Source organism: Trematomus bernacchii, unplaced genomic scaffold, assembly GCF_902827165.1.
Source record: "Trematomus bernacchii unplaced genomic scaffold, fTreBer1.1, whole genome shotgun sequence".
Taxonomy (NCBI): Eukaryota; Metazoa; Chordata; class Actinopteri; order Perciformes; family Nototheniidae; genus Trematomus; species Trematomus bernacchii.
Genome location: NW_022987641.1, coordinates 8,373,189 through 8,515,708, shown reverse-complemented (window position 1 = coordinate 8,515,708; position 142,520 = coordinate 8,373,189). Strand labels below are relative to the sequence as shown.

General features: G+C 41.6%; 9 protein-coding genes across 19 annotated transcripts in view; 4 read left to right on the top strand and 5 right to left on the bottom strand.

Annotated features, from left to right (window-relative positions):
• Positions 1 to 1,804, bottom strand: part of LOC117485085 (aryl hydrocarbon receptor nuclear translocator-like protein 1) — an 8,885-nt gene extending 7,081 nt beyond the window's left edge. For 5 of the 7 annotated variants that reach the window (XM_034133694.1, XM_034133695.1, XM_034133696.1 and 2 more), the window contains exon 1: positions 1,343 to 1,804. In XM_034133694.1, coding sequence (XP_033989585.1) covers positions 1,343 to 1,439 — 97 coding nt within the window. In that variant the 5' untranslated portion in view covers positions 1,440 to 1,804. The remainder of the gene's footprint in view (positions 1 to 1,342) is intronic. The other 2 variants (XM_034133690.1, XM_034133691.1) reach the window with 1 other exon arrangement.
• A 3,389-nt stretch (positions 1,805 to 5,193) lies between these two features.
• On the bottom strand, positions 5,194 to 17,018 carry LOC117484972 (serine/threonine-protein kinase 38-like). Its single transcript, XM_034133504.1, has 14 exons — positions 16,700 to 17,018; positions 13,080 to 13,219; positions 12,194 to 12,245; positions 11,974 to 12,096; positions 11,700 to 11,783; positions 11,475 to 11,598; positions 10,812 to 10,966; positions 10,397 to 10,499; positions 10,194 to 10,255; positions 9,026 to 9,143; positions 8,630 to 8,753; positions 8,418 to 8,513; positions 7,640 to 7,731; positions 5,194 to 7,393 (listed from the first exon to the last, which is right to left on the bottom strand). Exons 2-14 carry the CDS (start codon positions 13,205 to 13,207, stop codon positions 7,269 to 7,271), a joined length of 1,386 nt encoding a protein of 461 aa, XP_033989395.1. The 5' UTR covers positions 13,208 to 13,219; positions 16,700 to 17,018; the 3' UTR covers positions 5,194 to 7,268.
• A 1,269-nt stretch (positions 17,019 to 18,287) lies between these two features.
• Positions 18,288 to 21,387, bottom strand: med21 (mediator complex subunit 21). The gene is made up of 4 exons (XM_034133503.1): positions 21,247 to 21,387; positions 20,729 to 20,843; positions 20,171 to 20,271; positions 18,288 to 18,918 (listed from the first exon to the last, which is right to left on the bottom strand). The coding sequence occupies exons 1-4, from the start codon at positions 21,286 to 21,288 to the stop codon at positions 18,739 to 18,741; spliced, it is 438 nt and encodes a 145-aa protein (XP_033989394.1). The 5' UTR covers positions 21,289 to 21,387; the 3' UTR covers positions 18,288 to 18,738.
• fgfr1op2 (FGFR1 oncogene partner 2) lies at positions 21,347 to 24,820 on the top strand. 2 transcript variants are annotated; one of them, XM_034133502.1, is made up of 6 exons: positions 21,347 to 21,434; positions 22,417 to 22,553; positions 22,770 to 22,887; positions 22,991 to 23,133; positions 23,478 to 23,591; positions 24,369 to 24,820. In XM_034133502.1, exons 2-6 carry the CDS (start codon positions 22,419 to 22,421, stop codon positions 24,504 to 24,506), a joined length of 648 nt encoding a protein of 215 aa, XP_033989393.1. In that variant the 5' UTR covers positions 21,347 to 21,434; positions 22,417 to 22,418; the 3' UTR covers positions 24,507 to 24,820. The 2 variants fall into 2 exon arrangements, with proteins under 2 accessions (XP_033989393.1, XP_033989392.1); XM_034133501.1 differs by having other exon boundaries at positions 21,353 to 21,622.
• A 636-nt stretch (positions 24,821 to 25,456) lies between these two features.
• Positions 25,457 to 36,975, top strand: tm7sf3 (transmembrane 7 superfamily member 3). The gene is made up of 12 exons (XM_034133570.1): positions 25,457 to 25,703; positions 27,312 to 27,466; positions 30,733 to 30,883; positions 31,624 to 31,744; positions 32,863 to 33,034; positions 33,126 to 33,303; positions 33,745 to 33,831; positions 34,473 to 34,553; positions 34,636 to 34,788; positions 35,073 to 35,173; positions 35,540 to 35,702; positions 35,789 to 36,975. The coding sequence occupies exons 1-12, from the start codon at positions 25,640 to 25,642 to the stop codon at positions 36,040 to 36,042; spliced, it is 1,680 nt and encodes a 559-aa protein (XP_033989461.1). The 5' UTR covers positions 25,457 to 25,639; the 3' UTR covers positions 36,043 to 36,975.
• A 1,452-nt stretch (positions 36,976 to 38,427) lies between these two features.
• gas2l3 (growth arrest-specific 2 like 3) lies at positions 38,428 to 62,214 on the bottom strand. 3 transcript variants are annotated; one of them, XM_034133710.1, is made up of 9 exons: positions 62,111 to 62,214; positions 50,512 to 50,555; positions 44,866 to 45,052; positions 43,511 to 43,629; positions 43,219 to 43,360; positions 42,242 to 42,305; positions 42,023 to 42,164; positions 40,950 to 41,054; positions 38,428 to 40,853 (listed from the first exon to the last, which is right to left on the bottom strand). In XM_034133710.1, exons 2-9 carry the CDS (start codon positions 50,521 to 50,523, stop codon positions 39,378 to 39,380), a joined length of 2,247 nt encoding a protein of 748 aa, XP_033989601.1. In that variant the 5' UTR covers positions 50,524 to 50,555; positions 62,111 to 62,214; the 3' UTR covers positions 38,428 to 39,377. The 3 variants fall into 3 exon arrangements, with proteins under 3 accessions (XP_033989601.1, XP_033989603.1, XP_033989602.1); XM_034133712.1 differs by lacking the exon at positions 62,111 to 62,214 and adding an exon at positions 61,966 to 62,017; XM_034133711.1 differs by lacking the exon at positions 62,111 to 62,214 and adding an exon at positions 52,473 to 52,636.
• Positions 62,215 to 69,611: 7,397 nt separating this feature from the next.
• arid2 (AT rich interactive domain 2 (ARID, RFX-like)) lies at positions 69,612 to 97,508 on the top strand. 2 transcript variants are annotated; one of them, XM_034133396.1, is made up of 21 exons: positions 69,612 to 70,124; positions 70,248 to 70,341; positions 71,236 to 71,333; positions 81,810 to 81,943; positions 85,302 to 85,520; positions 85,744 to 85,811; positions 86,070 to 86,139; positions 86,282 to 86,529; positions 87,043 to 87,139; positions 87,240 to 87,449; positions 87,817 to 87,981; positions 89,479 to 89,557; positions 89,674 to 89,808; positions 90,034 to 90,251; positions 91,190 to 93,288; positions 94,288 to 94,418; positions 94,499 to 94,637; positions 94,778 to 94,863; positions 95,041 to 95,164; positions 95,296 to 95,387; positions 95,903 to 97,508. In XM_034133396.1, exons 1-21 carry the CDS (start codon positions 70,033 to 70,035, stop codon positions 96,012 to 96,014), a joined length of 4,710 nt encoding a protein of 1,569 aa, XP_033989287.1. In that variant the 5' UTR covers positions 69,612 to 70,032; the 3' UTR covers positions 96,015 to 97,508. The 2 variants fall into 2 exon arrangements, with proteins under 2 accessions (XP_033989287.1, XP_033989286.1); XM_034133395.1 differs by having other exon boundaries at positions 69,614 to 70,124; positions 86,279 to 86,529.
• A 1,110-nt stretch (positions 97,509 to 98,618) lies between these two features.
• On the top strand, positions 98,619 to 112,195 carry scaf11 (SR-related CTD-associated factor 11). The gene is made up of 14 exons (XM_034133473.1): positions 98,619 to 98,782; positions 102,433 to 102,475; positions 102,659 to 102,804; positions 102,943 to 103,026; positions 103,570 to 103,649; positions 103,842 to 103,959; positions 104,046 to 104,119; positions 104,256 to 104,375; positions 107,650 to 107,735; positions 107,912 to 110,275; positions 110,731 to 111,038; positions 111,128 to 111,298; positions 111,387 to 111,497; positions 111,804 to 112,195. Exons 2-14 carry the CDS (start codon positions 102,457 to 102,459, stop codon positions 111,897 to 111,899), a joined length of 3,777 nt encoding a protein of 1,258 aa, XP_033989364.1. The 5' UTR covers positions 98,619 to 98,782; positions 102,433 to 102,456; the 3' UTR covers positions 111,900 to 112,195.
• A 4,092-nt stretch (positions 112,196 to 116,287) lies between these two features.
• slc38a2 (solute carrier family 38 member 2) lies at positions 116,288 to 125,869 on the bottom strand. The gene is made up of 16 exons (XM_034133685.1): positions 125,536 to 125,869; positions 124,258 to 124,387; positions 124,084 to 124,165; positions 123,877 to 123,992; positions 122,402 to 122,475; positions 122,221 to 122,313; positions 121,944 to 122,016; positions 120,605 to 120,687; positions 120,361 to 120,419; positions 120,057 to 120,224; positions 119,866 to 119,945; positions 119,644 to 119,744; positions 118,674 to 118,798; positions 118,434 to 118,578; positions 118,239 to 118,336; positions 116,288 to 118,021 (listed from the first exon to the last, which is right to left on the bottom strand). The coding sequence occupies exons 2-16, from the start codon at positions 124,380 to 124,382 to the stop codon at positions 117,905 to 117,907; spliced, it is 1,539 nt and encodes a 512-aa protein (XP_033989576.1). The 5' UTR covers positions 124,383 to 124,387; positions 125,536 to 125,869; the 3' UTR covers positions 116,288 to 117,904.
• Positions 125,870 to 142,520: the final 16,651 nt, after the last annotated feature.

The following is a 142,520-nucleotide window of genomic DNA, read 5'->3' as shown; positions in this document are numbered from 1 at the left end:
TCTCGATATTAATGTTTGTCATATTTTGCAACTGAAGATATTGTAGCACTTTTTTACAACCTGAAAAGATCCATCAATATTTGAGACCTTTTTAGTCCTCAAATCCAAACTTTTTTGTGAGCTAACATTAGGATGACTCATCAAAGTGTTTGCAGTGGTTCGTGGTAATTATTTTTAAAAGGCTGATATCATACTCAGGAATGATTGTCTGACTGTGGGAGATCTTTAAAGCCTGCTCCCTCACACACACACAAAAACACTCACACGCAGCTATGCTCGAGTTTAAAGTTTAACAGGCACTTGAGCTGAATGGGATCTGGGCTCTAGTCTTACCTAACGTTTATATAATGCTGTAACACTGGCCTTCTTCCCTCTCCGGACAAGTTTACTTTACAATGTGACATTTGTCTCGGAAAAGAGACGAATGGGGGGCGAGATTTTCAGAAACAACATTTGTTTGCACATTTTTCAATTCTTACATTTACATATAGCATGTGTATTTTTTAAATGATAATATAAAAAAATATGTTTTTACATAATTGTGAAATACACTTTGATTATAGTATTGACAAGGATACCAAAGAAAATCAAAGTGATGTGTAACACTTGAAGTTAACATACAAGTATCCTATCTTACAAGTATCCTATCCTAATAAATGTTCTGTGTAATAACATTTCATTCAGATAATATTGCAAGACAGACAACTTTTTGTTTAGCTAGTTTATATTTGTTTTCTCTTATTGATGCAGATCATGATGCAGTCTAGTGATCTACTGACCCACTTTGGGCAGCAGCTGAGAGGAGCCTCGTGAAACCACGTGACATGCTAAGCTCCTATAAAAACAGTGGCAGGTTTAGGGACAAATGGCAGTAGTATAATGAGTTTTGACTTTATTAAAGAAATGGGTAAAAGTTAGCTTTGACATGATTACACACTGAGCCCTCACGAATCGACACAAAACACGGCCCTTCACTGGGGGCGAGTCGGTGTTTTGGCCACAGCCAGGCTGAGGCTACTCAACCATAATAACGTCAGGTCCACTAATGTCAACATAAGTTATCAACACATTGCATTCATACTCTTAACAACCGGCTTTCTGTCAGCCATTAAACTAACTTTACAGCCGAGCAGTCGCATGAACTGGAGTTCAGAAGACTCTGGAAGTAGTAGTAGTAGTAGTAGTAGCCTAGTAGCCTAGTTAGTAGTAGTAGTAGTTAGTAGTCGTAGTCTGTTTTGGTTTATTCTTCTAGCCAAAGAGCTACAAAAAGCCTCCCTCAGTCACAGTTAAGAAGCAGACTCCCTTAACGCAGCAGTAGTCGGTTCTGTCCCGGGGCTCCTACCTGCTCGCCGGTCCGCCGCCCCGTCGCAGCCGCCGGCCGACATGCCGCAGACTGAAGCCGGTGTGCCCAGTGCGCCCGGTGGAGGCTGCGGCCGCATGCAGAGTCACCGGCTGTAGTAGTTACAGTGGAGAGGTGGAAGTCGTTTTTATAATTCACTTCATTTTTCTCCTCCCCTCGCCTGTAAGGGAGGTGGGGGCAGAAACGTGAGCGATACTGGTCTTCACGGAAACACGGAACAGCCCTCACTTGTCCACCTGGGTTCACTGCATAGGGGAGCCTCCATATTAATTTCACCGTGAAGCAGCAACTTGGACCTGAATATGATGGTATGGAGTTGGGTGAGATGGAATATTGTGTGCCACATAAGAAAATGTTCTGCTACTAAATTGTCTTCGCATACTTTTTAACGAGTTTTTTTATTTGACTTAAAGGTAGGTAGGTAAGAATGGAGAAACCAGCTCGAGTGTGCTAGAATTTGAAAGTACGCAGCCGAAAAAAATCTGCACCTTCCTTCAGACTTCCTCCAAGCCCCACCTCCAACACACACGAACGCGTACATGACAGTTTGTGCACAGATGGAAGGCTGACAGGCAGGTAGGCCATCCAGTTATTTTAGCCGGGCCGGTGAAAATAATTGGTCTAGCTTTTTACAGCGCCATGGCTTCCACAGATGACATTTTCGTATGTATTTATTGTCAAAGCATTTGATATATTCATTGCTATCGGGATGTTAAGAGCATTCCATGGAATATAACAATAAGTGTTTCTGAAGTGAATTACCTACCCCACTTATGCATACTAACAAACAGGTGAATATGTACGTTTTTTGCATTTTGGCTACAGGGAACACTTTGTTCTACCAGTTTGTATCACATATGATAATTGTCAGTGGATGGGCAAACAGCAGTGCAGTGACGACGATGGTTAAATCGCATTTATCCATCGGGCAGTTTGATGTCCAGACAAATTGCAAAGACCCCCTAAAACAGCAGTGACAGGTAGGAGGTCTCACTCTGCCCTCATTTCAGGTAGACACAATTTAAAAAAAAAAGAAGAAGAAGTGCAGGATCATATTTTGGGAAGTCTGTAACAATATATGTGAAAAGGGAATAAAAGAAAGAAGTACACAGTGCAGTTTATATTTATTAATGGTGTCCTCCTTTCCCTGAAAAAAAACACTCAGTGACGCATCACTTGAAGTTGACGATCTTTGGCCCTCACCTACATAAATGTAATTCAAGGCATTTGCACGAGACTTTACATAAGACAGAAGGCTACGTGCCATCTAGAAACGTGTTGACCTATATATTATATAATGCGATGGACACGTGCCCACGGTTCGCTCTTTGACCCGTTTTTAAAGACCCGTATGATGTTTATTATACATCCATGGTCCCCGGTCACCGTGCACATTACCGAGCCGGAAACACCGCGAACCCCCTCCAAGATTGAAATAAATGTCGGTTAATTTAATGTCATTTTTTACAAATAAATCTTGGAGAGCTGTGAGTCCTGATCTGCAGGAGAGCTCCCTCTAGTGTTCTCAGTGCTAACCCCATTTATCTCTTACTCATCTATTCCAATTATTCTTTCCATATTTGCCTTTTTATTTAATCAACAGTGCAGAGATATAGAGAAAACAAAGATGAAAGACCTGCTCCCCTTCCCCCCAAAAACTAAGAAACCAAGACGACTGAAATATTTAATATATTAATGAACATTTCCTTAATTCCACAGATAGTTTCCTTCAAGTGTCTACAACAGTATGCACACAGCATTACACAAAATACCTCTCACAACATGGTCCTGGCCTAAGGAGGGGTTAGACTGGCAGGGGATATATTATTATAATATTTAATTGCTTAACGTGTGATAAAAGTGAAATGTTCTTGTACTCAATTCATTATAATTTAGCTCCCATTGAAGAAAAATGACACAATGGATTTCAAGTCATTTTGAACGTTTATAGAATTGCATGAATGCCAAATGCAGTATTCTTTTTATCTACTTTTGAAAAAAAAAAGTAATAATTTCTCTATTGCAACACAGGACATGAGTTTGACATTGAACTAAGTTACACATCACCTCACAACAAATAGCACGACTTTATGTCATTCATGAAAATGTCCCAAACAGTCACAGTTTCTCATGTAACTGTTTGGTTTTCAATACAGCATTTTGTATCAGTGCTTTACAGTGATACAAGTTAACCATAGACTGTATATAGAGTGGCGAAGTCCCTCCCCTTCCGGTGGACCTCCATGGGACCTTATTTCGGAAAAATTATGTATTGAAGTCAATGGAGAGAGAAAGATTATCTTTCGATCCCGTTTGAATTGTGCCACGAATTACACATATGATGTTTGTCAATTTAAAAGATAATTTTGCAAGTAAAAAAAAAAAAATGTGTCATAAAACTGTGAAGTAACACATTTGTTTGTGTGAAACGCTCAATGAACTACATCTCTGGTCAACAACACACGTCACCAAGATGGCCGTCACTACTGTCTTGTCAACAAAACGATTGACTATCCTCACTATCACCACAATGAAACACGTCCTGAAGAATGTCATGCAAAGCTGCCTGCCTGCCTGCCTTCCTTTGATTCTCTCTGAACTGCCTGGTCGTTTTAATGTTTAATGTCAACCATTTGTGCAGATAGCATGAAGTAGAGAAGATCGCTAGCGTTAGCGTTAGCATTTCTCCCCCGGGCTTAAATTGTGTATTATAGAATAATCACACCGGTGACAGTACTCTTCAAAGGGTTCACGAAATATGACTACTACTCTTACTGTTTAACATTTTGGGTTACTTCATGTTACTTCATGTTAAGGCTAATAAAAATGACAAGGCTGTAATGCTAACTAACGTGCTAGCTACTAGCTAGCATGATCCAGAGTACTCCTGGTCCTTTCATCAGACGGGAAGCGAAAGAACGAGCAAGACCCATTGCTGGTATAATAACAACCTGGTACTAAGCACACAGGCATCTTGTTAAAGTTATCTTATCTTAGCCAGCGCCATATAGATAGATTATATCTATATGGCGCTGATCTTAGATCTTAGTGGAGGAAAACAATTGTGACATCACTTACGCGACTCTGGGATTTGTAGTCTTTCTAGTTACGTATTTTTCATAGTCTTATATTTCAACAGTTTTACGACAAACTGTGACTTTTTTGACATGGAAATTATTTTTTAAGATTGACAAACATCATATGTGTAATTCGTGGCACAATTCAAACGCGATCGAAAGATACGTTTTCTCTCTCCATTGACTTCAATACATTATTTTTCCGAAATAAGGTCCCATGGGGCGGAAGTAGATGGGCGTGACTTTGCCACTCTATATAAAGGATACAACCAATAGACATACCCGCCAATCAGCAGCAGCCATCAACAAAATCCCCCATCATGCATCTGTCCTAGTCTTAGCATTGATTTGAATAGATGCTGCAGAATCGAGTCCTGAAACCCAGAATTTATTAAACTTCACTTTCTTAACACAAACTTAAGAGACTAACCTTTCTAACCTCAACATAAATACATAACGACACCCCCCACTGTTGAATTTGTAAGCTTCCAAGTGTCCTAATAAGACTACTAAACATCATCACGCTGAACATTAGCCACCTTTAGCTTAGGTGGTGACATAGTCAAGTGACAATGCTGTAGTTCCTTCATAGCCTAATGTTAGCTTATTACTCCAAAAAGGTAGTGTTTATGTAAAGATTATGTGTAAGTATCATACACTTTAGAGATTATTTTATGTAATGGTACAGAATCTAATGGAAATAACCCATTAGCTTTTGTCACGGGAATCAGGGCGATGCTAACTTTAGGGTAACTGTGGGTTGGACTACAGAATGACATCATCACTGCAGCATGGTATTTGGGTTACAATGATACTTTTGGATTTGTATTATGGCAGATTGTTTAAGTTTGTGTTTCTTGACATTTTCTGTTTGTAATTAAAGGGGCACTCGACGGATTTTCCATCAAAACAGTTCAATTAATTCTTCTGTATAATAAAAGCTGCTATCAAGTTGCATTATGGGAAGTGTAGGAACTTTTTTTGAAACGTCTCCACGCTGCAACAATTGTATACCATTTTTACAATTGTAAAGTTCCCCCATTTTAGGGTGATATAGAAATCATCCAATTTAAATACACTGAATATTAACACATCTCATTTTAAACAAACATAAAACATTATAAATAATTAAGATTTAACACATTGGCCATTCCTAATTTGCACACTGCTTATGTTGTTTCTACTAGCGACAATGCAGCTCTAAATCTTTATTATGGGTTATTGGCTATTTGTAACCGGACTACCTGGATAAATGAGTTAAACATAACAAATAATATCAACAGACGGTGTTATCACACACTCCTCTAATCTATCAGACTGAAAAACCACTTACTTTCTCTATCAATTCCTCAGAAATAGCACCACGATCGGTTCAGTACGGGAGCCCTGTGGTGTCTACAGTCTATATTTCCTGTCCCTGTATGTACATTAATAGCTATTGACACTCTGCTCACTCATCTTTCTACAGTGTAGAAATAGTAATGGCAATTTATTCCATCCCCAAGTGTAGCACTCTTGGAAAGGTGTTCTCGTTTTAAAAGGTAGTGTAAGTTAAGTGCAATAAGCCACAGCTACATGTGAATAGTTATTTGGTAACTATTTTTAGCGCTGTGAGTAAGACATGCCTGACATTAAGCTTTTAGGGCGCGGGGGAAAAGGTAACATTAAATACAGTAATTGGATACTTTATTCAAAATTAACAAAGTATACTTGTCTAAGATACCCACCAATATTCTAATTTAGTTTCTCAGAGGTGCACTGTTTTTATGAGCCCCTTGTTTACTCATATAACCAATACAAGTCTTTCTATACAGGCCCTTTTTCAAATGTTCCTCCCCTTTTAATAGCTTCATTAGTTTATAATACTAGTTCATACCTTCTGATTCATCTATGATAACATTGCAAGACATCTGGTTAAATATTTATCAGCTTTTTAAAAAGGCACTTTGCACGTTTTGCCATCTGAGAGGTAAGTTATTAGAATTAAATCTGGGGAAGTAATCATTAGCGTTAGACCTGATCTGAAAAACAACACAGCTGACACACTCTGCACTTAGATTGGCATGTATATGATTCAATCAGCATGACGGATCCAGCAGGGTTTTAACTTTAATTGAACTCCCTCATTCGTTTATATTTTCTATCCCTTCAATTTGGGATAGTATTTTGCTAAGTAGCACTACCAGGATCAGCAGAAGTTGTCTCACATGATGCTGCGGTTTCCGAAGCTTTTCTCCCAAAACATGATGCTTCCGACAGTCAGTAAATCTTTTTTTTACACTTTTTAAAAATAGATGATATCTGTTTTAGTTTGAGTAACTCTGAAATATGAAGCAGAGTGAGCCAAATATCTAGAAATCGTCCTACAACTTTCGTTTAAAATCCACAGACAGGAAGTGAAGGGGGCCTGTTTTAGTAGAGTCTTCAGTATGATACATTACGTTTGCATCAGAGCTAATTTAGACACCAGTGTAGAAACTGTGCAAATGATTTGTACTCAATCCTCATTCCCAATATTCCCTTTTGGCAGTAAGTCGCCTCTCCAGAAGCAATATGCTGCAGGTACATGCAGGGACGCTGATTTTAAAGTCCTAGTTATGGAGCTGGCCTGAGAGCTATGGCTAAAGACGGCACGTGTATACGATATATAAACAACCGAGGTAATGCGGTAACGCTCCTTCGTTTCCGAGCTCTTGTCGTTCTTGAAGCAGACCTAAATAAGTTGTGATAAGGGTTAAATGTATTCTGAGAGGCCAAGAGCCTTCAGCAGCAGCGGGGCTCCGGGGCCCGACCCTGTGTCCGTAAACGTCTGTTCCTGCTCCACAGCTCTGTCAGGCCTTCCCTGCCTTCATGTATGTGGGGATGGTGCCTCGCTGAGTCAGACCCTCGAAGCGCTTGTATGTGTAGTTCAGGAACACCCAATCCTTCGACTTAAAGTCCGGCTCCGTTGCATTAGCTGTCAATCAACACATGACAAAAGCAGGCGTTATTATGGCGTCAAAATGAAGGTATCATGGCCAACACAGATTATATAATGTAAATGAAAAGGCATGTTAAAGCTATTACAATAATAATAAGAAAAATCATTGTTTCAATCATCTGGCATTACTCATCTATGGCCTTCCTCTGTCTGAATGTGACTCTAGGCTTATGTTCCGCAATAATATATCTCAATGCAAGCAGAATATTTTATAAGACTAACCCGGCTGAAGGATGTCCGATTCAGGGAAGTCGTCAAAGTTCGAAGTGTCGTCGATGCTCTTGATTTCAATGGAGATGGCTGCTGGCCGCTCCCTGAGGAGGCAACAGGAAGAGGAAGAACACATACAGTTTTAAATCATACACATTCGAACACTCTGAATTTTCCTGAAACTGCTTTGTGCATTAGCAGTATTATCTATCATGCAAGAAGAGTCTTTTTCCAGACTATATAATATTGCTGGTTTCATCTGTGTTATGCACGGTATTCTCTGCTGACTTCATGGCTCTTAACTGGCCAAAAGGGGCCACAAGTGATCAACAACCGCTTCAGTCTGTGCGTGAGACGTTTGAGCGTTGAAGCTCTTGTAACTGCTTGTGTTTTTGAAACAGCTGGTAAGCTTTTCTTAAAATGCAGTTTTTCCCTGGGTTATTTCATATTTGTTCTACTTCCTTTGTCCTCTGGAGTTCTGGGAAATGTTCCAGCATGTTCCTGTATCCCTGTTGATTGTCTGAGTCTGTATTGTCTAACTCTTATCCTAATGTGTAAAGCTTTTCGAAAAGTGGTATAGCCTACAAATAAAGTTGTATTTATAGTTTTAGTTTTTGCCCCCAGAATCAGTGTACATTTATGAATGTGTCAACCATATGCATCAGGTTTGGTGGGAAAATCCATGAGGAAAGACTACAGAAATCAAAGGAAAACTGCACAGAAAGTTTTGCTATACTTCTCATCTGTTCAACGTGTGTAGGATGTTTTTTTTGTGAAAGTGTTTATGTACCTGATGTGCTCCCAGTCCACCGACTCAAAGAACTGATGACTTTTGATCTCCTCCACACTCACAGCTCCAACCCTGTTTTCAGGATCAGTGCAATACCTGTAACACACAAGGAGCACACTGATGATGTCACAGCATCTGGGTCATTTTGCTCTGTCCAGACTGCTGTCTGATGTGGCCTTCATGTGAGTGAATACAAATATATCTTTACTTACTTTAATATCAAGTCTTTGGCCCTCTCGGAGATGGGGACTTCAGGCGGGAAGACGAGCGTTTCCTTCCAGTTCATCACCTTCCTGTACGTCTCCTGCGGCGTCTCAGAGCAGAAGGGGGGGTAACCTGAACACAACAATTAGAACAATTTAAATATAAAATGCTGCTGATAGAGCAATACCAGCTGCAGAAGACACCTAATAACAGCACGTTTATCCATGTGTCAATCTACAGAGCAACTGGTAAAATATTTGTAAAAATACTTTGCAAATGTGTGCAAGTGTGGCCTGTACAGTGTGCTAAATATCTGTAAACTCATCTACACAATTGTGCAAAACATCTGTGATTTTCTTTTCCAAATGAATTTTATTTCACCACACAGGAAAAAGCATGCTTACCGATGAGCATTTCGTACATGATGACCCCCAGAGACCACCAGTCACACAGCTTGTTGTATCCCGTCTGCAGGAATACCTCCGGGGCAATGTAGTCTGGTGTTCCCACGGTAGAATAAGCCTGAAAGTCACACAGAAACAAAGAAGGGTTGGCATTTGTTTTAAAAATGATCAAAAACAAGATGGTAATACTGGACAGTCAAAGATGTTCCATACAGCCAAGGCAAGCTAGATTTAAAACTGGTTTAACTCATAATTTTTAAATATATTTGACCAATTATTTTCAAATGCAAGGTCAGATCATCAACTCCTTCTCATTGCTTAAAGGTCCCATGTCATGCTTTTCCGGTTATTACCCGTCCCCTTGTGTGTTATGAAGGTTTTTATGTATGTAAAAGGTCTGCAAAGTCACAAACCCTCAAAGTACACCCTGTAGCGAGTAAAACTCTAACACAGAAAATACCTGTCCCAGAACACCTCGTTGGAGATTTTCCTTTTCAATTTTTTTCTTCCTGGAACTAAGTGACGTAACGACGACCCCTCCGTGGATTGGTCAAAATGGACCAATCCGTGGAGCCATTACGTTACGTCCGCGGAGCCGTTACGTTAAGTCCGCGGATTGGTCCAAATTGACCAATCCGCGGACTTCCTCACACACACTCAATCTCAAACTCCCAGCCAGGCTGCGGGTGTGTGTGTGTGTTCGGGCTGGGTTTCGCTGTGTCTCGCAGACGGCCACTGGGCTCATAGAGAGGGGGGGCAGGAGCTCCAACAAGCCGTTTAGGACAGAGAGTGAATACACATACTATACAGAGATGCTGTATGAGAAACCAATGAGATTTTGGAACATTGCACAGTATAAATCTATTTGAGTATACCTCAACAATGGAATTATGATCAGTAGAAATGGCCATGACATGGGACCTTTAACATTTCTAAGACTTTTAAAGATTCTTAGCCATAATTTTGAGGCTACTGTGCACATTTCTGCAGAAACCATGAAGCAACATCTGTGATTTTTTTTTCTCTTTCTGCATGTTGCATCAGGTAAGTGCACAATTCCTTCTTCCTTATGCTGTGTCTCAATTCAAACACTTCTGTATTTACGAAGAAAGGTAAAATAGGCTATGAGCACGTGCTTGTTTCATTCAGTAAAATGCCAAAGTCTTACCAGCTGCCTCCGGTTCTTCTTCCAGGTTTCTGCTTTCCTCTTGGAGTTCATATTTTGAAAGGCTGCAAAAAGGTGAAGAGATGAAAAGTGATTATGTATTCAGTTACATGTTGTGGACTAAAGCAGTCTCTTTCTTGGGTCCACTTTTGATCTGGTTTCTATATTGTTTGGCTTTTATTGTGAAAATCAAATTTGTGACTCACAGAAATCGCTGGGCGGGTTGTGCGTCAGGTTCCTGTAGAATTCAGTGCGATGAGCCTTCTTCAGTCCCGTACACAGGCCAAAATCTGACAGCTTCACGTGTCCCTGTGAGAAAATACACCTTTGAGAAGTGTGTGTGTGTGTGTGTGTGTGTGTGTGTGTGTGTGTGTGTGTGTGTGTGTGTGTGTGTGTGTGTGTGTGTGTGTGTGTGTGTGTGTGTGTGTGTGTGTGTGTGTGTGTGTGTGTGTGTGTGTGTGTGTGTGTGTGTGTGTGTGTGTGTGTGTGTGTGTGTGTGTGTGTGTGTGTGTGTGTGTGTGTGTGTGTGTGTGTGTGTGTGTGTGTGTGTGTGTGTGTGTGTGTGTGTGTGTGTGTGTGTGTGTGTGTGTGTGTGTGTGTGTGTGTGTGTGCCTGCCTCACCCTGGAGTCCAGCAGCAGGTTGTCTGGTTTGATGTCTCTGTGGATGAAGCCCAGCTGGTGGATGGAGTCGATGGCCAGAACCGTCTCTGCGATGTAGAACTGTGTGGCCTCTTCAGACAGAGTGTCCTTCTTCATCAGCAGGGTCATCATGTCGCCTGGCAGCAAGGTCAGAGGTCACAACTACATTATAATACACAACATGTCTGTCTGGCTCATGTCTAACACAGAGTTATGTCACAGAGTAGCTGTATACTGTAATGTATCCAGTTTAATAAATGTCATAAACCCATCTACCCGTTTTCCAGTCTGCCCCTACAATTTAACTGTCAAATAAAGTTGAAAAAAATAAGAAATAAATACGAGAAAACACAACATAGAAGAGTGAACGTGCTAAGAAGAACATAATAGCGAGGGAAAAACAAACCAATCTTTTATTTACGATGAGGAACTTTCATTTGTTGATTTTTTTTTAAAGCAGTACCGTCTCAGTCCCTTTGGTCTCACTGTTCTTGTGATCCTGGAAGATTTTATTTTATCAGACCAAATGGCAACTAGCATAACTAAAAATAAATTAATGTTCATGCTGGAGGTCTCTTTTGATATGTAGGTCATAAGAGGCATTATATATAATATAAGTTCCCTGTAGTAACTCTGAGTGCAAACCTCCAGGAAGGAACTCCATGATGAGGTAGAGGTTCCTCTTGTCCTGGAAGCTGTAGAACATCTTTACCACCCAGGCTCCGTCAGCCTCCACCAGAATATCCCGCTCTGCCCGGATATGAGCGACCTGCAGAGAGACAGCAACGTAACACACCGAAAACAAAATATAAAGACATATAAAGTATGTTTAAGGATTATCAAGAACTGCGGTGCTGACAAACACTTCACCTGTTCTTTTTCCAGCATGTCTGCTTTTCTCAAAATCTTCATGGCGTAAATGTGCCCCGTGTCTTTTTTCTGCACCAAACGGACCTGAAGGAGATGGCAGTAAATTCATCAGAAATGTGAATAAAAATTGGATTATTTTCAAGGTAAATAATAAGGAGGAAAGTTCAAATAGAAAATGTATAAAGTTGTGATAAAAAAAACACAGACGATTGTGCCAAAGTGGACACATACACAATTAAAACTCACAAGGACCTAGGCTTTTTTTTGTATGTACCTCTCCAAAAGCTCCCCGCCCGATAACTTTGAGAGACTCAAAGTCATCCAAGCCGAGTCTCGTCCTCTTCAGTCGCAAGAACTCAGTCTCCTTACGGGCGTGCTGTGAGCGCCGCATTACTTTCTGCACGAAAAAGACACAAAGATTGTGAGAGAATACATTTTAAAAGAATTCTGTGACATGTTGAGGTCTGTAGGCGAGAAAACAAATCGTACTGTACCTCCTCATCTGGCAAACCCTCATCGTCCATGGCCTTCTCCAGCTTCTTCTGCCTATAAAAGGAAAACATGTTTTACAAACAGGGCTGCAAACAGGATCTTGTACATACAGTATTTGTCTTCAGTGATTGTATTAGTATGGTAAATGTATGATTTCCTTGGATCGTTTAATGTCTAAATAGATGCCCTTGTTGATGTTGCAAATGGAGCTACTGTTCTACAACATGTCAGACTTATATAAAGTATAAACTAAAAAAAGTAAGTGTTATTCTATCGTATTGAATTGTACCCATTGTCTTTATAGGTCCTTTTATGCTTTTGGGGGGTGTTCCCTTTCCTGTAGTGTGTTATATAGGATTTTGTGCATGTAAATGGTCTGCAAAGGCTAAAATCCCAAAGTTGTGATTCACCGGATGAATATATTATTATTTGTATTCATTTTTTCTTCTTCTTTGAGCGATTTGGTTTTTAAAAGCCCTAATGCCATAAATATATATTGAAGCAAAGATATTTGGTAAGACAAAAACATATTGTGAGAGACAAGGAGGGATAAGATGGTCAGATGTTCAAAAAAATACTCCTGTGTCAATCACATATTATGCAGAGGTTTAAACGGAAAGTTGCTAAGAACCAAAGCATGTCACCTGGTCTACAGATCAGCTCTCAGGTAATACGAGTTGTGCTCACACCTGAGATGAAGCGCCCTGCATTGTTTCCTTTTCAGCAGATGGAGTGACATTCAATGCTTCAAACAACAGCTACATTTACACGCAGAGAGGAACTGAGGTGAGGGGCTCAGGAAGTATGGTAAAGGTCATACAAGGCAGGTTAGAGCTAACAATTAACGCCAAGAGGAAAAGTGAGTGAGGAAATCTGCAGCAGCTTCACCTCATCTCCCGCTCCTCGTGCTGGGAGAGCAGGGTGCTGTAGAAGTTCTCCAGGGTCAGCTTGGCCACAGTCACCCTCTCCCGGGTGTGGTTGCTCATGGGAAGGGTAGCTGCAGTCTCTCCTGTCATGGCCACACCCTCCTGTGAAACATTAGAAGGAAACAACATCAGTCCAGTGTCTGTTAGTTTCTGGGGTTCATTGTACCATCAATTCAGTCTTTGACAAAATATATTTAACCTACGAGAGAGACAATTAGCCCTGGAGGACTTTAAGCATGTGTCCTATCATTACGGTCAGAGTAGTCCAGAACGGACAACCATCAAAACTAAAAACAATGGTGAAATCAAAGTGGAAATTGTGACTTTTATTATCTATTATGCTCCAAAATGCTGACTACTTCTCTTACTTTATTGCATTTAAAAAGTATCTTTCACTAGACCCGTCTACAACCAGTTATTTTAGGTTTTGAAAAGTGTTAAAACAGATGTTCCATGTATGACAAATTGATTGAGTGCCTTTTTTGAAATATAATGTTAATGAAGTCTCCAAGACTCATGAAAAATTATCTAGTGCTTTACTTTTCCCTTCAGTGTACAAGACAAACAAGTGTGCTCCATGTTTGCATTTCAAAGAGTGCAGCTATGGTCCCTGGTACTGAAATAATATTCTGACCCCAGATCAGAACATGTGCTCGATGCCTCGTGGTCTGCAGGCTTTCATTCCAGGAACTAATCAGTGACATCTCCACAGATCTTTACAAACCAAAGTCACCTGAGGAGGCCCACCAATCATTTGCGTCACAGCAGAACAGCACTTATCAATGCTTGACTTTGTGAATGTATTGGAAATGACTTAAAAACACACACATAGCAGTGAGGTGGAGGACTGCAACAAAAGGGAAAAGAGTTTTGGGACAGGAAGAGGGGGTATGTGTCACCAATACGCCATCAGTCAGTATGAATGGGCCGGATTAGCTCTCACAGAGATTAAACAGCCCAGCAGCTCAGAGATAGGAGCCATGTTTCTTCTAGTCACAGGCCCAACAACCCTGCAACAACAAGACACTTCCGGAATTCTGAGAAAAATCTATGAATCACTCACTGCTGCGAATTGGAAGGTTTAAGTAAAAAAAACAGGACACGAGAAAAAAGGGATCTGAGATACAAAGACCTGTACAGATTTACCTGAGTGCAACACCAGGAAACTCAGTGTAAATGGGGACCCCAGTTAGGACCAACCAAAAAAAGAGAATGTTTAAGTAGTATTAATTCAGTTTTTGTGGTCTCAGATAGACCATGTAAGCCCCATGTGATGTAACTTTTCTGAGAAGATGCACATCAATTATGTAGCTTTACATATTGTGCCGCAACTACAATTCATTGATTTATGTGCTGATTATTTGTATGTCTATAAATGCCAATGTCCATCCTTTGTCTTTAAAAGGAAAGCAGCTAATCTCAATATTGGAGAGGCTGAAAACAGCAGTTTCTGACATGTATGGTTGTTCAAACCCTATATCACTTCCTCTAATATTACACCACGCCACAACTTTACACAGCCCACATCTATACGTCTCAAAGGATTCACCAGATAGGTAACCTCTCTCCATTCATGGAGTTGACATGGTACTTCACATTCAGTCACTTAGTACGCACATTAACTTGTTAAGTGTTTGTACATGTGTTGATTTCTTTTTTTTCAATTGTTTAGAGCTTTTAAATAGTTTGTACTTGGTCTGTAGAGATCGAATGACGGTTAAAGGCTATTAAATCGGAATAACCACTTGTATTGGATAAAACATCTTGTATTTCATCAATGCATTCAATTTAAGTATTATAAAATCCCTCATTCTAATGTCTATCAATTTGCTTCAGGGATATTGAACAATTGAAATCAATTGTGTACATATGAGGTCATGGATGCCTTTTGCTTGTTTCCCCGTCTAAGTGGAAAATGCCTTAAGACTGAGGAATTCAGTTTGGCTCGAGGTGAAACAGATCCTTCCCCTAGCTAAACAAACAACACTACACCATACATGGAAAATAAGCATGCAGCCTAATGAGTGGACAACCTGCCAAAACTGTGATCTACCAATAGAGTTTACAACAAGCTTATAGTGTACATAGTGTTTCTTCATCTAACTGAATATGTGTAAAATGGTGTGTGTATGGAAACACACTCCACCCTTAAAGTACTGTAAGTGGGTGGACAGGAAACCTATCCCACTCTGAATGAAAGGGCTCAGTCATGATGCCAGGGAGAGGAATGGGGCTCACACACACAAAAATAAATTCATTATGCAGAGTCATCTTATATGTCGTATATTTATCCAGTACTTGGCTGATATATACACTTCAGGATATGCTGCAAATTTGGAAATAAATGTCCAAAAGAACAGTATTATCATCATTAAGGCAGCCATAAACAAGCTACACATGCAGTAGGGTCTTCTTGTTAGGACGATTATTGAAATATTGAAATAATAATAATAAAGCTACCAATGACTTTACACTGGAGGAAGTCAAACTACAGCTAAGCTACCAAAGAGACAGATCTAGTTTGTTTAACTAAAGCTACTTCAAACTCTTTTGTAAAAAAAAAAAAAAAGATGAATTGTTAATGTACCTGTGATGGTAAATTATAACAAAGTATAATTGATACAAATGACATACCAGCTAAAAATGTGATTGTTTAAAAAAGTGGCCACAACTCACAGGTTATACATAAACTAAACAAATACCCTACTAAAAAATAATTTAACTTATATTCAGAGAGAATTTGGTGTTTAAAGAGGTTCAATTACAGAAAAAAGCAATAGTAAACAACATGTATTGTAGTTTCAGTAGTCATTAACTACATAAAAAATGCAAAGGGATATTGAACTAACATTTCTTGAGGGACTATGCGAATATGTATTATGCACTATATTAGGCTATGAAACATATTATGTGCTATTACATTTTGTAGTAATTTTAACCAGAGATGGAACAAGTACAAATTATTTGCTTAAGTAAAAGTAGGAATACTACAATAGAAGAAGTACTCAGTTACAAGTAAAAGTCCGTTCTAAATTGTAGTTCAGTAAAAGTAAAAAAGTATTAGCATTAAAAAACTACCAAAAGTAAAAGTACTAGTTGTGAAAAAAAGCCATTTCAAGCACCAGATATGTTTAAATTATTTGTATAAGACTTATTGTTGCATTTATGTCTTCATCACTTCAATGCTGCACTTGGTAAAAGTGGGGTTTATTTGAATGACTTTATACACTATTGTTTAGCTTAACCTATAATAGTATAATATAATGTGTTAAGTAAAGTATAAAGTAGCATAATTTGAAGATACTCAAGTAAAGTACAAGTACCTATAGGTTTTACTTAGGTACAGTACTTGAGTAAATGTAGACTTAGTTACATTACACCACTGATTTTAACTAGGGCTTTTACTACATGTAACGTTGGTTAACTGCTCGCAACACACTCGACATACTACTAGATACTATTCATGTTATATACAGAAATACGACATTTTGTTGCTGTGTTGTGTTAGCTAGCTATTTGTCCGCTATATTATATACAGCATACATATATAGGGAGCATTCTGCGGTAAATGTGTTGACTTACCTCCGTTTCCGGCTCCAGAGTTAACTATCGGCTGGCCGCCACCCCTCGATATAAGAGAAATATAATGTGTATTTTCTGCCTAATATTAGGCTCCAGTTATCCCTCCAGAGGAACTCTCAGCACAGTAAACAACACCGAAATCAACGCCAAATCATAACAGAAATCCTGACGTTGACGGCAAGCTAACCTGACATAATTCTTTACTTTATTTTACTCCATTATTTGTTCCCGCTGACCTCAAAATGCCGTATATTCCCTGTCTTTATCGCTATAAAATAAGGAATAAGCAAAGCTGCTTCCTGGGACCGTTGGTCTCATCCATCAGACGTTCTAGGCACGCAACGGCATACGCAGGCATTTGATTGACGTTGGAAAGAACCTATCACGAATGAGGAAAGAGAAACGTGGTTAACAGTGGCCAATCATTGTGCAATATACTTGAAAGTGACATGTGCTTCAGCCAATGAGAAGATTTAAACCGCCCCTGCAAGGGATGCGTTCATTTGGCTAGCAAACATTTGCATGCAGCTATGAAAGACTGGACTGTAGCCTCAGTAGTTAATTTTATTCATTATGCTTAGCGCAAACCTATAATAAAACATGATATTAAAAGATAATACTGTGTTAGTATCATATTACACAAACATTACTGTCAAATACTAATCAGTTCTTTCACACAAAAATAGGAACTACATGAGGGCAACTAAGGTCAATAAAAGGTCACATTGTGATCAAACCTACAATTTGCAGTTTTTTGATAAAAATAGATATAAGAAGAATCAATAAATCACTAATACAAACATGAAAAGTTATAATCTAAACCACATATTTTATAATATAACTATATGTGCCTTCTGACAATACAGGAGAAGATGAGAGGATAACTTAAAACATAATCGTGTGCCACTGATAAACACACCACAGCTATATTCTGTGAATATTCTAAGAGGAAAAACAAAACTTAAAATATGTTCACTGTTTAAACTCGACACTGCAGATTTAGTCTTCATTCTGTGCAATCTAGAAATTCCACAGGAAACTGACTTGTTTCCTCCAATCAACCAGCAAGGATGCTTAGAAATGCCTTCAATTCGCCAAACGAAATACTAAATAGAACTGAAAACAGAAGATAACACCACCAACAAACTAGTGTTGACCAAAAGATACCTTGGGCTGTTTTCTGTGCCATAAATCTCATTTTTTGGATGGGTTGAGTGCTTTTACTATGAGCCACGATGACATCATGCACAGAGGTGCAGGGTGCACCCTGTTAACACGTCATGATGTGGTGTCCAGCAGACAAGGCCGTTTTGTTTTTTTCTCGCATCAATGGAGCCCACTGAGCTGCTAAACAGCAACTATATTTAGATTTGGGTTATAGACTTTCTGGCCTGCAGCCCAAGCTTTATAAAGTTCAGTCTGAAATAAATCAAGGGAATAAATGTTCTCACTTCTCATACTGAATCTTGAATTGTTTTCAGCAGCCCTATTCCCCATTAAAGCCCTCAGCAGCTCATTTTTCCCCCCATGCTATTTTTTACCAACTTATGACATACTGAAATGTCATGAAATAGACTAAAAACAGACGTTAGTTCCTCAAAAATGTTTTTCCAAGCTTTATTAAAAAAAACAACACTTCAGATTTACAATGAGCTGAGAGGGTTTGTTAGTTGCAAAGTGTCCAGGTTTTTCAATACAGATAAGAATATAATTTCATTCATAAATATACAAAACAGACTTAACCAATGTACAACATAAAAAACATGACAGGGTGGCCATTTGGACCATACACAAGTATCTTGGCACCAGCAGTAAGGTCCATATATGAAACAGTGAGTATGTGAAGACCTTTTTCAGCGTGTGTTTGCCTTGAGACTGGGGGCTGCTGTGGGACAATACCATCTCAATAAGCAACTCAATTATCTTACATTTCAAATGACCTTTACAGGCATTTTCAGCATATTTTGGAGTTTTTTAAGGTTTGAAAAAGGGTAAAAATAAAGTTTTAAAATTAAGGAAAAGACAGATTATTGTCCGGGTCAGGATTCGGCCGGGGTGGGCTGGGGGGGTGCTCCGTTGCGGGTGCGGAGCTGAGACTGGGCGATGTCAGCCAGGGCACTCTGGATCTTCTCCAGAAGCATGTCCCCGCGGTACACCACCTCCTCCAGACGGGCGGCTGCATCGTGGTTCTCTTCCTCCAGCTGCCGCAGACTGGCCGCCTGATGGAGGGCACATTCAGCACAACTTTATTATACAAATATAGTTGTGGCGCAAACAATCATTTGTTTTAAAGCCTCATAATTTAGAGTTGTAGTGATAATATCTCTGAGACACCAGATTATGTCACACGTCACAACTGTGATACGTCTGTTCTAGGTGTGGCAATACAAGAAAATATGCAGCACCGACACAACTTTGCCATATTTTGCCAAATATTACCAGGCAATACCTTTGTATATATGAAGAGTTTCAGTTTTTTGTTTAGTTCCTACTGCATCATTTAGTAATTTATGTTCTTATTACCTTCTATTTTGAGTTTCCGTATGTTGTTATTTTTTTTTTTATTCATACGTGAATTCCCCTCTGTGGGATTAATAAAGGTATTCTGATTCAGATTTTTAAATACCTACATTTATATACAGCCTGAAAAACACATCAAAAAAATCAAGGAGATCCTTTAAAAAAAAAAAAAAGATAATTATAACCAAGGTCCTGACTTTGTATTGTTGTAGGAGATTGTGTTGGAAAATGTAGCATTCAGCTAAAAAGTAAAACCATTATTATCTTTTTTTAGTGATCTTCAGAATCAGAATACCTTTATTAGTCCCACAGAGGGAAAATTAACTTAAACAAAAAACATATCTCAACTGATTTGGATTTCAGTTGTTGAACTCTCCTACTGGTGTTACTTTGGATGTAGTGTAAAAGATCAGTGCTTAAAAATATTGGAACTCATCATCAGCGGAATACTATTTATAACAGTCACTACATAATATACCGTTCTATTTTCAGGAAGCAGAACAACACAGAAATAGAGGCAACATTTCTTCTCTATTTCCATTGAGAATACAATTCTAAAAAATAAATCACTGACCCTGAAAAACATGTAAAATATTCTTCTGATAAGTTGTTGCATCTGATTTTTAGAGGTATTCAGATTCATCACAAGGGCAAAACAGTTTTTTAAGAGTTCTTAAAATGTCTTTAAACAAGCAAACCTTAATCTATAGTTCATATATTTATTTTTGAAAGTTTTGCAATATGATTTAGAACAAAAATATATATATAGTCCATGACTATAATAATTTGTTTTAAGAGCAGACAGACACGTAGCTGTACAAGCATTCAGCTGGCTCCCTCTGCTGACAGGAAGCATGAAATACTAACTTGGTTTTTCTATGTTTTTACCAGGGAATGTGTAAGTGAAATGCAGGAGATGTGTGTGTGACAGATGTTAGTGAATGTACAGACCTGCAGAGCTGCAGTGGACTCCTCACTGGGCAGAGAGTCGATGAGTACATCCACATCTTTGGCTGTTCTGGCGATCAGGGCTGCAAATAGCTGGGCATATTCTGGATGAGGATTAAAAACATTTAAAAGGTCATCCTAATGTTGAATAAATGACGTTTCTATCTACTTTAAGCAGAGTCTGTAGAAATACGGAACATTTCCCTGACTAGTTGTAATTAAGGAATTGCTCATTAAAAATAAATATGTCTTATTAATAGGAAAAACTATATGTAATGGTGGCACGTTTTACCTGCCACAGCTAACCTGTATTAGGCAGGGGGGAGATGCTAATTCAATTCCATGCCTGTAAATCTTCAGCAAAAGATAAGACTGAAAATAACATGTGGCTGTAGTATATTATGCATTAGTCACATCTCACAATACCCCATGTCTTTTTAATAGGATTATTCGTTTGGTGCATCAATGATGTAGTCCTGAAAGTGTTGAGAAGGTAGATAGAATGAGAAAAGACAGAGACAGAAAAGTAACTAACAAAGATAAGTGACTTAAATAATGGACCTTCGGTTGGGTTTGCTGGCTGGTCTTTGTTGATAGCCGTCTGGATGTTATTGAAGGAGGCAGGAGGAGCACACTGCTGCAGGACGCCGATGGCATTGCAAAACTGATCTGCAAGCTGCACACACAAAAACATCAGGATTCAAAATCAGAATCCCTTTATTCGTCCTACAGAGGGGACATTTACATTTACATTGCACATTCATTCAAGCAGGGAGCTATATACATACATGATGAATTATAGGAAGTATTCAGCACCCTGTTAGCTAGTAAGAATGGTGGCTCCAATGCTTTTACACTAACTTATGCTGTGTGCAATGTGCATTAACCTGAAGTTGAACCAGTTGTTGGTTAACGTTACAGGCCCTGGTCATCAGCTCACATTAATGTAGCGATGTTAAGCGGTTACTCAAAACAATGGGGCTACTAGACTGACCAGTTACTTTCTTGAGATAATATTAGCAGTCAACATAAAGTTAGTATGTGTAAATTGTAGTTTAAAACACGCAAATGTGTCTTACCGAATTGACAGCGTCTTGTAGTTGTGTTAGCCTGTCCGCCATGTTTTCTGTATTTTGGCAAAACTATCGCGAGAATGCCCGTGAAATAAAAACAAACATCGCGGGATTTGGACGTTACTTCGGAAGCTTTATCATTCGGATAGCTGTAACCACCTAAACTATCTCAAGACGGAATTTACAGCACACAAGTAAAGTGTTTGAACACGTGGATGTCTGCTGTCAAATCCATGTGTTAACGCTGCATCAGAACCACTAACGTTACATGTAGTTCCTTGATGGGAACTCATGTTAGCCTGTAGCTAGTATTAGCTACTAAACATCAACAGGAAGTAACGGACTAGCTAAACTACAATGTCTTGCACTTTGAGTTCTGCAGGTACGAGAGGGTCTTCTTTTACTAATATTCTAACTTTTAAAAGAACTGTCAGAAATGTCAGTCGAGCAGAGTCTACCAGTAAGAGCAACATGTTTGTCATTGCATTATAAGTGTGGTTAGTAAGTCACCTAATAAGTTAGCTGCTGGTAATATTATGTTACACCTAGCTAGTATACTCAACCATACTGTTTACTACAGCAAAGATACGCATTCCGTACTACCACTCAATAAATATAACCCCTTAAAACATGTCAGCTTAAGCTAATTAGCTGACAGCAGCTGTCATTCAAGATGTTACGAGGAAGAGGGTAGGCTTAGCAACGAGCTAAATGCTACATGAACAATATGAATGGTGTTTTTGGTTAGTTCTCTGAATTCATGTGTTTGTACTTTATTCTGGACATTGTCCTATGCAATTAATGTTACTTGTATTAACTTTAGTGACTCCTAAATGGAAATAATCTCATAATCTAAAGGTGTACACATAGGGAGCTTACGTTTCTGTTGGTAGGAATCTAACCTTGAGATCAGTAAGTGATGAACGATAGCTTGATGAGTCCTTCATTGCTTTATCTGGCTCAATTTAAAAGATTAAAAGATAAGATACAGTCCACGGCACAAGGTATATTTACATGCAAGAACTTTGAGCCAACTCAGTAAAGTCATTAAATGAGACTGGAGAACATTAGCCTGGCTTTTACAACACAATTTAAAATGTCATTGATAGCTTACATGCAGTGTTGGCAAGGTTCATATTGAATCCTTCATATTAATAATGACTTGTTTTTCCTTAGGCATGAACTGTACCATAGAGAAGGTCCTGTCAGACGCCAAATCCTTAGTGGAGAGGCTTCGTAACCACGACAATGCTGCAGAGATGTTAATTGAACAGACAACATCGCTCAACAAGCGAGTGGAGGCCATGCAACAGGTATGGTGTCGCGTTGAATGTAAATGTTTTTATAGATGCTTCAACACAAAACTACTGAAACAAACTACAAAACATTGACATACTGGTGTATAAAAAATTGGCAAATCACTTTAAAGAGAGTTTTTAAAGTTTAATTTCAAAGCCTGACCATTTTTGGGATTTTCTTTTAGGCTAAAATCATCCAGTTGTTTAATCTGAGTTGTTTCTTGTTGTTAGTACCAGGAGGAGATCGACTCATTGAACCAGGTGGCCCGACATCGTCCTCGTTCTAGTCTGGTCCTAGGAATCCAACAGGAAAACCGCCAGATCAGAGACCTCCAGCAGGAAAACAAAGGTACGCAGTTAATTTGTGATACTAACTTAGCTTTGGGATCTGTTTTAATGAACACAAAATAAATGTAGTACGCAAAACAACCCCAAGTTCCCTATTTCTGCAGAGCTACGGTCGTCGTTAGAGGAACACCAGTCTGCCTTAGAGCTCATCATGACCAAATACAGGGAGCAGGTGTTCAGGCTGCTCATGGCCAGCAAGAGGGACGACCCGACCATCGTGACCCAGCTGAAGGAGCAGCACACCACGGTCAGGGAGGCCCACTTGTTCTTTTAAGTGCCCTCTCATTTGGGGAATATTAGATAATACATGTGACACTTGTAACTTGTCAGCATCAAGCAACTAAAGACTAACTTTAGCATAAACACAAAAAAGGATATATACACTTTCCCTACTAACACTGTCTCTGATATTAAGAATGTTGTTTATCATTCAGGCCTATTGAAATTGCATTTGCGTCAGCCTCAGAAAGTGTATTGCATTTATCAAATTAACAGCAGCAGCAAATGTTTAAAAAGGGTCCATGTAGAAAATATTGAACATATTCCAGTGATAAAAGGAGTGTTTCTAAAAAAGAAATGTCATCTTTGTAGGAAATGCAGGCACACATAGACAAGATCAATGAGATGGCCTCTGTGATGAGGAAGGCGATAGAGGTGGACGAGGGGGGAATATGTGAAGACGAGGAGAGGATTAAACAGCTCGAGGTAAGAAAACATGTCCCCCCATACTTCTACATGCACTTCCAACAGTTGTCCACAAACACTTGCTGGTGGGTTCTTTTACACAAAACACAAAATCCTAAGCACTTGATAAACACATGTTTGTTCTCGCTAACTAACACAGCGCATGAAATTCCAGAAAAATCTATTCTAGTGAGAGTAACATTGTTAAATAGGTAGTAGTGAAAGAACTATGACCAAAACAATCAACAGACAGCACTGGTTAAAATGACAGAAGCCCCCTCATTCTGGATATACATAAAACCCAGTTAAATCCCTTCACATTTTAAGTACCCAGTCTATAATGTTATGTTGTGAATTTGAAAGCAACAGAAACAGCGACTGTAGAGACAACAAATTCCTGCATCTCCATCTGTACCTAAATGTTCCATTCAGTTTAATAAGCCAGTTGTGGACCCAGACTGTGACCAAGATGATTATGTAAATGCACAAAATGGCAATAGCCGCGACCATGTTTATATATTCATCCATGCGTTAATGCATTTACACACACAACCCCTCAAATACTTGTCCAGCTTCCTAAGGGCAACACTGGCAGGGAAAGCTGCAGAGAAGTCACTGAGATAATGAATTTAAGTAAGACTGATGGTATATGTGGTGATATGATTGATTCGAAATCACTAATGTAAATTCAGACCCTGTTCCTTAAATGAAAAGCAAGCTACACATCAGTATTTATAGATAGTAGTAGTGTTGATAGTATCCCATCTGAATGTATGGCTATATGTTTGTGTTTGTTAGCTGGAGAACAGTGGACTGCGAGAGCTGCTGGGAATCAGTCGAGAGGCGTTCCTGGTTCTGAAGAGAGAAGAAACATCAGAGAGCACGTCACTGTCGCCGCTGCTGAGCAGCGCTGACGTCAGCCTGAGAAAGAGTTAGAGAGCCCTCGGTGACTACACCCCCCCCCCCCCCTTGCTGCTGCCACATACAAACACATACCACTTAATCTTTCCCCCTACAGATAGTCAGAAGATCTTATCCCTTCTCCTGGAGCCTTCACAGGGAGATGCTGCATCCTCGTCTGGGGACTCAGACACATGTAGTGTGAACACACATCTTCCTCTTTTTTTGTTGGTACTTTTGTTTTGTTTGCTAATTTAGCCAGCATGCATGAGTCTGTAGTGTCTGAGATGTTTTAATGCGTGAATGGGTAAAAGAAGGGCTTGAGTTCAAATAAATCCGTCAACATGAAATGGTCTCTGCTTGGTTGATATTGATTTCATTTTACTTTCAAATGACAAACCCCATGTTTTTGGTACTGTTTTTTACACTCTTCTCACTTTCCACCTTCTCGTTGTAACATCATTTCATCAGCAGCTTAAAAGCAGAAATAGAAACATTTTCCAACACACAGGATCTGCTGAAACATCCACCTTCTATTTCTGCTGCAGAACTACAACATGCCAGGAGAGTTTAATTCAGTGGTTAAAGAACATTTCTGTAACCGGAACTATTTTTATTCTAAAACTTTTCTGACTAAATACTCAAAAATTATAACCAGTTACAGTTATATCTCATATATCAATGTGAAATTGCCGTTGTGCCGAATTAATACTCTTACTTTTATAACTGTAAGTACATTCTGATGCGAATACATCTGCAGGCCTATAGCCCAATATCACAAGCAGTTTACAGTTTATACAGAATATTTTAAGTAAAACATCTGAGTACTTTGTCCACCAATGCAATTTTTATAAATGAAATCACATTTATCCTTGTGTCACCGATCTCGCTTTAATCTGTGTGGAGCAAATAGGGTGTGGAGAGGGAGGGGAGCTCTCGCGGGACCGAGAGCGAGATTCTCGTACAGCTGTCGGACTCGGAGCGGCAGAGCGAGCGGCAGAGGGAGAAGACAGACAGTTGTTGGTGAACCTCTGTACTGTCTCCGTGTCTCTCTCTGGGAAGCATGTCGCCTCTGCAGGGACTTCTTCTACCCAAACACAGGAAACTGCGATGTAACCCATGGTTTTACTAAGCTGCAGATAAAAAAGCTTTGTTTGAAGCAGAGGAAAATGTCTCTTTGGATTTGGTGCCCGCTGCTGCTGCTGGTCTGCGAAGTTCAAGCTCAGATGGAGAGTGAGTTACAGTCATTTGCACTGCTTTCGTTTTTATCTTTCCCATTCTCTACAACCGACTAGTATTTGGTTATTCACATGAACCTGGTACTTCTGTGATTCATATCTGTTTGTATGTAAATCACTGAAGTGTCACTCTGCTCAACTTGTTATTGTTGTGTAGCTTAAGCTAGCATTATCTAGCAGCTAAATCCCATATTAACTCACAAACAGGCTCTGTGTCAAATGATTTTTAAGTCCAGTATATATATCTCAAACCTCATATAGTCAGTTTCTTTCAGTTTTTTGAGTAAACAAGTTTATTTATCAGGACATGTATTACCCTGAGCTGCCCTGAGTTTATCTTTTCAAACACAAATACTTTTAGTTATTCTTACTATAAATGTTAATATTCCTCTAATTCTCAACATAATATCATTGTTTTTCATTCATATTTACTCAATGACCTACTGTTTTACAGAATAACAACAGTAAATTCAGATCTGTTAAAAGTTCAATAGAAAAATCAAAGTCCAGCTAACACTGTTCAATCTTTTAGACCTTTGAATCCAAACACATGGTGTGTTGTAGAATGAAGTATTAAAACCAAGTATATTTACTGTATTTACTCTGAGTTAAATAATCCCTTTGATCGATGACAGAAATATGTCAGCAGCATCAAGTTGAGATGAAGTAACAAACACAATTTATTCTGAAAGACTTTACAGATCACAGATTTAAGCGTCAAGTAATCACTGATTTAGGCCAGTATTAAAATATTAGGAATGTATAATTATTCAGAGTTCTACGCCTAATTTTAATGTTTCAGTGTTTGTTCTTGTAGTCTACATCAAAAAGTAACTGATAGTGGTGTATAATCTAATATGTTTTACTTTTATTTACAGTACAATATTGTTTTTACCATTAAATATCCTCTTATGGTTTCTGACGAATTCAAGACTTCACATTTTTCCTCTTGCTCACATGGTAGAAAGATCCGGAGCGTGCCCTGTAAATGCTCAGAGACGATAAGGCTGCAGCACGTGTAACCTGCAGCTAATCTGCACAGCTTGGAGTTCCATAGCTGACATTCCTGCTCTCCGTATGACACATGAAATAACACCAGACAAAGGATTGCACTTATTACAGAGTTATAATATGCAGCTTTGTAGAAGTTCAATGGAAAAAGTTGGTTGTACACTTTCTCTCACTTTGATGAGAGAGATATGTGAAGGAGATAAAAACTGTGGAAAGTTCACTATGACAGACAGTGACAAGTTGAGCGTACAGATAGGACCAAATGATTGCTGTGGTAAAATATCTTTAAGACTTTTGATAAGATGCTTTAGTGAACTGTAATGTTTTCTAGTGATCGATCTTTTAGTATTTATTGTAAATCTCCTTCCCATAGATTTGTTTTTAATGTGTTCTCTGATCTCATTGGTAGATTGTTGCTGTTGTGATCATTAAAAAAGATCATGTTGTTACAGCGAATAGATTTATCGTTCATTATTTATTGCTGTTTTATTTTATTGGGGGACACAGCAGCTGAGTGCTTTACAGGCAGCACACAGCAGTCATCAGATGAAATCACATCATGTGACTGACCGGTCCTTCTTCTCTGCTGCAGACCGTGTGATCTTCCTGCCGGGAACCTTTCAGAACGTGAGCTTCTCTCAGAACGAGACGGTGCAGGCCGTGGTGTCCAGGATCCCCCCCGAGGTGGCCTTCATCACTCTGCAGTTCCACACGCAGCACCGCAACGCCACGCTCTCCTACACCAGGGTGAGGAAGTGCTCACAGACATTTCTCCACTAGTGTCTGCTCAGGAGAGAATGGCTGAGAAAAAGCTGAATATAGTCAACAGAGAACCTGGTCTTTTAACTGTTGCTTGCTAAAGTGCACCAGTCTGTACGTGGTCCATTTGGGGACTTGAACCGGCGACTCTCAGGTTTCCAAGCAAAGTCTTTTACATGCTGCAGCCCAAATTCCTTGAGTCTTGAGTCCACAAGCCAGACATATTCAATTTAATTGAATATAAAACTGAGAAAAGCAGGACATCTTCATATTTAAGAGCCTGAAAACAGCATTTTCTTGCATTTTGGCCAATAAATCACTTCAACGATTAACAAAATAGTTGGCGATTGTCTTTTCTGTCCTTAAACTTAAGGATTAGTCCACTCAAATCATGTTCATATATTTAAAACACGTGAAACACTGCTACAGAAGAATGCAAAGTAAAGCCTGTAAGCAGATTTTCTTAACTTTGGACAAAAGCTGTAAGAAGTCTCCAATCTCTTCTCACATCTACTTCTTTCCTTGTGAATATATGTTATTAGTAGTATCAAAATTAATGTTTAGGCTTGTTTCTTTATTTATTAGGCCACTTAATAACATTTTACTTTACTACCGGACACATACACTTATTTTAAGCTTTTTAAAACTGAAATTGATGGATAAAGTCTTGTTGAAATATGAGGTGGTTCATGTGTTATTATTAGCTTAGCATTTATCACAGCTGTTACTTCTGGGAGCTCTGATGGATTACTACATGTTCTTCATGGTACAGAGAGTGTACCGAGAAAGACCCCGATCAAATCCCATTTTCTTGAGTTATTCTTGAAGCGAGTGACTGTATAAAAAGCAGCAGTAAAAGCTCATCTAAACTGTGAAATTAAAAGTATACTCACTCTTACTGTATGAGCAGGGAGTGAGTTCTAGCCCTGATTAATGAATGAGGCTTTGTGAGCGAGGTGGTCTGGCCCAGTGGGAGAGGGGCAGTCAGCTGACGTACAGTCCACCGGTCATGAGTGGCAGACAGGGCGGCCTGAGAGAAAAAGCTCCTGGCGTCCCAGAAGTCTCAGGGGACAGCAAGCTTTAGATCCACACTGCAGAAGAAAACAAATCTCAGTGGAAAAAAGGAGACGACCACTAGCTACAAAACAAACAAATCTGCAACATACAGAGTAAAAGAGGAAGAGTACGGCAGCGATTAATGATACTCTGTTATCAATCCATCATTTCCTGTTCCCCTTTGTTGCTATGACTGTTACTCTCTGCAAGTGGTAAACCACAATATCCTATTTTAGGTTTGTTGTTATTCTTTTATTAGCAACTATGGTTATTGCTGGCCCTGTCCATTTCTCTTTCTACACGGATGCACTCTGTCAGTAGTGTAAAGTAAAGTAAAGTAGATTTACTCAAGTCACTGTACTTAAGAACGATTTTTGAGGTACTTGTACTCTACATACTTCTTTTACTATCTGTATTATTATGTTGCATTGTTGGAGAAGCCTGTGACATAAGATTTTCAACGACATAATTACTCTGTAGCTATGTTAGTTTGACAATAAAGAACCTTGAACCTTGAACCTTAAGTATTTCTATTTTATGCTACTTTATACTTCTACGCCACTACATTTCAGAAGCCTTTCATTTTTATTCCACTACATTTATTTAACAAAATGAGTTACTAGTTACTCTAAATATTAGGATTAGTAGCTGTTACAAAATATTAAAAAACTAAAGCATAAACTATAATATATAACTATAGGTTCAGAAATGTAGCAGTGGTATATAAAGTAATTAAATTAGCTCCACATTTACTAGCACTGATGATAAGTTAATGCATGAATGATAATAATCCAGTAAATTAATATGATTGGGAAAGGGGACATAGTACTTTTCCTTCGGGTGCTTTTAAGAAAAATGTGATGCCAATACTTTTTGAATACTTCACTGTCACAACTAAAATGAAATTACATTAAAAACTGCAAAGAAAGCTTTATCTCTTCTTACTCCAGCTCTGACTGTCAACAACGTCAAGACATGTGTCATACAATGGAGTTATTGTCTGTGGGCAATGGGCACACACAGCCTTCAGTGTCACACAGTAAATCAGCTTATGCTCACAGAAAAATATGTCGGGAGATATATTGTTGCCCTCTGCCATCACCATTTTCTGCTTAATGAGTTATTTCCAAGACATTTCTGGTAAGCTATATATTATAAGTGGAGCTTTTGTGAAAAATGGCAGTGTTAGTCGTCTAAGATCACAACAGGCTTTCATAAGTTAGACAAGTTGCTCACGTTAGTTACACAATCCCATTTAAAACGTGTTGATACCTTGAGAGGTTACTACTGTAAGCAATACACTACATTAATCACGTACATCATCATAACAAATAATGATAAAACATCCGAGTTATGAAGCACTTTACAGAGTTTTCAAAACACTTCACATAATGTAAAAAACAAGCAAAAAAAAGCAAAAAAGATGGTCCCTGCTCAGTGGCTCAGTGATCAGATGTGTTGAACAACTATGGAGCTCTGAGGCCATAAGGAAGTGGGACATGCTAGGATAATCACATATTTCTTATTGTTATTGAACGTGACATCACTTGTTGTTGAACCTACGGACTTATCTGAACTTCCTCTGTGCTCCGCATGTGAAAACAATGACTCACTTTCATTGCATTAGTTCATCCGCATACTTTTTAGATTTCCACAGTCACAAGAACTTAGTTGACTTTTTGTTTACCACTGTCTCAAAGGATTTATCATAAAATCAGTCCTTTACAATGTTAGCTGAGTGGAAATGAGTGTAGAAAACTGCCTGGTTGGACTTTGTCGAGGAGATAGAGGAGGGATAGACATTTGTGGTTTGAGTAAATGTCATGGGAATAATAAGATGGAGTGTTTTAGTGTTTAGTGTTACTAAATCCCACTCAGGATGGATTATAAAATGTATTTAGCAATCTGTGGAAAAGATTATCGGGTACAATAATTAGGTCAGAATTCGGTCGGTTTCTGACAAAATATCTGATATGATAGAATATGACATTCCCATCAACATCAACCTCAGCTGTGCTTTATTATAAGGGCTGAAGCTAAGATGGTAAACATTTTAGTTAGCGTTGTCACTGTGACAATGTTGCCAACACATGCTAGTGTTAGCATTTAGCGAGCCTCACTGAACTGCTAGCATGGCCGTTTGTCTTGTTTTCTTCGTGTTTATTTTGACCACACTGTTAATTTGACATGTTCCTCAGATCCTGGACCAGGGTCCCTCTCTGACAGCAGTGGACTCGGGGCTCCTGACGGTTCTCCTGCCAGAACAAGTGTCCCTCTCCTTGTTCCTGTCTTCTCCTGACGGAGAAACGGTGGCGGGCACCGGGGTCATCCTGCCCTACTCCAGCTCTGGTACTTTTTTCTATTTTCTAAATTATTTTTATTCAATTCTATTTCTAGGATTACCATATTCAATGTAAATACTGCAATTTTTAACTATATTTTGTAATATTTTGTTAATATAGTTTTCTTCAAATAGTTTTCTATCTTTGTTTTATTTTATGTATGCACCACAACACACACACATTCCTCGTATGTGTCAACCTACCTGGTAATAAATCTGTTTCTGATTCTGATATGAGATAAATAGGACTTAAAAATAAATGTGCGCTTCTCTTCTGATTAAAATGTGTAAAAATGAGCAAATCTAAAAATACAGCAAAAGTAATAAAAAAAGTCAAGAACGTGAATAAATAATAGAAAATTACAATAACAAATAAACCAATTTTTGATTGGGATGTGCGTTGTTGATACAAGGCAATGCGTACAAGGCAAGGTGTGTATAATGCAAATCGTTTTTGGGCTCTTTTGATACATGTGGTGTGGCATTAAAAACATTGTTAGAAATACCTAAATCTTGCCCTAAACTACAGGAACCCTGATCTGATACGATCATAAGAATATGCAGACAGGCTAAACTCTGTGTTGTCTGGGAACAACATCGATTGTGCCTGGTTGCTCATGTGCCTTCTCGTGTTGATTCACCCTGAATGCTCCCGACCTGGCAGAGTGCCACTAGAGGAAGTGTTTTTGTCTTCTGTTGACCTGACATGCCCGATACAGCCTTTAATACTGAATCTGTTCTCTTTCAGATCCTGTACCTGGAGCCTGTAACACAGAGTTCAACCTGGACATCGACCCAAACGTCTACATCCACTACAACCTCTACGAGACCGAGATACGCTTCGCACCAGCCAACTTAGGAAACGAGAGGTAACACACTTGTTTCTCAACTTCCTGTTCAGCCTGCAGCAACATCTGCAAGACCTATCCACTGTTTATCTACTGAAGATCTTGTGATGTGTCTCTGTCACACACACACACACACAGCCTCCCCTCCTCCGCTTTAGCTAACAGTACCAGCGTTTTTTCTAAAGAATGTCTGCCTGTTTTTCGTACCAACAACGTTAAGCAGCAGATAAACAGAGGAATTGTTATCTTGTTGCATAATTTCCTGTTGTGTCAGTACCTTACAGTCTGAAGCAGCTCTTCTTTTGGAACTCCACATTTAGTTTAGAATGGTTTGGTTTGGTTAAACTTGTTTGACGTGTCTGACTGGTGTCATGTGTTATTATATCAGGTGAGGTGTCCACATGATCAACATCACAACCATATGTTATATCACAACACCCCAGCTGTGTTACATTTTTTTTAACAGTTATTTAACCAGGAATAAATGACTAATTGAGATGAAGGTTTCTGTATGAAGCAGGCGCACAAACACCTCTTCTGTCACATGTGTGGTTCACACAGTGGGACCACAGACCTTTTAGAAAGCAAGATGTTGCATAAGAACAACATGAAGTGAAGTTTCAGTTTTAGTGTGCTCCCACTTGTTTCTCACACTCCCTCTTCAACGTGCTAGTTAAACAACATTTTAACATAAATATCATTGACTTTATTTATAAGAGACATTTTTTATTATATCTCAGGATATTGTGAGTTTTAAGAAATACTTTCTACTCACAGAGTTAAGAGTCTTTCTCCTTTTATCATATTTAAAGGGGCCCTATATTACTCTTTGGGGTTCTCCCTTTCCTGTAGTGTGTTATATCGTTTTTTGTGCATGTAAATGGTTTGCAAAGGCTAGTTCCCTCCATCCCACACACTCCCCCCCCCGGCCTGAAACGCCTCCATTGGACTCCTTTGTTTACTTTCATAACATAATGGCATCACTATGTAACAATCCCGTTTTTATTGGCTATCGCTTTAACACATTGGCTATGGGGCGATACATCTCACAATGGTTGACCAATCACAACAGAGCCTTGAAAAAAAAACGTTAGCAGACAGAAATCAGATTAGTCCTGACGGTGCTTTTTCTCCATCAGGGGGGAAACTCCTTCCCCCTGTGACATCTCTACAGAAGCCACCACGCACTGGCGGTTGCAGTATGACATCTACCAGTACTTCCTGCCTGAGAACGACCTATCAGAGCGCAGCCTGTTCACCGGCATCCAGGCCGTGGCTGACATCCAGGGCATGATGGAGAATGGCAGACTGGTAAGACACCAAAAGCACCATAAGTGGTTCTATTCAGTATTTACCTGCTAAATATTAATAATAATAAGGAACACCCCTCGTCTTTCTGCAGGTCATGACTTTGTTATCATCAGATATGAGCATGGCGGTGTTCACCTCCATCCCTGGTCAGGGTGTGGTCTACTCCGTGGTGGTCAGAGACCCTCTGCTGAACACCTCCACCTCCTACGTCCCCTCACACACCTACGCCTGCAGCTTTGTTTCCACCTTGGACGGATGTCAGACACTCGGTGAGCTGACACACTGAAAATGTCCTCTACCATTGCTCTATAATTCCATTGCATCAACAAAATATATCGTGAAAATCTTCAAATCAGGTCGATTTATTCCTAATTATTTTGACAAGGGAACAATCTTGTGATCCATCAATTTTATTTTCCGTATTTTTTAATCATGGGATCCGTCAGTTTAAATAACACTATGCATGAAACATTGGAAATTAGTTTTCAGCCTGTCTCTTGATATTAGGAAAATCTTAAAATCAGGTCAATCGATTCATAAAACAACTTTTAAAAGGAAATAATCTTGTGATACACGAACTGCATACGTTTATTTTCTGTAATTTTTAGTCATGGGATCCTTAGTCTGAATAACATTTTGCTTAACTAATCAGAAAGAATGCTGTTATTGACAAATGAAAATGTAACATTGAACATTTAATACATTTTTAGGGAAGATTTCCACAAAGATGTTCTTCACTATTGCTGGTATGGCCGGCCTGTTCGTCTGCTTCTTTGGGCATCGGTTCTTCAAATGTGGTGAGTAGTTTGACATCCCTTAATGCGATTAGTTTCTGTGTAATCCCAATATACATATTATATTTTAAAGTACAGCATTAATATTCCAGGAGACAACAATTTCCCCTCTTACTAACGCAAAGTGAATATATACTTTGTTTGTGTAGTATCTTTGTCATCTAACAAAACATGGAGGAATGTGTAAATGAAGGTTTCCACCTCATTTATCACGTCATTATTAAGCCTGGAAAAACGCTTTCTCTAAAGTAAAATATTTATTTCCCTCCTATTTCCGTCTTTTTCAGTCCACTTTAGGGTCAACAGAATAGATTAGCGGGGTCAGAGGTCATGTTTGCAAACTTCCTCGTAGGGACGTAAAAACGACTGGTAGTGCTGACACTAATGAAGGTGTTTCCTCTGGTCTCCTGTCATGGCGTTGTATTAGAATAAAAAAGCGAATCTGGACTGGCCGGCCTCTCATGTGATACAGAAACGTATTTGTTCCAAACTGAACCGTGACCTGGCTCTGCTGCCGGCTGTAGAACTGGAGGAGACAGAGTGATGGGATATGACCCAGCAGCACCTTGTGAATAAACATCATGTCTGTACTGCTTCTTCAGTCTGTATTTAATCACTCTCCTTTTTTGCTTCCTGTCATGCAGAGTTGTTTTGCATGGGATTCAGCTTTGCGACATTCTTCTTCTTTGTGCTGGTCACGAGGACGACAGGACTGGAGTACGACAGTGAGTTTCTTTCTCCACTTCGATCAATTCCAATCTCTTCCTGCGATGAAATGTGAAAAATGTGAACGTCCTCTGTGCGCAGTGTGTCTCGCCGTGTCAGCGGTGATCGGCGTGGTGGGGGGGGTCATGCTGGTGATGAGCTGGTGGCGTTTCGGTTCAGTCATGGCCTGCATCGTGGTGGTGGGACTGATGCTCGGCTTCCTCATCGCCTCCACCGTCCTCTTCACTCCCCTCGGTGGGTCAGATGCTCCCGAAACATGACAAGCAACTTTTGTTATAGTTTCAGTGACTCTAATGCACATACACCCCCACACACAATATCCAAATATATGTAACTCTTATTTAATAAGACAGCATTTAAAAAAAAAAAGACTAAATGTAATCCTTTAATCCATATTTGTTGGTGTTTGTCTTTTAAAATGATGCCTTTCACATCCTTAAAGTACCTTAAAGTTCCTAATCACTGACATAAAGTTTAAATATAAAATATATTTAGTGTATTTGTGTGTTTTTTCTCAGGTGACCTGGATGTGTTCAGGCGCTCGGACGCAGTTTTCTGGGTGACGTTCTGCTGCATCATGCTCATCGTCCCGCTCTTTTTCGTGCGTTGGCCCAGAGAGGTGACACAGCACTACAGTCACTACAGCATGTCTTTACTCCGGCATCTACTAGTGGTAGTTCTAAGAATTACTTGGTGTTGGGTAAAGTAAGAAAATATAATAATCGTATAATGATACTCAAACTTTAGTGGGAATAAAAAAGACAATTATATTGAAATTAGATAGAATTTAAAAACAAAGAAATACCAGGAAACAGATTTATTATTCATGTCATTAGTTCTATGTTTTGTGTTTCAATTCACTGTGAAAAATAAAAATGACAGACATGAACAGAGAGCTATAAAAAAAAGTTTAAGATGTTGACATTTCAGATTTTTGTTGTGTTGTATCAAATAACTCAATACCTCCTTCTCTTTCTGTTGCTAGGGTAACATCATCACGTGTGGTGTGGTCGGGGCGTACGCTGTAGTTCTGGCCGTCAACGCCTACATCTACACCAGCCTGTCCTACATCAGCCTGAACATCCTCAAACGTTTCCTCAACCACAACTTCAGCGCCGTCTTCACCGACGTACCCTTCCAAGCCATCGGCGAGTTCTCAGTAAAAGTGTCAGTCACGTATTTAGACTCAACTGTGTTCTGTCTTTAAAACCGTCTGTTCTTTTCCTTCCCTCAGACTACATCATGATCACGGTGTGGGTGGTGCTGGGCGTCTCGGGCATGGTCCTGCAGCTGTACCGAGAGCGCTCCCGCCCCTTCTTCCCCCCCAGCCCGTACCTCATGTGGCTGCAGGAACGCGAGCGCCGCAAGACCAACGTCCTGGACCCGAGCCACCACTGCCCCCCCCTGCCCAACCGCCTCCTGGCCCGGGTGCGGCAGCTCACCAAGAGGATGGAGTCGGCGGGAGAACACACACCTCTGCTCCTGTGATCCCCCAAACACACACATTTCCTGGGATGCATTTTTTACATCCTGGTTAATCTGGAGGAGTATTGTCCCAGATCAGAAAGAAGACTGACACCAAGAGGGATTCTACCACTGACACTCTTCAGGTTTCATTTTTAAAATCTAGAGACTGTGACCATTTTTATTTAACACTTAAATGACATTTTAACAATCACTGAAACTGTTAAAGAAGAACTAAAGAATTCTAGCTGATTGTCTGTAGCTGTCCATGCTCCATGGTGTCTGCTGCTTCTTGCACTAAAGTCACAAACTACTAACAAAGCGAGGCATTTTATCTCAAGACAGTTTTCTGCTCAATTTTGCATTTGTATATTTTGTCGCATTTAAAAGAACTTCATGTTGTTGTCGTTTGGATTTTAAAATACACTCTCAGGCCTTTAATTAAGAATACTGTGGTTGATTTAAAAAGAAAAGTATTATATTTATTGATGGGGTCATACAGAAGCAACAAGAAAAAAAGCTGACAAACGTTTTTTCCCATGCTGAATGTTGTAGCCTTTTTCTCATGTGTGTTTAAACGGTTTAAACGGGCAGATTTTGCAGGCCTGCCAGTCTTTTTTTGGAATTTGTACACTGTATTTTACTGTTTTTCTTTTTGTTCAACCTGTAACAGTAGGCTACTGGCTGGATATCTGTTTGTCTGTGAATGCTTTTAAATCACCAGCTTTCAGACCTGAATGCACTGAAGAGAAGTGAAACCTTCCACTTGGTCTTTAAGCCTTAGATTAAGATTGTATTTGGTTTCGTGACTATTTTTAAACAAAATCCAAAGCAATAAGCACACATGTTTACGAAAAAAGCTCAATAGGAATTTGTAATTTAACATGTTTTGATATTTAATAAATGCCTCCCGGTCAAATGAATTTGATCTTGGTGCTGCTATAATGTGAATAGCAAGAAAACGTTGTTGACTTTGTGTAGCAGGAAAAAAAAAGCACAGCTCCTGAAGCAAATTAGCTAAATAGATTTTAGCCATAATTAATTTAATTATTTACACCTGTGTTTGTCCTCCTGTGTCACTTCAGTGAAAGTCTTTCTCGAATGTTCAACAGTCACAGCTGATAGCATGTAAGCTAATCAGCTCTTTTGTGGCGCTAACATGAGTGCCCTAGGCTAGTGTAGACACTCCTCCACTGCTCTATCCATGTTCGACTTTTAAGAAACACTGGGTGTTTCTCAATCGCGAGTACGCGCACATGTCTGCCGAGCATCTTGCTTCAGAAGCGAGTCAAGAATACTTCCTGGCAATCGGAAAACGAAGTGTGGAACACGCTAGCAAGTGTGCAGGTGTGCGTCATATGAGAGGCCCCGCCTTACATCTTCCGCCACAGATTTGGGGAAATTGGTCCGTGCGCAAAGCATTGTGGGGATTTTAAGACCGCGAAGTCTACTCATGTGCACACTCGATATTTCTCCAAACGGAGTACGCCGGGCTCGGTAGATTTCCAAGTATACTGGAGATTGGAACAGAACAGTACTTCGGCGGCACTCGATGACGTAGTATGCTTGAAATAGTGGCTCTGAAGCAGCTTTACTCGCGATTGAGAAACACCCACTGTCATTTAAATGTATCATTATGTTTAAAAACTGAATTGGACTCACTCGTGTGTTTACACTTTAAGAGTAATTCCCCCCTTCATGTCTTTTTAATCCAACGCAGCCCTGTGTAGTGCTAGTGGCAGTGCTTCTTCAGCACCAGCAGGGGGCAGCAGATTACTTCCCCTCATTGAAGGACCTGCAGACGTGATGCTCATTCTGTCAGATACTTACAATGATTTAGCTCAGAATAACTCATTAAAACAGCTTTTCAAGTCGTTTTTCTCTAACATATTCAGCATCTAAAATGCAGGATAAACATTTTATTTAATTCAGATAGCTTCCAATATGTTTTGAAAAAATGTCCCAGATAGATTTGCTTTTAGAATTGAAGCCATCTCTAAAAGTGTAATGTTATTTAGGAGAGCACAAGGATACTTCTGCTTACGATTACACATATAATACATTATTGAGGGATGTTTGTGTCCAAAATACGTTGATATGTCTTCAAGATACATTTACTTATCAAAATAAGTTGGGTTTGGTAACTAATTATCACATTACCAACCTTAAAGGCTATCAATTCTTATTAAGCGTTTTATACAGTCATTTGTATTTCACCTCAAATCCTCCGCATGTTACTAAGCACCTGTTCTTTTGTGGTTTTTCCACACAGTCTGAATACCTGCAGGACTTAGTTTGGTATTCAGGCTAAGTACATTTTACGGCTTTAGAGTGGAAACAAATCCTGAAAAAATGACTGAAGCAACAACCTGTTACAGCCTAACAGGTTGAATAACAGAGTAAGCCAAGTTAATCTTTAAAACATTTGTCCATTTATTGTTCAAAATGACAAAAAGGTAGCTGGGACAAGAGACACAATCAAAGACTCAACATTCAAACTGACAAACACGGCGGTTTCTGTAAAGTGCCAAACTGATAATATATATACACACACACACACACACACATACACCACATAGAAAACTAGATTTGTAATACACACAAACATTAGAAACCATATAAAAACGTAGGTTTAGCTCTAAGAGTTTTAGAGCATTTTTCTGTTAAAAAGAAAAGGAGGCATTTGATCAGTAGTTCACTCTGGGAAACCAAAGTCATGAGTGCTCGTACACTGTGCAATTTTTATCAGTAAAAACCATTAAACCCCCCCCGATCATCTAATACATTCTAATGCCGCTCAGAAACTAGAGATTTCTGTTGAAGGCACACAACAGGAAGATATCATTATTCAAACATACCAAACTTCACTGTCTGACTATCCGCCAGTGGAAAGGTTGTTCTCACTGGGGAGGGAAGCTCATCACACACATGATTTGTGTTCCAGTTGTGTCGCTGAACTCCAGGAAGTACACAACTTTGGTAAAAGCAGGATTCTTTGCCATCCTGCAAAAGTTCATAAAAGTGCCTTTTCCGTAACCATGGCTGTATCCTGGGCTGGTGCGTTGGGATGATAAAGCTTTGAGGTTAGTGTTGATTATGCGTTTCCTACCCTTTGTTCTGTTAAAAGTCAGAAAACACAAATCATTTGTAACGAAAGTGAAAATGTAAACGTTGTGCAAGTTTTCATGTTAAGCAGGTTAGCTGACCTTTTAAAAAAAAAAAAAGACCATTAAAATCACCACAAAGACGTAGAGAGCACGACACCTTTTGGATTAAAACATACAAAATAAAACGCTATTAAATAACAAACAAAAATAAATCTGAAGACATAAAATTAATTGCTTATTGTCTCTCAGTCCTCACGTCCTCGGCCTCCTCCTGCTGATCATCTCAAAGTACGGCTCCTCCCCCTTCCCCTTGTGTGGGGGGGCCTTCCTGCAGACACCTGGCTCGGCCCTCACAGCTTTTATGTTGGCGCTGCTTTTCTGGGGGGCAGTAGCGTCAGGTTTTACTGCTGACTTCCCGCTGGGTGGGGCCGCTTGCTTGCGTCCCACCCTCGGTGCTGTGGCTGCTGCTTTCTGATTGGCTTTACCTGCCGTAGGAGGAGGAGGGACCCGCCCGGGGACAGCAGCAGTGCTGCGTGGGGGGGCAGCAGCCACCTTTGTGGGGGCCGGCCCCTTGGCTTTGGCTGTGACGTCTTTGCTCTGCAGCAGGGAGGGGGTGGGCTTCGGCAGCACTGGAGATGCTGTCAGTGAGCAGAGGTTGGGTGCGCGGGAGCCGGGGGCCTTTGAGCTGAGGATGGGGGTCCGGGAACCAGTATTGGGAGTCTGTGAGCTCAGGGTGGAGGTCTGGGACCCATGATTGGGGGTCCGGGAGCCAGTATTGCTGGTCTGTGAGCTCAGGGTAGGGGTCTGGGAGCCATGATTGGGGGTCCGGGAGCCAGTATTGGTGGTCTGTGAGCTGAGTGGGGGGGTCCGGGATTGGGGAGATGCTGTCGTTTCATTTCTTGCGGCGATCCGCACCCTCCTGGCGGCCTCTAGTCGGAGGCGCGAGGCGGGGGATCCGGGACGCCGCTGAGCAAGGCGAGAGCGCTGGCTGGAGCCCGATGGGGGCCGGGCATCTTTTGGGGTGGGGGCCCGCACTGGTGCCGTGACGGAGCCAGGAGCACATGCAGCGATGGGGCTGGAGGGTTTGGGACATTTGGAAGACGGCTCGGGGCAGACGGGGCTTCTGGGCTGGGAGGGGGTGCTCCGTGGTGAAGGTCTGATCTTCAGCTTGGGGGCGGGCCGTGGCTCTGCAGGGGCCGTGGATGGAGTCAGGGGTCTGCGATGGAACAGGGCCCCCTGACTGCCCGGGCCGAGGGACGGCGTGGAGGGCAGAGAGGAGGAAGCTTTGGGGGGGCCGCTCAGTGCTAACTGGGTGGGCTTCCTGGGGAAGGAAGAGGCCACCTGCAGGGTCTTCTTGGGCGCTGCGGCGGCACCTCTCCTGGGCAGAGTGGGGGTGCAGGCGGGGGAGGGGGTGTAGGAGCGACACGACGGAGTCGCAGCGGGGCCCGGCTTACAGGCTGAGGAGGAGGAAGAGGAGGAGGAAGAAGAGGAGGAGGACGAGGAGATGAGGTTGTTGACAGCGGCGAGGGGGTCCATGTCAGGAGGGGGGGGTGGAGCTGCGTGGCTGTGGTGTCCTCCCAGGCCGGGGGGGCCTTTCTGATAGGCCAGGATCTTCTGCTCCAGGGTGGTGAACTGCAGCGTGCGCAGGGGGTCGTACTTCATTAGGAAGCCCCGCAGCGTGTCCCAGCCCCCCCCCACACGCACCATCACATGTTTCCCATGAAGCATCTGTGGAAGGAAATCGAGTAAGATACATGTGGTTTGATGAACCAGACATAACGTGTGTGTGGTGTGTGTGTCTGTGTGTGTGAGCATAACACTGACCCGTATGAAGAGGGTTTTGTCTCCCAGCCTGTAGCGGCCCTCGGACAGATACTCGATGGACACTCTGTTGGAACAGTTGCAGGAAGGCTCGTCCATGCCGTGCTCCTAAAAGAGGGTCATAAAACGGTAATATTAGAATAAATATTTAATCCAACAGTTACAGCTGAAGAAAAGCCTTTCATATAAGGAGTAGCTGTGAGGTCATGAGGTACAGGCGAGGTGAAGCAGACACACCGGAGTTAAGGATATAATTAAATAAATAACAGCACATGCTTCCATCTTACAAATCGGTAATTTGATGTGTAAAGGAAACAAGCGTTTGGAAGCAAATTTACTTTGATCTAAACTACCTTGCGCTTCAGTGACTGTGGTTATTTTTAGCCCAGCTGTCCTCAGGGAATAAAACTCGGATAATGTTGACCTTGTTTACCCAACTGGACGGGAATAAACCAGCCGAACACAGGGTCCAAATAAATATTTTGAAATGTAACTTGCCTACATTATATCTGTATCATGTAGAATTATAAGTGGCTTCCTGGGAGAACTTTACATTTTTGGGTGACAACACCAGAAGAGATCATGAAGAAATATTCGTACTTCTTCCTAGTAATTATCGTCGCAATATTTTAATTACAAGGAATGGGTTTAAGATGATCCGACCTCAAAAACTGCAAATGGAAATATAAAAAAAATCTGAATCTGAAGTCAAGTTCAAATCTTTCGGAAAAACGGGTGAGGTTTACAACACCAAACATTACTAATGATCCTTCTGTTAGTCGTTGACAATTAATGTGCATATGAGAACTAAATATGTATCTGTTAACCATCTACCATTATATAATAAACACATCATTGTATCCCTTTTCCCCCCCTCTTCGCAGCCTCTGCACAGTGGTAGAGACGGAGTGTGTGAGTCACAGCGTCACGTGCTCCGTTGCGATGCGTCATACCCCGCGGGGCGCTCCAACTGGGTCGCACATGGACCACCTGATATGATGCTAATGCAATCAGCTACACAGATTTATCGTTTGAGCACGTTTTCTGTTTTGGATCAGCTGTCGGTCGGGACTCACCCCCGGTTGGTAGAGACCACCATGCTGGCAGCAGACGCTGAAGGTCTTGACGGCCGGAGGCGGCTCCTCAGTCATCAGCAGAGTCTCCTCCAGCTCGATCTCCTTCTCCAGCTTCACCAGCACAGGAGGCTCCACGCCGTACCTGAGAAACACGGCACAGTTTAGGATCCCAAGTGATCGCCAATCTTTGACGGTTTGACGCTTTCTCCTCCTACTCACTTGGAGACGATGCGTCCGATCTGCAGCAGACAGAGACACACCTGCCGGGGCTCCTTGTGAAGCACTGAGGCAGAAAACACAATGAACAGTTAGATAAGGTGAAAAACGAAACTCAATTCACGTGTTACATCGGGAAACGTGACACCATAAAATAAAGATATTCCCAGAGGGGCTGCAGCGGTGATTCGTGCGGAAGAGAACAGAACTTTAAAGTCACACGAGGACATTCATTAAACATATATACACGGAAGAGTAAGGGAATCACAGCAGACGTATTCTTTCTTAATCGCATCAAGACAGTTTTTGGAAGAGCCACTACTAATGAAGTGATCCTCAGGACGGAGTACTCAGGGCGATTGCTCTGCACAACAGATCCTATTAAATCATTAAGAAGTACGGCTTAAACAACAGGGGTATTATCAGGAGCTTACAACCAGTCTAATCTGTTTTACTATGTTAACTATGAGAGGTCCACATTCGCTTTGTGGAGTTTGATTATTATTTTCATGACAGTCGGTGGTTTTATTATCTCAATCTCGGTCGATATTTGAAATTCTTAACGTAATACACTCAAGAGGAAATAATCTTAGCATCGTGCACTGGTCAATTCTGAGTGGTTGCTTCAATTGGATGTATTATTTCAGACTCTTGAGAAAAAAAATGTTTATAACTATTATAACTTTGTCTTTTTGTGTCTGCAGATTTCACTTAATTTTACCAAAGAATTAGCATTATGTAAAGCCATCGTTTGCTTAGTGAAGTCCGTACATTCGAAAAAGTAGTAACTGTGGGTTCTTGCACCACGCAACATTGATATGTACATAAGCAGGAAAGAAAACAACAATGTTAAGTGATCACAGCAAAGGTCATATTTACTCACAGGTTCACGTTTTCGGTGGCTGATGTTAGACTGAACTTAACATTTGGCCATGGTTTTTATAGGACTAGTGTTATGCCAGTTCTTGGTGGTTTCTTACCGAGGCCTTCGGACTCAAACAGGTATGTCTCCTCCACGCCGGCTTGGCGACACCACGCCAGGAAGTTAGCGGTGTTGTCGCGAGCGAAGAAGGAACCTGGAGAGGCGTCCCTCTTACATGCTATCTTCCTCTTAGGGAACACCTGTCAGGAGAAATAAACAAAGGAAAATATTGACGAGTTGGCATGACGATCACCCTGAGGAACATTTATTTGCAACAGCAGGAAGTTCAAGCGTGCTAACTGGACTTCAGATGTCCCCCCCCCCCCCTCCATGGATGCTGGCTGACTCACCGTGCCGAGCGCCGAGGGGCAGCTCACCGCCATCTTGGCCTGCAGCGCGCCGATCAGCTGGCAGAGCTTCACGCCGTTATCCAGCTCCTCCATGAAGAACTCTGCTCTCACCTCCTCGCCTGCACACCCAAGACAAAATAGAAGAATTACATTATTATTACGATTCATCAGATTTGTCTCGTTTTGTGGATCTAAACCACACTTTTAGTCCAAACTTATCACAGCCTAGAGTTAATACTTCCTTTCTCTATTAGCAGTTTCCAAAATTCAGATTTACAAAAAGGCCGCACATTGTGTGATGGTATTTCATATTTAAATAGTTTTTTCTTATCAGCTGCTTTTTATTTTAACTATCCAGAATATTTTATATTGTTTTGTTTATATTTGATATAATATTTTTCATTTTCTTTTTAATTGTTCATTTTCTTTTCCACTTTTTAAAGTATTTTAAGTGTTGTATTTTAATGTCTGAACACACTTCTGCTTCTGTGATGAAAGAATTTCCCAAATTGGGATCAATAAAGTATGTGTCTATCTATCTATCTATCTATCTATCTATCTATCTAAGGCTCTAATGACAGAGGGGGTTCTGAAAAGCCCCCTGAAAAGATATAAACTGTGGTTACATATATAAATACACATTTAAAGAAAAGAAAGAAATAAGATTTCTTCAAAAAGGGAATAGTACCAACAAATATTTTCACTCTAAAACTCACAAAAAGCTTAGTGACTCCCCTACTGACTCTCCCACGACCCCTTATTGTAAATCACCGCCCCAATAAAATCCACAAAAGGCCCTGTGAGCTGAACTCACATTGGGAACCAAATCCAGAATAGCCAGAGAACTAAGTGACAATAGATCGCCTGACAAAAGTGTATTTCCCCGCTAGAAGAGCCGCGCCTCGGGGCCCGAAACTTTATCCGCTGCACGCCACCTGTTCCTGCAGCATCCGGGCCCTCAAGCATCAGGACTCATCCGAGCAAACGGTCAAAAACTCAAAAATGTGGGATTCAGGTCAACGCGGTCACGGTACGATAACTCATGTTTAGTGTTTAGCCCCTAGAAACATTCCTCACAAGAAAAACGGTCAACTTCTAAAAAGCAGTTTCACCAGCAGTCAACAATAGAGTTAGTTTCAGTTTCCTCTCTGCTCCATTGTATCGTAAGGGACAAAAGGTGCCTGAATAACAGTGGAAACCGGATTTGGTTCCACTCTGTGCAGCGTCCAAATCCAATTACATGGTGAGCCGTGTCGATTCTGCTTCAGAGTTTTCCACGCCTCGGGAGGTTTGGACACATGTAACTACACTACAGTCAAATATAAACATCAGAATCTGTTCGAGGCAGATCTTACCCAGCATGCCGCTGAGCCAGATGGCCAGATCCTCCTGCATGGGCACCAGGGTGGCCTCGTGCCGCACCGCCAGCCACTGGTCGTACTGGAAGACGTCGGTGAGGCCGGGGCCATGTCGATGGGCCAACGGGCTGCGAGGGCACCTGGGGTTCAGCAACGGGGCATCGAACTTCTCTCCGAACCATACCTGCAGACAAGAGGAGGGACGATTAGTGACAAAATCATTGGTTAAACGCTTATGTGTTCAAAGAATATGATGCATTTCTCCCAACAATAACAAGTTGTTTTAGCTGACTTGCTAGCTGCTTTATGGTCTAATTCCCTTGCCTTTTCGACAGAAACGTGCTATTTTTATCCTATGATACTCCTAAAGCATGTGTTTTGATGTGGGGGGGGGGGGGTAATCTGTTGTTCATCTGTTTTCTTTCTTGCAAATATGAAACATGGTAGATATTTGTCACTTTCACAGACTGCACTTACACCGAAATATCCACTAATAGAGATACTTTGCAGATTAGTAACCGCTTATATACGCAATGTAAATCCAGCAACATGATGGGGGAAGATGATTAAATAAATACATTCTACATCATCTGTTGAACTCAAAGAATTACAAACACAGTGTTCTGATCTGAGGGCTACTCACGGTTAGTTTTAAGACATTAAACTTTGAAATAAATGCTTACAGTTTTGTTTACACTGCAAAACATGGTTCAACTCATCTTGAATATGTCTAAAACTGCTTACTATGGGTGGCTTTTAACCCTGAATATATAAACTATCATGCTCTAGTTAGCATTTAGCCTATCTGTGATATTATCAGAAAAGTTTAGTGTCCAGGTTGTGCTGTCACTTGTTGTGAAATGGGCTCTTAGTTATATTCCAAGTAGAACAAAGCTTCTTTTCCTCAAAAACAACTTGCAACACCCATTTAAAAGTATGTTGTTTGTTTTTAACTTTAATTGTTTGCAGGCAGAAGGCAGGGACGATCTTAAACCAGCAACAGATGTTTGTGCCCTTTGATTCACGACTCGTCCAGACATTACATAACTCTCTTTTCCCCACGTCCACTTTGACATCTGTTTGAGATACAGCCTTTAATCTTCGTTTCCATCACATGTCATGGAGCAATAATGAGAAATTGCGTCCCCTGCTGTGAATGGGTTATTGTGCTTTAGACAAGGAACAGTCTTGTGGGGGCCTTGAACTCATGGTGTTGGTGGGCCTACAAACAGGAAACCTTGTGGCCATTGGAACAGAGAGCCAGTCATAGTAATGTACTGCTGAGGCTCAGAGGCTACTGTGTGTGGGTGTGTTCGTGTGTATTTGTGTATAGCAGCTTTAATGAACCAGACACTGGATGTTTGTTGGATAATGTCAAACATCTCTTTACTTGCTGGGACTATGTAAAGATAACTGGGTATAAAGCTGTGAGAGTGAGGGGCCCTAATATACTTTTTGGGGGTTTCCCTTTCCTGTAGTGTGTTATATACAGGGGTGCACATAACTTTCTCAGTGAGGTACTCAGATGAGTTTGGTACTCCAACTTCTGTCTCCACTCAAAGTTTTTTGATGAAGCCCTCTGTATCGCGAACGTCAACAGGGGGGGGGGGGGGGGGGGTGGGGGGGGTGCTAGTGGAGTACTTCAGGAAAGTCGACGGGGGGGGGGGATATTGGTGCTAGTGGAGTACTTCAGGAAAGTCGACAGGGGGGGCTAGTTGAGTACTTCGTGACCACAGAGTGTGAACGTTGTGATCAGCTGTTTTAGCGCAGTTCTCCAGTGAAGGGGGGGAGTCTCCCTCCGCAGCCAGTTGGCGTAGTTTTGGCACAATTCCGTTGTACAGACCGACGTTAACAGCAGCCCTGTCTGTGCACACGGAGACCGACTCTGTCGTCCGGTGATCTAACCGCCTTCTGGAAAAGCTTCACAAGTACGTCGGTACGCAAATGCGCTTTGTGACACAAGTGGCGGTACGCATTTCAGATTGTTGCCGCGCATGTGTACCTGCGTACCAGTTATGTGCACCCCTGGTTATATAGGTTTTTGTGCATGTGAATGGTCTGCAAAGGCTAAAATCCCAAAGTTCCCTCCAGAGGGAGTTTCTCTCTCACACCCCCCTGCCTGAAACGCCTCCATAGAACTTCTTTGTTTACTTCCGTAGCATAGTGACATGATATCACTACCTAACACCTGCGCTACTATTGGCTAACGCTACAACACATTGTACGTGATAGACTAAGGGGCGGCACATTACTAAGTGGTTGTCCAATCACAACAGGGGCAGTCAGCGAACCAATCAGAGCAGACTGGACTCTGGTTTCAGACAGAGGGTGAAAAGAGGTGCTGCAGTACAGGCAGCATGAGAAACATTTGTTTTGTTCTTGTTTTGTTCGCTCCTCATTGTCTGTTTTGTTTTGTCTGTCCACCATGTACAGCGACCTTGGGTCCCGTGAAAGGCGCTTTATAAATTCCATTTATTATTATTATTATTATTATTATTATTATAAAGAGCTTTTTGAACATTAAAGCATGGAGACATGTTAGAGTAGTGGCACTAAATAGAAATATGAACCTGAAAAGGAGCATCATATGTCCTCTTGAATTCATTTGACTGTTTAAAATGTGGCCAATACACTTAAAATGTGCTTAATGAGGGGATTTCTATTAATAAATATTTAAAAGAATTGAGCCTTTCATATTAATGAAATGCAAACGGTGAAAACAAAGGACGACTGCAGTCATTTAGTAACACAGTTAGCATCGCCCTCGTTACCCCCACAATAGCCATTGGGATTTGTATTATTGCAGAAAAACACATTTCTCAAGACACGGAAAGCTTCAAAATAAAGCTGTGGGGTATTTACTGACGTAATTTATGTTGCAGAACAAAAAGATCTCTTGTGCTGCATTTACCCGAAACCTTATTTCAGCCATCTTACTGACAACAGACAGAGCAGCTCTTTAATGCAGGCTCAGAAAATGTGGGAATTCTCAACGAGAAAACTAAAAGATCTAAGTCAAGGCAACAGAGATCAAGACTGTAGGTCCCTATTAGTATGTGGATCAAGCTCTTAAACACTGGATCCTATCATTCCCATAATGCAACAAAAAAAAACACGTTTATCAAATCTGACCAAACCTTAGTTAATAACGCATGTCTTCCCATTAAAAAATGTGAATATAATCGGACGACGTCATCAGGTTTATTCTATTAAACTTTGTAAAAAATACATTATATAACTGTTTTCAAAGGTTGCTCCTTTAACATTGACTTCAGGCAACTCTGATTCAGTTAGCTAATTTAATAAATTAATGTGTAATCTGATTGTTTGCTGAAATGTTATCTCAATGCAAACAAATGCTTCAATGCTCTGGGAAAGGTTAAATTCCTCCACACTCGTCCCCATCAGAGAGACATTTTAACCCAGAGGTGGGAGCAAAGATGTGAGGGGGGGAATATATGCACATAATATACATAAAGCTAAAACACCTGATGTTGGAAAGTGAAAAGGTTACCTCACTTAAAAAAGAGATGAGCCAACACACACACACACATACACACACACACGTTACATAACCTGGTTCAGAAGGGCAACAACCCCCTGCAGGTTTGCAACAACATATGTGCCTTTCTCCTCATCGAGCTAATTAGAAAATAAGGCAGGGTAGTGTTTAAGTTTTAAATGAGATAATCCAGCCTCTCTCTGCCAGCTGAGTGCATATACACGCTCACCGAGAGCATTTGGACAATTAAACTAAAATCACACGTCTGTCCTCATTAAGCGCTGGAATGTGTGTTGTAATCCTGGCCTGTATGTTACTATTTGCGCTTTAAGAGTTTATCTGATGCTCTTAACCTGAGCCACTTATACTAAGGACCACTAAAACTCCCCGAAACAATAAAGTGGAAGAAAGGTAAAAAAGAAAACGGGATGTAGCAACTTTAAAAAAAACATGTCAAACCTGTGCTAGAATCACTAGCCTCATCATGTAAACTCTGTTGACCTTTGTGAAGCCATCAGTATAGACTTGTGATGTTAGTAAAACATTCAAGCCTACCAGACAATATATTTTAAAATGTGTTTTACTGTTGCATTAATAGTTGTGCACAAATGCTACTTATAGTTCCACGAGTGCGTAGATGTTCAGCATGGGTGAGCAGCGCAGTGAGTGTGAGCAGTTATTCAATGTGACTGTGCTCTACATGAGCAGTGAAGCTCCGAGAGACACTGCAGCATCACCAGCGCCTCATACAGTAGGATCAATACTCACAGGGAGATATATCATACACGCTGTACCAATATCAGACACGTTGTATCAATATCATACACGCTATACCAATATCATTCAAGCTGTACCAATAGACACAATGTACCAATATCAGACACGTTGTACCAATATCATTCAAATTGTACCAATATCATATACTTTTTACCGTTTTCTTTTATACAAACACACCATGCCAATTACAAAATGTACTACTGTTGCTTTAATTAACCAGGACGTGTCTTTAAAGGGTCATCATGTTTGCACTACGGCTGCATTTTCCATTAAATTCTCAATTATTGATTTAGTCTTTAAAATATCAGTAATTGTAAGAAATGTCGATAAGTGCCTAAGATGGCGTATTCAAATCTCAAGGATATTTATTTTACTGTCATAAATGAACAAAACTATTATATTTCTTTTGTATTATTATTCTCAAACCCAATTATTTGATTAGCAAAGTAGTTGGTGATTAATTTAATAGCTAGCAGCTAAGCAGTTAATATTTGCAGCTCTAAACTACTCTTCTCTGCGTTTTACACAAAATAAATGATATTTGAATAATATAATAGGCAGACAGGAGAATGGACCACATTATAAACTAATGTCGATGTCTTGTGGGACAGACAAACATCGTGTCTCGCCACATGTTCTATGCACAGCACAGGGATACATATTTCACATATCCACAGTCCAAGACGGGTGGGGAGGGCAAGGACTTTCCTAACCAGATGAGAGAAAACAGCCCTTCATTGCCATGGGACAATCTGTAACACGATACGTTTGTTGTTCTGGGTTTTGGGACGGATGACATCTCGTTGCTGGGAGGGAAAGGGGAAAAAGTGGTTCATTCCACCCATTCCCCTTAAAAGCTGTTCGGAGAAACTCCTCTGGGTCGAGTTCCAGTGGAACGTCAGACATGCACAACAACAAGAAGACGGCATGCCGAAACACAGGCGGGCTCACCACAGCTGCTGAGTGGGAGACAGATGTCTGCACTTTTTTTTATCCGAATACCTCCAGTCTGAGGGCTTGTTACACTACATGGCCCACAGCAGGGGCGGACTGGGACTAAAAATCAGCCCGGGCATCTCGACCGGCCCACTTCTGTACCACTAGTAAATTGTCAACGGGGGGGTGGGGGGGGTGCTAGTGACTTATCCGACCGGCCCACACCGTCGGTCCGGCCCACTTCGGTACCGGCCCATCAGGATTCGTCCCGAACGTCCCGATGGCCAGTCCGCCACTGGCCCACAGATTGGTGAGCCATGGGACTGTTCCAAACTGTAACACTACCTATGATAGCTTGAAGGACTACTCTCTGCTCTGGCCATTAAATCAAAGTACACCTGGTCCAATGTAGATGCTGATGAGCTTACCTGAACAGCCATGACTGCGATCCCAGAGGATTCACTTCTTCATTCTGTGAAGAGAGAAGACAAAGAGAAAGAAATGAAATCCAGATGTTCCTCGTCACATTACAGTTCAGAGCGTGAATAAGGAAAGTCAGGTGATCGAGCTGGTACACATATTTTGAGACGGTAAACAACATTTAAAGGTCACCTATTATGCAAAATCCACTTTTTCATGTCTTTTATACATAAACATGTGTCCCCTCTGTGTAAATAGATTCTGAAAGTTTCAGGAAAAAGATTCTCTCACTTTTTGTCCTGATCCAGATCCATTTCTATAAAAACCTGTCTGAAAATGAGCTGATCAGATTTTGGCCACTTTATGATGTCATAACGATTTTTTGGCTTGTGTAACCATTAGCCAATAACCATCCAAGGTAACCCTTGTCACCTGAATCTCCTCCTAGAGCACCATTGTGTTTATTTTAACCAAATATCTCTCAGAGGGGCGTGGGGAGTGGCTCCTTATTTTCATCTAAAGTAAAAGACACAGAATCAGCACTTTTGAAACAGGGCTGAAACAGAGGGGATTATGGGATGCTGCAATGATCTGTTTGGTATTTCGAGCCAAACACTTCAGAGACATGTTTTGTAAATATCTGAGACCTATCATTTATTGATGAAAAACAGTATAATAGGGGACCTTTAAGCTAAACTAAGCTAAGCATCCCAAGTTCTATAACCATACTTCATGTCTAAGTAAGGACAACCAATTAGCACATTTCTTAAAATGTCAAACTAGAAAAGAAAACCACATCATCAATTCATGGAGTGCAGTAAAGAACATTGTCCTAATCCATAATAATATAAATGTTATTTATTTCCCATGTTGGTTCACTACCATACTATTTGTATCGACTCATACAACATGTTCAGTTAACATTTTTGATTAGTTATCATTGGTTGTTCCACTTAATTAAATGAAGATGAAGATGAAGTTTAGCAGCTAAGATTCTTTACGTCTTTTGATATATTTAGCATTTAGCACTACACAGACATCTTCTGGTTCCTGGTCAAGAAGGAGCTATGAGAAGCCCTGTGAATGACCTGCATCCCCCAACCAATGACTTAAGCTTCACTCAGGACATACACAGATTATAACTTAAATATTTTATACCAATTGTACAGTTATGCCTCTACCCAACTAAAGTACACATGCACCTTTGATGCTTCTTTGGCAAAAAGTCCACCAATTTCTTATGAATGCATCATAAATTCACAAGAAATTATTAAGACATTTAGCCAAGTGTCCTGGTGAATCATTTGGGAAAGTTGAGAAGTAATGAAATGGGACAGTTGAACAGGAAATAAGCTGCTAACGGACCACTGGGTTTAAACCGGCCAGGATGTTGTTGTGTTTTCTGGACACACAGTGAGTTTTAGTAGATCAGACTTTCTCACGAGGAAGTGATGAGGTTACTCCGAGTGCTCCTCTCTGCCCTTTCCCACACAGGATGTGAAGGATTACCCCAGCGCTCAAGCGTCCCAGAGGGTGTGTGTTTGACAAAGGGAGGCAGTGGGTGGGGGGAGAAAGCAATCACAAGCAAGTAGATCCTAATAACATTGATAATTTGGTCAACACAGCTGAGGCCATAGTCTCATACCAGCACCCTCCCCCCAATGCCCTGCACCGCACAAATATCAACTCAAATAAACCTGACACTGCACTATAGAAGGGCTTTGTGAAACTTCCAGAAGCATGGAGATTTCCACTGATGTCATCATACATATAGAGATGAGGCAACAAAAACTGAATTATCATCCAGATATGCCTTTAAAGCCACTTAAAGCTCCAGTAGTTCATTAGAGGCCTGACTGAGAATGCTGTGTGCCGTCATCCGACACCCAAAACTGCAGCTCAGGACAGAGAAGATGCAAGTCAGCGGTCAAGGACGAGATGGGAAGGATGACAACACAAGACAACTTACCTCAGAGTTGAAAGCGTGTGGTACCGTGCGAGGAAACTGTGCCGAACAACTGCGATCAGCCTCAAAAGCACATCCTCGTCAATGCGGAGTCAAAACCCTGCGCTACGCTGCGTACTGTCCTGCCAGAGAGAGGCTCTACGAGTGAGCAGGGGAGGGAAGGCGGCGAGGGACTGACAGGGAGGGAGGATGGATGAGAGGAGGAGGAGGTGCAACAAGGAGAGCCCTGACTAATGAAGTGGCTTCGCTTCACTAAGCCCTAGCCGGCCCCCCTGCTTCCCCTAACAATCCTGTCACGGCGGGACCCTCTCACAAAGCCTCCATTGTTTTGTTAGCTTGCCATCCTCTCCAACACACATGAGAAAAGGGGGGGAAGTTACCTCCACTTCCTTTTCATCTTCCACCTCAGTAGTACGTTTGGTGTGGGAAGCAAAATAAGATTCCCTTTCTGTCTTTTTTTAGGGTTGTTCATATCAAGAAAGATTAAAAGTCTGAGCGATTAATCCAATTTTAATTACACCTTCCAATGTTTTATGAAAAGCTCCATGATCCCTGCGCCATTGTCAGTTGGGGCAAACTGTCACCCACCCACCCATCTGGAAACACGTCTTGAACCCTGTCTCTTTGCCACGCTCTGTGGGTATGACTTTTTTTAGCAATGTCATCACCATCACAAGTGTCATCCTGATTGTGTTTTTTGCTAAATCCAGCAAATCCAAGAGATGACGCCATGTGGAAAGAGTTTCAACAAGTTGCCTTAGAGAGAGGAAACTCTCAGGAAGCAAAGAAGAACAAAACACATGACGTCATGCTATCGACAGATGTTGGTTTTCCGCATCTGCTCTAATGCTGCGCAGTCAGACTGATAACATTCTGTGAACATCCTGTTAAATATCAATGGTCCTGATGCACAATGAGAGACATGAAAAAAAGTGAATCCCTAAAAAAAAGCCTTAATTCTTCACTTCAAATATCTTTGAAGATAGCTCAACATGTTCCAAGTTATTCATCTTGCTCTGAAAAATCCAATCATACAGTTTTTAGGATACATTGCATATGAAACTCATTTGAATACCTACTGACTTGTGAAGGAAAATGAATGGAAATGTCATTGTGATAGATTAAAGCAATTTCCTCAAGGCAACAAAAAAGGAAGAATTAGAAACAGTGATGGAACGATGACATTAAGGATTTCGGAAAAAGGGTAGCGGTCTGGGATTGCTCTGATTCTCAGCATTTAGGCGTGCAAAAAGCCTTACACTCAACAATGTAAAGGACAAAGGGCAAATCTTTGGCTGTGGACTCCAGTTGTGTGCATCTGGGGCCCAGCAGATTCCCTCTAGGGACCAAAGGCCCCCACACACAGTCAAATGTCAAGCACAGAGGAGGGCGAGAGAACCGAGCCAAAAAGGGGAGGCAGGGACAAAACATGTTTTATAATGGTGGTAAACTTAGGCGTGGCATGCTGAAAGGGCAGGGCTCGACACAGTGACACCGAGCACTACCACGCACATTCCCCAACGGTCGCCTGGGTAAAAAACACTCGACAATGCTGCCACTCTTCTGCCATCCATCTGAAATGTGCCGTTTCCTCCGTCACCTCGCTGCTGCTCCAAGCAAGATGTTAAATCAGAAGACTTGACCGTTTTTGCGAATAAGTTAAGTCTTTGGGTTCGACTACGCAGCTGAGTTTCATTGGGGATCAACTTACATCGTCAAGCTCATGGTGAAGCTGTACTTTGTATCAACAATGGTATTTTTGGGTGTTTCGATGAATAGAACATAGTGGGAAGTTTCAACTTTCTAACAACCCTAATTCGCCATTCACCACACATAAGCTTTTGTTCAGGTGCACATTTGAGCCATTGCTATGTTTGTAAAGCCTCATTATGGTTAACTGAGGAATAGGAATCTATGACCCTAAAGACCCAGGTCAGGTTTGGGTTGACAAACCAGTAATTCTCGTTTTGAGTGAAATAAAAGCTTTGTTGCGGGTTTCCGCCACTTAGGAAGCCATCTCCAGACTGCATGGATTTACCCACTTTTTAAGCATTAACCTCAGATGGCACCTACAGATGTTACATTTATAAAAGCATTGCTGCATAATAGAGACTGCAGATTTCACGCATTATTCAGTGTAATAATCAAATTCGATACTAATTCTTGCTACTGTATTTCCACTGGAAATATAATTTTGATACGTTGTATTCACAAACAGAAAATTAAAAGTTGATGGTGAAAATTACAAAATGTCTTTCCAAATAAATCTTTAACTGAACATTTGAGGGATGTCTTTATATAAACACACACCATCACAACTAGTTGAGCTAACTTTCCTTATTAAAAGGCCTATTTTTCTCCTTATAGTGCTCAACACACCATCCACTTCCTGCCTTGAAAAGGTGCTGAATAAATAAAAGGAATTGCCTTTGTCTGGGTAGAAATGAGCGGAATAATGGACTTGGAGCCTATTAAAGGAAAGGGATCTAGTACGAGTGTCCCTGTAGCCCCAACTAAACATAGATGCTGTGTGTGTGTGTTTTGTTGCGGGTGGGGGTGGTACATCTGTCCGCATGTTACCCACGCAGGTCACTTCTCTCTCTCGCTCTCTGGTCGTAGCTAGTAATCATTTAAGAGGATCAGCGCTATTCCAGACAGTTGAGTGCATCCACCTCCACGACGCTCCGTCATCACAACACACAGCACGTGGCGCACGCATGCCGCCTGCCCTGCGGCATTCCGGGCAACCATGCATAAGAGCAAAAAAATAAACGAGAACATATTATATAATGAATTAAAAAGGTAGATGATTCATGCTGTGACGTCTTTTGATTTCCAATTGTGTCAGTTGAATGAAGACGGAGAGAACAGGGGTCAAAAAACTAAAAACAAGTGGGCCATGTGCAGTTTTAGGAACCTCAAGGGGTCTGCCTGATTTGTTTTTTAAGTCCTCAGAGAAAGTAATGATTTATTCACTATTCACTATTCACTGTAGGGATGCTCCGATCAGGGTTTTTGGGGCCGATCGCCAGAATCAGAATCGGCCGATACCGATCATAGGGCGGGTGGGGGCTATGGGGATCTTCCATTTAAAGTGTTGTATTGTGAATTGTGTAGCAGAGTTTCCGTTAGCCGGTAATTACCGGACTATGACCGGTAATATATGCTGATGTTTAAAACTCAGTTAATGGGGCTCAGTTTTATATTGCTTCAGTTTATAATCGTAACGGATCGAAAAGTTCAGATTCATTTTTCAATAAATGCACAAACAACATCATTATTACATTCAAATGAAGTACATTATTCAAGTTTACATTAACTTTGGATAATAACATGGGAGAAACTGAGCCTCTCTTTTCCTCTCTCCCTCTCCCCCTCTCTCTCTCTCCTGACAGCCCGTCAGTATCTCATGCAGCTCACTGATCCAGTAATGAGTGACCCGACAGTGAAGAATAAACGTATAACTAGTTTAGCTTGTTCCAGAGGTAGATAAAATAGCTAAGTGTGATGTTCTAACTTGAAGTGTGTGTTTTGCTCCGCTCACCGCTCCGTCACAGCGGGTGGAGCTGCAGGATTTCTGCTTCACACACGTTGCATACCACTATTTTATTGTCTTTTTCGGACACCTTAAAAACTGCCAGATAGGTGAAGCCATTTTGGCGAGCTTCTTTTGCCGCGCACAGAGAAAAGTCTCATGTATTTTACGTCATCTGATCGGCTCTCCTGATCGGCCTTTATAGAGAGCACCGATCACACTATTAAGAGTGAATATCGGCCGATAACGATCGGCGGCCGATCGGAGCATCCCTAATTCTCTGGAAGTTAACACAATTAAGGCATGTGCTATAGTAGCTTTGAACCACTGGTAAGGCACTGGTTTGAGTACCTTACAAGTGGCTCAAAGCCAGGAGGTTTAAAAAACTCCCCATGTCTCATAACAACTTTTACCTATAACAGAATAGTTTCTAGCATTGCACCAAAAAGGGTTGAAAATGGATAGTATGACTGGAGAATCATTTTTCCGGGGAATGAATGCAGATTGTAACCTTTCTCACTGAAGACCAATCGAGATGTTAGTGTTCTTTGTCCTGTGGGAAATGTATCTAAGAGGTTTTTTAAGTGAAAAGGAAGCCCTATTTTTAGCTATTTAATGTGATAAGTTGAGCAGACAGAAACGCATGAGTAATAGCTGAGTGTGTGTACCCAGTGCCCGCAGTGCTAAGAGGCTGCGGGCCAGTGAACCTCCTGCAGTCCAAAAGGGTTCTGCTAAGCCAAACTTCCCCCAGGAGAATACCAACTCCTCCTCTATTAAACTCCTTCCTGCTGAGCCCTTTGTGTCTGGACTTAATTACCCTGTCACCGGAGCATTTCATTAAAGCCTGGCCTCCTCTTTTCATTACAGATGGGGTCCGGCCACAGTGTGCTGAGAGGGAAATGCATTCAGTCGAGGAGAAAGAAAGAGTAAATATAGCTGTTGAACTGAGCACGACATTCAATGAAACTATACTTTTTTAAGTAAATCAGTCGCCAACTGATTTTGGCGGCCTGTACAAGCTTGCTCTTCATGGCTTTCTAAAGACTGTCCCTCTTTCAAGTAGGATTAACACATTTCTGGGCCTTCTTCCTCTCTGAGGTGAGACAGGGAGTAAAGTCCATCTTAAAGGCTTGAAAGAGTGGGAGCCACCTGCCAATCCCATTTTGATTTGTTGACGCTAATCCACAGCTCACTACACGCCACCGGGTCATTCTGTGGATTTGAAGCCACCCACTGCTGGCTCAGGATCAGGCATCCCGCCCTGCCTGCAATAACCTTAACCAGCAGAGGAGCCATGCAAGCTGATTCCAGGCCAGTGAAAACAAAGAGACCATCAGTTTGCAGCACACAGACTCCTTCATGTAGGACGCCACACAAGAATATCCTTGAGTAAGACATAAGATACAATCAGACATCTTGTATTCACCCAAAGCATATTGTTGACTTGAGCTTTAACATCAGCTGACCACACAATCGCTCTCAAATGGTTATGTCTTTAAAGAAATTCTGGAGCAGTTCAGTTGTGGTGATAACACTAGTTGAACCAATCAAACAAAGCATACCATCTATGCATAATTTCATTCGTTAAAAAAAAAAAAACATTCTTGTTGGAGTAGTAGCCCATTTGCGTGTTGCGCATGTGTGAGTGGCAATAACTCTCCTTACCAGCAGGCGGCTGTAGTGTGTATTTGTCCTTCAAAAGAGGCAACAACCGGAAGACAGACTGCGTGATACACCGAGAGAAGAAGAACAGACTGCGTGATATAAACAAACAACAAATAGCGTGTTCCATTTTCACTCTACAGCGAGAAGCTCATGGGGTTTTCACGAACCTGTGTCGAGAGCTGGAGTTAAATGAAATCTCAGATTTGCCTTCTTAATAATTTGTTTGGGTCCCTCACTTCCGTTTCGCTTCTCATGCACTGATTCGCTAAGCTGAACAGCCAATCAGAGTGATTTCTTTAGCCGACGGCCTTTTACCGACAGCCTACCGATTCGGCGGAAGGTGTCGGCACAATCGAAAAGACACGACGGGGCGGCACACACCAATCTGAGTAGGGCGACAGGACGCTCATTGACGGCCAGACATCTATCGACGCCGAAAATCGGCTTGGTGTGTAAGGACCTTTGCACAATATGTCGGTTGAGACAAATACACAATTTCAAAGTGATCTCTAAATTGACCAAAGCCCATCACGCAATTTCACAACTTTTCCAACAGCAAACTAAATAATAACGAGCAACACTTATCAGTTTTGTGAAGAGAATATCCAAACAGCGAGTCAATGTTTAACAGGAGCTACAAGATAACTGACCAGACTGTATGGTAGGCAGTGTTTATGAAAGCATATGAATGAAGGGGCTGTGTGATGCAGTCAGGTGACACATCATATGCTGTGTTTGTTTGAAACACATACACAGCTTGGCTTCAGAGTTAATATCTCCACAGTTTTCAACGTATTTCTCCTCGGTTTTGGAGCTGCAGCCAAAACCACAACCACAACAAGGCAGTTCTCCAACTGAGTTTCATCATGGAGGCAGACCTTTCCAACTGAAAAGCCCGATCTTACAGTTAAAGTTTCCATGTTCAGAGTGTTCCTCGTTATTTTTAAAACCAATGCCAACATGATGTCAGCCAGCAGTTCAGCCAATCATCAGCAAGAGCGTGCAGTCGGGCATCATTCAAGCTGCAAATCGCTTCAATGGCAGCACAGTCATCATGTAGGCTGGCAGTTTAAAATAACGGAACAGAGCACACCATCATGACTGTTGATCTTTCTTCAAAGGATGCATAACTGATGGTCATCCCATAATGAACCGTGCGTCACATCATGCGTTCATTAAATGAATGCACTGGGACGTGAAACTGTTGACAGATGAGCGTACCAGGATGCTTCTTTATTGTCAAAATGAGGTAATCACCCTTCCTTTAGGGATCACACTGCACAGGATATCTTCTTCACAGCAAACGATAACATGGTTTGGCCAATAATGGAGGATTTGTTAACCAAAAGCATCCATAAACAAAAGCTTGACAGGGGTCAGTTCAGATAAGCCTCTGTGGCCCAAACACCCTTGCTGGCCCCCCCCTACTCTTCACAAAAGGTCAGGACAAGAGGACATGAAAGGTCAAGGGGTCATCAGGCTCAGCCTTATTAGCCACATTTGTTTGTCACATAATCATCCTAGTTAGTGTTTGTTGGGATGGTTGGGGGGGGGTTAAAAACGGTGTTACCTTTCACCTTAATAGGCCTCATCAGTGTTGGTGACACTTAAATCTCCTGTAAGCAACACACTAACAAACCCGTAAATAGTGATAAATATATATTTTTACAAGATGACATTTGAATGGAAACAAAGGAAACTCAAATTAAAGAAGCACTTTACTGTAGTCAAAGTTGCCGGTGTTAGATACATGTCAATAATGACTGCCAAATAACGGGTTTTTTTTAAGGCTGGGTAACGTTATACTAGAGCCAGCAACTCTCCAGACACCAACGGCCTTGTACCAGCAAAGAAGACGGATATAATGATTGAACAAACCTCAACAATTGCACAATAATGACAATATCGATATAAATGTTAATCATCAGCTCAAACTTTGAACATGGTATCTGTGTTGTAACTCTGTTTGTTTTAGGAAACCTTGCAAGGTATATGAAGAAACCGACGAAAGCAGTTGGAGGCCGTAATTTATGTGATTTTAAAAACTGCACGAGAGACTAAGATAAAGCAATTCATGTTAAAAAGGTATTTTCTGCACGATCACACTCTTGAGTTTTGAGTATACTGTCAAGCATTTCCTACCTATCTTTTCTAGATGTTATGTGTCTCTGGGAGGTTTTTGTATTGAATCTGGGTTTGAGGGGCATTGTATTAGGTACCATCAACTTTTTTTTTTTTATCGACTACATTTTTTTTATAAATTATCCCATCAAAAGGATACAAAAATGACCCATTAGTTTCACGTCATATGCAAGTGATGCAAACCATGCACATATGTGGGACAAACTGTGTACCCCTTTAAAAAGGTATCACACATATCCCCCAAATAACAATACCCCATTACACACACACAAATAAATGAAGGGTAATCCTAGATTTCATTATCCCCATTGTGTCAACACACGCAGCATCGCAGCCCATGTGTGCCCACGTGCATGTTTAACTCATTAAGCCTGCTTTGTCTCAGCTGGTGTGTGTGCGTGCATGCGTGTGTGTGTCAGTGTGTGTATCAGTCTGAACTTCCTTCGGGAGCCCAAGCTGTGAGGCCTGATGCCAAAGATCAGGCAGATGGTGGTTATTAAGTTGGAATTGGGTTGTTGTGTTTTGTGACAGCTTTGTGTAGTATAGTATACAGTACAGTACTGCAAGAAAGTGTTTCCTTGGTGCTTGTTAGAAAACACTTCATTTTGACTCATGAGTGACTCAGACTGACTAATAACTGAAGTAAACAGATATGGTTCTAAACATGTATTATTTTGAATTGTATTTTAGTGAACATGTATTGTTTGAACTGTTTTAAGTAATCACATATATAGATATTGTATTCTCACTTACAACTCACTGACCCAGAGATCCTGTTACACACACATACACCTCCTCCCACCAGCACACACACACACATATTATTTTCAAGGTTCTTTCTCGGCATCAATATATCTGTGCACAATGTTTGGTTGTCTGGGAAAGAATAGTTTGTGTGAAATATTCCTTGGGAAAGTAAGGGAGTGAATATCGGTGCAGAGATAAGATTGACTCTGCCCTTGTGTACTTCCGAATCTCAGAAGAAAACATACTTTTTCTCAGAACTCTGATTCGCTGTATTGGACCCGACCAGAAGTGAATCCAACCAGTAAAAACACCTGGGGGAGTGAGCAGCTCACACAGCTCCTCCCCACGGACTCTCTGATTAGCTTCGGAGTAAAATGGGAAGGAAGAATTTAACACATCTCCGCCCCAAAATATGAATATGAATACTGTTGTTTTTGCATGTAAAATGCTTCTTGTTTGCTGACTGGCTGGTCCCGATACCTGTATCGCACCGCAGTAGAAACCTGAAGTCCGGAGTACTCTGTAAAACTTGTATACGTGTTTTGTTTCTTACCAGTAAAATCAGATTATTGTTATAACCTTTAATTCCGGTGTTTTGAATTCCTTTCTTTATTAAATATAACCAGCCTCATCTAACGAACGGCGCGTAGCGGAGGGGGGCTTTCAGCCACCATCCAACAGTGTTTGCTACAACACTCAGACTGACTAATAACTCAGTTAATGGGGTTGTTGCCAATTCGTCTAGTGATTGTGGCTGATAACCTCAAGTGTTTTGATATCAATACCTAGCTTAGTGCAGCTTTAAGACACTTAACATTTTAAATCTGGGAGCACATTTAACTGATCACTGACTGAAACTAATCTGAGGGTAAGTCTACCTCTCAACTAACCATTATCTTCTCCATTAATTAATTGTTTCCTTTTCGGTTTTGATAAGGTCAGAAAATGTGGAAATGTTAATCACTGATTGCCAAGTCTCAAGAAGTATCCACAGAAGTCTCAGAAACAGTCAGTGTACTGTCATAGAGGAAAAAATAAACCAGAAAATGTTCAAATTTCACAAGCTGTTATCAGATAATTTACTTTTATTACTAAAACCAATAAATCCATTATCAAATGAGTGGTCAACTAGTCAATCAATCACCTCACTTTATCTTTGCTAAGACCTGTCAATGTCAAATACCTGCCCATATGTTACAGACAGTGAAGTATGTAAAGTGCATGAATGTGAGTTAGTTTAAATGGTATTGTAAGAATGGAAGCCTACATTGTTAAATATATGATTCATTACCATAGCAACCGAAAATAGACCTTAAACTAGCTAGAAATGATTGATAAAATATCATAATGTCCATCCCACTTCAAACTCCTGGCAGATTTCACATCTTTATGGAGTTTAAAACACACCCTGTCTGCTCCCAGTGTCCACGCGGCTCCCTCATGGATTTTTGGGGAAGAAACAGGAGGAGTTTCCTTAAGAGACGAAAACTTTGTGATAAACTAAACAACAATTTATTCCCGTTAAATTGAAGTAGTAAAGTGTCAGACTTACCAGCAACAGTGATGGGTACAGAGGAGCAGACGTAAACAGTGCGTCCCCGTGTCAAAATCATATGTAAAAAATGCACAGTTGTTCTTCAGTGATCGATCGCGAGCTACTTTCTACTCTCTCTCTGGTTCTGCAGCTGCGTGCCTGAGTCTTTCGAATCAGCCAATCAGAGCGCTCCGGTGGCTGGGGGCGGGGCCACAGCCTCACCTGAGTGTCATTACACCAAATAATACAAGTAAAATACAATATAATAATTTAAATGCCCAAATAAAGTTGTGAAAGATGTATAAGTCCCAGAATAACATTGTTATAGTGAGTTTTCAATAAATAAGCACGTTTTATTTGTCACATCGTTTTTATCTTCACGGTCAACTTTGATATTTTCCCTCTTTTAGTTCTGTTTTATCTTCTATTTTGAGATGTTTATATTGTATAATTGCTTATTTTCTACTCTTTCTTATTTCTAATGATGTGCAATCTTTATATATACAGTGTGCAATACTTTGTTTTAATGCTGCTGCAAAAAAAAGTTTTTCCAAATGTGGGATTAATAAAGTATATTTTATCTTATCTTAAGTAGAGTTATTTTATGTCTTCTCCTCATTCAACTGTTAATAGGAATCCAACCACTTTCTACTGATGCTCTAAAATGCTTTTTCCTAGTTTTACTTTTCACCACTTAAAGGTGGGGTAGGTGATTTTGGAGAAACCAGCTCGAGTGCGCTGGAATTTGAAAATACACAACCGGAAAAAATCTGCCACTTCCTTACAGAGCCCCTCCTCCGACACACACCAATGAGGGCACGAGATAAATGTGTGCACAGATGGAAGGCTGACAGGCAGGTAGGCCATCCAGTTATTTTAGCCGGGCTGGCTAAAATTATTGGTCGTGCTTTTTACAGTACTACGGCTTCCACAGATGACATTTTTTTATGGATTTTTTGTCAAAGCACTTAAGATATTCATTGCTATCGGGATGTTAAGAGCATTCCATGGAATATAACAAAAAGTGTATCTCGAGCCGGTTTCTCAAACTTACCTACCCCACCTTTAACCTATAATCAGCCTATGTTTATTAACCCATTAAAGCCCTTAGTTTGTACATTAAACTGCATTTTTTTTTTTATAGGAACTGCTTATGAATATAATTGATGACAGTTCACTGCCCACTACAGAAACAATGACTACTTGTGCTTTAAGGGTTTGGATGTCAAAACAGCTGTTAATTACAATAAATTATCATCTGCCCTACATAGAATAGTACAGAAAATAATGGCTTTATTGTTATGGCACACATTATACCACATTTAATATTCACATTATGCATGAACGCTCACACAAACGACTCTCTAGCTGACCACAGATGTATAAGAACAAACTGTATGTTTTTTTTCAAAATCAGTAGCCTTTCTCATATAACACTTTCAAATTGTTCCATATTTGGTATAATAGCAGTGTTTTATACCCATTTCTGTGTTTTGTTCCATTCATACAATTTGTAAATTCAGTAAGTGGAAAAAGCAATAATTTATTATTAATTTATAAGAATGTTTCTTTTGATTGATTGATTTTTTATTTTCTTCTGCCATGTAAATGTAACCCTATAGGTTTCTATCGATTTTAGCTGCTTTGTTTGGGGATGTATATTTCTGAATATTTTCAGCATTTTAGTTTTTTAGCTTTAAAATGTCATTTTAAAGGAATCCTCACTCTGATATTAGCCCTTGTTATGATTTAGTGTTTTAATATATTGTTCTAGCGTCATATGCAATTGATGATGCACATTTGAAGACTTCCATATAAAAGAAGGCATTTTTTATAGTCACAAAGCATGTCCTTGATATAGTACCAAAACATTTGCGATAGAATCGACCAATGGACAGGATTGTTAGTTTGTAATGCATGTGCAACGTAGGTGGATGTTACAACTTCCATGGACAAGCTGAGAAGAAGGTAGTCAGTGGAAAAAGGCAAATAAATTTAAAAAATGACTTGAAAATAAAGTGATTTTGTGTTCATTTGGTTCTTTTCAGATAATATTTGAATGCAATGACATCTGGCAAAGAAAACCTTGAAGATAAACCATAACTTGCTTAGTGAGCCCTGACCATATAGTTACTGACAGAAATCTAAGGGTGTGAAGATCCAGCATGCAAACATCACGCCGCCATTATTTAGAACCGGCCTACTTTGTGTTAAAAGTGAGGAGCACATCCAGATATATTTTCAGGGCGATTCACGGCTGTCTCGTGAGGGGGAAGGAGATTCAACCGCACCCTTGCCATTGTGCAGTGAAACCATGGCAGCCTCCACTTCAACTTTTTGTCTTATAAATACTTCAGTCTTCCAGCTGCCCTGCCTGCATACATGCCAGCTGACCCTGTAACTGGATATTGTTAATGATATTGTTATGGTGTCGTCGTAAGAGAACACACACAAACAGCTAGCAATTGACAGAAACTCTGTTTTGTAATTTTCTGAGTGCTACAGTCTTGGATTACTGTGTTGGTGCATGTGCAAAATAAACTGGCGTGACTGAGCTCAAGGAACTGCATGTTTTTATTTTACAAACACATCTTTCAACCACAATAACCTCACTGACCCGATACCTACTGATCATAAACATTTGTCCTCAAAAATTGTCCCTTTTTTAACAGGGATTTGGGGGGATTATTGATTTGAAACCAATCCAAAAATGTACAATATATGAAAACACTTTGAGACCCCCCTTTTTACATCCATCATTTTGTTATATAAACGCTCATTAATTTTAACTGTATGATGTCTCTCTGAATATATATTTTGTTCAATACAATTCAACACGTGTGTTATCAGTGAAGTTTTTATTTTACAAACTATTAGGTAAATCAAATAATTTAATATTTGAGTGCAGTGGACTGAAGTCGATTTTAACTTCCCAAAGCTGTAGTTCAATTGACTTTGATGCATATTGTGTACAAAAGTAACATAACAGTATCCTAACCAAATTCTTGAAACTTTGTAGTGTGGATATGAGGTTATTTTCTATGTAGCGACAGTGAAATATATATGAATATATATTCAACAAATGACCAAATCCCTGCAGGTACCATACCATACCATATAAGTGTCTTCAATAGCATGTGTGTTTATGATGTATAATGGTCTGGGGATGTAAACATGGGAGGGAAATAGACTAACAGGGTTAGAAAGTCACAAAAGTGGCTTTGAGCTCTCAAGCTTTGAACACAACTGCCACCTAGTGACCAAAACAGACAAACACACACACTTAGACACAGCAGGACTGTCACAAGTATATATAATCAAATCAGTCAATTCTTAAAAGGTAAGGAGAACTTTAATTATTTATAAGCATAATATTTCAAGCAAACAGCAGAATAATAAAAAAAATGAAATCCTACACTTACAGCTAAACAACAATCTTATATTTCTGATTTGTCTCATTCACATTTGGCTTAACTGTCTATACAAATACATCTTGCACACAGCTTATGAACTTACATTGTTTGGCAGTTGGTTTATTTTGATTGACTATGGCAAAAACAAACATTTCAGCAACTCCAATCCCAGCTCAATTATTTATTTTTGTATTTGATTTATATAATCCAATGTTATTACAAATGTGATAATATAGATTATTTGTATGTAATTCATCTATTTGGGATGAATTAAATGATTTATTTCTGTGACATTCATTCTTATATATGTCTACTGAACTGAAAGTATTTTTTAAATGTTTTGCAAATCAATAAATTGTTTGTTTTAGTATAAACTATCATATTCTAACATGCTTTGTTGTGTTGCATTGGTCAACTGGATAATGGTAATTACTTGTTCATATGAAAGTAAACATTACGTTATATATTTCAACAAGCAGCAAAATACATAATTGTTTTGTACTATTTTATTGAAAACCATCTTGGTTGCAAATATAATTTTACTTACTTAAAAATACTAAAACAGTTGCAGAAATCTGGAAGTTACATTCGATAAGCGTGCCGTCCTGCATAACATCCGGCTGGTTTAAGATCACTCACTCCCTCCCCTAATCCCCCAGCATGCATCTCGCTCCAACTGTGACAGTTTAAAATATCTCAACTGATCCCTCCAAGTACAATATGTTCTCAACAATGAGGTGAGTTAGTTCATCCCATCATTGAGACATGATGCCTGGCTGCCAGAGGATGGAGCCATTTTCCACCAAATGAGTCAACATCAGCCATTACTGGAGAGATAAACCTGAGGAAGGAGGATACAGGGAGCAGGGACGTTACATGCCCCACTGGGATCTTTTGTCTGGGTGCTTAAAGGCAGCTTGGGTTTACTGGCCCCATTTGCACCATATGCCATGAGAGGCCTGTCTGTCACATCAGATGAGGACCTATGTGTGATGGCATAACTGACCGTGCAGCTTATAAGTGCACATTCATTTACTGCAAACCACTTTTTAACATGCAGTTTGAATAGGTTGTTAACAAGATGTCAACACCGGTCAGCCGTAAACTTACAGATTTAAGGTTTAAATGTACTTATTAATGTATGCCTTTTTAATACATAAATGTTTCATGTATCATCTTTAAAGGTGAGAGCATAGAATAATGCATGTGAAAACATATCTCAATGAAATAGAATAGAATCCTTTATTGTCATTATATAGGTACAATGAGATGAGTAGAGCTACTCCTTTTTTTAAGGTGCCATCAAAAATACAAAAAACAAACAAGAGACGTACAACATTCAGGAGAAGACAACATACAAACAATAATTTGCTGGAAGTCAGCTAATCCAGCTTTACTATTCCCTATATAGGTCTACTATAATTATTGATTTCAGGGCATTCTTAAGATCTATTTAAGCATTTCCACGGTTCCACATAAGAGTTCTGGCTGCAGTGGATTAAGGCAAACCCATGGGGAATTTGATTGAAATATGTCAGCCTGTTTAAATTATGTAATATGGTGCACCAAAAGCTACATAATCCATATGAATCTTTATCCTCAATATAGACAACCACAAACATGGTGTAAAACTGAATAGCAGCCACGAAATAATTAAGTAATTCCCTAGTGTACCTTACGCTGGCTTTGCATCAAAATAACAGTAGGTAGGCCATCTTCTAGCAAATAATTCACTAAAAAGCAGTGTTTTCATATGCCACTTAAACTATTAGTTTACAGACAATTCAATTCATGTAGGCTATTCCTCTCAACCAATAAAGCAACTGAATTCGTAATAATCATTTAGTGTAGAGGAATCAATTACACATAAGCAGTCAGAAGGTATGACATTCACTATAGCCTACGACAAGCAAAACACAGAAACTATGCATTCACGGTTTTATACATTGTTCACTAATATCTGTAGGCTACATTTGTTCACGGTGAACTCTTCACAAATACAAAGATGGATGTCACCAGCATTAGCACGTAATTATCAAACCTATAAACTGTACAGAAGCTATAACGGTAAATATATGCATATTGACCAACAATGCAAAGTATGTATATAGTTTTACTGATTAGCATGAAGTCACATCATTATTAAGAGCAAGGATGGCGAACACATAATACATCAAATGCTGTAACTAGAAATGCAAGCGAAGATCACGTTAAGCACATACGGCGGCTAACCTGTTAGCTACTACACCAGCGTGAACGATTTAAAAAGTAACATAACGTTACGTTTCAGTTTGGCAGGCATGTTGTGTTTTCAACTGCTCAGTGTCTGGTGTTACATATAGCTAATCGATGACAACTATTATGTCTGTCAGTGCCTAGCGAGCTTATCTATGAGCTGATGGCATGTGAAAGGTAACCTACTTAGCAATACCAGCAATGTTAATGCTGGACTGGAATCTGACAAGCTAATGTGAGACGCCGGTGCAGCTAGCGCCCAAACGAGTCACATAGATAGCTAGAAAACGGGATTTCTCACTAAATCAGTATTAACACTAAATACGAACGACTAGAAAACAGTAGATACATTGTGTTAACGTGATATATCAGTGAATAATTGGATTAATACAGATTGCTCATTACAGGTCCGTGGTCATGTTTGCCAAATTAGCTAGCGTATGCTAAGCTAACAAGCTAACGCACGACCGACTTGTTAGCACAGAATTCGGTTGACGGGCGTAGAGTCCAAACAGGCGTGAGGTGAACTCGGGTGTGTCGCAGTTTGATAGCAAAAAATACACTATTTTGAAATCCCACAAGCAAGGACATGCACTTTTTCGCTGTCTAGTGTCAATTCCTCAAAATGGGGTCTGCTAACGTACGTCTCCGCCATTTTGTGACAGGTTTTTCATTGAGCAAAGGGGTACGTGTAATGGTTGAATGTAACCCCATCAAGAAGATATCCGCCTGGCTGTTACAGAGAGAAGGGATCAGGAGCAATTTCCTACCATCTCGTGAGATAAAAGTCATTTTGAAGTGGTCAGCAAGGGATAGGGGCAGATCTCCACAACCATAACAAGTTTCCAGCGACAAATGACACCATGATACAAATAAATAAAACCCAAAACACCATCATAACAGTGTTTGGTGTTTTATTTGTGAACAACCAAAAACTATAAATAGATGTTTTCAAACAGATGGTGATTAATTTTGAATTGACATCATAAAATACCCTAATTGTTGTCCAAAACTCCCCAAATCAACAGGATTTAACATAAGTGGCACTGTATGTTAAACGGGATAAGTAAAGCTAAAGAATAAGGCTATTGCTGATTATATATAAAAAAAACGTGTCATATTTTTTATAAAAAGTTAACACACAGTGGTCTAAACAATTTGTCAATAAATAAAAACATGTTTGAACTATAACCGTCACCACCTGTAGTGAAAACAAATACATGTAGGCCTACATGAATATCATAAAGGTAAATAAGCCTTCCGATGTTGAATGTGAAAAAGCAGTAAAAAAAACATCTCATGTTTCATCAAAGGAGCACTGATCACTTATTTTAATAAAGTAAATAAAGTATAAATACAATGAGGAATACTTATTTAGAAAATAATATGTGTGCCCTTATCCTTAGTTTGTCCTAAATATTGTATTTAAAAGACATCATGTCAATGGATTGTGTGATTGAGATGGCCGGTTGGTGTTTTAAAAATATTGCTGTGGTATTTGTATGAAATGTTTACAGGATTACTTGTTTCCTAATTGGAATACCCTATCTTCATTTAGCTAATATCAGTAAGGACAGATACTCACTTTTAACCAGTTATGAATATGCTAAGGCTTGGAAAAATAGTATTGATGAAATGAAGGGTTGCCAATGCCCTCTATTAAACGCCTAGTTGGGATAACAAGGGGGCTATGTTAATTAGTGTTATCCCCTCCCCCACGGGACATTTCCAAGTACCTCCTGACCCGTTTTCCAAACAGAGAAACGAGTTGTCAGACGGTCCCTAAAAAAGAAAACAGTCTCTATTGTTCCAGCAGCCGCTGTGCTCTGGACGGTGCAGTACCGCCTCTGGCCGCAGAGGGCGCTGCCCGCATGGCAGGCCGGGCTCCGCGGCCTTCACATCTTTTTGTCTGAGAACTGGATCCCTCTGCCGCTCTACAGTGTGTGCGATAGCCTCGGAGCTGCGTCCGTAACACACTGTCAAACCACTCCAAACGAATACAACCGCGACCAAAAGCATTAATTCTACACATCCTGCCATGGCGCTTCTAATCTGCCGGTAAATCGGTCGTATTTCTGACTGTTCGTTGGAAGTTAGTCCGGGGTTGAATCGGCTTGCTTTCTGTGTGCATCAGTCTTTATTAGCGAGCTGCCGCTCTTCTTGCTATCAGCTATTTCTTTAACTTTTTAAACACTCAGCTTCGCGAATGACTGAGCGCCGGCGGAGTATGGGATCCTTGGTGTCTTAAGAAGCGACTGAAGTGGGGTTTAACCGTTTTTGCATGCAAAAACAATGGCAAATTCGACGGGGAAAAATCTACTAGATCAGCGAAGGAAAGGACAGGCTTTCCTGGACGAGCTGCGGCAATTTCACCAAAGCAGAGGGTGAGATTGGGGCGTCTTTATTACCAAGAAATACAACTTTAAATTCCCCTTGCATGTGCTTGCGAGTTGAAGAAAACTGTAATTTAAACATGTATGCTTTTATTTCTTGTGTTAACCCCTCAGATCGCCGTTCAGAAAGATTCCTATCGTGGGTGGTAAAGAGCTGGATCTGAATGCTCTCTATATCAGAGTCGTATCTTTAGGAGGATTTGCTAAGGTGAGTGGGAACTAAAAGTGTATTTCTCCGCTCTGTGCTGTCGGTGCACTCCCCGGTGGACCACTCTACAACTCAGTGTGGGTTCCCCAGGACCAGGTACCCTCCACACAGACGGTAGTGGGTCGGTGTTGGCCTTGTGCTAGTTTGCCATGTATCTCTATGCAATGTGGTGGCTTGTGTTGTTGTGTGGTTTGAATTGAGAGTCCAACCGCTCGGAGTCAGAGTGCAGTCGGAGCGACTCAAAATTAGCGGGCACGTTTAACATCGATTATCGGCACGGAGCCCGGGCTGGGAAAACACTGCGGAGGACACGGCGTTTCGCCCGGGCATTTACCGGCAGTTTGCACCCAGGGGAAGCTTAATTTCTCGTTCTCACCATAGCCATCTTTCTTCGGCTTCATGGCTGATCACAAAATGTAGGCCTCACAGGCCCATGTAGTGAATACAGTACACGGTCCCAAAACTACAATCAAATGAGACGGACCACCGCGAGCTCAGGCGTTAGTTTCTCAGGAGAGACAGTTCGCGGGAGTTAGCCTCGTTAGCTTATCACAAAAAAAAATGAAAAGTCAAGTTAGCTTGTTAGCTACAGTGCTAACTAGCCTCAACAGTAACGATACTATCCTAAAGGGAGTTGGGCAGTTGTACTTACTGTTGTGACAAATGTAAATAGGTTTGGATAACACGCATATTATATTAAATTTTACCAAATGAACTGGTGGATTAGTTTATCTTTTTATAGTATTTTTGTCCATTTTCACGAGTTTGAGAAAGTTATTGATTAATTATTCTGAGATGGCCTCATTGGGGGACCTGTAGCAGACAGATGGTTGCAGTGTGACCGCTCTTTTTCTTAATGCTTTATCTCCTAACCAACTCATTTCCTCCTCTCAGGTCTCCGATAAAAACCAATGGATTGAACTTGGAGACGAGTTTCACTTGCCAAGGAGTTGTTCCAACGCTGCATTTGCTTTAAAACAGTACTACCTTCGGTAAGTAGCATGGCCATGCAGCTCTCCTCCTCTCAGGTAGCATGTGGGAAGTGTTTACAAATGTTCAGAAGCAGTCAGCAGGATCCAGCCTCTCCGCTACTAGGAAGCAGCACAGTAACGCCATTCTCACAGGCAAAGCCACGTCTTTTCTGGGTTTATTTTTCATGGTATGGTGTGTAGATTACTACACACTTGCCTCTAACCCACATAAAAGGAAAACATGGATCTGTCTTTTATAAAAATAGAAATATTTGGCCAAATGTCTCTTCTGTGTTTTGTTAACTCTGGAACATTTTTTGAAGGACACTCTTGTTCCTAAGCCATACTCTAATGGCAGTTATTCCTATCTGAAAATGGTGTAGCCACAGGGCGTTTGGGTTGTGATACAGCAATAATGATGGAGCAGCTCTTGGTGCTGAAACGTGTGTATCATTCAGCCTCCAAGTCTCAACGCTGTCAGCTGCCAGTGATAGTAGTCTGCTGGAAACGTAGCTCTCCTCAACAGCTGGCATTTGTGGTTTTGGTGTTTCTGCTTTATCTATCCTCCTTTTCTTCTACAACCAACCTCATGCAACGATTGTTCACATCACTAGCACCTGCATGCAGGGGATTACACCTCTTGCGTGGAGCCTTTCATGGATATGTTACAGCAACTGCAGGGCACCGGTTGATATCACAAGTAGTGGCAAATTATCTGTACCAAGTTGGCTTTTGATGGGAGTTATTGCGTAGGTAGCTGCTTTCTTTATTACAAAGTGTTCACATGTGAGACTTGTTGCTCCTCAAAGTTCACAGATGCGCATCAGTGTTTGCTGCAGGGGCAAAACACTTCATGCACATGTAGGCATGTTGTATAGCTGAACTTGATCTAAGCCTTTTGGAGTGCCATAATGGGGACAACCTACTATTTACCTGCCACTAATTTAGTGTTAATGCTGGAATACTTTATACATTATTTTCTCTAAAGTAGGAGATTGTGTTATTTGATGTGATGTTCTTCTCGGAGCGCACATGGTTGTTAAAGTATTTTCTTGGAGTGGAAGTTGCTATAGTGCAAAAATGTTGAGTTATTGTGATCTGAATTATTTGTGAACTAATATTCAATGGCCCATACAATAAATGGGCATACTTTTCAGTGTGCCTTAAGTAACTTTCACAGCAAGTCAACTGACGGCCTGATATGTACACAGATAGGCCAACAAATGTGTTTGGTTCAGGAAGTAGTGTATACATACCTTATTCTGCACTTCCCCCCCCAAGAAATGTCCACCTTTTAAACTCGGCTTAGCTAAGTAAGATTGACCAACGTTGCCCTTGTGTTGCGGCGGCGGCGGCCGGAGCTACTTTGTGGAGTTTATCTTAGACAGTTCAGTGTGGAGGATGTCAGAGGCAGCAGGCGCTGGACCTTTCTTGATAATAGACTGAAATGCTTCTCGCTTCCTCATGCTGCTTTCTTCTGAAAGAGTACCATATAGAAACATTTTCCTCCATTTTTTTTGTGCATGTTCATTTAGCCTTTATATAGGAAGGTCAAAGGTTATATACCGTGACATGGTGGATATGTGTTTAGTCGAGCTGTTTCAGATTCAGAGCACGCAAGCATGGCTGTTTGTTTATCATGTGTTAATCTTCATTGTCCAGTTAAATGACCATCTGTAACTGGTAATTGTTATGAGGTGTGTGCATTTTTTAGGCTTTGTACATACAATCTGGATCACTTACATGTGTGAGGATTTGATATATTTAAAGCAGTATTGCTAATGTTTAATGAGATTGTAATTTGTCTGTTTTGGTAACAAGCTGCACTTTCAGTTGACAGCTGATCCTGATTTTCTTACCCGAGTAAATTCAAATAAATGATCAGCTATAGTACAGAACTAGGACTTGTTTGATACAGGCAGTCTGTCTGTTGTACACGTTTCCAGTCTGAATGAATTGGACGATCAGGATGTGGCTCTCTCCGGTCAGCACTTCCCACTCAGAGCAGAGTAATGAGCAGCACTGAAGTAACGTGCCAGCCCCTGCTGGTGCCGTCTATTTCATATCTGAATGTCAGTCCTTAATAAGTGTGCGTTGCTTGCCAGAAGCATTTTTCGGTTCATTTTTAACGCGTTGAAGGGCTGCTTGAACTTCAATCCTACCAATGGAGCTGATTGCATTTCAACTTCTGTAGAGGAAGGGTTCACACTCTGGATCAAAGGGTTGGCATCACATCGCACTGACGCACTAAAGGCATACATTAATACATTGCTGTTTCTGGCTCACTTCATTAGCAAGATTGAATTGAAAAATATAAATTTAAAGGGGACCTATCATGCAAAATGCACTTTTATACATGAATATGTGTCCCCGGTGTTCCAGGGAACTCACCAAGTGTCAGAAAACACAACCCTCTCTATTTTCCTCCATACCCAAATCTCTAAAAAAGGGGCTGCAACGCATCTGATACAGACTGATCCAGATTTGAACACTTCTATGTCGTCACAGAAGTGGCGCTACGGCTATTGGGCCAACTCTCCACCTATCAGGGGAATGTGGGGTTGGGCCACGGCCGGCCATTGCCGCTCGAAAGCGCTGGAGACGCTGTAGTACATATGCCAGGCCTGTAAGTGGCGCTGTAGTCTGCCACAAAAGCAGCGAAGAAGACTTCCCGTCCATGGTTACCCTTCTGTTTATTCTCCGCTGTGGCTTTTTTTTCTTCTCCCTCCCCGAGGCAAGCGTTTGCTCCCGCTGCTTTAATTCAATGCAATCCCTCCCCGTCGAGGCAAGCACTGTAATTATCTCCGGTTAGTCCACCAGCAGATGACAAACACCCACCTCCCTCTTCCAAGGAACAAGGGGACCGTGCGGCAGAGTTTCAGTTTCAGTTTCTTTCGCCGGTCAAGATGTCCGTTAAAGTTTAAATCTTCCGGACAAAATTAAAGCAAGCGTTTGCTCCCGCTGCTTTAATTCAATGCAATCCCTCCCCGTCGATGCAAGCACTGTAATTCTCTCCGGTTAGTCCACCAGCAGATGACAAACACCCACCTCCCTCTTCCAAGGAACGAGGGGACCGTGCGGCAGAGTTTCAGTTTCTTTCGCCGGTCAAGATGTCCGTTAAAGTTTAAATCTTCCGGACAAAATTAGAAAAGTGCCGGTCAAAGGTGGTCTTTGTTATTTATTGAGCTTTAAAACAAATGAATAAGGACTCTATATAATAAAACACGGAGGACGGAGATCTCTTTTTCTCCCCCTCTTCTGACAGCCCAGCAGCTGATCAGAGCACGTCTCACCTCTCCTGCAGGGGGGCGTGGTCAGCAGAATCAGACCCGTAGACAGCAAACAGCACATAGAGCGAAATGAGGCATGGCTAAAATGCATGATCTGTTTGGTATTTTGAAAACAGAAACGTATAAATATACCTTTATATAGGTATGGCCCTACAATATATCATTTAAATATAGCATGATAGGTCCACTTTAAATGAGAGGTGTGAAAGTTAGGGGATGCTGAAATAAGTTTTAAATGCAGGAGTAAACATAGCAAAAATGCTTAATAGTTTGAAGATTTGGGGAATATTTTAAAGGTTTTTTTGAGTGTGATATAGCACCCAAGTTATCTTTTAATAGTTTCTGTTTAATGTTCACGAACTGACCTGTTGACCCCTGATGTTTTCATGGAGAACCCTTTACATTTCCATGATTTGACAAACATTTCTCAGCTGTGTAAATTGTACTGTCAGTGGATTGGTTTAGAGTTACAACTGGCTGCTTCCAGTCTGCTGTGGCTGCACTGATTTGGATTATTCTCAGTGAATACTTTTTCCCATCTTAATGACTTTCCTCTTCAATAAGTACTTTTATATAATTTGCGAATGTTTGCAGCTCTCAACCCTCATGGTCAGGGCACAACATGTTACCAGCTGACTGCTGTTAATGTGTGCAAGTGGCGAGTACCTAAGCGTCATTCAGCAGTAAAGAAAAAGCAGTGAACAGAAAAACGAACTTACACCTTGCTTGTGCAGCTACAGAGTTTGGATTTCCAGTAAAACAACATACAGTTCTTTCAGATGGTGCGAAATGATCTAATACCGCCATATTGATAATGCAACAATATTGTATGGTTGACTATTGGTGCTTTCACAACAAGTAAACACAATCTGATCTTTTGTAAATAATGAGGATATAATCCGTTTTTAGACCTTAAATTATGAAAACAAAAGAATTACACCACATGCATACTAACTTTGGAAGAGTTTAGCAATCGTGATTTGGGGGAATTTGCCTGATTTCAATCACAGCTTTAATATGTGTTGGCATGCTCTCCACCACTCTCACAATGCTGCTGGCTGACTTTATGCCACTCCTGGAGCAAAAACTCATGCAGCTCGGCTTTGTTTGATGGCTTGTGACCAGGCTTTGTTGATTTTGACCAGTATTTTCATTTGAAATCTGGGGGAAATGTTCTCAATAGTTTATAGAATAAATCCAAGATGTTAACTTTACTCCAAATAGTGGTAAAACCACAGAAACTGAAATACTTGCTGGGGATTCTTAATTTTTCTCGAGCTTTTAACACAAGAAAAATATATAATTTAACTTGCTGTAAAGCATCAAATTGGTGGAAAATATGTTGATTTACATTTGTGGTGAAAAATGATGGTCCCCCATGGTAGATTAATCATTAAGCAGAGAAGAAGTTTACTACAGTTGGCCAGTCTACAGGTTATGCAGTACTCAATAGTTAATGTATCGGGCAGTATGCCAGTAATACTGATTGAGTAAATAGTATTCCCTTTCTTCAGTCTGTGACTTCTTCTCCATAGCTGCAGCACACTGAACACAGACCCCAAGTCAGGTGACAGATACTGGCTCTACCTCTGTCTGCCCTCTCCTCTGCATCCCCATTGGGAGAAAAGCAGGCCCTGGAGGCACTGACATCGAGAAACCGCAGACTTAATTCTCCCTCAAAATGACTTTTGTCTTTTAAAGAAGTTTGAAAACATGGGTTCAAATGTTTAGAAAGTGGCTCTGAGAACCTGTCATGTCATACGGCATTCACTGTGAGAAATCACATTATTTAAACATTTCCAAGCTGAACTTTGATCTTTGATTTGATGTGTACAGCAGCCGTGTTCCATTACATATCTGATTCATCATTGTGATACAAAAGGAGAGTACAGATCAGGTTTCTTCTATTAACCCCTTGCAAGTTAGTCTTTTAACTCTGCTGCAAATTACAGTTTTAGTGTCAAATGTGAAGATAGAAAAAAAAGGGTCTCTAAATGTAACCTCTTTTGGCTGAATCAACCGCCCCATGTTGCACATGATACTTCCTACACAGCAAAATTATTACACCACACTTCCATCTGTCTGTGGTGAAGAGCAGGTGCAATCAGGTTATCAAGTTTACTAATTTCAGTCGATGCTTTTGATATTAAACTTCTGCTAACAGTTGCCCATGATTCATTCGTTAAATGAAAGAGATAACTGCTTCTAAAAACACAGAACAACAGTAAACGGTGGCCCAGCCTTGCACTACAGACACATTATACTACCTTTTTCTGCTCGTCGGGTGTACATTTCAACACATGGTTAGGAGATTACTCTCTCTGGTCCTTCGCTGCTTCCTTTGCATGTCGGTACACTCTCCCATTGCTCTGAAACATCTGGATGAAGTGGCCTTTGATCTGTCTTGCATTAGACGTGTTTGTATTCCTCCACCTTATTGCAGCTGCTGCTCAGAGCTAGGAGATGCTCCGGTTAACGCTGTGTGGGTCAGGCGACTTTTTCTGTCTTTTAGCAAAGCATAAGAAGAGATTTTCTAACAAAATAACAGTGATAGTGCAAACTCGCAATCACAGGCACCATCTGAAGGCTCTTGAGACTCAGTGTTTTGTCCTGTCTGTAATTGAACCTGCCCTCCAGCAGTGTTCGCCTCGGCTGATAGTCTTATCTCCTTCTCTGTTTCCTTGCTAACTAGCACATGGACAGATCTTCCTTGTACTTGACAGTGGAGAATCTGGCTTTACTATTTCCTTAGATGGATGATGTGGTTAAAATGCTCAATATGGGTAGGCTACAACTCTTTAGAAGAAATGGAATCACTTTATTTGCTATTGCTTGTTTTTGTACTCTGTGTTTACTTCATCCCAACTAATGGGAACCAGTGTTTTGCCAGAAGCAGTTCAAAATACGTCTGCTAACGTTTTGGAGAAAACCTGTGTGTGTATCTGAGAAACTGTTTCACAAACGAAAATACATTTTTTGTGAAAGTCCTGCAAAAACAAAACATCCTATTAAGTGATTCATGTAACTCAGTCAGTAGCTTGCAATAATACCTCTAAATGGAAAATGTGAAATCCAATAATAAACAGCAGTAGCAAATGGGAGGTATCCTCCTTTTTAATGTTGTCTGTTAAAGGTGGGGTATGTAATTTATTTCAGAAACACTTTTTGTTATATTCCATGGAATGCTCTTAACAACCCGATAGCAATGAACATATTAAATGCTTTGACAATAAATACATAAAAAAATGTAATCTGTGGAAGCCGTAGCGCTGTAAAAAGCACGACCAATCATTTTAGCCGGCCCGGCTAAAATAACTGGATGGCCTACCTGCCTGTCAGCCTTCCATCTGTGCACAAACTTATCTCGTGCCCTCATTGGTCATGTGCGCGTTCGTGTGTGTTGGAGGAGGGGCTCTGTAAGGAAGTGGCAGATTTTTTCCGGTTGTGTATTTTCAAATTCTAGCACTCGAGCTGGTTTCTCCAAAATTACCTACCCTACCTTTAAGTATTTATTTCAAAAGAGTGACAGGATTGGAGAAAAGAAGATGGGTTCACTGACCCTTTGTCTAGAATTTCATTTCATTTTTATTTGTTCCGCTCATGGTACGCAAAACCCAATGTACAATAATTGCCAACAAAACATGTCTCTACAAATACACCATTGAGCGAAAAGGAGCAGGGAGAAGAAAATAATCTTATATGACCTGCCCCTTTCTAAAAAAAACAAAATAAATAGAAATAGATGGTCTGCCCTTCATCATAATTTTTTTTTTTTCACAGCCAAACATAACTATCTTAGGATACTAAGAGAAACACAAAAAAATACTTATTTCCCACTTGACGGTTAACGGAAAGAAACAAAACAACACCAAAACATCACATGTATAAGGAAAGGAAAAGTGCAACACCCTCATCTGAGTCCTACTGGAGAAGAAGGTGGAAAGCGGCGCATCATCATAATAATAATAATAATAACAACAATGGGACCTGCAAATAAAGAACAGACATCACATCAAAGACATCAAAAATATTTAGCAATGCAGGACCAGAGTACATAGACTTATTCACATTCTGCTTCATATAGTCCCATTTTTCTTAATTTATACAATTTCTTTAACTGAAAAATACATATACAATTCTTTAGATCCTTCTGTTGAGAATTCCACAATTTTACACCAACCCCCGAAATACACATTTGCTTAAGAGTAGTCCTTGCATGCTTCAAATTAAATTTCCTTCTGTGGTCTTCCTTGTCTGATCCAAAAACAAACAACTGTTGTAAATATACTGGTAACATTCAGCTTTTTGCCCTGTGCATTACTAATGTCTGCAGCTCAGCTATCTCTTTGAGTTTCAAGAGTCCTGACTTAAAAAACTGTCTGTTGGTGTGTTCTCTTGAATCAGCTTTATGTATTCTTACTGACCTTTTCTGTAATATTGACAATGGCTTTATGTTGCTCATATATTATTCGATACAATAAATAAAAAATGGCTAAATGAGTGAACAGTACAACATTCTCAATGCCTTGTAATCTAGCAAATACTTTGCCTTGTTTTGAACAGAATTACATAATACAAAATGGATCGTGCAAGTTGGAATATACATTAAAGTATATTTCCAATGATGTGGTGTTTCCTAACAGAAAGGAAAACATCTCTCACAGTTTTGAAAAACTACTTTTTTTTTTTTACCATTTGCACACATGCATTGAACACAAAGATGAAACAGTCTCTTTGAGCCACAAGTAAAACATTGCTATCAATATCGCAATCAAGTCATTGAGGTTATTGCCATATCATAAAATTGGAACAATGTGCACTTGCTGGTTTCACCCTGCTCTAGTTTAACTTTTTATTTGCTTCCAGGCAACACACACTTTTTCTGTAACGGATCCAACTATAACAGTGTTTTCTAAATTGGCTCCACCTTCAGTAAGCGCTCTTGTGATTATTCACTAAGCACACCGCCCTCAGTCTGTGTTGGACAGCCGGCTCCATTAAATCCCAGCAAACATTTCTGTCCACAAATTGGCAGTTGGTGTGATTGCATGTCTGCTTCCACGTCCAGCAGGGGGCAATGGACTCTCACACACTTGGAGTATTCAGGAGTATCTGCACCAGTGTGACTGTAAATAACACACCACTCCTGACAGTGGCTTTTATAATGCAAATCTACTCATCACTTCTCCTGCTTCCTCTGTCACCATATGGAGGCAAAACATGTCAGTTATAATACTCGCGTTGTTTCTGCAGTTGTGGGACGTTCCTCTCATAATGCATGTGTGAAAAAAGGGGAAGTGCAGACATAAGCACTCCCTCCCTCCCATCTCCCCACTCATCTTCCCCCGCCTCCGTTTCCTCGCTTCTGAACCAGCGCTTGATGCCGCTGCAGTCGGGTCTATCTCTCTCTCTCAGCTCTCTCTTTCACACACTCTCTCTACCAATGAAGGCTGAGTGTATTTATAGTCCAGCGTGTCACCCGGCAGCCAGCAAACGGGGGATTACCTCGGCCACGATGAGCGAGTGGGGGCCTCAACAGGCTTTGTGACTCACGGCCGCACAGGCAGGGTTTACCACACTCTCTCTGCGGAGGTATTGAGCTGCGTGTGTGTTTTTGTTTGTCTGGCAGATTTCATTGCATCATTATGGGGAGTTTATCGAATCCAAGAAAGCCTGAATCGGTTGTTGCATGCTCAAAGAGATTAATTTCTCCCAAGTTAAGGGCGAACTTCTCAGGAATATGGCATTTGAAGATGTATTGTTTGCTTGCTTCAGCTCACAGCCAGTGTTCTACTACAGGCTGTTGCTTTGTTCAGAAGTGGTGTTATTCCAAGAGGGAAAAAAAGCTTTTTGTAACCGTTTAGCAATTAAAAGTGGGATTCTAGAGTTGAAAATGCAAGCGTTTCTTTCCCGTTATAATATCTGAAACATTTTCTGAAGTGTCACATCTTACAGTCATGTTACACACGAACGCTGCTTTATGCTTGCTGTAGGCTGCTCATGTCATGTTGTGCCGGTTTCCCTTTCTCTTGAACATGCCTCACTTCACACCTGTGAGTCTTTGGAAGCGCCACAGGCTCGGTAGAAGAAGTGATTACTACGGGCTCTGTCAACCTTGAAACCCTCCTAAACTAGTAAAATGAGGTGAACGCTCACCGTGGAAGCTTTTAAATTGCATTTTAGAATGAGACTTTTGAACTGTGAAATGTACACTGAATGTGCAGAGTCACAAAAGGAGTTTCACTCTGAATTCTTAGATAGATTCCTGTTTAAGCTTGGCACACAAGTTTATTCTACAAGACACTATTGATTATATTGCCATGGGGTTTCTGCTCAGACACTATAAGAGCTACTGGTTTCCCTCCAGTTCTCTGCTGCTTACACTGCTCATGCTACACACACACTCATCCCATTCATCTGCTTTTAGTTCCTAGTTTGATTGTTACAGTGGAATCATTTAAATTCCATCTGCTGATAAGACCGTTTGGCTTAAGAAACACCGATTCTTTTATTGAATCAAAAGCAGTTGGGGAAGGGTTTTTGAAATGCTGGGGTCACATTGTGTTTTCTGGTACATTTGGGTAGGTTGAATGAACTTCCTTTGTTGTGTTTTATTTGCATCCGTGTGGGTTAATCAAATAGTCTCTGGGTGTAGAGCTTTTAATAGAACTTTCTATGAAAACCGTGATTTACTTACTTGTTTTAAATGTCAGAAGGCTCTGACACTTGTTGTTTTTCCCTCTAAAACTGCGTGAAACATGTTGTGGCTAGAATTTCAAGCACAACGGGTTTATGTACATATGCAAGTGAATTTTCAGAGCCTTTTATTTAAACAGTAGTCAGGCAAAGGGTTGGGAAAGTATAACAAATACCAGTCAAACCTGTTATCATTTCTGACTTATCAAGATTTAAGAAATACTGTATCCCTTCAGGTCTCTGAGAGTGACTCTCATTCATTATTATTTTTTAGATATAGCCAACGGGAAGTCATTTTTCTTTCATGTTGTCAAAGAAAAACATGTACTTGTTAGGAGTTTGTACCAGAGAGAAATAACTTCAAGGCGTCATAGGAAACAGTTTGTGCATAATAAAAAAAAGTTATTTTAAGCCTCTCAAGAAAGAAAGCAAAGCATAAATTCACACCATTATTTACGCAAGACAAGTCTCGGCTAATCGTCTGTTTTTGTCTTTTTTTCTTCCTCCGCAGATACTTGGAGAAATATGAGAAAGTCCACCACTTCGGTGAGGATGATGAGGAAACGCAGCCGGGGAATCCAAAAAACCTTCTTCCAATCGGTGCAATTCCCAGCTCTTATAACTACCAGCAACACAGTGTATCAGGTAGGCAGAGGTTTTCTTCTTGTGTGCTCCGTGCTTTGTATTCCGAAGCGCTCTTCCTGTCATAACGAGTTCACTCTGTGTTTCTGTCTGGGTCACGTCTGTATCAGGTACGGGGATTCAGTTTCTCTTTGCATATTTTCTTCTTTTCTGTCTCGTCTGCCAACTCAAACACTTCGTTCTTACGCAGATGTAATTACAGCAAAGCATCACTTTGTCAGAGCTGTGTTTGTAAAATTCATGACAAACTGGCCAAGCATATGTATAGAGAAGCACACCAACAGCTGTTTTTTTTTTTTATATAGAAGGTTGAATTTATTTCACAAAAATATTGAAAGGAATATGCCGATTGCAAGTAAACCGTAAAAGATAGTGTGTCGTCCAGCTGCAGCGATGACCGGAGCACAGACGGGTTAATCCCTTATTCACCAGCATCTGCAGTCAGTTCACCTGTCTGCCGTGTTGCGTGCATTTTTGGGTCTTTCCCTGCCCTTCACCACATCCATTAGTTTAGGTTGTCAGCTGTGTGTCTGCCGGTTACTCTGCCGGGGTTTCCGATAGTCTGTCTTATGAAGTCAGCAGTAACGTCATAGCTTTGAACGTAGCAGAGCAGTGTGTGTCTGTGGATAAGTGCTACATCTCTTCAAGACAAGCTCCCTTTCCTGATCAATGTGAAGAGGGTTAGCACAAACTCACTTAAGGTGGGCTTATCTTTAAGATGGACTAGCTTTTTCTCTTTTTAATGATAATGGCGTATAACTGAAGCATAGAAGTTTAAATGTTGGCAGCAGTATATATAGTGTTTGAAAAGTGTTTGAAATATTGTCCAATAAACACCTAGGGTTAGCCTGTCTACTCCTTTTTATATAGCTGTTAGTCATTATATTAATATTGTCTCCAGTTTTTCACACAGAAAAAGCAATCTATTATTTTGTATTGTTTTTAAATAAAATCAAACCCGCTGATTTTAAGCAATTCTTCCATTCCATTCTGTCATTCCTCACTTTTATCTCACAGTGAGCCATTTAATGCAGTTCCTACCTTGCCAAGCACTGCTGTGTTTGAATCAAGGCTATGAAGGCTTTTGGTGATGCCTTTTTGTTCTTGAAGCTTGCCTTTGCTGCTGTCTTGATGAAACTGAACAACCACATTGTGTTTCAAACTAAATGTTTTGCGCACCTGGCCAGCTTCTTGTTTGTACTGTCCACACGGTGAATGGGATGTGTCCATTAGCCCCCCGGCGCTGTAGAGTGGACCGCCGCGCTCTAAGGTAATTGACTGTCCTGACAGCACTTATTGATGAAGGGAAGGAAGGAGAGCGCACGTATTGGCTTCCCCCTCAGCTTAGATTGGAGCCTGCATCCTAAAGTCCCCGGCTCTTTTCTCTAAAAGACGGTGATGAACTTTCTCATTTACTAGAGAGGAGTCTCATTGCTGACATTAAAGAATGGTGTTCCTCATGCAGCTTTATGGGCAACTGTTTTTGAAAGCTTATTATTGGTTTTAGGTTGTGAGGGATTACATTACATTACATTTCATTTAGCTGACGCTTTTATCCAAAGCGACTTACAATGACCAATTACAGGGACATTCTCCCTGGAGTAACTAAGGGCTAAGTGCCTTACTCAAGGGCACACTATTGGTGGTGTTCCCGGCAGGATTTGAACTCACAACCTTCCGATCTTCAGCCCACCTCACTATCCATTAGACCACTATCCCCCTGACTCTTAATGCTTTTTCTAGTAGGAGTGCAGAAGTGGCTGAAACCAATGACTTCAGGAATTTAAGAAATAGACATTTAAGGGCAGCTGTAATCAATAAACATTTACATATTATACTTATTTGAATGATTATCATAAATGTGTCAAATGCATACGTATATGTCCTTGTGGAATAGCTTGTTAGGCTTTATTTGAGAAGCTGAACAAAAAGGGGAAAAAACATACTGTTTATCAATTATCAAACAAGTTGTCATTACAGTTTTTGTTAACGAATGCTTAAGTGCCCTAATAGTCATGGCTCTAACTAGACTATTAGGAGCTGAAGAGCCTCAGTGGGGATCAAAGACGTTTCTGTATTACGTTATTTGACATTTCCTCACGCTATTTTCACATCTGACACTGATAACGATACATCTAGTTATCTACTATTTTGGCCTGGCTGATGTTATTGGTCTAGCTCCATTACAGTTTGATAAGTAAACTGCATGTACCCCCGGCTCTGAGTCCAAATGTAACGGTAATGCGGTCAGACAGCCAGGCTGGCATCGTGCTATGTTGGCTCAGCACGCTCAATGATGGTTCATTATTTGACAGGTCGGTCTGTAAATCTCTCACCGTCGTGGGACAGCGGTTATTCCTCTCTGCTCGTACTGCATTCCCCGTCGGGTGCCATGTTTTCCATCAGCCCTCTGCACAGATCCCTGCAGCATGAGCACACGGACAGCTTTTGAATAGAGCAACTCGGCTGCACAAACCTTTTCAGCATGGAAATCAAATTCACTCAGCGGGACTTCTCTCTGCTTTATGATTGGTTTCCAGAGGCAGCAGTCTACAAAGATCCTGCACCAAATTGAAATATCCACTGTAATGAAAGAATACTCCTATGCAGAGGAATGATTGATGGCAGAAAATCAACCTACATTAAGGGAGGAGACTCGGGTCTTTGATGCCGAGTTCCCTTTCAAAGACTGGATCATCTTGTCTTTTTTTTAAGCTGTTGGATAACATTCAAGTCTCTTTTCTTTCACCACACAAGGATCTTTGCTATTTAGGATTAGAAGTCATTATAAAAACCCATCATGGAGTCAAAGACAACACAATTAAAAGTTAAGAGTACTCTCGTGTTCCACACAAGACACGGCTCATCAAACTAAACACAGCTTTCCCTGAAAAGCTTAATGGCCCATTTGGTTTGCTTAAACTCTGGAAATGGGAAATATAAATCTGAGTTTAACCGGCTAAATGTGCGATTGTCGTACTTGGATAAAATATGGTAGGAAGTCGCCTTTCACCGCTTCGTGTTGGATTTTTGTGCCAAATAAATTCCTTTTTTAAAAGCATTTTTAGGCCCTCAAAACAGCGACTGGTAGGAATTATAATTCCAACAAGGTCCTTAGAATCTGACTTTGTCAAAATATGTGATGCAGACTCTGACCAGGAACTCCTTTTCAAACGCACATACTTCTGAGAAGTAGGTGCGTTCCAATATAAAGTCAAAGATGGCGTTTATCAATGTTGAAATGTGTCCACAACTGTTTGTCAGTGTTGAGACTCGTAGTAAAGGACGCGTTTCTCACCCCTCGGCTCTTATTTCAGAATAGGTTAAGTAACGCCGGAATTTGTTTCCTCTTTTCCTCCAGACTATCTCCGCCAAAGCTATGGACTGTCTTTGGATCTGGTTCCGCCGTGCGACTACAACAAACTGGTGCTGTCTCTCCTCTCGGGCCTACCCAACGAAGTGGACTTCGCTGTTAACGTTTGCACGCTGCTTTCCAACGAGAGCAAGCACTCCATGCAGCTGGACAAAGAACCCAAACTGGTGACGCTGCTGCTGGCCCACGCCGGCGTCTTCGACGACTGTACGTTCACAACCTCACTCGGACGTTTTACTGCCATCTTTGTTTAGAGACACCTACATTTTATTACATTTGAACCCTACAGATGATCATTAGTTAGATTATTTCTCCTTTTTGTGCTCCTTACCCCCTCCTAGATATATTTGATCACAGGAGAATTGTAGAAGGATGATACTGAACTCTGTTGCTGTACTCTAACCTTACATCTTCATCTGTGACTTTGTAGCACTAGGCAGCTTCTCTGGGGTATTCGGGGCGGACTGGAAGGAAAAGACCTCCCGGGACTTTGTCAGGGTAAAGTAGAAAAACGGATGTATTATTTTGATCCCTTCTGCATGTTGTGTTTTCATTTGGAAATGATATATAGATATTACATAGTGGGTAATTTAGGATTTAACAAAGAAGAATATGTGAAATAAAGAAGCCAGTGTCTCTGGTTCTGTTGCAATGAGTTTGATTACTTTTCACTGGAGCCGGACATTAGTTCGGGTCTGATTGACTAATTATTATTATTGTTAAAATGCACTGCTAACAGCTGCTGTTCTCCTGCAGTTCTGGAAGGATGTGGTGGAGGACGATGAAGTCAGGGAGCTGATCTGGGACAAGAACAGTCGGGCACAAGGTAAACACGCTTTTGCAATATTATTTCTTAGCCCTACCACATATTGTTACCTGGGATTTTGATATTGCACTAATCCATTTTGCACCTGTTCTTTTTTGATAAATGGATAATAAAGCATTGTTGCTGTTCCTCTCCCCAGAAGGTACGTCGTGTGAAGGGCGCTGGCAGAGCCTCTTCCACCCGCCGCGGAACTCGGGCATCAGCGACATGGAGGCGCAGCGGGTGCTGCAGATCGCCGTTATCCTGCGGAACCTCTCATTCGATGAGGCCAATGTCAAGCTGCTGGCGGCCAACCGAACGTGCCTGCGCTTCCTCTTGCTCTGCGCCCACTGTAACCTCATCTCACTCCGACAGCTCGGACTGGACACGCTGGGCAACGTGGCTGCCGAGGTTGGTGGGCTCTTGTTGATTATCATTTCATATACTTAAGCATTTTGCGAAATATTACGAGTTAGTGTATGTTAGTGATTTAGGGTCTGAATACGTCCCAATGCGCTTGCTTCAATTTTAAATGCCACATGTATTTGTATGAGATGCATGTAGACGAGCTGATGTCTATTTTTAGAAACTGTACGCTGCATATTGTCACTGATGGTATCCGTTGAGCCTTTGATGCCATTAATTGGATGATTGGGTTTAGGGCAGTACGCACATATTTCAGATATGATACTGCAAAGGCTTCTTTTAAATAATTATATTATTCTTTACATACTGCGACCAAGAACACCAAATCAATAATGTCATAATGGGATTATTGTGGTTTGGCTATTTGCCAGCAAGTCACGCCTTTTTGTTTGGTTCAGTGTAGTTATTTTAATGTAAAAAATATTTGTGTTGTACTTATTGCCAGCTGACTTGGTGCATGGTGGGTTTGATTAATAAATGCGGTGTGATTTATTACAGCTCCAGCTGGATCCCGTGGACTTTCGGACGACTCATCTGATCTTTCACACCGTCACCAAATGTTTGATGTCCAGGGACCGGTTTCTCAAGATGAGAGGTGAGTGTTGTGGCCGGCTATGACTTATTACCGTCAGTATGCTGCGTGAAGCACCTGAAGATACATTTGTATTTCTCTGTGTGTGACGTGTCTCTTCCAGCCATGGAAATCCTGGGCAACCTCAGCAAGGCCGAGGACAACAGCGTGCTTATCTGTGAGTACGTGGACCAGGACTCGTACAGGGAGGTAATAATGCTCCTCACCCTGCCTGACCTCATGCTTCTCATGGCCTCTTTGGAGGTGCTGTACCTGCTGGCCCAGCTCGGAGAGATTCCCTGCAGCAAGATCGCTTCCGTCGACCATAGCATAGGTAGGAATCCTCTCCTGTCCATGTTTTTGGTTTGCTTGTAAACAAAATATGCTAGCAGCTCACACAAAAAGACTTTGGCGACCACAGTTTTCGGCCTAAGAGTCAGAAGTCGCACTATTGTTTTCATTCTACTTAATAACTGAACCCAGGGCTTGAAATCAAGTGTAACACAGGCTTCTTGTGTTTTTGCAAAGTGTTTGCCTGCCAAGTTTCAGCACCCTCGTCTTTCCATTCAAGAATAACTGGCTCAAATGACAGTGTTTCTTATCTTAAGGAATCAGCCTTACCCTCTTTCCGCAGTAACATTGTGATCTGAAATGGGACTGCTCGTTCACTGCTGATCTTTGTGCCTCCTCTTCTTCCTCAGACTTGTTAGTGCGGCTAGTGTCGGTCGACCTTCATACGTTCGGACCCGACGCTCTCACGGCGGTGCGGTTGATCGAGCATCAGGCCAACGCGGAGCAGGCGACCGAGGTCCGACCCCAGCTGGTGGAGCAGGTCCCCGCAGCCGTGCAGGGAGCATCAGCGCCTGGTGAGGGTCTCAAGTTTGCTGAGCGTTGCTAGCTTAAAGTGGACCTATCATGCTATATTTGAATAATATAGTGTAGGACCATACCTATATAAGGCATATTTATACTTTTTTTCTCTTCAAAATACCAAACAGATCATGCATTTTAGCCATGCCTCATTTTGCTCAATTTGACCATTTCTAGCTCTGTTTTAGCAGGGGCAGATTCAGTGAGAACAGCACCATCTAGAGGCCTGGCATATGTACTACAGCGTCTCCAGCGCTTTCGAACGGCAATGGCCGTGGCGGTCTCCTCCTGATTGGTGGAGTTGGCCCAATAGCCGTAGCGCCACTGTCCTGACGTCAGGACAGTGTTCAAATCTGGATCAGTTTTTATCAGATCCGTTGCAGCCCTTTTTTTTTTAGAGATTTGGGTATGGAGGAAAATAGAGAGGGTTGTGTTTTCTGACACTTGGTGAGTTCCCTGGAACACCGGGGACACATATTCATGTATAAAAGATGTACAAAAGTGCATTTTGCATGATAGGTCCCCTTTAAACCACCAAAGGTCAATTTTAGCATTTTTAAGGAAACTTCATATGCTGACTTTTAGCTTTGGGTGTAGGGAAATGAAATATTATGGTCCCCTGGAAATCTGTAGTAAACTCTATCTTCACTAAAGTTATATATTTTAAGGCTATGCAAAACTTAACCTTTTTAAAATTCAGTTTTTTCCAAATCAAATATGTAACGTGAAAAATCTGCTGCTTTTTATTCTGATTCTGGCCAGACACTAAGATGTTTGGCATTTGAATGATCAAGAAAGTCATTTAAATTATACAAATGACCACCAGGTGACACGCAACAACAGATAGGAGGGTGCTGTGGTAAGGTAACGGACAAACTTAACTTTTCTGAACCAACACACTATAGAGCTGCTTCACCACATTTAACTCGGCAGGAAATCAAATCAAGTTTTTTGGGGGAGTCAAATTTAAAATGCGATGAATAGACAAAGAAATACTGAGATTGACTCTGCAACTGATTTGTGGAAGAACGACACTAAAAGCCATTTCACAAAAAGCTTCTGTTATAATTATAAAAAACCTGACAGCAGCTAGGCATAAATAAGGGCAGCCAGAGTCAAGCAGTCTTCTATATTCTAACCTTTTCATAAAACTGATGAATAACTTGAAATGAAAGTTTTGAACACGGTTATTGGCGATTTATCTAAGAGCTGATTCAATTGAATATTTTTTAGTTTTAAATCTCTCTCCACCAATATGGTGTGTTGAGATGTGTGCAGATGTAACGGCAGCTTTCCAACCTTCTCACATCACCATATGTGTGTGAATTACCAGACATAGACCCCCCCCCCAACCTTGGAAGTGTCATTCCTTTGCTGTCAGTGAAACGCACAGTGCTGGCATCTAGTGGACAGCCTGGGGACTGCTACAAACGGGCAGTTGCTTGAAAGCATGAACCTATTTTAAATGTATTCTTTCTTTTTTATCTTTTCAGGAACGAGGGTCCCAGTTCAATCCGCCCAACCACCACCGGGTATTGTTGAACTAGATGGGGAAAAGTTTATACTGCAGTGGTAAGAATAATTCACCTGTAAATGAAGGAAAACATTTCAAATGAAGTCTGGTCCTTGTAGCTATGGTCGTCTGTCTGTTGGTTGCATAGTAACCCCTCTGTCTGCTTCTCCAACAGGCTGAACGCACACTTTGAGACAAACTCCGATGGCGCCGTGTCACGATCAGAAATGTACTCGGAGTACTTGTCCACATGCAGTAAAATGGGACGAAGCAACATCCTGAACTCCACAGGCTTCCTCAAATGTCTGCGGTTAGTACTGATTCCTCCCAGTCTTTTTCTTGAATGATGTCTGGGATTCAGAGAAACTTAAGACAGTTGCAGGAGTACTGTTTAGTAGTGTTTATAGTTCAAGCTAATTTCAAATACCAATACAGTTCAAATGTTTAAACCTGAAGTGTGGTTGTAGTGTTAATGATCTACGACAAAGTTGCCAGCAAATGTTAAGTTCCCCTTTGTTTCCTCCTCCCTCTACAGCACTGTGTTTCCCAACCACACGATGCGGCGGCAAGAGGAGTCCAAGTCCAACGGTCAGGTCCACATCCTGCTGGTGGGGCTGAGGCGCAGGGCCATCCCCCTGCCCATCCAGCTGTACTACCAGCAGCCGCAGCAGCAGCAGCAGAGTCCGGCAGCAGCTGCAACCCCCCCAGCAGCCCGACACATGGCTCCTGGAGACCCTCAGGCCACGCCAACAGGTACAACTGCCACCATGATTCATGTTCTTTCATTCACTGTTTCTCTGGGAGAGACAATGGGGATGCTCACACTGTAAGAGCCTGTGCTGGTCAGAAAGAAATGTGTAAAAGGTGTTTGGAAGTATTTTTCAGCCTGGACCCTGTTTTCCCATGGTGTTATGTCTAAGTGAGTAATGGGCACAACAGTTTTTGAAATCAGTCCAGTATGGAGTGAGAGCGCTGGCAGCTGGGGAGAGTTGTGCTGCTGTTTTTTTTTAGAATTTCTTGTAGTATAAAAAGCATTGCATATTGTTTTCTAATAGATTTTTCATTTTATAGCTGAATGTTGAATGCATTATTGGGGTTTCCCTTACTTGCAGTCTGTTAATAGGTTTTTTTGCATCTAAATGGTCTGCAAAGGCTAAAATCCCAAAGTTCCAAAAACAGTTTCTCTCCCACAGAGCCCAGTCTGCTTTAACAGAGGGGGGAAAGAGGTGCTACAGGCAGTATGAGAAAAATAAAGCACCTTTTGAACATTAAAGCAAGGAAACTCATCTCAGTAGAAGCACAAAATACAAATGAGACCTGAAATGAGCATAATGTCTCATCTTTAAGCTGATTTCCACAGTGTGGATGAGGCTCAAGTCTCTCTTGAGAAAGGTTTCCCCTTCCCATTATGGTGGCAAAAACAATAATTGTATCGGACACACATTGAAGGATTACATCACAGCTGCCATCAGCAGCAGGCTCTTTAAATACTGGACCAATTTCAAGAAATTGTAATTTGGACACAAACATGGGATTATAAGGTCCAGGTTGAAAAATAGTGGAGTTACCAACTATAGAACATTAAACACATTTACAAGAAGATTAAAGAGAGTCTTTGTAAACTGAAAACTAGTTATATTAACCTAAGTAGGATCTTGGCTCTGACCCGTTCTGTGTTAATGTGTCACCAGGCTTACCTCTCGGGCCTCCCGGTCTTGGACCCCAGTTTGTGAGGGTCCTCAACCCCAGCATCAGCACCGCTGCTGCTGCACAGGAAGCTCCTCATGCTAACCACCCGACTGTTTCCCGCCACCCCGCGTCTCCGCCGGTACCCATCAATCCTCTGGCAGCAGCCCAACAGGTCCGGCCTGGTCCAGTGGTCCAGATTCCAACGTCGACACCAGGCACACAGAACCACAGCCCGCAGAACCCTGGGGCTCCCCCCACGGCTCAGCTACACTCACCCATGCTGCCCACAGGGACGCCTGTCACGCTCTTTCAGCAAGTACCGCAGGGCCACATCCTCACCGCCAGGGTGCAAGGGGTGTGCCCCCCGCAGGTGGAGGCACCCTCTTCTTCCATCCAGTTGGGACACGGTCAGATGCCCAATTCCCAGGGGTCACGAGGCACATTTCAAAATATCGCCCCCAAACCAGCACCAGGGGCGGCTGGACCAGCAGCCGGTCCCAGCCAGCAGCAGCAGAGTGTTGTCTTAGTCAACCCCCAGCAGAGCCAAGCATTCAACCCCGCCATACACCAGATAGTTCTCACAAACCCCTCCGCTGTTCCCGGCGCCCAGACTATCCAGATAGCAGGGCAGACTGGAGTTTCAAGCCCCTGCCCGCCCCCCACTACAAATCAAACTGTCAGCCAGTCGCTGTCAATGAAGCGGCAGCAGCAGCTCCAAATGATCCCGCAACCTCCTCCCCCTCAGCCTACCTCCACTGAGTCTAGCTTGATCAAACAGCTACTGCTTCCAAAGCGAGGGCCCTCCACCCCGGGAGGAAAGCTCATCCTACCCGCTCCCCAGGTACCCCTTCCCAACAGCACGTTAGCCCCCAGTCCACAGGCCATGTACCAGCCGAGCTACAGTAGCCAGAATCCCTCTCCTCAGCAGCTCAATGTCCAGCTGTTGCCAGGCCAACTCCTCTCCACCAGCAGCTCAGGGGCCGCGACCATCATCCAGGGCCCCCCGGCAGCGGGACAAGTTACATTCACCGTGGTCCCCAACACTAGCTTCCCCTCCTCCGCTGCTGCTGTCAGTCAGGGTGCCGTGGCTCCTGGTGTTCCCCCTCCTCCATCCTCTACTGCCTCAGTGCCCCCCCACGCCCCAGCAGCTCAGCCACCACCACTGCCAGCTCCCCTCAGAGGAGACAAGATCATTTGTCAAAAGGAGGAGGAGGCCAAGGACGCCACGGGGCTGCACATCCACGAGAGAAAGATAGAGGTGATGGAGAACTCGTCTTTGGGAGAAGGCAAAACCAGTAATGGCGACGTGGCGGGAGGCGCCAAGCTGCTAAATGGTAGGAAGTGCATGGAGTCTAATCTACCTCCATACCACTCAGGGAACAGCCAGGAGGCGCTCAATGGCCCGACAACGGAGGCACACCCTGCTAATGGTAAGCAGGTTCTCTCCCCCAGCACCAACCCTCTGGAGGGAAACCCCGACCCCAAAAAGACCCTCGTCAACGGGGTGTGTGACTTTGATCGGGTAGACGGTGGTGGTAACTTAAACAAAAACATTCCAAATCACATTGCTTCCAAACAGTACTTTGGGAACGGGCAGGTGGGCCCCACTGAGAAGAGTCACGGGTCAGACCCCCCTCCTCCTAGTCCTCCGCCCCCCCAGCAGGACACTGCCAAAGCCCAGCAGGCCGAGCGCCTCGCTAACGGACCCCAGGCAGTAGGCAACAGACCCCCCTCGGAATTAACCAACGGACCTATGGGGCCAGGCCATAACGTGCCTGTGCTTAGGCAGCAACTGCTCCCCAGCTCCACCCTCCCCCCCACCGTCACTGTTACCTCCCAGGGTCCCGCAAACGGCATGCCCTCAGAGGCTCGGGGTCTCAAGAGGCCGGCGGAGAGCGAGGACCGCAGTGCGGCGTCCTCGGGGATCCCCAACAAGGTGGGGGTGCGGATCATCACCATCAGTGACCCCAACAACGCCGGCAGCAGCTCCACCATGGTGGCGGTGCCAGCAGGAACAGACCCAAGCACAGTAGCCAAAGTAGCAATAGAGAACGCCGCTCAGCAGAGGAACTGCTCGCCCACGCTGACGGCCGGCCTCACGGTGAGTCTCACAGATACCACACTCCTAATGTCACCGAAAGTGTCAGACGAATGAGTGAGCATGATAAACCAATGTATGCTCGTCTAGTTTACCAACTGCTTTTTGTGTAAAGAGATGCATTTACACTCAGCAGAACATATTATATGTTGCTTTCACAGTCTAGCAGACAGGCTGGAGACTGTAAAACATGTGCTTTTTTTTAAAGGAGCGTATAATGAAAATCACACTTTTTTTCCCCCCGTCCTTTTATACATTTGTGTATCTGCGGTGTCTGCCATCGCACAAACTGTGAAATTACTATGGCAACCTAGTCAGTTATTTACGGAAACATGGTAATCAACAACGCATTCAGATTTGGCGTCCCTTACTCCGTCATATGCAGGCTCATACATCAATATAGTTTCAGACAGTTGGTTAGAATACAGTTTTATTCAGATCATTGGCTATTATAAAATCCCCAACAGGATTCTGAAGACCCTTTTTATTACAATACATAATCAGTATTAGTTTGGTATGCTTTACTGATCAACTGAAAATCCTGGAGAAAAGCCAAGTGTTATAGGGATTTTTCATGCGGTTTTAACATTCACTACAAAATATAATCAATAATAACTGTGATCCTAAATGCAAAATATCCTACTCGACACCCACGAACACACTTTCCTCACATGAGTATTGTGTGGAGTCTGTGGCGCAGTGCATTAGTGCGCTGATCTTCGGATCAGGGGGTCACAGGTTCGATTCCCCACTGCAGTCAGCATGCCGTTGTGTCAAGTAACATGTAATGGAGGTTAAGAAGGTGATGTCAGTTAAGACCATTTGACTTTCACCGATACCCACCTCCTAAAGCAAATCAGCTGAGAGAACAACTTCTGCCCAGAGTCTGGCCTCGGTTACATCTCAGCCAACACATTATTTTAAATTGTAAAAGTCCTATTTTTACGTCATGGGTTTTATAATATATCAAATATCTCATACATTTATTTCCTATTTTCTCAGCCTGCAGTAACGCCGCCTGTATCGCAGCCAGGAGGAAACCACAGCCCAGCACAGCAGAGCCCCGCAGCCCCCCCGGAGCAGACCAGGAAAGCTGGGCACAACTTCAAGTGTCTGTGGCAGTCCTGTAAACGGTGCGCGTCTCAGACATCCAATCAGATTTCTCCTCGTCTAAATGGAGCTTTTTGCTGATAACTTCTGCTTTCTTCTCCAGGTGGTTTGAAACGCCGTCTCAGGTGTTTTACCACGCAGCGACGCAGCATGGTGGGAAAGGCGTGTATGGAGGCCATTGTCAGTGGGAGGGGTGTGAACCCTTTCCCCGGCAGAGACTGTCCCTGATCACACATCTACAGGTAACACTCCATCCGCTTTCCCCGGATTGTAGCCGCGGATGTTTGCTTAGCGCTTTTGCTATTGCACTCTTTATTGTACCATTACCATGTCATAAAATCCTAAAACAAGATGTTTATTTTCCTGCTCTTTCTTTTTCCAGGATAAGCATTGTTCTCGAGAGGCTTTACTGGCTGGACTCAAACTAGAGGAGCAGCAGGCACAAAGTCCCAATCAGTCTACTTCCCAGTGCGTACACATTTCATTATTAATCTCCACACAACATTGATGCCTAACAAAACACTGTATTCTTGTTTTGGTCATTTTCATAAGCGTGGGGACTGGTTTGTAGAAGGGAATTGGCACAGAAATGCTGCATTACAATTTCGGTGTTTGACTGTTGTCTGTGCTTGATGCATTGTGAAGGACTCCGCCAGCGGCAGGCAGTACTCCGACACCGCGACCACCGAAGGCCATCGTGAATCATCCAAGCGCAGCTCTCATGGCTCTTCGTAGAGGCTCTCGAAACCTGGTCTTCAGGGACTTCACTGTGAGTAAAACAAGCTGACCTATTCTTCAAAGTCACTCTTGTATGAAAGCTCCTAGTTGGCCATGGTGGACGTTATTACCTTTCCTGATCATCCTAATTCTTGAATATTTTCTGTTTGTTTCCTCTCCTAGGATGAGAAAGAGGGACCAGTGACCAAACACATCCGACTAACTGCTGCCTTAACGTTAAAGAACATCGCCAAGCACTCTGACGGCGGTCGCATGTAAGTGTAGCGTGGAGTGAGACTGCTGTTTGTTCCTTTCGTACAGTTGTCTATAGCAAATCTATATCCTGATTTGGTTTGATGAAGATTCAGATATGGCAGTTTTAGTGCTTTCAAATGTTAGACATTTCTTGTAAAAATTACTTGTGGAACCACCAAAAGTACACTTTATTTTCCATGTGTAGAAACCTTGTAAGTTCTGTAAGCCACAGGACATGACTGCTTCCAATTCATAAGAATAAGTCGCCTAGCAACTAGGGAAGCAAAAGCAATAGCATTCAAGTAATGTCTGGAGAGGAGAGTGTCTGGAGCCATTTCAAAAAAAGGAGAAGGCGCACATTGCACCTTTTTTCAATGTTCCACAAATTGTGTCAGAGGTGATTTATCCATGTGTTAGTGTTATTCTGGATTGCATTGTATTGATAGAGGAGTTTTTTGATCACTTCTTGTAGAGTTTTTTTTGTGGAATGTAGCAAAACAATCTTAACTTTGTGTTTCCTCTCCTTGTCTCTCAGGTTGGTAAAGAGGCATGAGACGCACCTCTCCGTGCTCGCGCTAAGTAACATGGAGGTTTCCACCACGCTCGCCAAATGCCTTTATGAACTGACGCGCGCTCTCCAGGCTTAACGCCAAAAGGACAAGCTCAACAACCCCCCCACAAACCTCTCCTCCTCCGGAGCCCAGAGGAGGAAACCACCAGTGAGCCGTAGCGGGTCTGCAGGGGGAGCGGAGGGCAGGAACCCGGAACAACAACAACAACAACAACCCTCTTGCCAACCCCCTCTCATCCCTAACCTCCTTCCTGCCCCATCCACACACACTCACAAATATAAACTGCCACGGGGTCTTCCACCAGCTGCCCATCAGGGGGGGCTCTTTAAGACTGCTTCCCTGAGGGACTCTACCGACGAAACCCTAAAATACGAGCACATTTTCCTTACGTTTTTTTGTTAATTTTATTTTCCTCTTGGTCTCGTGAACTAATGTGTGCGTTGGAATGAGTGGCGGTCGACTGAAGAGGACGGATTGGAGCGGAGGGGGCGGGGCTAATGTAGGACTCTCACCGATTGGTTGGAGGAGGACTAAGCTGGCAACCGGCGCAGATTTAGAAAAAAAAATCTTTAGGAACTTGGTAGCTTGGTTTTCTTACTTGAGTCAATATATTTTCACTTATTTATTATTGAAATGAATACCATTACAATTAATGAAAAAGAATCTTGTAAATATGTTGTGAATATATATAAAGAAGATCCTCTTTGATGCCGATGCAGCCACTGGAGAACTTGCTCTGTGGAGTAATAGAAGCATTACTTTGGTAGAATTGAATAAAGTAGTATGTTTTTTGTTTGTTTTGCTTTTTTTATGATCCCTGGTCACTTGTATCTAATGTGATTCTATACTCAGCAGTGGATGAATGTACTTAAAAACCTGTAAATAATTCTGCAAAGGTACTGATGCTGTAAAGCTTAGGGAGGGGATAAAAACAGTTATTTGTGGAACTGTGACATTTTTTGTATAATAATACCTTGTAGAACTCATTTTGCTGGCTGAAAGAGTATGGAATAATATATCTCATGTCATTTTGTAGAAGAAAAAAAAATATTGAAGGTATTCTCTTCCCTTCCTCTTCCCTCACAAGCTCCCCCCCGCCCCCCCACCCACACGCACACACACACGTAACATTTATCCACTGTAAGCATTTTGTCATTGTACGGGCACAGTGCGCGTACCAAAATTGTTTTGTATTTGTAAATTGGTTTAAATACATGGAGTTTTTATACAGGTTTTCTCCTGTGTTCTTTGCTTTACGTGCAGGTATGATATTTTCTTCACTACTTTTTTCTATCTTAATATAGTGTGGAGTTTTATTGTACTATTTTTTCATTCTTAATACCATGCCACATTCCGGCTCACGTCCTCAGACTGTCCTCTTTACCGTGTGTTGTGTAACATTTCTGACTGCCTGTCGTATTAGCATCTGACCGGGGCGATCCCACCATCCTCATTTCTGCGGTGTCGGTAGGATGTGTGACTATACATAGACCTAACAGTCTGTTAGAGATTGGCTTTATTTACTTTGGTGACTGTTTATAGTTTTTAAATAAAACACTGAACATTTTGCTCTGGTTTTATGCTTGTTTTTGTGTCTCCTGCAATTTGTCCCACTTTCTCTAACCAGGGGAAATAGCTCTTGATCCATTTTATGAGGAGAGAGGATTGCAGCCTTTTTAGAAGATTTCATGGAAACATATTCTGTTCTGTTGCTGAATGATGGAAGGCCAACAAGATTTCAGGTTGGTAATGAGTTTATCATGCATAGTTTTGCATTGCAGAGTTCGCTATGTGTGGGGAATGGTTTCAGACTGCACAGTAATAGTTATGTGCGTAGAGAGAAGGGGATAGAAAAGCTTGAGAATGTAGAATATAAACTTGAAGTAAACACTGATAGTAGTGATGGGATTAAGCTATTCTTTTCACTAAGAGACACATAGTGCAATAAGGAGGGGGTAATACTGCCCCTTGGAGGGATGACCTGGAATATAAAATAGGTAAGCATATGGAAGATGCATTGGAGATCTTGGCTCTTATATAAATAATTTGTTCAATGACTGAATTAAATAATTCAAAAAGATTAATGTATATGATGCAGGCATTCGGGGCACTACATTGAATTGGAGGATAGTAAACACCAATAACATTAGTTATGGCCCCTTTTTGTTCAAAAGTTCCATTAAGTGACACCAGCACCTAAAGCCAAAGCGCTAAATGGAATTTGGCTATAGTGTATTTATAATTTTGTACACAAGGGCTTTTCTTATGTGACATATCTATGTTGTCCCCCATGAAAAAGGCCTTTTAATGCATTTATTTCCTTCACCAATGTATATGTTTTTCTTTGGGTTAAAGGAAAGAGCTAAACAAACCTTATGATGTATTTGGAATGCCATGTGATCAAATGGAACACAATTTAATAAAAAATAAAAGGCAAAACGTTAATTTAACTAGTTGGATCATTATGCAAAAATACATGTAGTTGAACCTCTAAAAAGGTACTGCAACATATAGTGTTTGAATTGAAATAACGTTCACTACTCCATTATGTCCATGTAGTAGGCAGCTGTTCCACCTGTTGCTGCCAGTCTATGGTCGCAGCACTTGCCCTGTAATAAATCAAATCCACTCTTCGGTGTAATGCTCGGCGGCTCCGCTGGGGGGCGCCAGCGGCTCCAACTCTCAGCCCCACAGACCGCGAGACATGTGGCTGAGACTTTCTGAATGCTACGCTCCGTTTTTAGCCAAAACAATCACCGAATAGTGCTATTCGTCAGCATTTCATTGCAGGTGCTTGGAAAACCAGTTTACCAGGTGCACGTCAGCTTCAGCAACACTTAAAGGTAAGTAACGAGACTTACCGCTAGCTAACTGGAGCTAACTGCTAGCAAGCTAAAAGCGACGCAAGAAGGTGCTGTTGTTCAAACCAGCTAGATAGCTCTGAGCTACATTGAGAGCTAGCTAGCTAACTTGTGACCTTCAGTGCAATAGCTGTGACTAATATTATAAAGTATTTGCTGCAGTGATAACAACAACAACACGCTAGCTCTTGCGTGGCTGTGTTTTTAGCTAGCTATAGCTGTCTAGCTAACCAACAACAATCATGTTGTCATCGTCGTGTTGGCACTGGTTGATCAAGTTGGGCTAATTTTGTGTCTCCTGCAGCCAGGCCGTGCTGGCGCCGAACGCCAACAAGCTTCAATAACTATCTGCCCGCTAGCCTCATCTATCATATAATGTAATGTGCATTTACAGAATAATGTTATGTGGCGTTGGGCTTTTGTTTGAGAATTTCAGGTGTACTAGTTATTCTGTAGATGGAAACATTATAGTGACAGTTTTAGCACAAGGCTAGTGACTAATCGCCTGTGTTTGGAAATGAAACCGTGGGTATGAGTCTGTTGAACAAGTTTCACATTTGAAGATCTACATAATGAAATTGATGAAGCAAAGAATGGTTCCAGATCATATATCATTCTCAGTTTAAGTCTCAAGTTAAGGCTAGAAGTCAGCTGGATATATGTTTGTTCACCAAGACTCTGGAGGTAAATAACATTCAGGTTGAAAACAAAACTGGAAGTAGTAATCAGAGTTGATCACTCACACTTGATCACAAATCTGGTTAGTAGCTCTGTGGTTTTAGGCCACTTACTAAGAGTAAGTGAGTCAGACTATAAATAATTTCAAATGTTTCAAGTTCACTCAATTATATCATCCCTACATATGGATTTTTAAATTATGAGTAGTAATATTCTCAAACATTGAGCAAAATACATTTTAGAAACTACCCATTCCATAATTTTTCCAATAAAAAGTGAACAAAATATATTGATTGTTTTGCCAACTTAAATTGTTATAACTTCAAATTAGGGGATCCTTTTCAATTATGCTTTAAATGAGTCTGCAAATTAGTCCAAAAAAAGCAAATGTGCTTTGAGCAGAAGACATCAATTTGTTGATTATTGCTGATTAATTAAGTAATCACCATTTAAACCACAAGTGTCATTTCCAAAGGAGATGGCAATGTGGCTTTATTTCTGGAGAGAGAAAAGTCCACGCTTTTCCTTGTGGATGTCCAGTCAGTGCAAGCAGTACATTCTTCAGTCTGTGTTATATTGACAGAGAAAGCGGAATCTCACTCTTACGCAGCCGACAGGTCCATGTACCAGGATGCATTGGGAGCGAGCTTCAGACGCCCAGGGTCCCTGCCTGCTGTTTCCTCTTCAGCCTCAGCCTCTCTCCTCTGTATTTCTTTGGCCGTGGACTTTTGCTTGGACACATATGGCTGAATATCCGAGTCAGCACAAATGCTTTAAAATGTTTCCTGGTCCACCACATCCTTTGCATCTCGGGATACCATTTTTGCAATTAAAACAAGTGAAAAGTACAGAAAAAATATCTTCCTAGCATCATTTAGAGCAGGGTTGTCCTAACCTTTTTCACCGAGGGCCACATACAGAAAAATATATACGAAGGGCTGGGCCGCTCACTAGAGGTATATTGCCTCATCTAAGTTAGAAAAATCAATCAAATTTAGGTAAATTATGGTTAATATTGATGAAAAAAACACACAGCTCTCCGTAGGGTTTCATTTATTGTGTTGGCAGCTCATTCCTTAAAACAGGAGGCTCGGATTACTTATAGTAAGAGGAAATATTAAGGGTATATTTCAAGGTTGTTATGTAAATGTCTTATTGGGCTTTTTTCTTATCAACTAAGATGAGTTAGACCTTTTTTTCAACTTTAATTGACTGAATTTATTGAAAAATGTGGCTTATTAACACATGAATACTGTGTTATATATTTAAGAACTACAATAGTAGATGTTTCATTTGTAGGCCATATTTCATTATACTTTTTGAATTTGCTGAGGGCCGATTAAAAATGGGCCGCATTTGGCCCCCGGGCTGTAGTTTGGACACCCCTGAGTTAGAGGCACCCAGACGTTTAGACCAGAAATCCAAGCTTAAGCAGTTTATAGTTCTTCCTAGCATACAACTACGTCACCCAGAATGACAGTGCTGAATGCTGTACCTGCTCAATCAATACAGCGCACTGAGGGATGTATTGCTTCTACCGACTGCATTTACTATCATGACTGATTTCAGAGGCTGAGCTAAACACAAACATGCAGGAAACAAGCAATCACTATCCTGGTACCAAGGATGAAATGCATCAATCAGGTGCATCTTGAGAGCAAAATAAATATGTTAAATCTGTAATATTTGAGGCCTCTGTACATCTGGTAGCCTCAGCAGCGATCCACTTCAGGTGTCCGGGCCATTTTGAAGCCACTCTTGCAAAAATAGGAGGGAAACACAGTGAACTGATTGCCAACCACTGGTCCTGTAGTAAATGTAAACGGGACAATCTAACAGGTTTCAAATAACTTTAGTCTTTTACAGTATTTTCTTTAGGGATGCTCCGATCACCAATTTTGGGGCCGATCGCCGGAATCAGTATCGGCCGATACCGATCGCCGATCCGATCGAGTGGGTGGGGCCTAAATGGAAGATTTAAACGTCACTTTAAATCTTCCATTTAAAGTGACGTTTAAAACTCAGTTAATGGGGCTCATTCACTGGAGCTTCCACAAACAACAAAAAACTTAATTATTACATTCAAATTATGTACATTATTCAAGTTTACATTCACTTTGGATAATAACACGGGAGAAATGAGCGGAAGCGCTCTCTTTTCCTCTCTCCCTCTTTCTCTCCCCCTCTCTCTCCCCCTCTCTCCCTCTCCTGACAGCCCGTCAGTATCGTCTCATGCAGCTCACTGATCCAGTAATGAGTGACCCGACAGTGAAGAATAAATATATTTATAACTAGTTTAGCTTGTTCCAGAGGTAGATAAAATAGCTAAGTGTTAGGTCTAACTCTTGTGTGTGTTGCTCCGCTCACCGGTCCGTCACAGCGGGTGGAGCTGCAGGATTTCTGCTTCACACACACGTTGCATACCGCTATTTTACTGTCTTTTTCGGACACCTTAAAATAATGCCAGACCGGTGAAGCCATTTTGGCGAGCTTGTTTTGCCGCGTACAGAGAAAAGTGTCATGTATGTTACGTCATGCGATCGGCATGTTTAGAGTGCACCGATCGATCGGTAGAGAGTGAGTGGCTCAGTGGATAGAGTGCTGGACTTTGAATCAGGGGGTAGCAAGTTCGAGTCCCACTGCAGTCAGCATGTCATTGTGTCCCTGGGCAAGACACTTCACCCCAAATTGCTCCTGTGGGGATTGTCCTCAGTACTGAATGTATGTAAGTCGCTTTGGATAAAAGCGTCTAACAAATGACATGTAATGAGTATCGGCAGATCTCGATCGGTGGCAGATCTCGATCGGTGACAGATCGATCGGAGCATCCCTAATTTTCTTTCATGTCTTTGAATGACATTTTCCTGAGGGCTGAACAAAATGACAACAAAGTGCACATAATCAGTTCCTGTCATTTGCGTCACAGTCACCTTCTCCTCTTCTTTGTTTTGCAGTGATCAGGTGAGCCCGGGGCAGACATGACTGGAGCTGGAAGTGGTGAGACTTTACACACTCAAGGGTGTTGTCAGGCAAATGTTGGGATATCTGTTGCATGAGCAGTATGAATTATCAGTTGTAGTTTAACCTCCCTACATTGCTAAAGCTGGATATAAGTGCAGCTTACTTCTGCTCACACTAAGTAGAAAACATCAATAATTTAAAACTTGTGTTGGTGTTTAGGAGGCCAGGGCCCGCCTGATGGGGGGGACGCTGAGGAGGCGGAGAGGTGTCCTATCTGCCTCTGCGTCCTGGCTGGAGGCGAGCTCGCCGTGCCCGACAGCTGCTGCCACGTCTTCTGCCTCAGATGTCTCCTCACATGGGCAGAGGTGACTATCCGTGAAAACTGTTTGAACTGATGATGTGAATTATACAATTTGTTGTATAGTAAAAAAGGCTCTTAAGACCTATATTTATTTTTACAGTAATTGTTTGATATTTTCTAACTGTTTTGATTAATTTTGTAGTTGCAGATGTCTCCGTCCTGCCCGGTGGACAGAAGACCTTTCACTAATGTTTACAGATGGGACGGGAATCTCAGCTGTGTGCAGGTGCGTCTGCCTTTTCTCCGTCATAGTTATAATACATCTGTGGTTCAGAAGAGGCCAGTGGCTGCTGTTGTTTTCCTAATCCAACCATTTAAAAAGTGGGTTTTTTTTAAAGGCAGTAATGTTAGGATTATACCGCTGCAGTTTGTTATCAGAACATTCAAAGTTTGCCGAGCCTGTTAAGGTTATTGAGCTCACCAGTAGGGGAAGCCAACCCCAGCTTTTGGAACAAGCGTTGCACCCTTGTATTTGTAATTTTTATGTTGGTGTCTGCCATTTTGGTAGCTTCCTCATGGACGGCTGCCTTTGACCCGGCACCCAATTACAATTTATATATGCAGTTGTTTGATTTGGAGAGGTTGTTTTGGAAAATACCATATTCATTGAGCCTGTCAGTCGTTTTAGCTGTTAAAAGACAGTATATGATGGAATACATACAATCTGTTCTTGACTTTTTTAAACAAAGCCAGGTCTGACTTCTATGACGGGCACAGTTTTGCAAATTGTGGCCCCAAAATGAAATGTGCTTCTTTTCGTTGTTCGAAGGTTCCTGTAAGGAAACGTGCGACTCAACCCGAAGCTGAGCGTTGCTACTGTAGAAACCCAGAACAGAAAGTCTGTCTCAAGTAAGTGTCAACACGTTTTTTTTTACAATCAAATGGTTAGCCCGTCTCAAAGGTCTTTACAGAGAAATTACTTAATAGGATATCAATCATTAATCATGGACACCTAATGTAGCAAAATCAAATTGGCTGGCATGATCTCTAATGTAACTATGAAATCCGCTTGAGAATCATTTCGTTTTTGTTTCTTTTCAGAAGTAAGGCTGCAAGAAGACTGAGACGGCAAAAGGTGGAGAGGACGGCTGACGCTAAAACGAAAGGTCTTGTTAGGAAATGTAACGACGATGGCCACTCCTCACTGAGCAGAAAAAAGGTGTTTTTCATGACTTCCTTTTTTGTAGTTGCCTTTTTTGTGTTGCCTTAAGTGTTTGAGTCTTATCAGCTTTCATATGATTTCAGGTGAGAGGAACAGAGTGCTGCGCTTGGTCATCGTCTCCATGTGTCTCAATAACAACTACATCCACGGAGCACATGTAAGCTTCCTTCAGTGATGAGTTATTACATAACTCCATGAATTATGATAAATAATTTAAGATTGACCAGAGTCTGAGTCATCTTGTTGTACTTTCTTTGTGCTTCCTTATGAACTCTTCTGTTCTGCTCCTGCAGGGCAGAGCCTGTGTGGGAGGACGTCCCGTATGACAGCGTAATGACACAGTGTAAAGCTCAGGCGCAGGACTGTCCGTGGCTCTCTGCTGCGGCGCCCATCCCTGCTAACGGCCCCTTCAGGTAATGACATCACAGCTGAGCCCTTACACTGCTCCTATGGCTGCTGCTGTTATGAAGTTTTCACGCTAAACAAGTTCTCTCATTTATGTCCAGTTTAATTTAAGTGGCACCAGAGTAAGATATATATATATATATATATATATATATATATATATATATATATATATATATATATATATATATACAAAGACCAATTGAAAATGAGTAACACCAGAGGCCTGTACTACGAAGCCGGATTTTCGCTTATCGGGCTAACTTCAGGGAAAACTCTGGGTTTCCGGTCCTACGACGCTGGTTCTCTTTTTAGCGGGCTAGATCTCCATGGTAACTTATGCTGAGCGGCTAACCTGCTCCGGAGCAGGTTAGGTTGCAGGCTAAGAGATCAACTCAGTGAAAGCACTGTCTGCTGACCAATCAGAGCTCAGTGTGAGGAGTTTAAAGCTATCAAGTCATATTACAGGAGAAAGGAAATCACAGACTGTGTGAACGTGAACATTAATAGAATATCCCCTCCCATCTTCAGAGCAATCTGACTATTATAATATTAGCGTTAAGAAAGCTTACTTAAATATCTGCCACGACATAAGTAACCGGATCAGAGTAACATTAAGTACAGTCCGCGGCACTGTGAGTGCAGACGTCGATGTGTCCCATTATCATTCATATCATATCACATCATAATGTATCATATATTTCCTTATCTGAGTCAGCTTCTTGAGCCGTATCTGGCCGTGCAACACTCACAGTGTCACATACTGTATGCAGAAGTATTATTTTAAGCAACACATTAAGTTGACGAAACACTCGAGTCAAATTCTCCTAATTAAAGTCAGATCCACTCGTGTCTTGGACGGGGCAGTGATTTCATAAACCTGTTAATGTACGCATTCAAACACTTTTTCTTTTACCAGCTGTATTCACCTTGCAGGTGCAGCTATGTGGCTTTTATCCTGGATAAAGTGTTTAAGTCATGGATGTTTAAAGTTTAACTTCTTCATATGTCTAATATTAAAGTTCACTTTTCATTCAGGAAGTATGACGCTGCGCTGTCAGTACGCTTGTCCATGTTTGTGATTGGTCGAATGCTCCAAATACCACCCCTCTCATGTGAACGCGCACCTAACTAGATAGGACACGGCTGGCTTGAGCGATCCACTTGATAACCCACGTCGTAGGACCGCTTAGCGAGAGCACGTATGTTTTGGATTGGGCCAACCCGGCTAACTCAAACATATCCAGGTTAGGTTGAACCGGCTTCGTAGTACAGGCCTCTGATTCAGGAAGATGTGATTTGTTTTGTAAGTCTTGCTTTGAGAGCCAGATGGAACAAACTGAAGAAAGGTGCTTCAATCTTTATGTTTAATGATCATTTGGCACAGTATCTGCACAAGGTCTATTAGATCTGACAGGCTTTTATAGAGACCTCGATCAACCTATATGAAATGAATATCAGTGGCCGATTGATCAGAAAGTGAAGGCTTACTGTTGCTGACATAACCCTCTCTGTCTGTGTGTTGGGGAGTCAGTTATCCTGAGTCATAGAAACGTTACCTGTAGTTGTTATTGCACAACGTTGTGAGGGAAGTCTAACAAACACTTGAATCGGTGTGATGCAACATTGTTGGTATATTACTTTACTTCGTTACTCTCTACATAAAGTAACTCGTTACTCTTTACATTACTTTTGCGTTACTCAGCAACAGCCTATAGCTAAAACGTAAAACTTAGGCCTACATGTGCACACATATGACAATTACTATTGCAATAAGGAAGACATAACACAAGTTAATAACGGTGACAATTCTAGTTTGTGCTGCTTGTTTGGAGTCGGCACACACTCAACATCATCACTCTGGGTTGGGGGGTCTTTAGCTACTAGCTTCGTGTTAGCATGTTGCCTTTGCAGGTGCTTGGAGAGGTTTGATGTTGTGTTTGCAGCAGTGCACCTTACCGTCACATTCCTGTCCTTTCTTCTGACAAATGTAAAATAATGGGCATACCTCCACCTCTCGAAAGTTATAACTTGATGTCTCTGTCTGCACTGCAGCACAACTCCTGTGACAGTTGCATGTGGACAAGTCGCGCAAATGTTACGAAAATATAAACCTGCGGCGGAAATCCCTCTAGTGACTTGAAATATTTAAAATTGTTAAAAGTTAGACCTATCTTATCTACCCCTGGAACTAGCTAAACTAGTTATAAATATGTTTATTATTTACTGTTGTGTGTCGGGTCACTCATTCACTGGATCAGCGAGCTGCATGAGACACAGACAGGCTGTCAGGAGAGGGAGAGGAAAAGAGAGGCTCCGTTTATTAAACCCGCCGTTTTATTATCCAAAGTTACTGTAAACTTCTGAATAATGTAGTAACTACTAGTCTAGTCTGTCAAAGGGAGAATCTAGTCATTTGTTCGCGCAATGTTAGTAACTATAGTGTGATTACTGAATTTATAACAGTAACATGTTTCGCGCAATGTTAGTAACTGTAGTATGATTACTGAATTTATAACAGTAACGCGTTACATTACTCCGTTACCGACAAATGTAATTTTATTACAGTAACGCGTTACACCCAACACTAATCATGTGTGATGAAAAGATTGCGTGTGTTGACGGGGAACAACATTAACTGCAGAATATTGTCTGTGTTAATTGTTGGTTTCATATATGTCCTGTTTTTTTTGGTCATAATACTTTTTTTTTAAAGCACAACCTAACTTATGTAATATTTAATATAATATCTGTCCAACCGGGCACATGCATCACTCCTGTCCCTCTGGCACTTCGGCTCAAATCTAGTTTCTTAAGTTTTACAATGACAAAACACTATCGCACGGCTTAGTTGAATACTCGATTCTGATTGGTCGCACTGCTAGGATTATAGCAGACCATTGCTAAGGACGATTTGATCAAGGGACGTAGTGCAGTCACATCAATCCGCAAAAAGAAATCCAATTAACACAATGTTAGCTGTTGCAAAACAAAAACACATATTTTGTCTGTTACTCCATCACAATACATCAAGAAATCTACAAGAATACGGCGCAAGAGAAGAAAAGAGGTTAAAAGAAACGGAGAGAGAAACAAATCAGTACCCCTGTGTAATAAAATGAAGAAGATATAGAAATGCAGGAATAAGTTGTATTACTTATGCAGTCGCTGAAAGAAAATTCAATTAACTGTTTGGCTTTTGTAATTGACAGAGAAGTAATGGATGGGATGGTATCTTTTGACCTAAATAGTTTTTGTGTGTGTATATTTCTCACTTTACAGGCAAAGCTTCCATCCATCCGGTTGGAACCAGAGCCCGTTTCCATCTCCCTTTTCCTCCCCGTCACCTTGCGGTCCCGGTCATTTTGGTGAGTCTATAAAAAGGATGTAAGGCTCTTTTTCTGCTGTAACAACGTACATTTCCCCTCTGTGGGACTAATGAAGGTATTCTGATTCTGATAAACGAAGGAATATCGTTTACCTGATTTATAATGGAAATGTTTGGCCTCTGTACCTGTAAATGCTCATGGTTTCTCTCCCGCAGTGTTTCAGGGTGTTGTCTGCGCCATCACGTGTCCCAAAGGAGGCGAGAAGAGAGGCGGGCGAGCTTCAACCTCCAAAGCTCCCACCAAAGAGGCCAAGTCTCTACCATCCCGGCGGTCCGGACGCAACAGTAAGAGCCAGGAAGAGGCTCCTGTGTCTGACCCTTCATCACCGCCGCAGCCCTCTTCGTCTGACTCTGACTCGGCCCCCTCACAGCCCACCAAGCCGGGCAAGGCATCGCAGACACCGGCCAAGAGGAAGGGAAAACAGGTCACAAACCGGAAGGCCGGAGGGAAAAGAAAAGCCGCGCCAAGGAAAAAGAAATCTGCCCAAGTCGTGAGCAGTCCCACGGCAAGTGAAGACGAGGAAGAGGAGGAGGCAGATGGGTGCGACAACGCCGAGAAGGAGGAAGAAGAGAAAAAAAACTTGGATCAGCAACAGTCTGACGCTGAGGGGAGTCTAAATGAAGACCACGACACTATCGACTCCCCTAATGAGCGAGGAGGCGCTGAACCCTCCGGGAACGACGTGGGGCTGGACAGTGACGAGACTCAGGAAGAGTCTAATGAACAGAAACCAGACTCAGCTCCATACAGCCCCGGTTCCTGCTCCGAGGGCGAACAGAGCAAGAGGGAGGAGGAAGAGCCAGCAAGCCCCGCGTCCTCTGGAGGAGACATCTGTGACAAAAGTCCTCCACCGTCACCCTCTGACTCGGAGAAAAGTCCTCCACCGTCACCCTCTGACTCGGAGAAAAGGCGCTCACCGTCACCCTCTGAATCAGAGAAAAGGCGCTCACCGTCACCCTCTGAATCAGAGAAAAGGCGTTCACCATCACCCTCTGGCTCAGAGAAAAGGACTTCTCCATCACCCTCTGACAACGCTCTGCTGGGCGACCTGATGTCCCCGCACGGTGATGACCAGGATGACGACATGGAGATTTGTGCGGCCTCAGTAGAAGCCAACAATGAAGGTTCTTCAAAGGAGGCTGAATCATGTGAGAATTCTCCACAACCGGCCTCCGACTCGCAGAACAATCCAGATGTTCCAGAATCAAAAGCCTCTGACGAAAATGATTTGAAAGCATCGGGGTCAGAAGAGCCTTTAGTAGACGACAGCTCAAGGAAGGGAACCGAGGATGACACTAAGGTTGTGCCCATGGACTGCAGTTCCCCCACGATGGAACATAGCAACAGTCCGAAGGAGGGGGACGCCTCAGCCGCGGCAGAGACTCCTGCTTCTGAAAGCCAAGTCGCCAAGGACAAGAGTGGCAAGGACCAACGGGAAAAGAGCCGGGAGAGGGAAAGGAGCCGGGGGAGAGAAAGGAGCAAGGATAGAGAAAGGAGCAAGGATAGAGAAAGGAGCAAGGATAGAGAAAGAAGCCAGGAGAAGAAAAATGGCAAGCAGCGGCGCTCTCGTTTCCACTCCCCATCCAAGGCCTGGTCACCAAAGAAGGAATCAAAACGAGAAGGGTCCAGGCGATCGCGCTCCCGCTCCAGAGAGCGAGACGGCAGCCCGCCCTCTAGCCGCTCGTCCCGGGCCCGCAGCAGAGAAAGAGACCGAGACCGGGACGGTGAGAGAGACCGAGACCGGGACGGTGAGAGAGACCGAGACCGGGACGGTGAGAGAGACCGAGACCGGGACGGTGAGAGAGACCGAGACCGTGACGGTGAGAGAGACCGTGACGGTGAGAGAGACAGAGACCGGGACGGTGAGAGAGACCAGTCTCGGAGGGAGCGCAGCCGTGAGAGGAGGAGGCGGCGCTCCAAGAGTCGATCCAGGTCAAGCTCTCAGTCCAGATCACGATCCTACAGACGAGGGGCCAGCCCCGAGCGGCCGGCCTCCAGAGAGCAGTCTCCCCAGAGGAGGGAGCGTAGGGGCGGCTGGAGGTCAGGGCAGGGCAACGGGTCCGGGGGCGAGGGACGGAGAAATCAGAGCGACGCTGGGCAGCCTGAAAATGGCGTGCCGGCGGAAAGTTCCCCTGAGCGCAAACAGTGGTCGGAAAATCCTGACTGGGTTACAGAAAAGAGTCGGAGTGACGCCGAAAGCAAGAGTGGGGGCTCACGCTGGGAGGACCGTGGTGGGAACAGAGGGTCCCGGGGCGCAGGCCGGGGGGGAGGCAACCGCAGCTTCAACAATTCAGGGACTGACGCATACAGCCGCTTCAACGAAAACCGGGGCGGTGGCCGGAGGAAAGAGTCCGATTCAGGAGACTCGATGCTCGACCGCTCAGGCTGGTCGTCGGCGTCCAGCTGGGCGGTCAGAAGGAAACTACCCGCAGACGTTCAGGATTATTACTCCAAGAGGGAGAGGGGAGGACCAGGAGGCTGGAACCGACAGGAGGAGGAGCAGCCGGGGGCAGCAGCAGGTCAGACTCTGCTCAGTTTCTGTGACAACCACTTCTTTATCTCAAACACTAGTGCTTGAGGAAATGAAAATGTAAAAGTCAGTTAAAGTTCCCTCTTTTATCTGAACAGTAGTCATGGATTAATGTTCTCTTTGAGGCTAGCAGAGGAAGATATTGGTGCTGTAGCTCAGAACCGTGAACAGGCATAAACCTAGGTTACCCTCCGGCATCCACGTATTATTATATTTGAGAAGAAAGAACTATTTATTTATTTATTCCTTTTTAAGACTCTCTCAATAGTTTTCTCTAAGGCTAGCAGTTGACATAACCTTTTATTTTTAGCCTGTATCTCCTACACATTTCACTCATTATGAACTAATCTTTATCTCTCCATACATACCTTAGTACTTTAAATCATTTTAGTTTTCCATTAAATTGATAATATGTTCTCAATATAGTTTTCTCTTGTTCTCCAGATGCGACTAAAAGCGATCCTCCCTCCCAGGCGGTCCCGGGTAACGCCCCGGGGCCCGTGATGAACGCGGGTCCTCCTCAGCTCAACGTCCTGCAGCATCACTTCCCCCAGCAGGGCCAGAGGGGGGCGCTGCCCGTCAGCCTGCAGCCTGCAGCAGGGTACACCATGCCTCCTCAGTACCCCGCCGTACCGCTGCTTCAGGGCCCCTCTGCCGGCGGTCAAGGCCTCCCCCCTCCTCCCCCACCTCCTCCACCCATGCATCAAGGCAGCCAGGGTGCAGCAGCTCATCCCGATGGCTACAACACACAGGTATGACATACTGGCAATGTACATTAATAGACACAAATTCTGTTCTTAAGAGCATTCCCACAATCATTCTTCTGTCATTTCATCCCTAGATGGCAAGTACAATGGGTTATGGGAAACCTGGCCTACTTCCCACCCCAACCAAAGCTGGTGTTTCCTTAGCGACCTACTGCCAGTCGGCACCCAGCCAGGTGTATCCCTCCTCCACCACTTACACCGGCCAGCACAGCAAGGCTCATGCTGACAGCTCCAAAAAAGAGAAGGTAACCTGCTGCCAGCCGAACACAAACACCTCTGTTTCTCTTTCTGAGAGAAATACCTGATCTCCTCTCTTTGTTTTTGAAACAACAGATCCAGGAAAGAGCTGTCAATGAAGTGAAAAACGCCATCAAACCGTATTACCAAAAGAATGAAATCAACAAGGATGAGTACAAGGAGATCGTCCGTAAAGCGGTAGAGAAGGTACAAGCTTCACTGACAATTTCTTATACATGTTATATTGTGTTTAATTTAAAAAGAAGTGTCATTCTAACATGCCTGTCAGGCTACTGAGCTCACATACTCTTTGTTTACGCTAGAGACGAGGCTAAGGGATGTGTTTTTCAAATGTATCACTACTGGATTCTTAAAAAGCCTTTAGATAATGCACTTCTTTTGGAAAGGCCAAACAGAACCCCTCATGGCCCATCCTATTGAATAGGGACGTAAAACGATAGAGACTCAAGCTTTACAGGATTTGTTTTGAGCGTGTCTGTGATCTTTCCTTAGGTGTGCCACAGCAAGAGTGGTGAGGTGAACTCCAGTAAGGTGGCCATCCTGGTGAAGGCCTACGTGGACAAATACAAGCACGCCCGCAAGAAATGAGGGTGGTCCCGCTGCGGCGCGCAGACGTCCTCACAGACACTCAGCTGCTCAAGTGCAATTTCCTCTGGCTGGAATTGGGTCTCCAAACTGAAAGACAACGGAGAGCCGACCTTTTCTTTTTTGATATCTCTACCTTTTATTGAACGATGAAGATTTTTTTCTATAGATTTTGATATTTTGTTAGAAAAAGAATTACCCAATCAGAAATTGTACTGCAAGAGCCCTTTATTTTGCATAGATCATGTGACTGGGGAACTACTGTAAAGAGCGCAGGGTAGCATGGAGGAGGGGGGGGGGGGGGGGGGCACTCTCCCTGAGTGCCGGCTGGTACGATGAGTTCCTCCTGAATGGCATCCTGATCGCATAGCTTAATTAATTGAATATTGTCAATGTTCTTTTTTTAAATATTATATAATATTTCAGGTGAAAGCCTAGTTTAAAGAACAGTGCATTGCCTTCATGATTCTGTGGCCCCGTTTTGGGCCGGAATCTGGTTCATGTGATTGTAATCAGGGCCCTGATTGGCTGGCGAGACACTAAGTGGGACAGCTAATCAGCAGTGAGTTTGTAATGTAAGGAACAGATCCCGGAAAGGGGGACAGATCAAATGAAATGAACCTTTCCCCCCCGCCTGAATATGTTTGAAATGTCAATGGGTGAACATGAACTGTGCAACGTATCCAGAAAGTAGTGAAATAAATTAGCTGCTTCCTGATCTGCTGTGTGTTTGTGAGAGGCTTAGGCTACATTTTAATCTCCATCTTTGTTTCTGTCATGGTTCTGCTTGACTCTTCCCATGAATCCCCTGTTAAAAATATCAATTGTTACCAGACATCAAGTGATCGGATGTACAGTAGGTTGGACTCATAGTCTAGCATTTGTACTCCCGGTGGCCTGATTTTTATGAATTCTGGGTCGATTTTGACGATTTAGGGTGCTCGATTGGACAGATTGCCTATTTATTTGAAAAATAATTGTCCACATTAGAGGCAATCATTTTCATTTTGTGCTCTCTATAGCCGATGGCCGCAACTCTAGTCATGGTAGTCAAAATCAGCCCACCAAGAGTACAAACATGGCCACTTTCTGGTTAAAACTGCATTTCTTTTATTCTGAAAATGGCAGAAATGGACTCAATAACCCCCAAAATTGTCCAAATCGGCCAAGCCATTTTTGAACTACTTTCCCCATACGCTATAATATTAATTTATGCTAATGAACACAACTTGTGCTAACTATGCAAATTGCCCAACATATGCTAGTTAGCAGCCAGCAGGTTGTGCTGGGGACCCATACTATACATTTGAACATTTCACAACACTACTCTAATGGCTTGCAACTAAACTATCTTTCCCACAGATCCTTACAATTGTGTGAATTTGAATGAAAGCAATGCCTTGAATGTTTTTGAGATCATTGAAAGTTCATGAATGTCTCTTTTTTTTGTGCAAGAACACAGATTGGAAGTGATCTTGATATATTTTTTCTGCAAGCTTCTGTAAAATCCTGCTAGTTCTAATTATAAAAACGTTCAGTGTTGCAGTCCTAATTCGTGTCTTTAACTATGCCATGCTAGGTCCTTGAATTTGAGAGAACAAGCCCTTGAAATTCCTTGAATTGTATGTTTATTAAGGCATGGGAACCCTGGAGCTCTATTTCTAGTGAATAATATTACTTTAGATACAGATATGTAAAAGAAACCCAACATCCCTTTGTGGCCGTGTAGAAATCTGACCTTCACCACGTTAATAGCTGTGGCTAACTCGCTAGCAGACGCTCTTCTACACACCCAGCAGCGAGAGACATTTTTTAATTGGAGTTTCTGACCAGTTGCTTTGTTTTTTGTCAGAAATATCTGTCTGTAAGCTGATTTTTTTGTGCTTTTTTCAGGTAGTGTGCTGTGGCTATTTAGAAATCTCTTTCCTGAAGCTGCTGAAACTACTATGATCGTGAACCACATCAGTCAAATTCTGTGACAGGCAGCTAAGCAATGTGCTGAAACTCCATATAAAGTTTGGAAAGTCAGCAACTACTGCTTTCAATCAACCTTTCATAAAGCTGTAGTTGGTAGTGAACAACACCAGATAGATCTGCACACCAAAAAGCACCCTGCTTCCCTTCAGACTGCAGATATTGGTCATTAAACAGCTTTTTTTATCACCTCATTTCTTTACAGATTATTAGTCTTATATAGCCTACTTATGTCAGGATATATTGATAGTTGGGCTTAAAAAACTCCTTCCTGTCTGGCTGACCTCAGGTTGACTAGGTGAAGTTATGTTAGAAATATTGGTGAATAAGAATAGTTTCTTCTATTTTACTGTAGATATGTTGACTCAGTCGCTGCAGGAAAAGCGCAGGTGTGCATAATTAGTTAAAGGTGGGGTATGTAATTTATTTCAGAAACACTTGTTATATTCCATGGAATGCTCTTAACGGTGGGGTATGTAATTTTGGAGAAACCAGAGTGCGCTAGGATTTGAAAATACACAGCCGGAAAAAATCTGCCACTTCCTTACAGAGCCCCTCCTCCAACACACACGAACGCGCACATGACCAATGAGGGCACGAGATAAATTTGTGCACAGATGGAAGGCTGACAGGCAGGTAGGCCCAGAGCCGTATAATATAATATAGTTCTGAAGGTTATAGTTCACAGAATTACGTATAATTCTCTCTATATGGTGCTGGGTAGGCCCATAGATATATATATAAACACATATCTATGGGTAGGCCATCCAGTTATTTTAGCCGGGCCGGCTTAAATGATTGGTCGTGCTTTTTACAGCGCTATGGCTTCCACAGATTTTTTTTTTTTAATGTATTTATTGTCAAAGCATTTAATATATTCATTGCTATCGGGATGTTAAGAGCATTCCATGGAATATAACAAAAAGTGTTTCTGAAATAAATTACATACCCCACCTTTAATTGACTTCAGCTTGTCACTGTGTTACTTACCAGGACGAGTCAATCAACCAGGCAAAGGAAATCAGCTATGCGGGTTGCAGACTTTTGAACAACATAACGGAGTCAAATTCACACGGATTGCAGGTCAGTGTTTATCTTTCTGTCATGTTTTATCACAGAACAGCATGTGTGTTATCGGAGTTGTAATGAAGAATTTGTGTGGGATACAAATGGTGTCCACTAGGGGGCAGCGTCGTCTAGCGAAAATGTGTTAGTGCCAGGAGAAACAGAAGTCTGCTGTAGGAGAATAAAAACTAACACAATTATGACAGTTATTCAATTTATTTGTGGAAGGGGAGTAAATATATGTTTTATCCACTCGGTAAACTTATCTTTATGAGTTTAAAATGTATATTAAAAAGAAATACAGAAGGTGAGCATTGGCAGCTGCGCTTGGTTCTATGCCAGCTCTTCTCCCTTTTCTCTGTCTAACATCTATTTTAACAATACAGTAATGTGAAAATCCCCCTAAAAAAATATATAATTTTAAAATCTTAGTAAGTAAAAGATAATAAAATGACCGGGGTTTTCTTTGACATCCATGGTTGTCGTGTTTATCATTACTAACTACTAGTTATGAGTGTGGAAGCTGCTTTTTCAACTATTGTTAAAACACAATTACTGAAATTAGTGCGCTCTTTGTCAAAACATCACACCCAAAATCCAAAAACATACACAACATATCTTATATCTTGAAAAAGCAAACGCTTAATTCATTCATTTTATTTTTGCATTACAAATGTACACCAAGACGCCTTTATAAATCTTGTATTTCACACTTTAATGTGTTAAGTAAAAAGATATGTTGGCCTTTGCATTTATAGCACTCTGTAAATGGAGAAACAAACAAACGTGTTTATTCTATTAACTCATTCCCGTATCAGATGTCATTACAATTTGGATACCTAAACATAGTTGCACTGTAAACCAACTACAGTCATTGTAATTACATCTTCCTCTAACCCTCTCTAAATGTGTCCTCCATTGTTTCTACGTGATGTATTGGCGTCTTACAGTTTCTAACTTCGTGATTAAGCAGACAATGTGTTTATAGTTTAATTCTGCTGCTCAATAGATGATATGTTACATGAGGTAATGCTTTCTAAAAGTTTCTGTGTCTTGGAAATTGCAAAAATCTAATTCAGAGTGCCTGAATCCATGTTAAATGGGGAAATTGTAAACTACATTAAAGCAGAATGTGACAAAATAAGACATATTTTACTTTTCTCTTTCCTTTATCCTTCTTAGAATATGGCAAAGCTTTTCTTATTTGGTAAAGCCTTTTCTTTGAAGAATCCTTTTTTTCTGTCCCCCCTGGAATCCTCTATGTTGGTTGATATTTGAAAACATTGTTAATAACTAACCTTAATAAATCACATTCTTGAGACAAAGAAATGCTGACACAGGACACAGAACACCAAGGTGTTATTAGATTATCTTCATCTATTTTAATTGGACAATATTTACAGCATATACATAGTGTTTCATTGAAACAAGAGTGTAACACTGGTGGGCAAAGCCCTCTTTGCTCCTGAGGTCCAGAGACGGCTGACGTTCTCTACAACCACGATGTGCATAAAGAACATTTCGCTGAACTGGCTCTGTGTCACGGGGCCAAAAAGGACACGAGTTTGCTGCTGTTGTATCGGTGGCTTCACATGTAGCACAGTCTTCATTCAGTCAGTCTTTATAGAGAGCAACAGTGTTTCAATATCAAAGATTCACCAGCGGGGTGGGGGGGTTCGCTTTTGTTTTACAGCTCCAATGCAATATTGTAAAAAAAAGAAAGTTCAAACAAAACAAAGCGTATATACAGTTGAACTCAATAGATATATATATATATACATATATATATATGTACATACAATATTATATAAATATAGTAAAATAGATTAAATTACATTGATTTCACGGTCTTCCATAAATAGATGTTGGACAATAACAGTATGGTGATGTGTACAGTTAACGCTGGAAGCACAGTGTCAGATGACAGATTCACATCTCAACAGGCAAACAAATCCACGTCGAGTTTTCAAGTTCTGAAATATCTCATTTTTTTCCCGCAAAACACTTCAAATGTTGTGACAGACACTCTCCTTTGCTTTCTCTGTTGTTTGGTTGTCAGTATCCAGAGCACACCTGACTTTCGTTTTAGTTTTTTTGTTCTTGCAAGTTTAACAGGTATATTACAACCACGGCATGTGGTAAAATGCAAAATATTCTTCCATAGAGAAAAAAATGTTAATGTTGCTCCTGAAGGCTGGGCGGCCTCCAGGACTCAAAGCAGTAGTGTCCATCTTCAGCAGGTTATACAGAGTAAATCATTTGCAGAGAGTCCTCTTGTGAGGCACTCTCAGCTCCCAGTGTCGGGCAGGTTCTGTTCACTCATAATGCTTTTACTAGGAAACCTGACACAATAAGCAAGTTCACAGAGCCTTGGTACCAATACTGAAAAGGCAATGTAGTAGGCCTTGCCCCTGTCTGTTTTTTCTCCACAAGTGTGCTGAACAGTAAGTGCTTCTCAATATACAAAGATGCTTAACAAACACATTTTTGGCAAATGGGAAAAAACAAACTACAAACGTTGGAAGGAACGTATTCATCCTGGAGGAAGACGAACATCAGGTCTGCTGCCTCCTGTACATCTCGGGGAGTTTCTCAGCAGGACGAGTCGGGGGTCACAGCCACACACACGCACACAACGGCGTACCAGTGTGTCAGCCGCGTTTGAACTCTACCACTATCTCTGCTTTGAGGCACCTTCAAATATTTGTTCTCAGCTGTGCCATAACTACAAAAGAGCGAAAATCAAAACGACACTCAAAGAAAGTTACATTAAAAGGAGAAAAACCAAGTAAAACACCATCTTTGTGGCCTAAAACAGCATACTGTACAAAGTTCGATACATTCTCTTGGAATGGCATGGTTGGTGTCTCAGGAAGTGGAAGCTGAGCATCGAGTGAGTTCTTGTGTTTTTCCTACTCTTACAGTATTCTCCATCTTTTGTTGGTTGCAGTCGCAGCAGTCTCCTCTCTTTAGTGTCCGTCTCCGTGTTTGACTGCGCCGGCTGTGGCGTTGTGGATCCAGTCCAGGATGATGAGGGTCATGCTGCCGGTCATCACCACGAAGCCTAATATCAGGAAGGCAGTGGCCTGGAGAAACGAAACATTTACAAAACGGTCAGACACACAACGCCCTGTACAACTACTAATTGTGATTTGCATTTATCCATCCATCATTTACATCCATACACTAATGCCAACAGCCTGCTGGCTACCATTCATTCTTTCTTAACGGGTAAAATAAGATATGTGTTGCTTCAAAGTGACTTCAGGAGTCCAAAAGTCTGAAACAAATGTAGATCCTCACCCCAATCTTCTGCACAGACTTCATGGACTCCTTCTTCACCAGTTTGAGGTAGAAAGCCGAGGGCAGGATGAAGATGAGCATGGCAGCAGCAGAGGCGCCTGTGTGAGGGAAAGACATTTAGCATTCAAGTCACATTTTGTATTTCGCATGGTTCTCAAGGCACTGAAACGTATATGATAAGAATCGTCATTTTACCGATGAAGCCGAAGATGTCCCTGATGGTGGGGACGAAGATGACCAAACAGTTGGTGCAAGCCAGAAGCACCACGGTGATGATGGTGTGGCGGATCCAGCTGAATTCCTTAGAGGCGCACAGCAGCTGGTTGACGGAGGTACGAATCTACGCAGAGAGAGACAAAAAGAGAGGTTAGCGTACACAAGCCGGAGAACTCTCATGAGGCGTGAGAAGAGGTGCTGGATCTCTGGGACACGTACAGGGAAGAGCACCACGGGCACGGTGAGGGTGACGGCGGTCAGCACGGCCAGACGCACGATCAGCAGGAGCACGTCGGCCTTGTAGACCTTGGAGTATGTGTGCAGCAGCTCGGGCTCCACGTGCACTGAGGAGAGAGACAGCAGAGTCTTTAGACCTGAACCACCCGCCGCTCCATTCACTAACATGGCACATTTATAAAGACATGCATAGGATCAAGTAAAAAAACCTGCCTTTATAAGAAGCTTAAATATGTGTTATCAAGAATATTTTCCTCCAAATATGATCCATCCATCTAAGCTGGTCTGATAATTCAACATTGAGAACGCAGGTGCGAAAATACAGCCTCAAATAGAACTGTAGACTTTTATATTTTGGAGAACATCTAAACAAACAGCAATATACTTTAGCATTAAAAAAGCTTCATTCGAGCCTAAAAGGTGAATATTTGTTGGCACAAAACCTACTTTGACTTAAGCAATCCGGTTTGTGAAACAAAAAGCTCTCGTCCTGACTTCTTCACCGCTCTTTTGGTATGTGTACTACGTTGTCCAAAGCTGGAAAGCCCAGACAGGCAGGTATGAACAAAGGTTTCTAAATCCAGACGTGCCCTAACTCGGAGTGTGCGTCGTTCATGACGCTTTTTCTGATTACCAAGCTCTTGTATAATGGGTTTGAAGTTCTGGGAACATTTCCGATGTTCAGAAGTCACTGCCATAACAAACATGGTGGCAGATTGTGCAGCTGCGTCCAGAGACTTGTTCTCTTGCATAACAGGCCTTGAGCTTCTTCTCCCAACGTTGCATGACTGATCTACTCGGGGTCACTGACCGCTTGTGAACCCACTCATCAATCATTTGTTCTTGAAGAATTTGGGGATGTTTTGCAATATCAGAATCAGACCATTCAGCTACAGTTGGGTTTTGTGACAGTTTAGAATGAAATAAAAGATGAATAAGATATGAGACTCACGGTTGAAAGTCAGATATCCGAACAGGGCGGCCAGCAGGTACATGATGAACATGGACAGGAAGGACACGTTAGCCACGTTCTGCATCTTTCGGCGGGAACGGCTGTTTGGGCGGGAGAAGACGGCGGGTTTTATTTAGACTCCAGCTCTTATGTTGATGTGAGTCAAACTCTTAACAAACATGAAAGCAGCTGTGGATTGAAATGAAAGACGGGTTCACTCACTCTTTCAGCTCCTCGTACATGGGCAGGATGGCGGGGTGGCACACGAAGGCGAAGGTCAGGATGGGAACGGCGTAGACAGTCTGTAAAATAAAACAACAAATTCAATACTTATGCCAAAAGTATTCTGAAAGAAATGTGTTAAGGGAGAGACTCTACAGGTAAAGGGTCTTCTCCAGATATAGCGTGTTTACCTGAGAGTTGAAGACAAAGTATTTTGGTGTGCAGGGGTCATCGCTGTAGTCCACGGCGCTGTTGTTCAGTAGGGACAGGGTGGTGTTCAGAACTTTGCTGATCGTCTCATTCAGAGCGTTCATGTCCTCGGGGAGGGGGCACGGGATCTGGAACTTCTTGATGATCACCTGGAGGACAAGACAAGCTTATTAGAAAACGTTGTGACAATAGTTTCTGGTTGAAAAAATCTAGCTCACAAGAGAAACAAAACCACACTGAAACCCCACTGTGTGTGTGTGTGAGTAAACAGAAGCAAGTACTCACCACAATCAGGAAGAACACCATGCAGAGAAGGGACAGACCACTGGTGTAACCAAGGTAACCTGAAGGGTTGAAAAAAAAAACAGACACATGAGCTTCTGTTTGTTTTTTTTCCAATTTGAAAGCTGCAGAATCTTCCTTGGTTTTCTTTTTATGATTTCACTCTGAGCTCTGAACATTTTGAGACTTGCACAGATGCCTCTTACCCTATGGAGAAATACAAACACACACACACACACCCACTTACCCAGGTTCCTTAGCAGTGACAGGGGCAGGATAATGATGAACGTCACCATTATCACCAGGTAGTCTCCGTTAGTGTACCATGCTCTGAAACATAACACAAGTAAAAGTTAGACATTAAGGAATGGAGGAAGACAAACCGCAGCGCATTCCTGAAGTGCAATTGTTTTGTTTGCATCACAGTAATTGTAAACAGCAGCAACAAAGACAATTAATTTATTCGTAGGTGACTGTCCAATTGCATTTTTGCTTTTTTTAATTAATATTAAGATTTGATATATTTTGCACAGCTCATAAGAGGTCCACTAGATTTGTCAAGGTTTGTAAGCTCTGCTCTGTAATGTAAGTGATGAATCATACTTAAACACACATTTTCCCAGACATCTTTATTTGAAAAACTTTAAAATCATTTTCCACCCAGAATATATATTACATTACATTAAATTTAGCTGACGCTTTTATCCAAAGCGACTTACAATTACCAATTACAGGGACATTCTCCCTGGAGTAACTAAGGGCTAAGGGCCTTACTCAAGGGCACACTAGTGGTGGTGTTCACAACCTTCCGATCTTCAGCCCACCTCACTATCCATTAGACCACCACTACCCCTCTCTATATATAAATATATAAAATTGTGGCCGCTGTGCAGAAAACATGGCATTAAAGCCACTCGTCTGTCAGAGTTCTCTTTTTTTACATCTTCACGCCTGATCAGCTGACACACAGTGGCCTGCACAGGATGACTGCATCGCTCACAGAAATAGATTCAACAAAGCAGCGAACACATCAATTTTTTAAACTTGAAGCGAGGTCGCTGTGAGCTCATGGCGTGCTCCGTCTCGATGCAGCACCGACTACATCTTCTCCTAAAAGGGCTCTTTGAAGGGCCGCAGTCCGTCCCTCCCTCCCCGCCAACAAAAGGACAAAGAAACCGCTTCCCCTTCTCCAACACTCTGCACTTCAAAAACAACCGGCAGCCATTTTGCTCAATGTGCCTCTTCACCTCGAGTGCCTCTGCCAGGCGTTCCTCTTGCCTCTCACAACTGCCCTTTCTACCGTTAGATGTGAATCTTATGCTTGTCTTTATTAAAAGGTGGTGATAATGATGCCTGAAACAACACCTACATTTTCTGATGGTTAGACCTGAGTCACAATCTAAACAAATGCAGCTGTTCCTCAGCCAGACGCCTCTCTTCTCACACATTTAATGGAAATTTGGTCAGACAAACAATATTTTGTGGTTTTACACCAATGTGGTTTCTGCTCTAGATGCTTTCATATTTCTGTGCTTTTTTTCTGTTACTGTTAACTAAAATGAATCAAACCACATTTTCTCACTCACCCATTCTCTCCCACAAAGGATTGGATGACGATGGGCAGCTCGTATTTTACGATGTAGAGGTAGCTTGACATGGCTGCAAACAGAAGAAATGCAAGGTAAGTAATCAGGTGAACTCCACTACAAAAATAGTGATGTCTAAAAGTTGTTTACAGGAAATCTTTATGTTCCAAGCTCCAAATTAGCCAATGTATTGTTCACCATGCAGTCCATTGAGACACAGACGGACAGGTGGACAACATAACGCATCTGAAAAGACGCAATGCGAAAAGTTGCTTACCTCCGATGTTCTGCATGGTGATGGAGATAGAAGCAGCGAGTTTCCCTGGCATCCCGAAGGCTTTGTAACCCAGCTGCTCGTACACCAGTGCACCTTTGACAACGATGGAAATATTTAGCTTTCATAAAATACCTCAAGAGACCACTGTGAAGAATGGACACAGGACTGTCTCAGGACTCACCTCCTTCGTGGGCTGTCTTTAGCAGCAAGTGGACAGAATACAAGGAGAAGATGGCGACGGACGAGAGGAGGATCCTGTAAACAAACAAGAGGGATCTTTAGCTGATGGAGAGAGGATATCAAAAGGAAAGATGGAAACATTTTTTACAAACGGTTCCTAATCGATGCTGAAGTACTTTGCTGTTAGATGTGCTGATCTTTAGAAATGACAAAGGAGCTTTAAAGGCCAATTCAATGACAAATGTATTCGGGTTGCTGCGGTAAACAAACACTTTGACATTTAGTCAACGTGAAGGTCAGACAGTCATCCGCCTGACATGCAGAAGATGTCTCCCACAACAATTACTCAATTCTCATGACCGCCAGCAACACGAGACGATTTCATACATTTTTTTCAACAAGTCAACAAGTCAACACCCTGACCATCTGCTGTGATAAAAACTAATATCAGCGAAGACTTTGAAAGCAGCATCAGTCTGCAGGTTTCTTCGGGGTCACGAGCAGCATTAGCAGGGTGACAAAGGACGACAAGTTTCCCCGTACGGGATCCTCTTAGCACCCTGGGGATGCTGCATATCCACCAATATGTGAAAGGTTATTAATAGTCTAGGTGAAAATTAATCTCAAAGCCATTTAGAGCGGTGCTATTAAAACGTTTCCTCCCTGCCGCTGACATCATACCAATTTATATCTTGTGGCTTTATACGCTGCCACTCAACAAATATATGCTTTGGATGGCCTTTCCTGGAGCGTGGTTTGTTCTGCAAAGCTTACTTAACTCTTTGTGACGTACTTGCTGATGAGAAGCGCACCAGACAGTGTTTGGAAACGCAAACAGACACAGTTTATAATCTCCAACTTCCTGCCTATGTAAAGCTCCGATTGGCCACCTGCTGGCTGCCGTTGAAGCCCCATTCATGATCTCCTGCGAGCCTGGTTTACATAACTCTGGCCCAAATGCGGCAGGATTAGCTCGTCTAAGCTGCTTCTCCTGACACTCCCTCCCTGTGATTGTTAACTGACATACAACCACAATAGGGTGGTGCCCAAAGCAATCTAGTAACCTACTATTAGTGCATGTATACTTTGACAGTGTTGCTTGAAAACAAACTTCACTGGGCTTTCTTTAGCTGGTGTATGCCTTCTGGAAGCTTGTGTTTCTTACGTATGATTCAGGGAAAAAGGCTGCTCGAAGTGGGGTTTTCCTTCCCACCAGAAATGAACAATTTCCACAGTTTTATCTAAAGCAAACATGATAGCAAATACTCAAACTGCAGCGATGAGCGTTGCTAAACTCTCGACCCTGCTGTAATCTGCTGCTCAGGGTCAAGCGGCTGCAGAGTGAACACACACAAACACACACACCTCCTCCTGTGATAGGACTGCATACCTCAACCACAACCACATCAGCATTTGTACTCTCCATTTCGCAGAGAAAAAGCTGAGAAGACAATGTATTGATAAAGAAAAACGTACACAAACAGGGCGATGCCGGTGTTGGCCATGGCGTAGGCCAGACCCAGGATGCCGCTGCCCATGATGGCGTTTCCCAGGTTGAAGACTGACATGCCAAAGGAAGCATTGCCCTGGTGCTGTGGGGAAAATGTGAGGTTCAGGGAGTTAGGACAAAATGACATCAGAGAGTATACACGTGTGGAGAGACAGTGAGAGAGATGCTCTTACATATTCAGTCTCATACTTCTTCTTGCCCAGGTTGTGTTCAGGGAGGAAGTTTTGACTCTCTGCCTCCAGGTCAGAGAGAGGGCTTTGGAGGAGAAGAAAGAAAAAGGGAATTTAGAGAAAATACTGTACAGATGATTTCTAACATGTTTAGACATTAAAAGCATGCAGTCTCACCTGCCCAGAGGGACCTTCTTGGGGCAGTCGGGGTAGGGGTACTCGTTGCTGTTGGAGCTGCAGCTGTCTTCTTCAGGAGAGATGTTGAAACGGCTCATCTCCGTTTTGGCAGCGGTTTGTTTCATGCTGTCTATTTGAAAGCAGCAAAAGAGACATTGTTTTGAGTTGATATGATTAATTATTTCACAATTCTAGCTTTGCACGTTCACGCTCCCTTTCAATAATAAATATTGTAGTGGGCAGGCGCGCGACCGCAGCCCTCCTCATGAATCTGAGACCATGTGACTCTTGTTTGGAGAAAGGAGGGGTTGGAGGGGGGAGGGAGACCAGGGGGAGGGGGGGGAAAGGGGTGGTGACGCACCGACAGTGGAAAAATACCAGCCGGCATCCGAGTCCAAATTAGCCCACTGTAGTGCGGAGCGACAAAAACCCGCATTACGCGCACATTTGTCTACGAAATCATTTTTGAGTGTTTTAAGTGTATTGAAAACAGGGCGTGTCTTTGTTTTCTTACACAAGACATTTATTTTTAAGCAGACTTTTGTGACAATAAGGAAAAGCATGCTGATATTCTTCTTATAACAATTTGATATATACATAGGCCTATCTATATATATGTGTATAAACATGTGTATCTTGGCTGGATACTGCTTGCACGCAGACCCTCACAGAGAGCAGAAGGCGTCTCCCAGATCCACATAATGACATTATTTCCATGGCCGACTCCGATGGAAACAATGGCACGTGTTGTCCCTTTATGGGCATGGCTCTCCATTTTGCGCAGAGGCTCGCGCTCTGATAAAGTGTCGGCTTATAATAAGACTTTTTCTGATGAAACACAGAGGCAGCTTTACATGATTTCCTTTTCACTCAGCCTTTCTTTGTGTAATCACCTGTGTGGCAGTGACAACCAGCAGGCACTGCAGCATCACTGTCACTCTGCTTCATTATTTATTTATTTGGATAAGGGCTGACCTGGGGAAATGAGCCTCAGGCCTCTCAGAAAGGACAATTCTGGCTCTTTAGATAGAGATCCACACAGTTACAATGGCGAGAACCTTTCAATGTTGACTAATGAGCCCAGGAGAGGTGGCAACGCATCCACATTCCATTCAATGGAATTCAAAATACAAACCACAGACAGATATTAAGGTAATTATTATTATTATTTCGTGTCCCACATTAAAGCATCAAATTATACTTCAAACCCTGTGCCGCCTATATCCGGCAACTCCTGACACAGACAGACAATAAATGAAGAGATGCCGGCATTCTTACCTTGTAGAGATGTGGCAGGATGGTCGTAAAATCCTTTTCCAGTAAAAAAGAAACAAATGTCCGGACGATTTTTTTCTCTCACAAAACCAACTGATCGCTGAGTGTATTGATGTTGGATAAGAAGGTACAATAAATAACGAATGGTCCTATAACAAACAGGATCTTATCTTCAAAACACGACCTGATACAGATCAAGTAAGGTTACAATAAAAGACACTGTTAGAATAAACAGACTGACGCGTCAAATCTAAAGAATGTAGATTTAGGTCTAATTAAAATTCCAAGAGATGCGGTGGGATCGGAGATAAAAGCCTGTTCTGCTGGAGGAGGGGTGGGACTCACCCTTTTATAAAGATGAGCATTGCATCAGCCCAGACCCAGAAAGTAAGAAGGAGGGGGGAGAGTAGACGGGGGAGGAGGAGTCTTTTTTACGCACAGCAGTGACGTGCCTTTGTGTACAAACAGAGCAGTATGTATGACCCTGTGGAGACTGGGCAGCACGGACATTTGAACAATACAGGACAGCCTTAAACACTACAATAATACCAATATAAGGTTACATTTAGACTGATCATTAAATTAACCTTTAGGTTCAACTTTGTTAAATGAGTGTTGTCAAAAGCAGTTTTCTCAACAGTAATGACTACAAGCCTTAACCAATCACTTCAATGGGTTAAGAGTCAGACATGAGGAAGTGAGATATGATAGGCTTTCTAAATACTAAAAATGGAACAACAATGCCTAAGGACTGAACTCAAAGTGTCCTGACTATCTGTCGCTCCAGATCAGGCTGAGTGCAGCTTCAAAGCACGCACACGCACACGCACACGCACACACACACACACACACACACACACACACACACACACACACACACACACACACACACACACACACACACACACACACACACACACACACACACGTGATAGCGAGGGGCCATCCGGATCCTCTGCTGTGTGTGAGTCTCCAGTTTATTATTAATGTTGGGATGACTAAGGAGTGTACCGCCTGTCCACCGTCACTCTGCCCTTCGATTCTTCATAAATAAAACACTTCCTTCTGTTGCTCCTAATACTATAACCTATTCCCCAACACTGACACATCACTGCAACTCTTCTCACTGTCTGGTTAATATGTAAGAGAGGTGGTGGTCTGTGTCAAGAGGCCCTATGTCACATGTAGGATGGCTCATTTAACTGGAGATTGTACTTGCTATTAGCTATAGGTCTGTTTCCTCCTGTCTGTAGTTGAAAATGTGCATTTGTTTGAAATGTTTGTGTATCTTGTTGGAAAGTCTTGCCTTGAGATTAAAGATGTTCTTATTACAACCGGTTTAGAAATTAATAATACATCTAGTATCTGTACTTCTGCAGAGTGTCACAATCAGAGGTCAGAGTTTAGCTCGTGATCATGTATTTGCATCAGCTGGAGGTAAAAACGTCATGAAACAATAAAGGCATCATTCTGCTCTTCATATGTCAACACCTTGAACAGCTTGATAAGTTGACAGTTCAGATTACACATCACGATGATGAGGCACATTTTGTAATACAGTCTCACAAAGATGCACTATTGTCCTATCGTCTTACAGACATTTCATTTATACTGCAATGCAGCCATTGATTTTTTTTTTTAGTAAAGGGTAACCATTTGCCCTTTTGTTGTCAGGTTTCAGTTGTCATTTGACTGTTATCATTCAGCTATTGTGCAAACGGGTGTTCTTTAATGGGTCACAAGACTTTCACTGCACAGTAACTAGATAAAGATTTCAGTTCAGTAACTTAAACATGAACTAACCCTAACCCTAAAATAAAAGCTACATTAATATTCTCACATTCACATGAATCTGATTGCATTCACAGACTCTTACACACACACACACACACACACACACACACACACACACACACACACACACACACACACACACACACACACACACACATACATACATATTGTGCATTCTTCTGCCCTCAGTCACACATGAGTACGTCTTTGTTTGGGGCTTTAGCTCGACCCAGCAGATCTAAGACGGATCAGGAAACTGAAGTGGGTGCAGGGGGGGGGGATGTGGTTTGAGCACCGGTGTCCTGTGACCCCCCCCCCACACACACACACACACACACCTACACCTACGCACCTATTTCAGGGAGTGGTGCATGATCAGACAGGTGTGAGTGGGCGGGGTCAGAACGGACAACAAAGGCGCGTCCTAACCTGGAGAAAGTAAATGAAAGGTGAAAGAACCTGGCTAGCACCAAAACTACTCCTCCCGCTTCACTTCCACTCCTGGTAGCAACTCCATGACTAAAAGTCTACTTTGTATTGGCATGGCCCCAGATATTGATATTTTTTGCATTTGTTAAATCACAATTTGTTAGTCCACCTTTTTTTAAATCGATACACACTAAAACCAAAAGTAAGCACGAAATCTAAAATAAATTGCATCTCTTGTACAGCACACATTTTCTCAAGCATGCCTATAGCTATTAGCAACAGGTGTGTTTTAGTTGTTAAACTTGGTGCAAAGCAGCTGACGTGCTTATGCTTTGGCAGCTGCTCAATAGATAATGGGCTTCATGCGTTAGTGCTTTACAAGTTCCGGGTTTGTTTTCTAGTAATGGACCAAAAACTTGTAACACTCACAGCTTCTATTAGCTGCTACAGATAGTTCTCACTGTGTCATGTGGTGCCTCACAAGTAGATTGAGAGCCGATTGTGAGAAGTGTAGAAACAAGGCTCCCACTGTAACAAATGAGCTGCCTCTGTCTGCAGGCCCACAACAATGCTGCTCTCTAAACTGTGTGTGTGTGTGTGTGTGTGTGTGTGTGTTTGTGTACAGTTTGTAAAAGTCTGTGAATGCAATCAGATTCATGTGAATGTGAGAATATTAATGTAGCTTTTATTTTAGAAAGTTGAATCTGCTTGCAAACACCTTAGTGAAAAGTGAAGTGTATATATCTGGCCTTTTGCTCAGGGTGTTTTGTTTCATTTGTGACAAAAAACAACAACACCTTGTTTACACTTTCAAGAGAAACCACAGAGTATTCTTGAGAAGGGAGAATTTAGATTTGAATAAAGGCTTTACTTTTGCCTTTAGACATGGAAAGGATTTGCTGAAAATGCAAGTGTAGGTCCAGAGGCCCTTGCAGAAGAAGAATTGAACATCTCAAAAAACCTTCAAAGTTGTTAATAACAAAGCAACAGGTGATATGTAATGGCTGGTACTTCCTCCTTATTTGAGAACTGTGTGCAATAAGGAAATAAGTCGCTGTTTCACGAATTAGACACACTAGGAAATAAGTGCTTTGTTGGCGAGAATAAGAACATTTATACCCCAGTCAGAAGAGAATCACAAATCTCATCCAACTCTTTCCACTCTTTTCTTTAGAAAAAAGATGCAATGCTTATCAAGATTATTTTTCTCTTTTTTCTACATCCAGCTTTAGTAACTTATCGTCTGATAGCTGCATCTTCGCACTTAGCCTACAGACAGCAATCTTGCCTAAAAAACTAAAAGAAAACCCAATATATTTTCTTAATTATTCACTGTGTGGTGCCTGCTCATAACCTTTTACTTTAAGATTGTTGTTTGAATGAAGGCTTACGAGAAAAGCCAGTTATCTTATAACAACACCTCAGGCTGGCCTCACTTGGTTAGATGTGTTTCTGCTTTAGTCTGGGGTTTCCTGTCTCTGCACACACAGCTTCCTGTGCACATATTCATACCCTCCTACTATATCTCAAACTATTTACATGTTCAGGCAGTATGAACTGTAAAGTTGATATTTAAAGTAATAAAATAAAACAAGAATAGAGAAAAATTAAAAATAATATGTATATAATGATGTTTAATTGCCTTCATTCTTTGTAGGTATCTTATATTGATGCAGTTCTTGAAAAATGATTTAAACAAATAGATTGGAGTTCTCCCGTTTCTCCTTGTAAACAAAAAAAGAAAAACCCTAACCCTTTTTCCTCCTCATCAAGTTCAAAACATGAACATTTTAGAGCTACAATACTGCACTAATATTTGCTGCGTTGTCAGAAAAGTGACATGAATGATAATGTTTGTCAGTGTCTGCTGGATGTGAATATAGGCAAATCAATAAGCCATGACTTATCCATAACAAACATTTGACTCTTGTGGATGCTGTAAGAGTTTATATATATATATATATACACTGCACCCGTGTTTTGTGTGAGATTCACCACACTGTACAAGGACTTTATCACCCTGACCTCAAAGCTACAGTAATCACCTACTTGGCACAAGTCCAATTTCTCATGTAAATCCATTGCCAAATTTCCAAATGAATACCTCCCAGGTCATAGTATTTAACTGTGCCAGTCTCCCACCGAGCCCCCTGCCTGCGTCTGGACCAGATCGCTAACACTGGCTCTCCCCGCCTGCCCCTCTCCCCCCCAGCCTACACTTATTAACGTTTCATTTTCCCTGACTTTAGAGAGGGGATTTTCTGGCCTCAACCCTACTCACCCCGTCCCCCCTGTGAGTTTTCTCGGAACAGGTAACCTCTAAGGAGGATCTTTATTACAAAACAGACCAAGAGGAGATCTCGTGATCAGCCTTCTTTATTTGGAAAATACAGGTCAATGTTTTGTTTCTCCACTGACTCTAGGTGTGAACAAAAAATAAATCTGAATATCTGCAGGGGTCATATGTGTAAGGGGGCGAATAGGTTGTCTCCACTATGAAGGAAGAGCATGGTTAGCTGAGATGGAAACACTCGTGGTGTTTCATGACCCTAACCCGAACCCAGACACGTTACGTTTGTTTCTGTGGAGCCGAAAATTAGGAGCCTTTTTTGCTCCTTTTCAGTATATCACTTTAAAAAGATATGAAGAATTACATTTGAATTGGAGGAATGTTTTTCCGTCTTACATTCCTTGTTTTGTAGGTGTGTGCGTGCGGGAATCGGGTGCCCAAAAGCATCCGCCTTTTGGCGCTGGCGACACAAATTAGGCTGGTGGCCATCAGACTGAAAGGCAAACAAGTCGCCAAAGAGGAAGTGAGTTATCTTTTGGGCACACACACACACACACACACACACACACACACACACACACACACACACACACACACACACACACACACACACACACACACACAGAGGCATAGTTGATCCTGATCGGACATGAGGTCTGCGACAGGATCAGGGTCACTACGTAAACACGCCTTAGGTAAACACGACCTTCTAACACAGTGGGAAAACTAACGTGATCTAACAACCATCACTGCAGGAATCTCTGTCGGAGATTTGCCTTGAATATATCAATCGAGGTTTTCAGGACATATTCCCATGGCACTTTTCTTGCTATAACTACCCTTGGTTAGTTTAAGAAAAAAGGTGCAAGCCATTGCTTTTTTTATATCCTACAAAACGTGCAACTTGTGCACCAGAAACAAAACTCAAGAAGCTGCTCAAAATATCCGAACGGTACAATGTAACATCGCTTCAAGTTTGTAAACGGTCCAGTTTGTGCAACAGTGAGCTCCGGCTTGGATTGACTATTTACGATTACAACCTATTCCTGCCTACCAAAAAAATAAATGGAGCTATGGCTAAACCAATTGTAGGTAGCGTGATGTGGACAGAAAACAGCCTGGAGTTTAAACTGTATTGGGTAGTAGGCTATAGAGTCCATTGTTGGAATTCAGCTAACGTTAGAACTTATTTGATGGTTTGCCAAAAAACAAACTAAAAAGAAGACACGAGAAATTGGAAGAAAAACTCTGTATAATCAAGGCGACTTTAACAACAAAAAATTGTGTTTTTAACCTACAAAATGCACTCTGTGAACTATGGAGAGTCATGTCAAATGTCCAGGTAAGGCGTCCAGTGTGACCCACCTGACTCCAGCTTTCTACCTTCGTTATTGAATTCAGTTGTCTAGATGTGCCGGAGCATCTCTTGATTCAGGAGCATTACCTTAGTAATCCTCTTAGTGGTGGGAAAGTGGTTTAGCGGGTGGATTCTTTATGACAGGAGCACAAATGGGGGGATCACGTTAGCCTTAGGGGCCCCGGAGGGGAGGGGGGTCGCCCGCTTCGCTTTCCAAAAACTTTCCATCCAGGATGGACCCTGGTCCGTCCTCTGAACCCGCTGACTCCCAGATGCGGGATGAGAGGCAAAGAATGAAACTCAGACAGATAGAAGATAAATGTGCCAGAGGTCACGCCACAAAAGTTTTATCCATCCAACGTTTTCTTTTCTTAAAAAACTAAATTAGAGAATTTTCACGACTTCAAACTAGTTTACTTTCAAGGCCACAAAACAGTGACTGCTTTTCAAGGTTAAGGGTTACAACTTTGTTTAAATTGCATTTCAGAAGACAGACAATGCTGTTAGCTTTTTTCCTCAAGTTAAACGTCAAACTATTTTTCATTCCGAACTTGACAGTGTATACATACCTGTACACAACCTAATGTAATTTGGTCCAACAAGCCAACTTTGACCCTCTAACACCAAACTTGACCGTTAGCTTGTGTAGCTAGCAGCCAGCACAGTGGCTGTGTGGGAAGAAAGAGACACCTATCTCTGTTTCTAATACATTGATCTGTAGAGGTTTGGCTCACACCATTTTTGTCTGCACATTTCTGTGTTTAGATTAAAATCAACCCCTGGCTGTTCTGTGAAGTTTGCTGTCTCAGTTTCACTACTTACACAGCTCCTGCTGTTTGGCTTTGTGGGCAGTACATGTGTGTTTGTGTAAGAGTGTAGCTGTCTCACATCTCACACTACCAGCAGGGAGAGAAAAGGGCACATAGAGGTAATTCGGTTCACTGTGCAGGGTAAAGTAAGGGCACCACTGTGGCCAAGGAATTAGTAAAGTGGTAGTGACTGAGAGGATTAACACACACTATCAACTGCACACACACACACACCAATATGGTTTAACAAAGCTGTACATGGTTTTCTCGTGTATATAAATCTATGCTTCAATAAAATATGACTTAATCCTTTATAACTAATTAAACCTAAACCCTAAAACTAGTACATTTTTCAAATAGCTGCTGAGTGAGTAACAAAGAGGGGTCAGTTCATGATAACGTCTGAGTTCCTGTTTGCTCTGTGTGTCTCCGCTTGTCTCAGTAACTTTCCTTGAACGCAGGAAGTGTAATCAAATACCTTCAGTGCAACAGTTTCCTGTCTACGACTTGATGTGAAAAGGATGCAACCAGCACCGTGATGCAGAGGTGGGCGAGTCAGACTCGAGTCGCATATTTTTGGACTTGAGACTTGCTTGACTAACATTGATAACTTGACTTGACTTTGACTTGGTATTCATGACTTGAGACTTGACTTAAGCTTGAGACGGATGACTTGAAAGGACTTGTCTGTTTAAAATTAAATATTTGCGTTTGTTTTTGTAGTGAGATATTACGTTTAGTTTTTTCGAAAAATGTGATTGGGTGATTATAGCGCCGTGCGCGCAAACCTGGCAACCCACTAGACCGCAGGAGCGTCAGTTAACATGGCAGCGGCTAGCGTTACTCCAAAAATAGTGAAGTTTGGATTCAAGGATTATGTTGTCGATGACGCTAATAAGAAGAGAACAGCGGTCTGCAGGGTCTGCAGCATAAAGATCAGTGACACGACCACCAAAACATCCAACTTCATTCGTCACTACAAAAAAACCCACAGAGAAAGGTGCGTGAATGTGTTGTGTTAGCTAGAAACAGAGGTGGGACCAAGTCATTGTTTTGCAAGTCCGAGTCAAGTCTCAAGTCTTTGCGCTCAAGTCCGAGTCAAGTCTCAAGTCTTTGCACTCAAGTCCAAGTCAAGTCTCAAGTCAGGATGGGAAAGTTCAAGTCAAGTCCAAGTCCTAAACTTTGACAAAACGAGTCTTAAACAAGTCCTTATGTGCTTTTCAACAAATGTAATGACATCGATCAACAGAATAATACTTAATAATCAAACTGCTCTTTATTAGTCACATTAATAATTTAATAATCAATTTTCTCTCTGCTGGTAAAGTAACGTGTTTTTCTTCTATTGTAAGAGGGATCAGTAAGGTAAGGCTACCATGACGGTTTGATTCAGAAGGAGTTTAATGTATAAGATCCCTAATGTTGAGGTGACCAGAATGTTTATTTCCACTGTGTACAACATGTTATAAGGGACCCACAATCTATCTTTATGCAAGGGATAATGTGCAGCGAGGCGTCTCTATGGGGAAAAGAACACCTGAATCTAGATCCCTCTGCAGGTGGTACTTTAACTATATTTTGATGCTAATACTTTTGTACTTTTACTTGTAACATTTTGAATGCAGGATCTTTTATTGTAACCGAGTATTCCTACACTCAGGTACTTTTACTCAGGTACAAGATCTGAACTTCTCCCACCTCTGGCAATAAATCCTGAGTGGTTACCAAAAAAAAAACCCTGCTCTGAAGGTTATTTTCATTTTACAAATCCTGCACTCAGCTTTGCTTTCTCCAATATCATTGAAATGCAGCCAGATGCTGCTTCTTTTTTTGGTTTTCGCAAATTTCTTGACTTCTTCCGACGCGCTTGCATTTAAATCCGGCTCCCCGTCTCCCCGTCGCTCTGTGTATCTGGCCTGTACCACTACACCTGCTGTCTTTGGAGCGTCTGCCCCCCACCCTTCTTTCACATAATGGTATGATCCTAGTGTGTCCTCGCATATGATTGGCCGCATGCTGGCTCAGCAAAATAAAGTCCCGCCCCTGCCTGCATGGATTCTCAGCAAGAGTTGCAGCGGCTGAAGATTCTGCTCTCCCCGACGGGAGTCTGCTCTTCAAGCGGCATCTTGCGATCGGCGTGTTGGAGACCCTGAATTAAATTATCAAGTCACCTCAAGTCAGAAGGCTCAAGTCCAAGTCAAGTCCCGAGTCATTGGTGTTCAAGTCCAAGTCGAGTCGCAAGTGTTTTGTGATTTTGTCAAGTCGAGTCCAAAGTCATCAAATTGGTAACTCGAGTCTGACTCGAGTCCAAGTCATGTGACTCGAGTCCACACCTCTGGCTAGAAAGCTAACGTTAAGTTTAAGCTACATCAGACTTGGTTTCAAATCGATTAAGCATTGCAAAGAGAAGACAAAACGGTAAATGAACACTAGAACCGCCAAGGGATTCATTTGTACTAACCCTGATACTGACGTGCTGTCAGGAGAGGGAGAGAGAGAGAGGAAAAGAGATGCCTCGTTTATTTCCCCTGTGTTATTATCAGAAGTTACTGTAAACTGTTGAATAATGTAGTTCATCTACTTTTAGTAGTTTGTTTAAATGTTTTAATTATGTTGTTGTTGTTTGTAGAAGTGCATCATTTCTTGATTTATTGTAAAATGAATCTGAACTTTTTGATCTGTTATGATGATAAACTGAAGCAATTTCTAAATTAACCCAATTAACTGAGTTTTAAATCGTCCTACTTAGTTTATAAGGAAATTATGAAGAGGAAGAAATTAAATGATTTGAAAATGATATCTATGTAGGTGCTGACGCTGTTGGCGGTTCTAGTGTTAACATACATTTAAATTAAATATGTGTAATGGCAAATGCCATATACGATTTTCTTACCTGGAATTCTGCCTTTTTGAACAGACTTTTTGATCGAGTCCTAGCTATATTGTCTGCAGTTCTAGGGTTAATATTGATCTAATATGATTGTCATCGGTCTAAATTAGATTTCAAATGATTAACTGTGTATGTAATGAAGATCATAGTGTGGGTTAAATCCATTTTCATAACCACTGTCTTTTAACTGATTTAAATGGGGAAACTGGGCTTATTCATCAGAATTTCGTATGACTTGACTTGACTTGACTTGACCTGAGCAATGACTTGACTTGACTTGCTTGACTCTCACCACAGTGACTTGGGACTTGCTTGATACTTGTAGGTCAAGACTTGAGACTTGCTCATGACTTGCACATGTAGGACTTACTCCCACCTCTGCCGTGATGCCATGAAGAGGCTGTGCTGTGTGTCGCCTACAATGAGACAATGCTATGTCCAGAAGCAATGTTTCATTTGAATGGTGACAGCTCTGGTTCCTTAAAAATGTGTCTGGGTATGTACTTTAAGCAAAACACTACACACACTTCTCAATATTAGATAATAGAACATTTCGCATGTCGACACAACGAGTATAGTCTAGACATGCTAATTATGAAAACTGTATAGAGATGACTTTCTATGATTCTAAGGTCAACCGACCAATCAGACGTGCCTGAGATTGTCTCCATCCACATATTTATGTCCTTTGTTTGTGTATTTCGAATATCTTGTACTTTTACTTTTTGGATGGCTGCTTCCAGTCTTAAGCTAATGTTATGTTAGCATTAGCTTAATCATTTGTGTTGATTCTTCAAGGGTTGGTTTTGAAGGCCCAGATCTTTCAATAAGGTTCAAGGCTTTTATTAGTCATACGTACATAGCTACAGTGTAGTTATGACGATGAAAATCTTAGGTCACAGGCTCCTCCAACAGTGCAACACAATAAAACAGAAAAACAGAAAAAATAGTGCTCGTATCACTTTAGTGCAGCGGAGCTATTCTTGGAAATTATTAAGTTGTTGGCCATTTTTATGTATGTCTGTTACTGTGAGTGCAGGTATTTGGCAGAGCAGTGGGAAACAGCCCATATGACAAATTCATTTCTAGTGTGTTTGCTACCTACCTGTACTCCATCGTGTGTACAAGACTGTTATGTTTATTGACTAAAGAGCGATTAGATTAAACACTTGTTGCATAATGTTTTCCTTACAAATATAAAAGGGATGTGTGGGTAAGATATGGAGCAAATAGATTGGCACATACTGTGTCCTAAAACCCAGATATTAGTAAGCATTTTACCACTTCTGGTTCGCTCATCTTAAAGGTGGGGTAGGTAATTTTGGAGAAACCAGCTCGAGTGCGCTATAATTTGAAAATACATAGCCGGAAAAAATCTGCCACTTCCTTACAGAGCCCCTCCTCCAACACACACGAACGCGCACATGACCAATGAGGGCACGAGATAAGTTTGTGCACAGATGGAAGGCTGACAGGCAGGTAGGCCATCCAGTTATTTTAGCCGGGCCGGCTAAAACGATTGGTCGTGCTTTTTACAGTACTACGGCTTCCACAGATGAAATTTATTTATGGATTTTTTGTCAAAGCACTTAAGATATTCATTGCTATCGGGATGTTAAGAGCATTCCATGGAATATAACAAAAAGTGTTTCTGAAGTGAATTACCTACCCCACCTTTAATGTCAATGTTTTTTTGGTATGCTTACATGCCCGAAATAAGCTCTGTGGTTAACACAAGCCTACAAATTGTTTGACATTTTATCTACGACATAAAAAAGGAAAGTAAATACCCCACTGGCGAATGTCCGGTTGCTAAACCAGAGGCCTGTACTACGAAGCTGGATTTTCGCTTAGCCGGCTAAATTCAGGGAAATCTCGGGCTTTCCGGTCCTACGACGCTGGTTCTCTTTTTAGCAGGCTAGATTTCCATGGTAACTTATGCTGAGCGGCAAACCTGCTCCGGAGCAGGTTAGGTCAACTCAGTGAAAGCACCGCCTGCTGACCAATCAGAGCTCCGTGTGCGGAGTTTAAAGCGACCAATTCATATTACAGGATAGAGGAAATACAGAAAAACTGCCGTTGCAGGAAAGACGTCCGGCCAAAATCAACTGACTGTGTGAACGTGAAAATTAATAGAATATCCCCTCCCATCTTCAGAGCAATCAAACTATTATAATATTAGCGTTAAGAAAGCTTACTTAAATATCTGCCACGACATAAGTAACCGGATCAGAGTAACATTAAGTACAGTCCGCGGCACTGTGAGTGCAGACGTCGATGTGTCCAATTATCATTCATATCATATCACATCATAATGTATCATATATTTCCTTATCTGAGTCAGCTTCTTGAGCCGTATCTGGCCGTGCAACACTCACAGTGTCACATACTGTATGCAGAAGTATTATTTTAAGCAACACATTAAGTTGACGAAACACTCGAGTCAAATTCTCCTAATTAAAGTCAGATCCACTCGTGTCTTGGACGGGGCAGTGATTTCATAAACCTGTTAATGTACGCATTCAAACACTTTTTCTTTTACCAGCTGTATTCACCTTGCAGGTGCAGCTATGTGGCTTTTATCCTGGAAAAAGTGTTTAAGTCATGGATGTTTAAAGTTTAACTTCTTCATATTTGACTAATATTAAAGTTAACTTTTCATTCAGTAAGTATGACGCTGCGCTGTCAGTACGCTTGTCCGTGTTTGAGATTGGTCGAATGCTCCAAATACCACCCCTTTCATGTGAACGCGCACCTAACTAGATAGGACACGGCTGGCTTGAGCGATCCACTTGATAACCAGCGTCGTAGTACAGTTTAGCCAGAGCGCGTATGTTTTGGATTGGGCCAACCGGCTAACTCAAACATATCCAGGTTAGGTTGAACCAGCTTCGTAGTACAGGCCTCAGGACTCTCTTGAATAAGAGATTTTTAATCTCAATGAGACCTATCCTGCTTAAATAAAGGTAAAATAAAAATAAAAATAAATAAAAAGTGATTAAATGAGACTGTTAAATGCATCACGCAGTCACAGCCATGCAACCGTGATTTAGTTCATTTCCTTATGTTTTCTTTTTACTTCTGGCAATTGCATTTTACATTACAAACATAGGTGTGAATATGTAAAGATTATCCTGCCCAACAATACTTATAATTATCATAAACTTGTGTTTGCCACAGAATTTAGTCATATTTCTATTTGTTAAGGGACCCCTTCCGATGCCGGCTTCCGGATAGGTTTACAAAAATACGTCATCACAGCACCTCTGTATATCCTCTGTGATGAGCTACAAAAATGTCTCAACAGTAAAACAAAGAAGGTTTTAATCTCCAGGTTGGGAGTCTTTTTTCCAAAGCCCAGGTAATGAAGTGAAATTAACATGGCCACCGTGTATCAAATATGACTTAGATCACATGCTTTTTAAAAATACTTGCATGGATTATTTTTAAATCTGTTTGCATACAGAAAAAGTAACACCATCCCTTCAAACCTGCAATTACGAGCTTTAGTGCTCATCTGCGGCAAAACAAAGACTTTATTTCTGTCTTTGTAGCTGTTATCCACAGAAGAACCTATTTAACTTCCCACATCACCAAGGAGCCCAAAACAAACACAGCTAAAGAGAGGAACAACTCATTGGACCTCCTGAAACGGACCTAAAAATAACTATTCCACTTTTTTTCCACAGGGTTAGGGTTACCTAGAGATGTACTGAATATTAAAAACTTTGAGCACTTCATTGGATGGTACCTAATGCTGTTGGTGCTTTGTGGGCTTCTGCTAATGGAAAGCATTATCTAAGTATGTAGCATTTTCTAATTTTATATTACTTTAAATTTCACTTGATTGGAGCTGAGTGTCACAGTTCCCCTGAGTTGATTGGAGGTTATTCAGAACACCTGTTGGCTCCTAATGAAGAACAGAGAGCAGCTGGGTGCATTTCCCCTCTCAGCCAATCATAGTGTGACAATGCCCTCTCTTTAGGGCATAAGAGAGCCAGAGAGCTGACACTCAAACCATTTTGATCTTCCTCCACACCTCATTAGCAGATCCACACACAAAGCCTGCTCTTTGGGCACTTTTCCCATTTCTTTGCTGTCTGAACTTTTCTGATTGAGAGTGATTTTGAGCTCTCTGGAACCTTGAGAGAATATTTGAACAATCTTTCAGTAGTTTCCCTGCAACTGCTCTTAGTGCTACCCCTGCAAGTGTTTATGCTCACCTAACAATAACTAGCATTTCTTCCATGCGAAGACACGTATTGAATTTGATGGCACAACTTGAACTCGGGAAGTTTACAGAAATGTATCAAATCAAATGGGATTTGAGGTGACCCATGCAGCATATGACCGCCATCTGGTAGCTAACACAGCCTTTATTGGGCAAGCAGTGTGTTAGAAAGGTCTGGATGAAATCAACTGATTGCTGTTTTAACATACAAATATAAATTAAAGTTACAATGCCTGTATGTTTGGCTGAATGTTTAAGAAAGCTTGATGACCATGTGTAATGACTGATACATTCTGTACATAATGTCCATGAATGCTGTGTCAGACAATGCATTGCAGCATGTCCACTGAACTTATGTGGCATGGAAAAAGGCAAAGATTGTAAAAGCACCAACACCTGCTGCACATCTCACAGCCCTCATATCTGTTTCCGTATCATTGCAGACAATAACTTCTCGATTTCTGACAAAAATAACAATGTGTTTCTGACTTCCTCATACACTAGCTTACGTTTGCTCTGTCATGTTACTTGTTATTGTATTTTAATAGAAAGGGTTTGAGTATGTGGGGGAGTGAGAAAGTAGAGGACACCAGGTGCTTTGCAGTTGTTTAACATGTGCTACATGAGGGCAAGGTGAGAGAATCTGACAAGTCATTTAAACCTGGACCAACCTGTTTGGTCCATCCCTCTCCCCACCCATAAGTTTAGACATGTACAAATGTTACAGATTATACCATTGATATCACTAAATGTAATTTTTTCTACTATTTGAGTTTTAAATCGACTTATTTTTATTTCTTCATTCGAAATGTTGGGGATTTTCCTTGCAAATAGGACATTATGTTTTCAGTTTGTCTTAATGGCAGATTCTTTTACATTGCTGTAATCAGTTTGTTGTATATTTTAATCAGATCTTCAATAGTTTTTTTTATGTTTGACACTGCACAGTGCATGTATTCAGCTGTGCAAAGAAGTAGCTATATTGTCAAATTGGTATACTAGATTATACATTTTATAAATGTTTGGGGATAAACATTTCTTTCTTCCAAATATGAACATTCACGGCTTGCCTTCTGAGAACTTAAAGCAGCAGCAGTCACATGGCCGCAGCATTAATCCGTCTGGGCCATTACTCTTTATGTAAACTTCAGTCCAACAGTGAGACGTAATAGGAGACACTTGTATTCCTGATTCATTGACAGCACTATTTGTTGATAGAGAAAGAAGGAATATTTACTTTTCTGTCTTTAACGTCTATGCGCTCGGCTTCCTAACATTTCTATGATCTTTATCTGTGTTTACGACCTGTTCAACACTACAACACGAACCTAGGGACTGCCCCTGCTACCGACATACATAAAATACACCTTTGTTTCTTTATCTTATCTGCTTTATCTGTTTATTGCAGCACTTCCTTATTTTGATCACCTGAAATGTATGATACGCCAGTGTTTGCGAACCCAAACTGGCCTCCAGGTTAAAATGCTGCAAATACTTAGAGGTTCGTTGGGTTTACACCTTTGTACACATAAAGGCATTTACAGAATGAGTCAGATTCAAGAGAGTGGTATTTTAATGAAGATTAACTTTATAGTCTTTTGTTTCAACCCTTCTGACAATTAAATGTCAAAGTGTAATGACCCTTATACCAAAATCAAGCAAAAGCCGCTATTTGTAAAATTACTTTCTACACTAAAAACACATTGAAACTACAATAATCCAACATGAAATGGCAAAGGTATTTTTTTTGTATCTAGGGGCTACCAGTAATGGCCACCCAGGTTATATAATTATATTGGTGAAAATGTATATTGGAGACACACATTAGACATTTCCTGTCGTAACAAGTTCCTGAACATTCCTGTACACAGTAGACTGAAGGGTTCTTGTGACAATAGTAGAAAGCATTTCCGCTGCTTATTTAATGTCTTTGTCATCTAATGCTCAGCAAAAAGCACCAAACATGTTGCCAACAATAAAAGCACTTTTTTTCCCTTTGACTTTCAGCACAATGCATAATGTGAAAACATGCTCATTGTTCTCTGGTCTCCACCCACACTTTTATTTTTTCAGTGACTCACATGGACTCAAATTGTGTCAAGTCATGTCACGTTATTAAAACACCTGAACAGGAACAACTAAAAACACATGGAGGTAAAACCAACAAACTTCAGAACACTGTATTATTGACTCCTACCTGCCAGAGATCCTTTTTGTTTATTAAAATACCTTCAGAGGATTTACATTACGAATTCCATACTGTCTGTGGCTCTTGACCAAGGTTGTACAATAAGTTACATATTTCCTTCTGGCTGTGAATGTCTCGTCCGTGAACACAACTAAGCCTTTTAAAATGACAACTGTACATTCTGGCAAAAATCCTCCCAACATTTGGAGTCTTAAAGATATTGCTTTCGCCTCATAGGTATTTAATATTGCCTATGTTACCCCTCCGCCACACATTTTTGAGTTATCCAACAATGACGACTGGAGGACAAGACCTATGTTAGAGATTTTGTTGAAGGACAGAGAGAAAATCATTCTTAACCTTTGGCTTTCCTTACTTTTTTCAACTGCTGTTTCATGTCGATGCACTGCAGTGCGGAAGATTGTGATAGTTCAGGCTTGGTGTGAAATTAGATACCATTTCTTGACTGTAAACTGGTCATCTAATCTGCAGATCTAAATCACTGTAATCCTAGATGTACTTTATTTTTTAAAATTGCACTTACATTCTTTGCGTTTTCTACGTAAAATGTTTTGGTTTTTGAAAAAACGTTGTTTGGTATTTCACTGGAACGTTATGTTCTTATCAGAACACATCTCTTATCCACAGGAAGTAATCACTCAAACAGTTAACATTGAGATCAACACTGGTGTTGTAAAAGGCTTTTATGAGTTTTGAGTTTTATGAAGTGGTGTTTATAAATCATTAAAATAAAATGACTTAATAATGTACAATATCATTATTATATTAGAGAAAAGTAGTCGGCCCACATTTGACCCTATCAACTTAAAATGTTTTCCGCACACAAAATGTGTCATTTTAATAGCTATTATTATCAAGAAAATCTAGACAAAATGTTGAAGGGGGTTCAGCATGGAGGAAAAGGATGTGCACAGAATGAGGTCGATATCGTATGTTCAGTATATTTCATGCAGACATAAAACTGTAAGGTTGAAGGTCA

Excerpts from the sequence above, each read along its gene's own strand:
- tm7sf3 (XM_034133570.1), top strand. The coding sequence starts at position 25,640 with ATGTCTCTTTGGATTTGGTGCCCGCTGCTGCTGCTGGTCTGCGAAGTT. Across the intron at positions 25,704-27,311 it reads AGTTCAAGCTCAGATGGAGA|ACCGTGTGATCTTCCTGCCG; the intron begins GTGAGTTACAGT and ends TCTCTGCTGCAG. Across the intron at positions 30,884-31,623 it reads CCTGCCCTACTCCAGCTCTG|ATCCTGTACCTGGAGCCTGT; the intron begins GTACTTTTTTCT and ends GTTCTCTTTCAG.
- med21 (XM_034133503.1), bottom strand. The coding sequence starts at position 21,288 with ATGGCGGACAGGCTAACACAACTACAAGACGCTGTCAATTCG. Across the intron at positions 20,844-21,246 it reads TACAAGACGCTGTCAATTCG|CTTGCAGATCAGTTTTGCAA; the intron begins GTAAGACACATT and ends TTGTGTGTGCAG. Across the intron at positions 18,919-20,170 it reads AGTCCACTGCAGCTCTGCAG|GCGGCCAGTCTGCGGCAGCT; the intron begins GTCTGTACATTC and ends GCCCTCCATCAG.
- gas2l3 (XM_034133710.1), bottom strand. Across the intron at positions 41,055-42,022 it reads GTGGTCTCTACCAACCGGGG|GAGCACGGCATGGACGAGCC; the intron begins GTGAGTCCCGAC and ends ACCCTCTTTTAG. Across the intron at positions 40,854-40,949 it reads ACAAAACCCTCTTCATACGG|ATGCTTCATGGGAAACATGT; the intron begins GTCAGTGTTATG and ends TTCCTTCCACAG.
- fgfr1op2 (XM_034133501.1), top strand. The coding sequence starts at position 21,598 with ATGTCTTGCACTTTGAGTTCTGCAG. Across the intron at positions 22,554-22,769 it reads GAGTGGAGGCCATGCAACAG|TACCAGGAGGAGATCGACTC; the intron begins GTATGGTGTCGC and ends TCTTGTTGTTAG. Across the intron at positions 23,592-24,368 it reads AGAGGATTAAACAGCTCGAG|CTGGAGAACAGTGGACTGCG; the intron begins GTAAGAAAACAT and ends TGTGTTTGTTAG.
- arid2 (XM_034133395.1), top strand. The coding sequence starts at position 70,033 with ATGGCAAATTCGACGGGGAAAAATCTACTAGATCAGCGAAGGAAAGGA. Across the intron at positions 87,982-89,478 it reads GCAGGGAGCATCAGCGCCTG|GAACGAGGGTCCCAGTTCAA; the intron begins GTGAGGGTCTCA and ends TTATCTTTTCAG. Across the intron at positions 95,388-95,902 it reads CACTCTGACGGCGGTCGCAT|GTTGGTAAAGAGGCATGAGA; the intron begins GTAAGTGTAGCG and ends CTTGTCTCTCAG.
- slc38a2 (XM_034133685.1), bottom strand. The coding sequence starts at position 124,382 with ATGAAACAAACCGCTGCCAAAACGGAGATGAGCCGTTTCAACATCTCT. Across the intron at positions 118,337-118,433 it reads GGACATCTTCGGCTTCATCG|GCGCCTCTGCTGCTGCCATG; the intron begins GTAAAATGACGA and ends TCCCTCACACAG. Across the intron at positions 118,022-118,238 it reads AGTCTGTGCAGAAGATTGGG|GCCACTGCCTTCCTGATATT; the intron begins GTGAGGATCTAC and ends TCGTTTCTCCAG.
- scaf11 (XM_034133473.1), top strand. Across the intron at positions 103,960-104,045 it reads CCTCACTGAGCAGAAAAAAG|GTGAGAGGAACAGAGTGCTG; the intron begins GTGTTTTTCATG and ends ATATGATTTCAG. Across the intron at positions 111,498-111,803 it reads TCCGTAAAGCGGTAGAGAAG|GTGTGCCACAGCAAGAGTGG; the intron begins GTACAAGCTTCA and ends ATCTTTCCTTAG.
- LOC117484972 (XM_034133504.1), bottom strand. The coding sequence starts at position 13,207 with ATGACAGGAGAGACTGCAGCTACCCTTCCCATGAGCAACCACACCCGG. Across the intron at positions 12,246-13,079 it reads CACGAGGAGCGGGAGATGAG|GCAGAAGAAGCTGGAGAAGG; the intron begins GTGAAGCTGCTG and ends TTCCTTTTATAG. Across the intron at positions 11,784-11,973 it reads GGCGGGGAGCTTTTGGAGAG|GTCCGTTTGGTGCAGAAAAA; the intron begins GTACATACAAAA and ends CATCTCCTTCAG.